Raw genomic sequence first — 144179 nt, 5'->3', positions numbered from 1 at the left:
TGTGTTGCCCTCACGAAGAATATGAGAGCAAAAGAAATGCATGGCACGGATACGTTCTAGGAAATTTAACCATAGGATTCGCAATGGCCATGGTAGAATAAAAGAAGAGGAAGAGAGACATGCCAGAATGCTAGTTGAGTCACTTTCAAGCCAAATATAATGCGACCTGAATTGGTAAGCAAAACTCCAATAATCACAGCCATTAACTCAGAGAAGAAAGCACTTTGTTGATCTAGTCCTTTACAAAAATCTCCAATGAATTGCCCAGAACAATCCTAAAAAACGCCACCATATGCAGCAGGCCTGGATTTCCTTTGGCAAGGCTATCGGTATTAAGTTTCAACCAAGGAAGAAGAGGGGGATGCCAAAAAACAAGTCGGGAAATTAGCCTAATTTTCGGCACTAGAGTTACACCTAGCCCCCACAAGTAACTACTGTCCAAGACCCCAATAGAGTGTCCAGGCATGTGTGGAGTGATAAAATGAATCCAAGCTTTAGTTGAAAGGAAAACTTTCATGAGTGAAGCTGTTTATTTTGAAAGTGCAGCTTGTTTCACCAAATAGCCATAAGTGTAGATAGACCGCTAGCAATCCAAAGATTCATCAATTGTGAAGAGAATACTTTACTAGTAAATGAACCCCAAAAATCAGTGAGCGTACTGATACGCTTTGAGCAAGCGCATAATTTAACCCTATAAATATCATTAGTAGTATAAGCAAGTAGGGATCGTTCTATTCCGGGGATTGAGGGTACACCTGTCATTGTCAAACAATTAAACAATTAAAATTAAAACAAAGTAATATAAACACAAAGATATTCACAAGTATAAACATATTTACGAAAAAGGGGGAATTTTGGATTTTGGATTCGAAAATAAACTAAGTTAAGAAAACAAATAAAAATGCAAAAACATAAAAATACGAATGGAATGAAGGAACAAAGATCAAAACCGAAACTTATGATTAAAATTGATTCAAACCCTAATATTGTTCATCTAAGTCATGAGAAAGGAGTTGATCATGTGAAACATTCGAAAGCAAATGAATTCCCATTTTTTACTTTTCAATGCTAATTAACCTAAGCGAAAGCACCTAGATTAATCCTATCAAACATGCAATCAAACCCTAGAAAGCTAGTCAATCATGTCATGTTTAACGCATTACACATAGAGAAAGGCTATCAACTCAAGTGTACAACTTAGTATGGAAAAGTCCACCTAATTGCAATTCTCTTTAATTAAATTCGATCTTTGTACAAAACCTTTACTACTTTGATTCAAGTTTACACAAAACGAAAAGTCGATTTCATGTTCTTAAACCTAGCACCAATTATATCGAAACCCTAAGTGTTTGCAACCACATAAGATTAAAATACAAAAGTTATCCATAATGCAAATTTAATTAAACAAACCCACATAAGCAACTCTTGAATCACAATATATGAATCTGAAAATTCTCAATTAATCATAAAATTCCAGAAATTAACAATTGTTCAAACATATATGTCAACTAAGGCAAAACCAACGAAATACAAAGCAAAGGTTACAAAGTAGAGGTCGAATTACACCGTGGATGGAAGATGAAGATGGGTGAATAACGTTGAATCCTTTGAGACTCGAAAGCAAGCTTCAAAGGTGGAGGATGGATGATGATGCTCACGGCTTGGTTCTTCTCTTCCTTGGCCTTGCTTGAACTTCGTGGCTTGCCCTAGAGGATGTTGGAAAGGAAAATGGAAAGGAAATGGAGAGACAAAGAAGATGGAATGGATGAAGGAATGTCTAAGAACTAGAGAATGGAGAGGAAAATGGAAAGGAAATGGTGAGACAAGAAGATGGAATGGATGAAGGAATCTTAGAGTGAGAGGAGAAGGTGTTTATATAGGGAAGAAAAAGAAGAGTGAAATGATAAATGGAAGAAAAATAATGAAAGTGGTTTGTAAAATATGGAAAAGATGGAGTAATGATGAAATGAAAGCAAGGCATGAATGTGCAGAAGTATGGAAGTGATGATGATCTATTGGAGCAGAAAAATATATCCAAGGAAAAAGAGAAAAGCATCTAGCTTTCTTCATGTGGGTAGGAAACATGAACATGTGATGTTGAGCTGTTTTTTAGATCAGTTTCTGCCCCTTTATTCCTTCAATTATTTCTCCAACAAGCATTCCCAATTTCACTATGACCTCTTCATAAAAAATGTTCCATTATGAGTGTAGATCACCCTGGTAAAATTTCAGATTTTTATTCCATGTGGTTGGGCCGAAAATGCTGCTGGACCTCTTACAGGTCCAGTTTTCCAGTTTTGCTTCTGTAGAAAATTGGGCTGATTGTTTGAAGGCCTTCCACTCAACAAAAGTTCTTGCACTCTTCATAAGAAATGATCCTTGGGCTGTCTAGAATGGATCTGGAAAGTTTCAGCTCATTTGAAGTTCATTTGGTCCGGCGGCCGCTCCTTCTTCCTTGCTTGGCTTGGTTTCTCCTAGCCGGAGTAGGAAAATGTGTAAAATTGACATTTTAGTACATTTCCATTTTTCTCCACCATTTATAGGTAAGTGTGGACCTAATGCTCATTTCACCATCATTTACTCCAATGTACCTAAGAAAATAGAAATTGAGTTAAAAATCGATTCGTTAAGGAATTAACTAAGCAAAATGTGAGGAATTAACTATTAAAATACCACATTAAAATGCTCCTATCACGTACCTGAAGATGGGAGGGAGGTACCAAAACAGCAAGCAAGCCATTGCCAGATGTGTTGAGCAAAAGCACAGGTGACAAAGAGATGGGTCAGCGTTTCCTCATGACCAAAACTGCATAGCTGACAAACTGGAACCACGGTTTCCTCGCCTACGAAATGTTGAATTGCTTAAGTGATGGTTCTTTTGACAGCCTCACCGAGCGGATCGTTATGTGTAAGTTCACTTATCAATGATATGAGTTGATATTTTCACTAAAAAAAATTAGTATTTATAAATTAATGTAAATAAGTTTGGGTTTTTTTTTTTAATTCATCATGATGCATAGGCTCTACCGACAAAAGTTCTATTGATTTTGTAGTGTTTGATGCTTGCAAGGAAATGCCACGTGTTATTGATGAATTGTCAATACTCCGCACTAGAACGATGGAAATTAGTAAGATTCTCATGCATAATCCTTCTTAATCATTTTTCTTTTATTATTTTATGTGCCGGTGGAGATGAGACGCACCCTGACTAAATGTTAACACCAATACACGATGAATAGAGATTCCAGGGTATACCGACATACCAAATTCCTTGGTGGAGCTTTTTAAAGTAACCATATAATATATATGGTAGATTATCTAGCAGTCTATGACTCATTATTAGCTTTGACAAATCCATACACTTGCTTCATTTTGATGCTAATCTAATGTTTCAATACCATATCTGAATATTATTATGAGATTGACTTCCCATAATGACTATTTCTTTTACATGCTGTTTAAAATCCTAGGCCTCAAGCTTAGAGCAATGAAGCAAATATGGTGTCAACTCCAAGGCCCCTTTTACATATCAAGAACATCAGATACACTTGTAAATGTACTATACTTACCCCCACCAAACTCTTTCGGTCTGGTGAGTGGCAACACCATCACCATTTTAATTTTCATTTTGTTTTCCTTTTTAACAAACAAGCTAAGGCATAAAAAAACATTTCAAGTAAAGTATCGTGAAAGATCAATTTTATGTTTTCACACAACCAATTTAAATCCCACATTCAAATAAGAACTTGTTCAACTAACTTTTCAAATTCAGACTCAATTATTGCACAACTTACAAAACATTTATGTGCCGTATAAGATGACTCTTCTCACTTTTTATTTTTGTTTGTTTTATGAGACAGCTGAAACAAGTCAAATTGAGAGAATAAATAAGACATTTATTCAATCTGTGAATCGATAAGTCTCTCCCTCTTTCTTTTTTGAGTCAGAGTTTTGATCATCTACTCTATACATTGGGTATCCAACCTAAGAAGAAAGGTGAAACGTACCAATTGACTAGATACACTGGTACATGTACACATGAGATATGAGAACCAAATTAGTCTCCAATTCTCCATGAAGTCATCGCACTAGAGAATTTCAATGTGGCATCTATTATATAAAGGACACCCCTAAAACCCTCGTAACAATTCATCAAGACACCTACCCAAAGGCCACCGCACTAACGGGCCGGGTATTCGCGAAGGGTCTGGATCTGCTCCTCAATTTCATATATATATATATGACACTCGGAAACAACGGGCGTGAGTTACTCGTCAAGATGCTCTCCTCCGACCACCAAAAGACCCCCTCTCGTGGTGGCTGGAACGCCGCCATTTTCATCATCTGTATATCTCAGCCCCTTTAATTGCTTCTGTTTTTGTTAATGGCTATTTTGGTTTCATGAATTAATCAAAATTTTGTTGGTGAATTAATGCAGTCGTCGAGGTTGCAGAGAGGTTTGCTTACTATGGCCTGATAGGTAACCTCATCATGTACCTCACCAATGAGCTCCACCAGCCCACCGCTGCCGCCGCCAAGAACGTCAACTTGTGGATCGGCCTCTCCTCCCTCTTCCCCGTCCTCGGGGCCATCGTCGCCGATTCTTACCTCGGCCGCTTCAAGACAATCATCTACTCCACCTGCATTTATTTCCTGGTAAGAAAAAAAAACAATATTTCCTTCCTGTCGTTTTCTTTTTTATACAACAGTTACGGAACTATTGCTTACTGTAACCAGTGGCTAACTGACCCTAATGTTAATGCTAATGACTGGCAGGGAATGGTTATGCTGTGCTTATCTGCTTCGGTGGTTCCTCGGCCTTATCGTGAAGGGGCATACTTCGTGGGGCTTTACATTCTGGCGGTGGGAGAAGGCGGCCACAAGCCTTGCGTGCAGACCTTCGCCGCCGACCAGTTTGAGGAGGAGACTGATGAGGACAAGGAGGCTAAGAGCTCATTCTTCAACTGGTGGTATTTGGCTATAGTTGTCACCGCTACTGCTGCCACACTTGGTATCATCTATATTCAGGTACTAATAGAGTACTATTACCAATTTTTTGTTTTTTACTTTCTTCTTTTTTACTCTTTGATACTCCGCTGGGTTTTGTGAATTTCAACGAAGCGGTAATTTCGGCCTTTTCAATTCGAGTATAGACTACCTGTGAATTTTGGGTGTCCTACGTCCTTTTTTGTCCAAATTGCATCAGTTTTTTTTTTTTTTTTCTCTCTCTCGCAAAAATACACTTCAGCTTCTTTTTCTTTTTTCTTCTTTTGGTGTCGGCTATGTCTCCTCCGTTGGAAACTACAACACGTGGATGTGAGTTGGAAAATTCACCCCTTGAGCCATTAAGCTCCACTAGTTCAAATTAGTCTTCATAAAAAAAAAGAACACAACTCCATGAATTTTTCCTTTGGATATGCCATGTGATTTAATTCGTGTATATTTAAACAAACTTTTAGTAGTTTTTTCGAAGAGGCCATATGGCCTAGGCTTAGGGCTGTCAATTCAAACACAACCTGATAACATGACTCGAAACTCGCACGAAATAAAGCGGGTTGAACCCGCACGATTAAGAAGCGGGTCGGCCGTGGGTCAACCCGCAATGACCCATTAATAAATGGGTCGGTCATGGGTCAACCCGCCAACACGAAGTGAACCCGTATAACCCGATTATGCTATACTTTTTCTTGAAATTTTGGACGTTGGGAGTATTTAAGATTAGACAATTTGAAATATTTTGCTTAATAATTATTGGATTTAATTATTTATGAATTATATATAATTATTTATATTCTTTGTATTGTGGAGTTTTTAGTGAATTTAATCAATTTATGTATTTTTTTAGTTAAATAGGTCGCATTGTTAACCCTTAAATGTGTCATTTTGTGTAACACGACACGACCTATTTATTAAATGAGTTAAGCAGATTGGATACGGGTAACCCGTTTAATAAATATGTTGGGTTTGAGTTTAAATTTTTAACACGATTATTAAATGGGTTGAGTTTGGGTTTATCTCTTGCGACACGACAAATACCTTGACCCGACACGAACCCAATCCGACACGACCCATTGACAGCCATACCTAAGCTATCATTGACTAATTTTTGCCAACTCGAATACCTTGAAGTCACCTATTTGAGCATATACAATGCCAAATGCATATGTCAAAAGAAAATGTAAATTCACTGACATTTATCTAAGCAATTAAAACTTTCTTTAACAGATAATTTCATCATAACTATTGCAGGATAATGTGAGCTGGGTGCTGAGCTATAGTGTCTTGGCAGTGGTAATAGCAGCAGGCCTCCTATTATTTCTACTCGGAATCCGAAGGTATCGGAACGAGGATAATCTGTTGGGGAGCCCCTTCACGACGGTGGCGCAAGTATTTGTGGCGGCATCTTGGAAGTGGCGCGTAAAGACGGGTCGTCGGAATGATGTTGTCTACTACGGTGATGATGAGGGTGAGAGCAGTGGCGTTCACTCCAAGCACAAGACATTGGCTCGTACTAAACAATTCAGGTACATGTCATTTCAGTTTGATTGGGACTTGTAAGTTGTAACATTTACTTTTCTGTCTCCGAATTCTTTGAGCAAGTTATTACGTATATATATTGAAGTCCAATTGTCCCTTCGGCTAGTGGTTTGGACATGAGAAGACGCACAAGGTCAAAACTAGGATTGTAATCAAGTGCATGTGTGGATTGTGGGTGATGAGCAATATTGGGGGCCATGCCTGTGTCACTTTGTGTGAAAGATAACGTTGCTAAGCTAGTTTACTTGTGAGGTCCTAACTACTTCTTCGCTGGTCATTTTCAATTAGGCAACTTAGCATCTTTAGATGAAGTTTGGTTTGCTACAATGAGGCTAGAGGGGCCAATGGCCAAAGAAATAAAAGGTGATGATTAATACACATAGCAACTAAGGAAGTTGACCTTGTCGAGAAGAAAATATATTGATGTTAGAAATGAATAAAATTATTAGCTGGGGCCTGGAAGTAGATTATATCCTTATTCGAAGTCACATAAATTAAGATTAAATTGACTTCTACAGATAAATATTCTAATATCTAAATGTAATTGATAATTTGATATCTAAAATTCCACATATCTACTAGTGGTTTTGTTTATAAATGCAATTTTAGCATTACTCTCACATTTACTAGTGATGTGGTTCATGAATATGAATTATGTAATCTACTAGTGGTTCATATCTACTAGTGGGGTTGTTTATAATGCAACTCTAAAAAATTGATGTTAGAGTTAAATAAAATTATTAGCCGGAAGTAGATTATATCCTTATTCGAAGTCACATAAATTAAGAGAAAATTGACCTTTACAGATAAATATTCTTATATCTAAATGTAATTGATAATTTGATATCTAAAATTATTTCCACATATCTACTAGTGGTGTTGTTTATACATGCAATTTTCATTTAGCATTACTCTCACATTTACTAGGGATGTGGTTCATGAATATGAATTATGTAACACTATTCCTGATAGTGGCTTTGTATTGCATGATGTTTTATAGCTACATACATCACTTTTAGAGATTGTACCTAGCTATAAGATAATGGAGGTGGTTCCACATGTATAAGATATTTGGTCGATACATGTTCAGTGAATGTAGCTAGGTAATGGATATTGGTATACCAAGCCTATTGTTACCTGGACGTGGGAATATAGTGTCCAAAAGAATTATGCTAGGCGAAGAGTTTGATTCTCTCTAATTTATACTAAAAGAAGATAAATAAATAAATTTAAGTTGAATGACCTTAAGAGAATTAACTTTTATTTGGTTAATTTATTAGCTTTGTTCTTTATTCCTTTTTTTTTCCTTTATATAATTTTTGATATTATTTGAAGGAATGTTTATGTAATTTTTGAGACACGTCAACAATGTTTCTTGTATCGTTTTCTGTGGAAGAATGTTTAAAGCTTAATCATTTCAAAAACTTCAGATTTCTGGACAAGGCAATGATTATTGACGAACATGATGCGTCAAGCAAAATGAGGAATCCTTGGAGGTTATGCTCTCTAAATCAAGTGGAAGAAGTGAAGCTTGTTGTCCGTCTAATTCCCATATGGTTGAGCTGCCTAATGTTTCACGCAGTTCAATCTCAACTCCACACCTACTTCATCAAACAAGGTTCCACGATGATCAGATCCATCGGACCCAACTTTCGGTTCCCCCCTGCATCACTTCAAGCCCTAGTTGGCATTGTGATCGTAACTACCGTTCCAATCTACGACCGGATTCTTGTCCCGACAGTAAGAAAGTTCACAGGACATCCCGCGGGCATAACTGTCCTCCAACGAATTGGTGTGGGCCTATTCTTGTCCATAATCAACATGGTTGTGGCAGCTCTAGTGGAAGCTAAAAGGGTTGGTGTTGCAAGAGAATATAACCTCATGGATAACCCAAAAGCAATGGTACCAATCAGTGTCTGGTGGTTACTCCCACAATACTTTATCACTGGTTTGTCTGATGCATTCACCGTTATAGGACTCCAAGAGTTGTTCTATGATCAAATGCCAGATGCAATGAGAAGCTTGGGAGCTGCAGCATACATTAGTATTCTTGGAGTTGGAAGCTTTCTTAGCACTTTCATCATATCCTTGGTGGAAACTATTACCAGAAACTCTGGTGAGCCGTGGTTAGGTAACAATCTCAACCGCGCACACCTTGATGACTTCTACTGGGTGCTTGCAGGACTAAGCGCTCTATTTTTCGGTGTTTATGTGTGGGTTGCAAAGCGATTTGTTTACAAGAAAGTTGTAGGGGAAGCATCAAGCGGGGAGGTGTGAAACTATAAGATCAGATCATGGCATGGTTAGTGAAACAGAACTTACGCGAACTTATGGTGGTGTGGTGATAAGTACTAGTACTAGCAGTGAGACTTCCTAAATAGTTTGAGTGCACACCGAACTATTAGATCTTGTCTGCTCTATAACAAACATTATCAGATTATAATTAAGTTTTACAGTGAGTCTAATCTAGTGCACTATTTATAATTCTATTGTATGTAAGTATGAAACAGGCACATAACTAGAGGGGGGCTGGGTTAAGCTGCAGCCCACCTCATTTTTGTGAAAAAAGTATTTTAATTACAGGTTTTATAGGGTGTAGTCTCTATAAAGTCAAAAATCCCCTCCCATATATCCTAAGGATGGCAAAAATCCCCAGCGGGGCGGAGCTCCATTGGATACCCGCCCCTAATGGGGGGAGAATTCAGGGACAAATGGGGAATGAGGATGAGGATCCCCAATCCCCGCTATATAAGATTGGAGATGGGGCGGGGATGATATTGTTATCCACATCCCCAAACCCGCCCCAATAATATATACATATATTTACCTTATATATATATTAATTTATTTTTTATAATATAAATTACAAATATATACATTTACTACTTTACTTTAATGGCTACACTTTTACTTTAATGGTGTTTTGACTTTTGCACTCACTGAATTATGATTTATGAATTTAATCATGTTTTAAATTTATTTGTTGTAGATTTTGATTTTAAAAAAGACAATAAGAGAAAAAATTATTTTATTTATTAAATTCTTATTGGGGATGTGGGGCGGGTTTGGAGGCTTAGTCCTAGTGGGGATGGGGACGGGGAATCCCCAATATATTTTTATTGGGGATTGGAGCAGGGATGAGGGTAGATAATGACCCCGGGGATGGGGATGGTATTGTGATCCCCATCCCCAATCCGCCCCATTGGGACATCCTCATATTTTAGCCTTTATCCCCATTTCTCAGTTTTAATTTTTATCTAACTTAGTCATCAATTAAGAAAATAGCTCTAAATTAAAGAACTTTGGTTTAAATTTTAGTAACAGTTTTCACATAAAATCAAAAATATTTCACTTTACCTTTAAATATAGATTTTGCATTGCACATTTCGGGGGGTGAACATGAAATTTTAGGCCGGATGCTAGTCTAAGCCTAGAGGGTAAAATGAATAGTAAAAAATTATCATTTAATTTTACATTGTTCTAATAAATTGTTCATTAGAAATGAAATTATTGAATACCTAGCTAACGGTCAGAAAAATCGTTTAGTTCTTCACCACCATCATTTCTTTCATGAAGAAAGAATCACGTTGATACTTGAATCATTGCAAACATTCTCATTCTTCTAAGAATTCATAGGAATCACAGGATCAGAGAACCTTAATAATTAATAAGCCTTGAAACTGTTCATCTTTTAAGAATTGTGTCTCGGTGCCGCAGCCTAGAAGCAAGGCTGCACCGCGCTATTTGGTCACTGAGGGTGTCAAGCATGCATGAGCCTATTGGTTGGCTTGCTGTTTTTGGGGTTGGGATGGGGTCTTTGGGCCTTATTTTGAGCCTCATAAGGAGCGGGTCAGCCTTCTAGGACTAGATTTTATTTAAGTTTGTTATTTGCTTTGTCTATTCACTATGCCTTAGTGTTATCATATTGTGTAGGCGTACATTTTTTTTTTTTGAAACGGGTGTAGGCGTACTTTTAAGTGAGCATGAAATTTGTTAAATGAGTAGTACGAGTCTATATGCCATTTTTTCTTATCTATCCATGAGTGGTAGAGGAAATGTATGTAATGTGCTATTATGGCTTGAGTTAATACAATTAGTCAATTTGATATGAATTTATTCAAAAGAAAAAGAAAATTTAAGAGAAAATTTGAATTAAAAATTTTAGGGAGCGTGTATATTTAGTAAATAGATATGTGTATATAAAATGGGAAAAAGATATAAACAGTACCTGAGGTAAGACCCATTCTAAATTTTTGTACCTAACTTTTGGAAACTATCATTTTAGTACCTGGAGTACCCAATCCAACCCAATTTTCGTACACGCCGTCCATGACGACGTTAACTCTTCTGACAGCTGGCATGATTTAAAGAGGCCACGAGAGGAGCAAGTTAACGCCGTTATGGACGGCGGGTACGTATGTTGGATCGGACTGGCTATTTGGGGTACCAATGTGATAGTTTCGGAAAGTTGGGTATGAAAATTTAGAATGGACCATAGTTGGAGTACTGTTTATATTTTTTCCCTATATAAAATTTATCTTCTTACTCAAAGAACTAAAAAAATCCCGAAAAAATTTATGGTGGTTTTCTGTAAAAGGTCCTAGCCCTAATGGATACCATTGACTAGGATAACTAGATGCCTACACAATTTTGGCGTGGGAAGGACACTATAAAAGCAACGCCAAGCTTTCTAGAGATCCAAACCCGCGCTCTAATTGGCTAGGATAATTAGATATATGTCTATGGTTACAAAATGAAGATTTTCATCGTAATTATTTTATAACATGAAGGCTGAGTAGTGATCTATAACAGTGGATTTTGTATTATTTGTATTAGGAATCCAATGGTATCATATCAGAAGGACAGTACTCTATTGGGAACCCTTCCGCCAGACCGCCACGGTGACACAAGTGTTAGTGGCAGCAGCTCCGAAGTGGAGCGTGAACAAGACGCGTCGCGGGGATGATGTTGTCTACTATAGAAATGATGATAATCATGTTTCATGAATCATGAGAGCAGTGGGGTTTCACTCCAAGCAAAAGACTTTGGCTCGAACTAAACATATATATGTCATTTCATTTTCATTGGAACTTAGCCCATAACTTTTTGGGCCCCCAACTTTTTCTGCATATCACGTCTCTAATAGTCTAATTCCTCTAATGCTCTACTTGATTTGAGAAAGTTATGAAACTTATACACAAGGAGGTGAATTGTGCATGTGATGACCATGAGCGAGGGCCATGCATATGTCACTATGTGGAAGAAAACGTTGATTGCTTTTGTTGGATCGTAACCAGAAATAGCTTGTCATTTTCTATTAGATGCCTTCAAACCTTCACATGAATTTGGTTTGGTACATTTTGGGGCCCCAATAATGGCCAAAGAAATTAATGGTGATGGATATAAAATTATAAATAGCAACCAAGGAAGTTGACCTTTTTCCAAGAAAAAGAAAAAGTGAATTGATGTTTCTCTATTGTAGTTGGTGTACAAAATTATTTTCACATAACTGTTTAGACATGTAAATTTTATGTACCATTACTCTCACATCACGTGGTTCATGAATGTGAATTATTCATGATTTTTTCTTTTTTGATACGATTTGTATTGCATGATGTTCCATATATATCGCTGTATAAATCACTTTTAGAGTGGAACCTATCTTTTTCTCTTCTGTTTTTTGGGCAAGGAGTTGGAACCTAGCTATGGATTATTGTTAAAGGACAATATTCCACAAGATCAGCAATCTAATTCATGTGTTAAAGGATAAGATTCCACAAGATCAACAATCTAATTCATGTCATTGACGATTAGTTAGTTGTACATATCCTAGGCATTCAATTGTGCTTGGTTGTAGACTAAGGAATAGGATCTAAATGTATAGACCTATGTGTAAGTGTGTAACTTGCTTTTGTGAATAATCAAGAAATATTCTTCACCATATTACGTTTCTCTTTATGGTACCAGAGCATTGATCTGGGAAATAATGTGAAACACAAAACACCACCACAATCAAAATAGCCATGCCTGACATCGAAGATACCAAGCTGAAGCTAGTCGAATCAGGCATGACTTCTAACCCTTCAAAACCATGGAAAAATTCCAACTGTCCACTTTACCTCCATCATCCGGATCAGCCGGGTGCGGTTCTTGTGTCACAACCTTTGATAGAAGACAACTACAACACATGGGCTCAATCCATGAGCATGGCCTTGATGATCAAGAACAAGAAAGGTTTTGTGGATGGATCTCTTAAGAGGCCAACCAAAGACAAGACTGAAGAGCTGCAGCAATGGGAACGCTGCAACACTCTTGTCAAAACATGGATATTGGGATCAATGTCTATAGAAATTTCTGGGAGTGTCATTCACTGCAAGGACACTCGACTTATGTGGCTTGAGCTACAAGAACGATTCTCTCAGACCAACATCGTTTAACTTTTCCACATCGAGAATGAGATTCACGATTGTGAGCAAGGTAACAAGACTGTGACCTCATACTATACCAAGCTCAAAAGTCTCTGGGATGAACGAGACGTGCTTTGTGAAATTCCGGCTTGTAGCTGTGAAGCGGCCAGAGAGATTAAATCATACATGGAGGCCCAAAAGACAATGAAGTTCCTCATGAGACTGAATGAGTCTTATGCCAACAATAGTCAGAGTAGGAGTTCCCATCCCCCCGTTTACCAAAGAGGCAGGGAGAGGTCTCAAGTGGCAAAACCTTGGTACAACCAGAAGCAGCTGCATTTGCTGTGAAGAAAACAAATCGTGAACTTGATCTTGAAGAAGGTGAGACAAAATGTGGGAAGTGTGTAACAAAATAAACCATAGCATCAAGAACTGCCGTGCACATCTCAAGTGCACCTCTTGCAACTGGAATAGTCACACATATGAGTACTGCCGCAAGAGAAAAGTTGCAGCAGAAGGAGCATAACACCGCTCAAAGGGGAATCATGTATCCTACATGAATGACAAAAGGGAGGTTGCATCCAACTTCCCCTTTTCCCAAGAAGAGTGTCAACAGATCCTGAGCATATTGAGCAAGAACAAAGCTTCTACAGCTAATCAAGTTGGTAATATTTCAAATAGTGAAGAGCTATCAGGTAAAGCTAGCTTTTTCATTCATTCAAAATGGGAAGGAGAACATTTGGATATTGGATAGTAGTGCTAGTGATCACATTGTTTGTAGTCATTCTCTCTTTACCCATTCAACCCCAGTAAACAATTGTTTTGTTAAATTGCCAGATGGTACTTCAGCTAAAGTCACCCATATTGAAAAAATTATTTTCTCTTGTGTGTGCCATTCTTTTACTTGAATCTGATTTCCATCAGTAAGTTGGCATTTGATTCCTTTTACATCACCATATTTCTTAGCCAATTTTGTCTCATATAGGACCTATGATCGAGGAAGATGATTGGGACGGGAACTTAACAGAAGGGACTCTACTATCTTGACCAAGCAAAGAAAGGAACATGTGAGAAAACTAGCATGAGAGAAACTGGGGTATTCCTCAATCTCTCGTTAGCCATCATTTGGTTTTCCTTCATTCCAGTTGACAATTCCATCTTGCTACCTTCTCATTTGATTGGTTCCAACAGTTTTTACTTCCTACCCAACTCTCCTTCAATCATTATCAGCATTTCATATTCATACCCATAATTTCTACCTACCCCAAACCAGTTTATATTCATACCCATAATTTCTACCTACCCCAAACCATCCCATTCCTTCATACCGACCCAAACCTCCACCAACCCTGCTTTTAACTTCCCGATTGTTTTTAATATCATCACCCTTTGCTTATGTACGCTGTTATGTGGTTATTTAAAGTGTGGGAACTGGTGTTAGTGTGGATTTTCTCAAGAATGGAAGACTTAGTTGGCCGTTTTGTAAACAACCTCGCCCTCACCGACGAGGAAAAGGTTGAGTTGGTTTTGGAATCTGATGTTGGTGCTGCAAGACAAACCAGGCACTTGTTGGTAGGTCTGGTCCTCAGCCCAAAACCCATTTGCAGAAGAGGACTGCTTAAGATTTTCAGGAATGTTTGGAAAGATAATGACCTTCGAGTGGGTGGTCTGGGTGAAGGCAAGTTGATTTTTGAAGCCTCCTCTGAAGATATCAAGTCTAGGATCTTAATGGGAGGTCCTTGGTCTTTCGATAAAGCTTTGTTGGTGTTGGCTGATGCGAATGGAAGGGGTCCTCCGACTTCGATCCCCTTAACAACGGGTTATTTCTGGGTACAAGTTCATGGTCCCGACCCTGAAGATATGACCATGGTTCTAAAAATCGGCCTAGGCGCCGCCTAGCCCTTCATGCCGTTCGGATTTTAGGCTAATTGATTGAGCTAGGAGCTGGGTTGAAAATCGGCCGCCTAATCGGGCTAGGCGATGGTTAGGTGGTGTAGGCGGGCTTGTCTGGGCGCTGGACGCTCGTCGATTAGGCGGTTCCTGTTTTTGTTTTTTTGTTTTAATACTCTTCACTCACTCACAGACTCACTTTCCGGCAATTCGAACTCCAACCCAGACAAGTTGTTATCGGGGTAGAGTTTGCTAGTGTGAGCGGCGCGACGGCGAGGGTGGTTTTCCAGCGAAGACTGAATTAAGTGGTTGGTGATCAGGTCGTATTGCTGTGATCCTCAGGTCCTCCCTCATTTCCTACAAAGCAGAACTCGATTTCATCACATTTATGGTCATTCTCAAGGATCATATTTCCATTAAACACGAAATTTCAACTGGAGAATTCAAATTACATATGAAACAAACTGAAAAGGAACAACTCTCCGAAGGGTTCTAGGAATACCTGTGTATGAGCTTCTCCCTTCCACATCCTCAGAAATGTGGATTGAAACATCAACAAAACCTTGAGGTTTGTTGGAATTCTTTTTTCGCAATTGATAGCTCCCAACTTCTTCAACTCCATGCCTTGAATTCTCAGAATTCTTGTTATGCTTAGCCAGAAACACTTTCAATAGAATAGTAGCTGTCCCCTGTAGCCTTTCTCTGAGGAATAGTAGCTGGCCCATTGCCAATGGGAATGGAGTGGTGGTGGTTGAAAATGGTGTATGCGGTCGCCGTGGGAGAGAGAGAATGAGGCTTTGTCTTCTGGTGTAGGGGGCGAAGGAAGAAAAAAGATAGAGAGACAACCCAGCAAAGGATGTTTCAAGTTGACACGTTTGCCAAACCAAACAAACGTGTCCTTCTAGTTTGCATTGGATCAAGTCATATAACAAACCCACTTAGGCTAATATTAAGTATTATTTATTGTTAAATTCTTAATTTCTTTTTTCTATTTTTATTAATTACACTATTTATAATTAATTTGTAAATTTTAAATATTTTTATTTATATAATTATATGTCATAGAAATAGTTAAAAAACTAAAATAATTAAAACCGCCTAGGCCCCTAGGCGCTAGTCCTCGGGTCACCGCCCGACTAGCGCCTAGCGTTTTTAGAACCTTGGATATGACTGAGGATATTGGTCAACTTGCAGAGAGATGCCTAGGCCATTACAGAGGGACTGCTCTTGGTGAAGCTGGAGTTTGTTTAACCGATTACTTGCGAGTCAGAGTGGGGATTGACGTCTTCAAGCCTATCAAGCGCTTTGTCAAGCTCAAAATCAATAATAGGTTGATATTATATGAATCAGGTATGAAAAATTCCCCAATTTCTGTTTCATTTGTGGGTACCTTGATCACGTTGAAGGGGATTGCAATAAACGAGATAGTTCTTTGTGTATCACCCAACAAAGACAATTTGGAGATTTCCTAAGAGCAGAGCATGAAGGACCTATGTTCAACAACCGCCATCAACAACGTTTCTTTGAGCCAATGAAACCAGCTTGGTCATTGAAGGCCCCGGAGTTTCTTGATTCTGTCTCTGGTTTTGCTAGATCAAGAGAAGATTTCAAAAAGGACCAGGTTCATGAGTACTGTTCAACCGGTGAACTCCCCAATAGTGCTACCACTCAACAGGAAACCGGAGACGTGTTGGCAAATTCAAGGCAAAAGAGACGTCGCATGGAAGCAATACAAGTGACAGTATCCGAGGTGCCCCTTGGGTCATGCATGGAGATCTGCAACCCGGAAGTAAGTCTTGAGACTAATTGTGGGGTCGAAGTTGACCCTAGAGAAGAAGCCAGGGTGGATGTTAGAAACAACAATGCCTCATCTCTGTTTTCGGCGGCGGTGATGGGTGCTACTGACTTGACAAGAAAGGCTACCCCATGTGACCCTGGTACGATTGACAAGCTTAAGGTATGTAATTCCTATGTTCAAGAAAAGTCATTGTGTGACCTCAATCTATGAGATATCGAAATCCAATGCTCCCCAGACCTGTCCAAAGCATTAATGGGGGATGGGTCTGCTAAAGGAAAGGGTGGGGGTGATTGGGAGCAATCTGTGGAGGGGAGCAAGTTGACTGACACTTCTTTGCTTGGACATCAATTTCACTTTCCACCTAATAAAGTTTTGAATAGGGAGGGTTGGAAGTCAAGTTTAAAAGAGGCAGCTACAGGTGGAAGTGATGGGGTTGGGCCTATGTCAAGTCAGCCCAACTCGAAATTGCTGGGTCCAACGTCTAAGAGGGAAAGCAAAACGAAGAAGGGGGCTACTCCAATAAAACAGGTGAATTTTATTGGGCCGACTAATGAGTTGTCTTCAAAGGGGAGTCTTTTATCTGGGAGGACTGGGTCTTTGGTAGATTCTAGTGACTTGGGGGGGCCAGAATGAGGCCGGGCTGGCTCCTGAAGCTTATAGGCCTGCCACAAAGAAAAAACCCATGGCTAAAAAAGTTTTGGTTGTGGGCGGGGGGAAGAAAAAAGTGGTGACAGTGGTGATGAAGTCTCCAAAGAAACTACAGTTGAGTGTTGAACGTACTCATGATCGTTCTTCCGTGATGGGTCCGGAATCGACCCATCACGAGCAATGAATGTACTATGTTGGAACTGCCAAGGGATTGGGAACCCTTGGCCAGTTACAGGGCTTAAAGGGATAGTATCCCTCAATCATTCCAAAATAATATTCCTAAGTGAAACTAAGTGCACGGCGGAAGAAGTCTCTGTTATTAGATCTCAGTTGGGTTGGAAGAATGCTTTTGCAGTCGGTTGTAATTTCAAAAAAAAAAAGAAGGCTAAGGGAGTCAGTAGGGCTGGGGGACTCTGTATTTTTTGGAGTGAGGATACGGCGGTAGCATTGCAATCCTTTTCTAATAATCATATTGATGTTGTAGTAGGCGAGGTTGGAGATCCTAAGAGGTGGAGATTCACGGGGCTGTATGGTAAACCCAAGGTCGAAGAGAGGTATCGTATGTGGAACTTGCTACGGCAGTTAAGCTTGCAAGGAAATTTTCCATGGGTAGTTGGAGGTGACTACAATGAGATTATCTCAAATTCGGATAAGTTCGGGGGTGCTGTGAGGAGTGCTTCGCAAATGAAGGGTATGCAGGATGCTCTTGATTTTTGTGATCTTGGGGACATTAAATTTTTAGGCCCGAAGTTTACATGGATGGGTATACGGGGTGGGGAGGAGGTGAAGATCAGATTGGATCGCTTTACTTGTAATGATAGTTGGAAGGATCTGTACCCGGCGTCATGTGTGAGCCATTTACTTCCAAGCACATCTGATCACCTGCCCATCCTATTACCAGTGAGAGAAAAAAAAAAAAGGAGGAAAAAAAGGAGAAAGAGATTTAAGTTTGAGGAGTTTTGGTTACAAGATGAGAAGTGTCGAGAGGTTGTTAAGAAGGGTTGGGAGAGTATTACTGGGGTGGAGCCTTTTAGCACGGTGTGTAAAAAAATTAATGCTACTAGACGGGCTTTAGAGGATTGGAGTGAGGAGCATTTTGGTAGCCTCAAGAAGGAGATTGAGAACACCAGAGCTAAATTAGCCGTCTTATATGATAACTCATGCTCTGCTCCACTTGATGTCTCTAGAGTTGAGCTTGAATCGAAACTACATGCTTTGTTACAGAAAGAGCAAGCCTTTTGGAAGCAGAGAGCTAAGATCTTTTGGCTCTCGAATGGTGACTTGAATACCAAATTTTTCCACCAGAGAGCCAAAAACAGATATAAGAAGAATTCAATTGAAGGGCTTTTCAATAGTGAAGGGAAGTGGTGTACGGATGACAGAGAGCTAGAGCAAGTGGTGGTGTCATACTTTATGGAATTATTTATGCCCTTACAACCCACATGCTTCCAGAATATTCTAGAAGCAATACCATGTGTTATAAATGAGGAAGAGAACCAGAGGCTGACGCGCGGCATTGAACAGGAGGAGGTGTTTGCAGCTTGGAAGACCATGCACCCATCTAAGGCACCTGGGCCTGATGGGTTTGCTCCCTGCTTTTACCAATCTTTCTAGGATTTGGTAGGCAACGACGTAGTGGAGGCTGTGAGGAGTATGGTTAGGTCTGATGACTGCTTGAGGTTAGTGAATAACACTTTTGTTACGTTGGTGCCGAAAGTGAAAACTCCGCAGAATATGTCTCAACTGAGACCTATAAGCCTTTGCAATGTGATTTACAAGATTGGGTCGAAGGTCTTGGCCAACCGTTTAAAGCCTCTTCTTAATTCATTGATCTCCCCATTTCAGAGTGCATTTGTGCCCGGGCGGTTGATTTCGGATAACTCATTAATGGCATTCGAAATAGCTCATTGTTTGAAAAGATGTAGAGGTGGAAAGAAGGGCTATTGTGCATTAAAGTTGGATATGAGTAAGGCATACGATCGGGTGGAGTGGACGTTCTTAGAGGCTGTTATGAAAAAAATGGTGTTTTGTGATGAATGGGTTCGGTGGATAATGGGATGTGTTCGTACTGTCACTTACTCTTTCATTATTAATGGGGTACCTAGAGGGAAAATTTTGCCATCGAGAGGGCTGAGGCAAGGAGATTCGATCTCACCTTACTTGTTTCTTATTTGTGCCGAGGTTTTATCCCGACTCATTTCACGGGCTGAAAAGTTGGATACACTACATGGGGTGGAGATTTGTCGGGGGCTCCAAGGATCAGTCATTTGTTCTTTGCCGACGACTCCTTTATATTCTGCAGGGCTGAGGTACCAGATTGTTTAGCTATAAAAAATATTTTAATGGAGTATGAGACTGTCTCGGGGCAGCAGGTTAATTTTCAGAAAAGCTGTATTTCTTTTAGCAAAAATGTGAGCTTAGTGTTTCAAGAGGAGTTGGCTGGTATTTTGGGTATGACTAGAGTGGAGAAACATGATAAGTACCTGGGTTTGTCCATTGAGATCAGTTACTCGAAGGAGGAAGCATTTGAGTTTGTAAACGAAAAGATTAGAGTGCAGACTCAAGGTTGGAGGGAGAAGACTCTAAGTGGTGCCGGAAAGGAAGTGTTAATTAAGGCTATGGCGCAGGCCATTCCGTCATATGTGATGGGGTGTTTTGAATTACCAAAGCACTTGTGCAATACAATGGAGCAATTAATGGCTCGTTATTGGTGGGGTGGGTCTGAGGAGGATAGAAAAATACATTGGCTTTCATGGGAGAAGTTGTGTCACCCTAAGAGTGAAGGAAGGTTGTGATTCAGAAAAATGCATTGCTTTAATCTAGCTCTTTTGGCTAAACAAGGCTGGAGATTGATACAACAGCCGGACTCTCTAATTGCACAACTTTTGAAGGCGAAATATTACCCGAATTGCGCCTTCATGGAGGCTGAGCTTAAGAATGGAGCTTCTTATACTTGGCGTAGTATCATTGCTGGAAGAGAGGTGTTGAAAAAAGGTGTACGTTTTCAGGTTGGGGATGGATGCGACATTTTGGTCTGGAGGGATCCATGGTTCAGTCTACCTTATTCCTTCAAACCATTTTCACCCATGATGGAGGGAACAGAGGACATGGTTGTGGCAGAACTAATAGATGATGAGAACAAAGAATGGCTTATTGATATTCTAATGGAGTTGTTTACTGATGAGGAGGTGAAGAGAATTGCATGTACCCCTCTGAGCATTAGAGGTGATGCAGATAGATTAATATGGCACCATAATCCCAAGGGTGTGTTTACGGTTCGAAGTGGCTATCATGTTTACCTCCACTCCTTGAAGTGTAATGAAAGGGCGTCGTCCTCTAGTGATGGAGATGGTAATGGTCTAAGGAATTATTGGAACATGGTTTGGTTTGCATGGGTGCCTCCTAAAGTACGTAGCTTTTCATGGCGACTATTGCATGGCATAATTCCCACTAGAGCTGCACTAGCACAGCGCCATGTGCCCCTCCGGGATTTGAGATGTATTTTCTCCAAGGAAATTGAGACAGGTACACATGTTTTTAAAAACTGTTATGCATTACAATGTTTTTGGGAACTGGGGCCTTTGAAATTGCAGGCTAAAAGCCATCCAGCAAGAGATGTGAAGGAATGGGTTTTTGAATTGATGGACACGTTAGACAAAGCCCAGGTTGATCTACTGTTGATGTGCCTGTGGACTATATGGACGGAGAGAAATAATATGGTGTGGAGGAGAGCCTATTTTCAACCAATGCATATGATCCAGTGGGCTTTTAGACATTTGGAGGAGTACCAAAAATTCAACCCGAAGGTGAGTAAGCAAAAGAAGAGGCCTATGACGAAATGGCAGAACCCTCCACGGGGGAGACTGAAAATTAATGTTGATGGGGCTTTCAGAACTGATAGTGGTTGTGGGGGTATTGGTGTTGTAGTCAGGGACGATTTGGGCACGGGTATAGCGGCTATTGCTAGGCCTTTTGTACATGCTCACTCGGCTATTAATATGGAGGCCGAGGTATGTAGAGTTGGCATTCTTCTTGGTATTCATCAAGGTTGGACGGAAGTAGATATTGAAAGCGACTCTGCCCTTCTAGTTGCTGCGCTCCAGAGTGGGGAGGAAAATTACTCGGAAGTAAGTCGAATTCTAGATGATTGTAAAGACTATTTGACTGCTTTTCAATCAGTTATAATTCGACATATTTTTAGTGAAGCAAATGGTGTTGTAAATAGACTTGCACACCTTGCTAGCTTGTTTTGTATTGATGATGTTTGGTTAGATGAGACTCCAGCTATTATTGCGGATGTTCTCTACGAGGATTATTGTAATATCTCCTGTGTAGCACGGGGTTCAGGTTTTATGTCCCCCCCCCCGGTTGCATTTTTCTAATTCAATAAATGGAACCGGGTGTGGGGATGAGCCTCCCAGCTAGGCTGGGTTCCAAACCCCTTATTATCAAAAAAGAAGAAGAAAGGAACATGTAATTCTGTGCGCACCCACAATCCCAACCTTTGGCACCAACGCCTTGGACACCCTTCCAGCAAAGTCTCTACATTATTTCCCATTTCTGCAAATAAATCTTGTGATACAGACAAGTGTTCAATTTGCCTTTTGGCCAAGCAAACCAGATTGTATTTTCCCTTAAATTTGTATTTCAAGTGAGTCATGTTTTGATTTGATACATGTTGATATTTGGGATGGTTATCATAAGCCTACACTTTTTGGTGCAAAATATTTTCTAACCATAGTTGATGATTAGACTAGGAGTACATGGGTATACTTGATGAAACACAAATCAGAAACACGAACCCTTCTAGTCAATTTCATTCACATGGTTGAAAACCAATTCAATACCAAGGTAAAAATTGTGCATAGTGATAATGACCCTGAGTTCAAACTAGGAGATTTTTATGCAACCAAGGAAATTATTCATCAATCTAGTTGCGTCAACACACCACAACAAAATGGTGTCGTTGAGCCAAACACAGGCACTTGCTCAATGTTGCACGAGCTTTGCTCTTTCAAGAAAATCTTTCTAAACATTTTTGGGGGGATGCAGTCCTTACATCAGTCTATCTTATCAACCGCACACCCACACCTTTCCTTCATGGAAAAACACCATTCGAAAAATTATTTCACAAGGCACCCAACTATTCCTATTTACGAGTCTTTGGTTGTTTGTGTTTCACATCCACACTTGCTACAAAACCTACCAAATTTGACCCTCATGCAACTCGATGTATTTTCCTTGGGTATCCTTATAGTCAGAAATGGTATCGAGTGTTTGATCTCAAAACTCAAAAGGTTCTTGTCTCTTGAGATGTTCTTTTCTTTGAAGACAACTTCCCTTTCCAATTTGTCACTCAATCTGCTGCACCTACACCTCAACCAACTGTGTTGCCCACATCTTTTGATCAGGACTCATTTTTCACGTCAAACTTAGAACCTTGTGCGCAGCTTCAAGACGTAATTCTCTGGGCTTGTCCATCAACTGACTTAGGATGTGAACTGCATAAACAAGGTCGGGCCTTGTGATGGTGAGTTAAATCAATCGACTCACAAGTTGTCGATATTGAGATAGATCACTCAATAGATTCCCACTTGTCTGTGTAAGTGACAAGTTCTGGTCAACAGGAAAGCGTGAGGATTTGGCACCCAGAAACCCTGCATCTTCCAAAATCTTCAATGCATATTTTCTTTGACATAATGCAATTCCTTGCTTTGATCTTGCAACTTCTATGCCCAAGAAGTATTTGAGTTGGCCCATGTCTTTTAATTTGAATTGACTTGAAAGGAATTGCTTAGTATCTGCAATATCCTTTAGATTGTTTCCTGTCAATATCACATCATCAACATAGACCAATAGTATTAAAGGACAAGATTCCACAAGATCAGCAATCTAATTCATGTCATTGACGATTAGTTAGCTGTACATATCTTAGGCATTCAATTGTGCTTGGTTATAGGCTAAGGAATAGGATCTATGATACGCCTCGTATCTTATTTACCCTTTTACTGTGTATAAGTGAATTATTATACGTTTTACTGTCCTCGGTTTCAGTTTTTATCATTTAGGGGGGGGGGGGGGGGCTAGAAGTTGACTTTTTATGGGATAACAATTTGAGAAAATTTTCTTCATGAAAATTATAGGGGACGTTAAACCGAGTCTGTGAACATATGGTAGGCTTAAATCGGAGTTTGTATACTAAAGTTATGGTTAAAATACTAAAGTTACTGTTTATGGTAAATTTGATATATATGAAAACTTACTGTGGTAAGTTTTCATTTCCGGAAACCTACCCCCCCCCCCCTCGACTTTCCCTCTCTTCCTCTCTCTCTCTCTCTTCCCCCCCCCCCCCCCCCCCCCCGGTTGGCCTCCTTCCTTCTCCCCTTCGTTTTGCCGCAGTCCGGCCACCTGACGGCGTGTCACCGGCCATTTTGGAACCCCCTCTTCATCCTCTACACGCCAATAACCGTGCGTTACGGCAATTTGGCTAGAATAGAGAGAAATCAAGCCAAGAGAAATATTGTAGCAAATTAGAGTTTTCCGACAAATTCTTCCAATTCCGGCCATCTCAGGCTACCAAACCGGGTCTAATAGAAGCGCCTCGAGCCATTGATCATTTTCCCTTAAGCTTCTAGCTTCAATTCACAGTGTGGACAGAGAATCAAAGAAATTCCCGATTCTAGGTTTGAAATTTCTGGAAAATTTCCACTGGCCAATCTCGAGCACTTCAAGGTAAAATTGAAATTTGTTGTAGTTGACAAAAGTGTTGGGCTTGTTAAGTAGGTGTTGCTACCAAAATTTGGTGGCCATTGGAGGTGGTGGTCGGTGGCGCGTGGGCCCTACACGCCGCCACTGTGGGTGGCGCGTGGAGCAGGGTTTTAGTTTATGTTTTTGGCTAATTAAATCCTATAATTGATATAGAATTTGTATATGTGATTTTGGTGAAGATTGGAGAAGTTTTGAGTCGATTATGAATTTCCGAAAATTTTGAATTTCGGTTATCGATTATGAGAATCCGACCGTCAGATTTCTCTCGAAGTTGCCTAGAATTTGTAAATCGGCGAATCGACATTATTAGTGTAGTTGGATAGAATCTGATTTGGATTGAAGGAGTTTGGTTTGAAGGAGACGTTTAGAATTTTGATTTCTAACTATCGTAAATTTAAATTTTCATCTTGTAATTATATTTTTACAAGTGCTATTCGTACAGGGCGAGAGGAGTCTCCGTACGAGGAGAATATCGATCGATGACAGGATTAGCTGAATACTATGAGTGGACTTTTATTTTAAGAAATGATGCATGCATTTACTTTATTAAATTAATGCTTTACTAATTAGCATGAAATATATTGAGCATATTATTTTAATTTCGGGTTATCACATTATTTATTTGGTTAATGCTTCTAGCATGATTTTGATTTTTAAAATTTTCTATGCTCGATTTGGATAACATGGTTATTGTTTGTTTTTTTTCGACAAATCATTTTCCAAGGTAATTTCCGGAAATTAAGTTAATTTCTTTTGTCGACTTGAATTTCTTATAATTACTTTTTTGAAATGGGATTTCGAGGGAAGAATAATTATGATTTATAATTTAATCTTACGAATTGTTACCCGTTTGAAATTAATTTGACGTGTGGGACATGTCGTTGCTTTATTCAGAATTATTACGAGATTTTCCGAGTACGGTTGGGAATCGTACTCGTATTTTTCTTTTGTGAGATTTTTGGGGAAGCTTTATGGATTTACTGGTTTTCAATTTTTATCTTCCACCATACTCGGGTTACTATATTTTCTTGTTATCCTCCTCACGTGAGTTGCAATCGAGGCTCCTCCTCACTTACTTTGTGTTTGTGGGTCGAAGTCGAGGATAGGACCTGGGAGGCCCGACCCGAGCTTGGGAGGCTCCTTTACAGTATGGCGATGTTCGCCTTCCCCATATTAATTGTTTATTTTAACCAGCGGGGCTAGATTAATTTTTCTTTCTTACGTTCTTTTCGAAGTTAAGAAATTAATTTTTTTTTCGAAATCTTGCATGCATCGGAAATTTATTTTCCAAAGTTAAATTGTGGGAAGTATATAACTCTTTCCTTTTTCCTTATGTTATAATTATTAACTTTTTGTCCACTCACGCTAACATTTTTAAATGCTTTCCCCCTGTGCCCTTCGGTTTCAAATGCCCAATTCACAGCGTTGCTGCTCGGTGCATTAGGAGTGAGCCATAGTGACCGCATCTGCTTCTGATATCTCATATCGTAGGTTACCTGTTTAACCTACTGAAGTTTATATCAATTTCTCAATTTCTGTTATTTTTAGATTTCTCTGATTACTATGGGAATTGTGACCCAGACTTGTAGTAAATTATATTTGGGGTTCATGACCTAACTCTGATGAATTGTTGTATTTAACTATGGAGTTTTGTTGGACTTTAAGTATTTGAAGTATCATTATTATTTTTGATTGTGAGGTGGTTTGGAACATGAGAGCAGGGTGGCTCCAGGAGTTTACGGTTGGGTTATTAGAAGTGTTTTTGGATTCTTACAGGTTTGGGTTGCCTACTTTTAGGAGAGGTTCTGCCGAATTTTTCGGTAAAATCTTCTTTAAAAGTGAGTCCCGCAGGGCCACTTCGGATTTCAGGATGAAATTTTGGGCCGGCCCTGTCAATCTAAATTTATAGACCTGTGTATAAGTGTGTAACTTGCTTTTGTGAATAATCAAGAAATATTCTTCAGCATATTACGTTTCTCTTTAATTATGGAAGCGGTTCCACATCTATAAGATATTTGGACCATACATGTTCAATGGATGTAGCTATGGACATTGAATGCAATCCAGCCTTTGGTTACTGGGAGGTAATGTGGTGTTAATTTTCTTTTCTTACTTTAGGCGGTGAATGTGTTTTTTTTTTTTTTTTAATTTTTTTTTTTAATATAAGAAAAAATAAAACGTGCACCTATTGTCCTCTTACTAACTATTTTGTTCATCCTACAAGTTTCTGATTTAAAGACTAAAATACTTTAATAAAAAAATTACAATAAAATACAATATCTTATTAAAAATTACAATTTATTTTTCTTACTGCACCCTACAAAACACATATTTAAACTTTATTCTTAATCTTTTTATTCATCGTTAAACCCTAATGTTTGTTTTCTTAGCATTCATACTTTTCTCGATGCTCAAACAGTACAAAAAATGACAAGAAATCAAGAGGTATTTCTCCAGAAATCGATCTAAAATCTGTTTTGTGTGTTATGATATTTGATTTTGTAAGAATAAGAATTTAATGTTTGTGAGATTTCTGTTTCTATTTTAGTTGATATTGGTGTTCTCAAAGTAGCAGCTTGGGTGTTCTTTTGGTTGGCAAAAAGTATAGTAGCTTGAGTTAAACTGCCACCAAATGAAATATGGAGTAGCAGCTAGGAAGAAGGGGACTTCTGGTAAAAAGGCTCTTCAACATTCTCTTTGGCAAGTGGATTGAACGTTTATTGATTTTGCTACATGATTAGATAATTGGGTTAGTAGTAGAAGTTAAAAGCATTGAAATAAAATGGAATGTTTTTGGTGTCCTGTGTTCTATGTTTTGTAGATATAAGAAGTCATTCCATTTGCTATGTGTTAGAGTAGTTGCAACATTGAAATAAAATGGAGCTATTTTTGTTGTCTAAGCTTCTATTTACTATAGCATGAACTAAACTAGCTGTTGTTAATGCAATGGCACATTATAAATATGGTGCGCCATCCATTATAACATGTTATTATGCCTAAATTTCCTAATAAATTAGGATTTATAAGGGAATTTAATTAGTATAAGAAACAGAATTGAAGAGATAATGGTATGTATGGTATGTAAGATGGTGGATAAAAGGTAGTATAGAAAGATCTGTGCTCTGGATGAATTATTGAATCTTTAGTGATTAAGTAATTACTTGTTACATGTTTAACGTATTCTTCAATAAATTGTCCCGTACCAACATAGTTTGTTCATAATATGCTGCTTATATGTCATTCATGGCTTTTGGATTTGTAAATGCCAATATATCTATCAAGCAGACATATCCTCTAGTTTGGTTTGACTTGTAACTATATGTAGTTGCTATATGGAATGCTGTATCCTTTTGTGGAATATTTTATTGGCAAATTTGGTTAGTTAAATGCTACTACAGTACATCTATATAAATTTGCCTTAATTTTCTTATAAAGTAGCTTCCTGTACATGTTAGGCTTAGTGATTTGCTATTACAATGTGGCCGTCTCTTGTATGTAGCATAAACTGATGAAGTAGCTATTGTAAATGTAAATGTTACAGTTTTTCTAGCTTATGTTGTGCATTTATGAATTTGGATTTGTTGCTATTTAACAAACTCTATGATGATTAATATACATTTGAATTGTAAGAGATTTGTTTATGACGTCTTGTCTTTGTTCAATTCAAATGGTAATGCTTTGTACCTCATAAAATTTGCTTGAGCTTATTGGTGCTACTGTAGTTTTACATGAAGTTTGTGCTACTGACTAGATATCCATTCTAAACTTCTGTGCTATTGTTTGCAAATAGTTTGATAAAATATTTTTTGCTACTGTGTGCAGGTGCAAAAGAATGACAGCACAGATGACAGACCGAAAATGACGAGAAGAAAAGCTCCGGTGGGTAAATTGAAGATGCTTGGCAAGGGAAGAATCACGAGACAACAGCAGAAGAGAAGAGAAGAAGAAAGGGCCACCTTTTCTAGATCGAGGTAGCAGAAGCTTCTTTTATGTAATTTTTGAAAGCCGTTAGGTGCCTCAATGCCTTGGTTAGTTGTTTAGATAGAAAGTTGTGTATGTACAAATGAACACCAACTTGAGGCTTTCTAGTGGAAATCAACATGGAAGAATATTTTGTTGGAACTGGATTCTTCTCTCATCCTTGATTTTCTTCATACTCCTATTTAGTTCCATAGGCGTTTCACATAGAATGGTACAATTGCTTATATCGTATTTCTCAAATGAATTTCCTTTCATTTCACATATTTTGGGAAGGTAATTAAGTTGTTGATGCATTGGTAAATTTAGATGCTACTTCTACAAACTTGGTATGGTGCGGCTCTGCTCCACCTTTCATCCTTGCACACTATCTCAGAGACCATTTAGGTCTTCTAAACTTTCCTTTTCATTAGTTTCATATTATTTTACTAGATCTTTTGTGTACTCTCTTTTTACTTTTCCTAATATATATAAAAAGATATGAAATGCACTTGTTTGTAGATACTCGATCTGAGAGAATGTGCCCCACGGGCGAAGGAAAAAGGAAAAACCCTGACAGTGTGTGTGATCTCTTCTGGCCGAACACTGCAGGCGCTCTAATCGCTAAGTTCCGGCTCGGGAGAAAATGTTGATTCTGAATAGTTGAGGGGCTTCAGGGTAGCTGCGTGGTCCAGGGAAGGAAGATGGGTCCTTGATTTCTGGTTGGGCGGATCGATCTCAATATGTCCCTCTCAGATCGGGGGCGAAGGCAGTTGAGGAGCAGCGACGGAATGTGGCTTTCTGGTGATGGAATCTAGCATCACCAAACCTGAGATCTGGGCTGTGGCTTATCAGATCGAAATACGGCAGTAGCGATCCCGGAAGGGATCTGTTTTAGTTTCGTTTTGGGATCTGGTCGAGGTCGTTAACCTGGTGTAGGGGCTACCTTGAAGTAGACCTTCGGTCAGTAATACAACCAGCCCAATCTGCATCAATAAAGACACTCAACTCCAGGTGATTATGTTTAGAAAACATCAAATGTAACGTCCTGTATCTCAATTTACCGGTTTACTAGTCATTTGGACGGTAAACGACAATTACTTTCACCTTTTACTTTGTTTTGATACTTTTAGTATTCTGGTATGTTTTCACGAGATTCTTGAATTTAAAGATAAATGTTTTATAAATGTTGCATGCATCGAGGTTTGTAATTAATTCAAATTGTGGGAAAATATAAAATCCCTTTTCTTTTCAATTACTTATTTTTGTCCACTCACGTTAACGTTTTTATCTACTTTCGATCCCCTGGGCCGTTTGGTTTCAAATGCCCAGTCTGCAGAGTAGTTGGTTCGACATAGTACAATTAAGGGCATAGCATCTGCCGCTGTTGTGTTTCATATTGTAGGTTACTTATTGCACCTACTTGTATCTTGAATTCTGATAACCTGTGGGACATGTGATGACCTGGATTTTCGTTATTTAATTTTGGTAATTAATAATGGACCAGTTGTACGAATAGTTTTTATTGTGCTTTATTCGTAAGTTGTATGTGAAGTGGAATGGTTTTCGTACATATAATTATTCGAATTTCACAGTTTAGGGGGTCGTGCGAAGTTTGACTTTTTATACGTTGAGATTCTCGGAAAACTTCCTTCACGAAAGTCGTAGAACGCGTCAATAGGAGTTTGTGGACATGTGGAACACATCAATCGGAGTTCGTATGAGGACGTTATGGCTTTCGGAAAAAGTTTCCGTTTTAGTATAAATAGGGAAAATCCGAAAATATTTTCATAAATCCTAATTTCCGTTTCCGGAAACTCTCTTCCTCTCTTTTCTCTCTCGATTGATACCTTCGGTATCAAAGAAATTCGACTGACCTGACCCGGAACCGGCCGACCAGACCCGACTTTTCCGGCGGTCTCTGGCGGTGAAACTCTCCAGATTGGCTCTTCTCCGCCGTCCGCTCCTCCCTGTGGTGTCCTCTAGCGGCGATTCCCGGCGGTGACGGCGTAGCAAAGCGGCGAACTTTGGGGTATTAGGACCCGGCCGGAAAACACAGCTTCGATGACGCCACAGCTCCATGCTTCCTGTTGTGAGTTCGTAGCAGCCTCCTAGATCGATCTGTGGTGGTTGTTTGGATCGATTCACGTGAAACTTGGTTCAACTCGGATTGAACAGTAATTCACGGCTTGCGAGGTAGTTTTCGACCCTTTATGCTTAGTTTTTAACTCTGTGCTAGTTATGAAAATGGTTAAGCATGCTGAGATGAACATCTTTGATGTTGGAAGTTTTGTGAAATATTGAGTTTTGGCCGGCGGCGTTCCAGCCATGTAAGGGATTGTTTCTAGTATTATATATCTTCTACTCGTTGATACGAGCGTTTCGATATATAATACGCAATTTTTGGAGTTCGTATGAATTTGTTATGATTTTTATGGTTTCATACCTATTGATTTATTCGATCCGTGAGGATTCGAACGTCTGATCGACTTGTGATTTGGACATATCGATCGTGGAAGTATTCCGGAGACTTTGGGAGGTCTCGGATGTGGTTTCACCTCGATTGGCGCCACTTTGGGGATTTTAGTTCAAAACAGGGGTTTCAGACTTAAATCGTTTGTGAATTGTTACCAAGTTGAAACCGTATGTGATTAGGTACTTGACGAAGTATTTTTGGACGGTTATTTTGTGGATTGGCTGCTTTGTTCTATATTGAAGACGCAGCGGGAGTTTCGAGGTGAGTAATCCCACAATGTTCATTTATGAACGGAGTTACCATTATTGTTTTGGCGTTATTTGTTTAACTGCAAACTATAGTTGGTATTAGTAGGCATTCCCGAGCGAATGACTACGTATATATATATATATATATATATCTATATATATATATATATATTCTTGTGAGTGATGTGTGAAGGAATAATATGCATGATTGTGTACATGTTATTGCTAAAGGCAACTTTTCGGGAAACAATATTGTGGAAAAAGATGTTTTCTGTTGTTTGAAAAGTATTGAGTTTGATGTTACAATTGCGAGTCAAGAGTGACTTATTGTAAGTGTATTGGTCCTTGTACCAAGAGTCACAGATGGTGACAGGTCGCAGATGGTGACCTTAACGTTTGATTCTAAGACCAGACGGGGTCTGAAAATCATATGTCACAAATGGTGAGAGGTCGCAGATGGTGACCAAGGCAGGAAATCGGAAATCACGTCCTTGGCCGGATGAGTGGTTACGATTTCAGTTAGAGCTCTAGTCTGTCTGCCATCATAGCTTATGCGGGTAACAGTCGAGGTTGCTGGAGACTCATAAGTATGTAGTTTAAAGGAGAGTTCCGAGAGTATTCTTCTTTTATTGTCTAGATGAGACTTGAATTGCTTCTTGATGGTTAAGTTAGCAAATAGAACATTGTCACAGCGGTGACTTAAGTTGTCCCTTCGGTGGAAACGATATGGAATGTTAGAAGGAATCATGGTTGCATCATTTCCTTAAGCTGATTTGTGTGAGTTGTTGATTGATGTTTCATGAGTTACTCATATGAGGTTTCATAAGCTTACCAGGTTTGTTGTGTGGTAACCCGGTGCACTATTCAATGGTGTAGGGGTTAATCCTGCAGGTCAAGGTAATCGTGGCTGAAGCTGAGGTAGCTTGTTGGCAGCAGAACGGGTAGGAAACAAATTTTGTTGGCTTTGTCATTGTATGACTTCCGCTATATAGTAAGCTCTGAGGAGCATTTACGTTTTATTTTGTGATGACAATTTAATTAGTAAGTTTGTGTAATATATAACTCTGTGGAGCGAGTGTATATTAACTTGGAGGGTTCAGGGCATCAGTATGTACTTGGTTTAAAGGGAAAAAAAGTTTCCAGGTATTTTGTATTGATGGATGAACGATCACGCTTGTATAATTATGAGATTATATATTGATTTTTATTTGTGTAAAAAAATCAGGGGCGTGACAGGACATTTGTTGTAAAGCTTGGGAGTTTTATTTGGGTATTTGAGAACATGTTGTATTTCGGATTTTAGTTGCTTCTTGTGGAGTTATTGTGATTTGGGGAGCAAAGTGGCTCCAGAAGAATAAGGATGGTTATTTAGAAGTGTGAAGGTGTTTCTATAGGTTTTGGGTAGTCCATTTTTAGGGGTGACTCTGCTGAATTTTCGGTAGAGTTATTCCTAAGGTGGGCCCCATAGGGTCACCTCAAATTCAGGGTGGAATTCGGGGCAGGTCCTGTCAACTTTTAGGGCCACTAAAAGTATCGAAACAAAGTAAAAGGTGAAAGTAATTGTCGTTTATCGTCTAAATGACTAGTAAACCGGTAAATTGAGATACGGGACGTTCCATCAAACCTTTTCCTGGTGCAGTCTTTAATTATCTTAAAATTCTCACAACGGCATCCATATGAGCCTTACTAGGGTTGTGCATGAACTGACTCACTATACTGACTGTATATGCTACATCTGGTCTGGTATGAGACAAGTAAATCAATCTTCCAACCAATCTTTGATATCTAGCCCTATCTGTAGAAACTTGACCAGGATACTCTGCAAACTTGTGATTCTGCTCAATAGGTGTGTCAGTGGGTTTGCAATCAAACATACCTGTTTTAGTTAGGAGGTCTAGGACATACTTCCATTGGCATAAGAAGATTCCACTTCTACCCCTTGCTATCTCAATGCCCATAAAATGCTTTAGGTCTCCAAGATCTTTCATCTCAAACTCAAAAGCCAACTGCTGTTGCAGTTTCCCAATCTCATGATTATCACATTTTGTAATCACCATATTATCCACATAGCTTATCAACACAGTTATCTTACCCTTCTAACACTTGAGAAAAAGAGTGTGATCTGAGTTGCTTTGTTTATAACCAAAGCGACGCATTGATTGAGTGAACCTCCCAAACCATGCATGAGGTGACTGCTTCAAAGCATACAAGGACCTTTTCAATCTGCAAACCACATCAATATCTATAGTAGTTTCATATCCAAGACGAAAGCTCATATAAACTTCTTCAGCTAAATCACCATGAAGGAATGCATTCTTCACATCAAACTATCGAAGTGGCCAATCTAGGTTTGCAGCCAAAGACAATAGTACTTTGATAGTTCTCCCACTTTCTGAACCCTAGGTGCACATAACCTATCTTGTCAAGCCCACACAGATGAGCAGTACAATCATCATCTTCTTCCAAGTACGGTAATTGGTGCCATTCAACTTAGCACCACTGAAACCCCAGAGGATTCTTGATTCAGAGATACCTCCACCTTCTGAACGTACAGTGGCATTAACATCCTTGCCTGTGGGTCCTCCCATTCAAGATGAAATTGAGTATGCCGAAAGAACGAATGGTAGAGGCTTGAAGAAAAAACCCTAAAACCCAAATTCTAGGTTTAAAGGTTTGAATACTCTAAATCATAAGAACACAGAAAGACAAATCCCAATTACTGGGTAGAAGAAATTTTAAGAGAAATTAAATTGAGAGAATTGAGAGCAATGTGAGAACAAAGAGACAAAGTCCAATACAGATCTTTGCTCTGATACCAAGTTGAGAATAAGAATGTATTTGAGAGAATAATGAGATAATTTTATTCTTCTCACAAAGAGGTATTTATACACCAAGGTTATATATACTAACTAGGTAAGCACTAATTACAATTAAAGAGATAATTACTTTCCTAATTGCATACAATAAATACATTCCAAATAGAATAAGAATATTCTAAACAGCATACTTGACTCACGCTAACAAAATAATAATCATCACGTTACTCTGTCTTTTCTTTATATTTGATTTCAGTGCACCCTGTTGCATTATCTAAGTAAAACTAGAAATTGCAAATATGTTGCAGTGTAATTTACGTGAGATGTGACAGATACTATGTAATATGCAATTTGAAATCTAAAGCCCCACTTTTACAGATAATATAATTTAACATTTGATAAAAGAATACCATATTACCCTTTATAATGGCTAGACAACTGGTGATGTAGAACTCGTAGAAAGAACTCTCAGACTAGGGAAAATTTATATCAGGAACTCGTGTTATCGAATTGGGAATTAGTGAATCACAGGGTTAGTGAACTGTCTAATTTCTTTTTAATATTCCGAAAGCAAATAAGGAATATTTCACACTAGTGTCAGACCAGTAGCTTTCATGGAATCACTCATTGTTGTAGAAAGCTTCATGCACACTTTTTAGTATTTGTAAAAAGTCTGTCCAATAGTTGTAAAATTGCGTATGACCTCACCCTACTAACAACACGTTTGAAAATAAACTTTTCTCTACCACACGGAGAAATTATTTAAGGGTTTTTCACTTCAACAGTGTTTGAACTCTTTGAGGACTTTTGAAATGATACCTGAACTTTCAAAGTTATCAATGTGATACCTGGACTCATTTTTTCGTATCAACGTCGTACCTGCGGTCGATTTCCGTCACAGAACCGTTAACTATGACCACGTGCCCAGCATGTGAGGCACAAAATAAAGGTAAAAATGACCTTTCCCACTTCCTTTAGTTCTTCATGGGGTTTTTTACTTTAACAGTGTCTGAACTCTTCGAGGACTTTTGAAATGATACCTGAACTTTCAAAGTTATCAATATGATACCTGGACTCATTTTTTCGTATCAACGTCGTACCTGCGGTCGATTTCCGTCACAGAACCGTTAACTATGACCACGTGCCCAGCATGTGAGGCACAAAATAAAGGTAAAAATGACCTTTCCCACTTCCTTTAGTTCTTCATGGGGTTTTTTACTTTAACAGTGTCTGAACTCTTCGAGGACTTTTGAAATGATACCTGAACTTTCAAAGTTATCAATGTGATACCTGGACTCATTTTTTCGTATCAACGTCGTACCTGCAGTCGATTTCATTCACAGAACCGTTAACTATGACCACGTGCCCAGCAAGTGAGGCACTTAATGAGGTTAAAAGACTAATTTACCCTCAAAAGTATTGTTTTTTTTTTGTTTTTTTTGCTTTCTTTCTTTCTTTTTTTCTTTCTTGTTTTTCTTTTTCGACGCCTTCTTCCCTCTGATTTGTCCCCTCCGATTGGAAGCCATGGCCGCAAATCAGATCTCACCTTCTCTCTCAACCACCCAACCCTTTCCAAGCACTACCTGACTACAACCACATTGAACTCAGCTAGATCGATATGGCTACCTAGCAAAAATTCAAGCTCCTCGCCACTCAATGCCCCGTCGTCGCCTGAAGCCCCACGCGCAGCCCATCCACTAGCCCCGTCATCCACCTCTACCGCCGTAAAACCCTCAGATTGTTCCTCACCCACCCCGACCGCCGCTGATTGCCTCGCCGGAGTACCTCGTCTGAGGCTCCCACTAAGTACTGATATTACAGCCACGAATAACGAAAGGCTGGTTCTTTTTTGGACAAATTGATTAGAAGCTGGAATCAGTGAAATGATCATTGCCCCATTGTTTGATAAATCATATACAGATAGATATAGTTATACACAGACACGCAGTCGCGGAAAAATCATTTTTCGGTTTTCTCCCATCATCACCATCCTTCGCCTTTTCGCCGCTGTTGAGAGAGAGAAAGAGAGAGACTCTCAGTCTCCTTCACTTTTGCAGATTTTGATTCAATTACAAAGACACGGACTATTTTTGAAATTCATGAACTTATGCTGTGATGTTAGTTGCGGTGAGGAAGCCGAGTGCCACGACGGCGTGGCCCGCCTCCGTCATATCTCCGGCAAGCTGCACAAGAAGGTCTGGATTGCCGCCGGCCATATTCTCTCTCTCTCTCTCTCTGATCCGTTTGTCTGAAATCTCAGGTAAATTCCAAGTCTCAGATCTGGAGGCCAAGAGTCGTGAAACCGTCTACACCGCTCCGGCCTGCAATAAATTCAGAGAAGCAATGCCATCGAGCAAGTTGTGCTTGGAGAACTCCGACGAGATGGAGTCCCCGGCAATGTCCGTCCATCAGAGAATTGGATTCAAGTTTTGCTTTGGGTTTTGCATTTTTCTAGGAAATGTCATCATCCCATCTGATTGCATTTTGCAGATGAAAAAGGAAATAGAAATGGAGAAGAAGAATTGAAGGTACGACGGGACGCGTGAAGAACTAAAGGAAGTGGGAAATGTCATTTTTACCCTTATTTTGTGCCTCACGTGCTGGGCACGTGGTCATAGTTAACGGTTCTGTGACGGAAATCGACCGCAGGTACGACGTTGATACGAAAAAATGAGTTCAGGTATCACATTGATAACTTTGAAAGTTCAGGTATCATTTCAAAAGTGCTCGAAGAGTTCAAACACTGTTGAAGTATATACTTTTGAGGGTAAATTAGTCTTTTAACCTCATTAAGTGCCTCACGTGCTGGGCACGTGGTCATAGTTAACGGTTCTGTGATGGAAATCGACCGCAGGTATGACATTGATACGAAAAAATGAGTTCAGGTATCACATTGATAACTTTGAAAGTTGAAGTATCATTTCAAAAGTCCTCGAAGAGTTCAGATACTGTTGAAGTAAAAATTAAAACCCATTATTTAATAGTTAACAAGATGTTAAGCTTTTCTGACTGGAACGAGGTAGCAAAGATTTGTTGCATCATGCGGACAATAGTTGGGCTACAGTAATGCCCTAATAGTATTATGCTTGATCAAATGTGAAAACTAACTATACTTCTATATCTAACCTGCATTCTAATCTCCCGACCAAATGAACACTACTTGGTGTCTACTGTGAGGAACTTCATGATGATAGGTTTTCAAGCTAGAAAATACTTCGGCATAGATCCTATCTAGAGCGGAGCTCTGCTTTGAAATTAACGTGTGAAGTTCGAGTTTTGGGTCATTTTTCGGTCGCATATCTACATCTCGACCGTTCAGTTTTTAGGTACTAGTGTATAGATCATCTATGAAAATTTTCAGCCAAAATGATGATCGTTAAGGCATTGATAATTGCCTTAAAGCTAGTATGGTTCAGGTTGACAGATTCAGTCCGTCCATTGGTTTAAGCGAGTTAGATACCTTAACGATCATCAATTTGGCTGAAAATTTGCATAGATGATCTATACACTAGTACCTAAAAACTGAATGGTCGAGATGTGGATATGCGACCGAAAAGTGACCCAAAACTCGAACTTCACACGTTAATTTCAAAGTGAATCTCCGCTCTGGATAAAATATATATATAGCTGTTAATCTGAAAGGGTCTCTTTTTGGTTGAAATCTGATAGGTTTTAAATTCCCCTTTTTTAGTAGATCATATGATTTCATAGCAGAAGTAATATGGGCTTGCACTCGATTATGTAGATTACTAGGAGGGATTAAACATTTGGTCATTCAAATTATAAGCTCCAACATACCTGAGGTACCTGACAAAGCTAGGTTTGGGGGTCTATTGCTTTTCCCAGTGGTACTTGATGTGTTATATCCTTGAAGATGCAATTTTTGGCTACTTTTTGATCAGTGTATAAACTGATTTTTTCAGGATACTCAAAATTTCAGGGAAATTGGTGGGAGCTTGCAAACGATCACATGAAATAAGTAACCTGTGATTATTATTGACACTTGAATGAGATTGGTGGGGATGACGATATAAGTATATAACCAATGCAAGAATAGGCAAAGCTATATGCAACATATACTGTGCAATTTAAAGTGTAGGATGTTAGTTATTGTTAATTGAAGTTTTCTATTCATTTAGGATATTAACCGACGCACCGAGACTAGAGCGAATAGGTATATGTTGTGTTATTGGTCTCTAATTGGAGGTTTAACTAGCTCTACAGTAGTCAGAGAATAAGGAAAATATAAAGTCTCTAACCGCCTTACTAAATTATGTCAGCTACTTCTAACATGATAGCTATCAAGTGTCTACCGCAGTGAAAATTTGGAATTATACTAAAATGAGAGGCATATACACGTGAGAGCTTAAATCATCACAGCTGGAATTTTTGTGTTACGAGATCATAGAAAATTATTGCATCAGTTGATGCAGGACAAGTAGGACAAGAACTGTAAAACTAGGGTTTGTTTGCAGTAGTCTCGATTGTTTGGAAGAAAAGAGATTTAGAATAAGAAAATTAAGAAGAAAGAGATAGAACTACTAGCATCACACTAGTAGGGTTTCTAGGCATCACACCTAGGTTTAGTTGCATCGCACAAACCTAGAGAGGAGCAAAAACTTTCAATTTTTATTAACTCAAATATGCCAATAAAAGACTACAAAGGCCTCTATATATAGAGAGGGTAAGATGATTCTAGAATAACTAGGATTAAGTAATCCTAATATCCCTATTCTAGGATTAATTCAAAGCAGTCTCGAAGTCCATATGTTTTCTGGTGTTATTGGCGGACATAAATGGTGCATTCCAAGGCTGGGCAAGGTGGTGGTTGAGGCATGCCGGCTGTAGAAGAGACCAGGCTGATGGTCTGGGCGCCCATAGCAATTACTCTTGGGTTTGGGCCTGTGTTTTTGGTTTTTTGTAAGCTGCTCTTAGGCCTACTCACTATTGGGCCCGTATTTGGATCCTGGTGGTTTTTGCATTAAAATATGGGATCCGAGTCGTTTTTGGGATCAGATTTGGTTTTTATTTTCTGGGAAAGCCCTTTCTATGTAGGGTGGTTCTTGAAGCTTATGAATAAATTAGGGTTTGAACTTGGCTGATTCCGTTCATTCCCTGGTAGTGTCAGGGTACTTGGTTACGTTAAAATACATCGCTGTCCAAGGCATCTTTACTTAAGCAGTTCTAGGTTTTCTAGGGTCTCTAGATAGTAGCTCATTTATAGGGTGGCTTATTATGTAGTGTTTGCCTCTTACTACTCTTTCTAATGGAGTGACACCCCAATTTAATTAAAAAAAAAAAAGAATCCTAATAATAAAAGCCTAGATTTATTGCAAAGTTCAAAATCCAGGTGACTTAAAGATTCCACTCGTACTCTTCATCATCAGTTTATGTGGCAATGGTTTACTCAATTCAAGATAAATATTTACCTGAATGCCATTAATTCTCCTTTATACCCTCTGTTTCCTTCTCTGTATGTCTCTGTCTATCTATCTCTGTGAATATATGTCTTGTCTAATGTTGGTAATTGCCACATTTTTCTTAGATTTTGCATTTACTTGTGATAAAGAAAAAAAAATGTCCGCCTTCATAGTTCATGGTATATAAATTGCCAGAAAAACAACTATTTATTATATTGTAAAAGAAGGCACTGCTGTAGATACTGCTATAACCCTGTAAGAATACAGTTAAGAAAATGCTGTATAGACTTTTCTTAAGTTGTTTTCTCAGAAGCAATGTCCATACTTGCTCTAAGTTGGAACTGCAAATTTTAATTTGTATGCCATTTTTCATTTTTCATTTGTAGTTTTTATTTTGATCTGATGATAAGAATCCTTTACTTGTAATTTTCTTTTATTATCATTACTGGATGATGCTAATGCTTTTCAATATTCATTTAAAGTTCTATTCTAGTTATAAATAAGATGCTTTCTCATGTTCAGTTTCCTCCACTAAATGATTTTCATGCTTAGATATCTGTTTTTGTTCAGGTTTCGATTGAAGCAGCAAAGATTATACACATGTGACATGTACAAGTGATTGTAATTGATGGGCGTGGCACTAAGGTTGAATCAATTGGACAATGTGGAGTTCAGCTAGTTGCCAGTTGCCACTACTCATGGTAACTATCAAGAATCTGATAATGAACCCTCTTGTGGAGATGCTTGCCGGAGGAATACATGTGAGATGGCTTGTGGCCAAAATGATGTTGCAATTCACTGCACATGTGATGGGATGTGGTTATCGGCAAAGATTTTAGGTTGAGGCCTCCCTTACAATTACATTCAACAATATTGGTATGGCAGCATTGCATCTTTAAGTATTTATATTAGGACTGTAATATTCTTGTAATTAGATAATTCATTATAGCTCTTATGCCAATTGAAACCGAGTGTGGATTTCTAATGCCCAGCTTATTTTGGGAGATGTTTTTTGAAGGATCCCGCCCCCCCCCCCCCGCCGAGCTCAAGCATTGCCAAATTATAGCTTCCATTGTCAGCATCAGGAGCCAAGTCATGCTGGCCACAGTGTAGGAAATGCTAACTAAGAAGCAGCTAGCTAGTAAGGAGTGAGTATGGTTATTTAATTAGATTGGTTTTTCCTCTTTTGGGTCTAGATGGTCCTTTTATGTCATGTCTCGATATTCAGTGTTTCAATTTTAAGCCAAATTGTTCACTCTGCCAAAAAACAAATCCCCAATTAACATTGAGAAGGAAAAAAGACAAAAGCAAATTGCCAAAATGATATATATTCGTTCTCAATGTCCTCCCTCCCAAGCTATTACCGGAATCCTGTACCACTAGCCCAAAAGTACACCACACATCCCTCCGGCATATAATCCGTCACAGAATTGGGAGTTACCAATGAGAGTTTAGTGGTTTGGACTAGTCAGACCTGTTCACAGTTATAGAACAGAAATTGTTCTATGATCAAATTAACCACAGCATATGAAAAGTAAGGGAGCAGTAGCATTTCCTATTTTAGTATTCTTGGGTGTTGGAAGCTTCATTAGCAGTTTGATCATTTATGGGGTGCAGTCTAGTAGCTAAAGTCTGGTGAGAAGTTGTTGTTGTGGTACAAAATAGTGAGAAAAGCTAGCACTGGTAGGTTAGTGGTTGGATAGATAGATATAGATCAGATAATGACGGTTAATTAGTGGGTTCATTCAATTAGCCACTATCATTTTGTCTAACCAAGACCAGCTAGGTGTATGGTGTTTGTTGCGTGCAAGAACATACAGTACTAATTTGAGTAATGAGAAAATAGTCAAATAGGGCTTTGTCATCTCCACTTTGAAAGAGAAAATTACAGATCTTCAAACATCATATATTCAATATATAATATTGCGTGTACGCATTAGATTGCCAAAAACAGCAAATGAAAAATTACATATCCTTCTTGAATATATTGCACGTATCTTATGAAAGTGATAGTCTGAAGTCTGAACAATTGTTTAAGCAATCAGTTATACAGATCTAATTTACTGTCAGTCATGGGGTAGAGAAGTTCTAAAAATTGAGATATTTTCATCCAACATTTGGGAGAAATGCCACTTTGCTTGAGGCTCAGATTGGTTGTTTCATATGCTTTTGTTATGTAGTGCTTTCACTTAAAGCCTTTTTGTTAGAAGGATATAGGTCATGTTTCTTCATAGAAATTCGAAGTTTTTTATTTTAATTTTCAGTTTTCAAAAATAAAAAAAATGCGCTTCTTCAAAAACCATCTAATAGTTTTAACCAAAAAAAAAAATTCCACTAAAAAGTACTTTTATAACTCAAAAAACATTTTTACTTTTTTTTTTTTTACTACATTTTTGATAATGTGAAAGTGCTTTTGCTAGAAGCATTCTCAAACCTAGGCTAATTTGGTGCCATGGATCTGGTAGTAGTTCTGCTAGTGTAGCTAGAGGAGTCGTCTAAACACATTAATTCTAGACTTCTACAAACTCTAGTCGATACGAGATTTTACTAAAGCCACAAGGTAGTCTTGGATAGGACACTGACCTCTGGTGGTCTCTTCATTCCACAAATTGCTAAAGTGACAACGTACGAAATTGTTGCAGATGAATTCAATGCATGTTTCTAAAATAGAAGCTACTGGATTGGAATTAGTCCTAATTAAACTTCAAGAAAAAAGAATTATTATGAATCGGTGAAAGTTTTGCAAGATGGAATGCGACCTCTGGCCAGTGAACAATGTCAGTGAACTTCTCTTGAAGATCAATGGAATGTGACATCGCTAACGTATAGCAAGTGTCAAAGTTCTACCTAAATCCATTGCACTTATAACTTCATCTATATATCCAGGACCCAGAAAACCCTCAAAACATTATACCTTGGACATCTCCAGCGAAAGTCATGATCGAAAATGAGCAGGAGTTATACACCAAGCTCTCCACCCTCCAAAAACCCTCTCGAGGTGGCTGGGATGCTGCTATTTTCATCATCTGTAAACTCTTGTACCATCTAAGAGCTTTCACCATCCTAGCTAGGAAAAGTATCCCATATACATATACTAGAGTCTAGAGATATTTCCACTATTAATATATCTTTTTCCCCGCATAAAAATTTCATATTTAACAGTAACTGGTGTATATTAACATTTGATTCTATCCATTAATGCAGTTGTAGAGGCAGCAGAGAGGTTTGCGTATTATGGCTTATCTGGTAACCTCATCATATACCTCACAAATTATCTTCACCAGCCCACAGCCATCGCAGCCAAGAACGTCAACATATGGATCGGTGTGTCATCCCTCTTTGCTCTTCTTGGCGCGATTGTAGCTGATTCTTTCCTGGGTCGGTTCAAGACCATCATTTTATCCACCTCCATTTATTTGATGGTAAATTTCTAGTCCAATTTTCGAGTGCTGCAGTTGTATTGAAGATGAGAATGGGGTTGTATAAATACGTTGTGACCAAGACTTTTGAGGCTAAATCTTAATAAGTAGTTAAAGTGTACAACTGGGCTGCTTAGTGGACACTCTAGCTAGCTAATACTGTGTTTATGATCACAGGGAATGGTTTTACTATGCCTATCTGTCTCCAGTGTTCCTATTCATTATCGTGAAGCAGTGTTCTTTGTTGCGCTTTACATTTTGTCAGTTGGCGAAGGTGGGCACAAGCCTTGCGTCCAAACATTTGCTGCAGATCAGTTTGATGAGGACACCCCCGATCAGAAAAGGACAAAGAGCTCATTCTTCAACTGGTGGTTCTTGGTGATAGTAATGGCAGGCACTAGTTCAACACTTGTGGTCATCTACATTCAGGTAGACATAAGCGCATTGCTGGTATCAGCAATCTGTCTATGCCCGGATCTATACATTCAACAACCAATGGCGCATTGTCAGATCCTTGGTGGGGGATCTACAAAGTTCATGGACACCAATTAATTTTTTGTTATAGATTTTAACTATATATATAGGTCCTTTTTTATTTTAAAGGAAAATCGACTGCAGATTTTTCATACATAAGTAGATAGCTCCTGAATTTTAATCTAGGCCAACAGCAATAACAGTCACCTACTAGCAATGAAGTTGTAGTCATTTATGCCAAGTAAAGCGACCTACAAACACCTTTCACAAAGTTTTAATTTCATACAAATATGAACATGTTAGTTTTGAAAGGAGATAACTATGGATTACATTCTAACGAATGTGACTACGCAGGATAATGTCAGCTGGATGATAGGCTTTGGTATGTTGACTGTGGTACAGGCAGTGGGCCTGTTGCTATTTTTACTAGGGATCAAGAGATATAGGAAGGAAGGACCGCTTGGAAGTGCCTTTACCACCGTGGCGCAAGTTTTCGTGGCGGCAGCAAGGAAGTGGCGTGTGGATGAGATGCTTCATTCTGATATTTTCTACGAGGATGAGAGGAGTGGATCTCATATGGGAGTTCAGCCTAAGCAGAAAACTTTAGCTCGAACTAACCAATTCAGGTACATATCCGTTAAATTTGGGAATTATTAACCTTTAATTTATTGATCGAGCTTCCTAAGAGGACATTCGCAAAAAATGATTTTTGTGGACCTCCCTCTTTAATTTGCAGTTACTTAAAAATAGTTGTATCATCTCAACATCCGAACAGTTCATTTTTTAGGCTTTTAGGCAAGGATATATCATCCTTGCGAAAAATCAGTCAACTCAGAAACTATTGGCTAGATGCAATTTAAATTTGGCTCTCTTTTGTAGCAATGATTTCTACAGAAGAGATTAAAGAAGGAACATACGGATTAATGAATTACGTATTGAAGCATAAAATCTCTTTTTCGAGCGTCCTATCTCTCTCTCTGCTCTTTTTTTCCTTTTTTTTTTCATCAAAGGAGCCGGGTGACATCAATTCATTAAAAATAAGTAGAGAGAGGCAAACAGAACATAGTAGCCCACCTGCAGTGACCGTCAAAATCAAGTTACTGTCTAGTGTCTAGAGACCCTAGTAAACTATAAACCCTAAGTAAAGCTACCTTGGATAGCGGTGTGTTTTTTTTTTTTTTTTAATCAAATAAAGGATTAGGCGATATTAGTTTCTCGGAAGCAGACGATGTAGAGAGCAAGTCCCACCCTCAATCCCGAAGGAGAAGGGTCTGCCACACTCTGGGAACCCACCGCCCGTCCCCCTATTCTTATTTTATTAATAAAAAAAAATACAAAGATGAGGGGGGGGGGGGGGACATAAACCTTACCCCGGAATACAAGAGAAACAAATAAAGTACAAATCCAATCAAGCATTACGCTGATAAGGAATGCCCATATCATCCCTAAGCAAGAAAGGAGATAGAGTAGATGGTGCGATTGCATACCAAACTAAAGCACTGGATGCCAAACCCATGTTTGTCAACCGATCAGCAACAGTATTCCCTTCGCGGAGCACATGAGAGCAATGAAAGGTCAACGAGCGGATACGCGCTAAACAAGTCAACCAAGCAATCCGTAGAGGCCAAGGAGGGACAAATGAAGAAGAGACAATGCAAGCAAGAACACTAGTGGAGTCACTTTCAAGCCATATGTTATTCCATCCAAAACGAAAAGCAAATTCAATTCCAATAATGACACCCATTAGTTCAGAGAAAAAAGCTGTCTGATGGTGTGCTTCAAGAAACCAAGCTTGACACTATTGAAGTTTAAAATGAGCTTCAATATTCTGATTTATTCATGACTTTTAAGACCACTCTACGCATAGAGGGCTTCCCAAGGGACATAAACCCATTGCTAAAGGAAAGAACACCTTATGCTTCCATGATTTTGAGTAGCATAAACTTGTGTGCGTCCTCTCTAATATCCGGCCAACATTTCATTGTAAATAATAATTTTATTTATCGTCAAAACATTAGGTGTTCTTTCCTTTAGCAATGAAAGCAATAGATGTCCATTCAATATATATGATGATTAGCAAGTGCCAACCAGAAAAGAAAATACAACTCATTTGAGATTACAAACTTCAAATATATATATATATCATTTTAATTATTATTCATATTGTGAAAATTCAGTCTGACGCAAGACAATAGTGTTTCCTTGTTTCATTTTCATACGCGGATATGAATATGTATATGCTGAACTATTTCAAAACATCAGATTTTTGGACAAGGCAATGATTATTGACAACCTTGATGCATCAAAGAACATCAGAAACCCTTGGGGGCTATGCTCTCTAAATCAAGTGGAAGAAGTGAAGCTGGTTTTCCGTCTTATTCCCATATGGTTCTGTTGCCTAATGTTCTTTGCAGTTCAATCGCAACTCCATACCTACTTCACGAAACAAGGCTCCATGATGATCAGATCCATCGGATCCCACTTTTGCCTTCCCCCCGCATCACTCCAAGCCCTAGTCGGCATCATGATCATTATCACCGTCCCAATCTATGACCGGATTATTGTCCCAAAAGTACGAGAGTTCACAGGACATCCAGCGGGCATACCGGTGCTTCAACGAATTGGGGTTGGCCTATTCTTGTCCGTAGTCAACATGGTTGTGGCAGCTCTAGTGGAAGCCAAAAGGGTTAGTGTTGCAAGAGAACATGACCTCATGGATGACCCTGAGGCAATAGTACCAATGAGAGTATGGTGGTTGCTCCCACAATACATACTAACTGGTACGTCAGACGCCTTCACGGTTGTAGGACTCCAGGAATTGTTCTATGATCAAATGCCAGATGCGATGAGGAGCTTGGGAGCTGCTGCGTACATTAGCATTCTTGGAGTTGGAAGCTTTGTTAGCAGTTTCATCATATCTTTGGTGGAAACTATTAGCAGAAACTCTGGTGAGCCGTGGTTAGGTAACAATATCAACCGAGCGCACCTTGATGACTTCTACTGGGTACTTGCAGGACTAAGCGCTCTATTTTTTGGTGTTTATGTGTGGGTCGCAACATGTTTTGTGTACAAGAAAGTTGTTAGGGAAGAAACAAGTGGGGTGGACTGAGACTTGAAATCAGATCATGATCACATGGTCAGCGAAACAATCGAAACTTATGCAAACTATCATTGATGGTGATGTTTACTAGTAGTGAGACTCTCTTGCTTAGTTTGAGTGCACACAGAACTGTAAGATCTTGTCCACTAAATAATCGTCGTTGAGATATTTTAAGTTTATTGGGACTCTAATTAGAAAACGTACTCCAAGTGCATTATTATAAGATATGTTGAAGAATGTTGACTTTTGGTGTGCTTGTCAAACTAAGATTAGTTCTATTATTGTAATAGGAGAGAAGATTCTAGATTTCCAATTCAAGTTAGAATATGAATTTTTGTACTCCAAGAAATTGTACTTTGTAATCCCTATATATAGGGTTCCTATTATCAATGAATGAATACACAATTCTCTCATCAATCTCTCTTTGCATCCCAACATCCTTAAACACGTTATCAGCACGAAGCCCTACCCCTGAAACCCTAAAATCGTAGCCTTCAAACCCTAGCAATCACCACCGCACACCTCGAAGCCCTTGATCCCAGAAGCCAGGAATCGGTGGCGAAACCACCAGAACCGGCCACCGGAAGTTCCTGAACCGACCCTGTTAGCCTCGCCTGCCTCCGCGTATGCCTCTGCGTCCCTCCACCGACTTTGTTAGCCTTCCCTGTTGCCACAGACCACTGTGGCACAGATTAGCCTCGCCTCCGACAGATCTCACACACCCCTGTGCCGACCCCCGCGCACCCCTGCGGCACCCTAGGCCCATCTGCACACACAGCAGCAGCACACCTTGCGCAGCCCCTGCCTACACGGTTAGCCTTGCTATCAGCCAAGACCTAGCAACCTCCGACCAGTGTTAGGCCAAGCTCCGGTCACCGACGACCTTTTCCGGCCACCTCCGGCGACCAAATTCCAGCCAACTTTTTTGGCGACCGATTTCAAGGTAATTTTTATTAAATGTTCCCGCTTTCCGTACTTTCAATTTCTTTCTTTTTCCTTGGGGACTCGCAACCTCACTTCTTATTTTTCATCCCACCTTTCTGTAACGTGGGTTCGATCCTCTAAAAACGGAATCGTGGGGATTCACGCTACATACGAACTAAGAGCGTTCATACTCTTCTGACTAAGAGCGCCCGTAAGCATCGATTTTTGACCATATAAATATCATTATTTCGGTCTAATCCAAATATTCTTGGAAAATCGATTTTTTGGTAGCATAGCTCGAAAATCTTATTATTAGTTGTCATGGAAGTTTTGACTCCGAAACTAAACTATTTTTTCTTTTTCCTTTTAGGATGTCGAATGAACCAAGGCTCAACTTCCCCATGCTTAACTCAACAAGCTCGGAGTACCACAGTTCGGTAATCGACGTTGAGAACCATCTCACTTCAAAAGGGATATTACCCATAATCTGGCCACCAAACCCGGAACTCTTGTTTGAGCGCACGTCTACAAAGCATGCTCAAGCACTCATCTTGATGCAACGTCACATGGATAAATCACTCCGACTGGATTATATGTCGATCAAGGATGCAAGAGAATTATGGGTAGTGCTAGAAGAGCATTTTGACAATGTCCAAGATTCCCTCCTCCCCGACTTGAAGGTCTAATGGAGCAACTTGCATGTCGCGGACTTTAATCCATTGCTTAATATAATTCAGAAGCTCTACGCCTCAAATCCATATTGGGGTTCTATGAAAAACCTATCATAGAGCAAGAGCTAATTGAGAAAACTCTCTCCAATTTCCCCTTCTCAGCGCTTTTGGTATCAAAGCAATATAGTGGTGAATACAATGCTGGACGGATCATGAGGTTTAATTAGCTAATCAATGTTATGTCTGTAGCTAAAAAACATGATAATATCCTCGTGAAAAATTATAATTCAAGGCCCGTTGGAAGTAAGAGCGTTCATGAGGCAAATTATAATGCACCCAAAGGAGGGCGCAAGGAGTGGAACCCTAAGAATAAGGGACAAAATGGACGTGTGGGTCCATATGACCGCCCTAAAAAGGAAGGTAACCGCAAAATTGGAGTGGGATCATGTGGCAACGTCGCTACACGTGGGAGAGGTGGCCGTGGCGCCGCCGGCCGTGGTGGAGCCGTCATAGGCCGTAGTGGTGGCACCAATCCCCCTAGGGGACGTCCACAACGTGCACAAGGTGCACCTGAATTAAATGGAGGCAACCACAATGATGTGTGTCATTGATGTGGATCAAGTGAGCATTGGTTTAAGCAATGCAAAGTAAGCAACAAGTTAGCTGCACAATACAAGGCATATAGAGACCTGAGGGAGCAAGAAGCCTAACTTGCCGTAGAAGAAGATGATGGAGATGACAATGACGTCAATCTCACCATAGGGGACTTCAAAAAGGCAATTAAAACTTCCAAAAAATGTCCAGAATCTACGTCAAAAAGAAGGTACAGAACCTGAAAAGTTAAAAAGAAATTTAATGTTAGCAAATTCAAAACTGAAAGTCACAGAAAATAGAGAAACAAGATAACAACAAAATGGTAATCAAGTTAGAATCAAAATCAATCGTCAATCCCCGGCAACGGCGCCAAAAACTTGTTGTGAAATTTTAATTAAAACTCGCAAGCGCACGAATCGTCGTTAGTATAGTGTGCAAGTACGAGGTCGTTCCAACTGAGGATTGATAATCAATTTAAATCCTAACCTAATTAATCCAAACACAAAAACACATAAGCAATCAAACTAAAGAAGATATGGTTTTGGATTTTTGAATAAAGAAATAATATGAAAATTAAAGAAAGAAAGAAAGAAACAAATAATGATAAAACCTAGGGTTTCAGAATCAATCGCTAACAATCCTATTTATGTTTCAATGCAATTAACAGATTCTTTTGTTTCTCTAGATGATAATTCCCGTATCTAAGTCCTTCTCAGGTACTCTAGACCATAGTTTTCCTTAAGTGTATGATGCTCTCCCTCTCGGGTAAAGATCTTATATCCTAACTATGCAGTTTATCCTTCTCAGGTATAAATTTAACATGCAAGACTCATTACGCTTTAGAAAACAAGGAAATCAAGCAAACCATTAGTCTTTCTCAAGTAATAATGTAATTTACCACACTTAATCACAAGAAGCTAATCAAATTATATTGCATCTCTGCTTCAAATTTGTCTTCCAATTACTATATGCAAAGCCCTAAGGTGATCAATCAAAGAACTTAAACATAAAGCATCAATTCAAATAGTGATTAAGCATTCATCATAAAGAAACTATAAATCCATCAATAAAATATCAAAGTACATAAACAATCATGATAGGGCATCATCCTAACCCTAGAAAAGGTTTAACAAAATATAAATACGTAAAACATAGGAAAAACATAAAAAGAATGGAAGGGGAAAAGAAGGGAAAGATGGATGAGTCGTCTCCGCTCCTTAGGCGTCTACATTGTGCTCCGAGACTCTCTTTTTCATGTAAATTCGTGCTCCCTTATATAGGGAAGATTTCTGCTCATCTTTGGCTTCATGTTTCCTTGTAAAACTTGGGTTTAAATTCCTTTCTTCATTTGGAATGGGAAAACCTTGAAATATCTCTTGTAGAAGTAGGAATAAGTTCATCATTGAATCCTCATCTGAATTAACTTCCTTGAAACATTAGGATTAACGATCTTGTGCAACGGAACTTGAGTTCTCCAAGAATGGTTGTAAATTCCCGAGCAGATTTCCTGTCCGACCTATCTTTACTCAAATAATCATAACTTTCTCTAGAAGAATCGAAATCGAGATCCGTAAAATTCTACAGAAAGTTGACATCCGTAGCTTTCCAATGATATAAGGCTCATTAATTGTCTGATCCGATCTGAGTAACTCTCAGTAATTCGAGGAAGTTGGATGTTCTGCACAGACAGATTCTGAGACCTGGGCGTCTTGCAATCCTAGTTAGCTCATTTTAGCTTCTTTTCTTCTCTTTATGAGACAAACCTACAAAAACACTATAACAACATAAATGACTCGAAATAAGGAGGACTAAGCATAAATAGTAAGATTAAGAGGCATAGAAATATAGGAAAATATGAGCACATCAAAGAAGTGCACAAGGATGCCGCAGATTTTGATTAGCATAGTCCTTTTATTTTTTGAGAATTATGTAATGGCTTTATGGCTTAGTCAATAAATGGCATTTTTTCTTTTTAACTCTCCCACTAGGCTCATCCAATTAATTGTGATATCTGGGAAAGATTTGAACTGAGAGAACAGTTTTACAAGTGAGCATAGCTCCACCAAAATCTCGACTTACCTTACCTGGTCACAACCAAATTGGAGTTATCGAACGGATTGAGTGACTACAATTTGTCTAACTTTGATTTTTATTTTGGATTAGATTTTGGTCAAAAATCTTTGATGTAATCATTGGCTATTTTTATTACTAAAGTATCGATTTATTTTTGAATGTCTTGAACATATTTTAATTTTGAGCTTTATTATTTTTCAGTATGTTTCCCAGAGAGCTAGAATGCCTTGCGGATAGAGCTACAACACACACTATACTTCGAAATAGGCCATTATTTTTATGGATGACGCTTACTCGATCTTTAGTGACTACAATGGCTGGATCATCAAAATTGATTCATGGTAGAGGTCTAGCCCAATTTTTTAAGCCCAATGGCACAACTATCAATGTCACTGAAGCTCTATATTCTCCTAGGGCTGAAAGAACCCTATTGAGTTTTAAATATATAAGAGCCAATGGTTTTCATGTGGAAACACATTGTAAGAATGGACAAGAGTTCCTTTGCATAACTTCTAATGACTATGGACATAAACGAGTCTTAGAAAAACTTAAGTGTCGTACTAGTGGGTTGTATGTAACCACCATTCAAATTATTGAATCTAACCATGTCATGAGAGATAACTTATGGGATTCCGACACATATAGGCTTTGGCATGACCATTTGGGACACCCAAGTCATGATATGATGATTTGTATATTAAAGACTTCACACGAACATCCATTTTTCAGAACAAAAAGAAGTACAAACCGAAATTTGATTCAAGGAACGGCATCTGCGCCACACGGTGCCGTGCCTATGCAAGTCCGACCATCTATGACTCGCGCGGCCTTCCCCCTACGGCCTAAAAGTGGCTTTGATGCCACATATGCCTCATTGACTCCTTTTTTTACTTCTAAAGTCAATTGTGACTCCATGGCTCAACCAAAATCCTCATTGGTTACTTCTAAAACCCATCTGTCATTCTGCAAAGCTTGCTCTTTAGAAAAATTAGGATCGAGACCATCCTATTCAAAGGACATTAAAGAAAATATTCCATTCTTGCAAAGAATCCAAGGTGATATTTGTGTACCTATTCAACCACCTTGCGGAACATTTAGATATTTTATGGTGTTGGTTGATGCATCGACACGCTGGTCACATGTCATGCTTTTGTCCACAAGGAACACTGCATTTGCTAAACTCCTAGTACAAATTATTAAGTTAAGGGCTCACCACCCTGATCATCCTATTAAGTCAATACGTCTTGAAAATGCTGGGGAGTTTACATCAATTTTTTTAATGATTATTGCATGTCCATTGGGATTAAAGTTGAACATTCAGTTCCTCATGTTCACACCCAAAATGATCTCGCAGAAGCTGCCATTAAAAGACTTCAAATGGTTGCTAGAGCATTAGTAATGCGCACCAATCTCTATGTTTCTGCTTGGGGCTATGCAATATTGCATGCAGCTGTGCTTATTTGTCTAAGACCCACTGCCACTCAACCCTTTTATGCTTCCTAGATGGTGACTGGGTATGAGCCTAATGTTTCACACTTTCGCATATTTGGGTGTGCAGTTTCTGTGCCAATTGCGCCACCAAAGCGTACCAAAATGGATCCTCAAGGACGATTGGGCATTTATGTTGGATATGACTCTCCAACCATTATCTGTTATTTAGAAAACTTGACAGACGATTTCTTTATCGCTAGATTTGCGGATTTTCACTTTGATGAGACAGTCTTCCCGTCGTTACGGGGAAGATAAGAACAAAAATATTCAACAGGAATGACAGAAATTATCGTGGTCTGTCCCCACTTTGTCTCATCTTGATCTCTGAACTGCACAGTCCGAAATTGAAGTGCAGAGAATTCTCGATCTTCAGAACGTAGTAGATTTGATGCCTGATGCGTTTACTGATATCGCTAAAGTGACGAGATCACACATACCTATTGCAAACGTGCCTGCAAGGATTGAAGTCCCTAAAAATATAGGGCATGACACCGTACCTAGGAATATTGGGCATGGTGCTGCCACTCCTAATGAAGTTGGTATTGTGGCTAAGGTCAGGCCCCCTGCAAGGAAGCGCGGGCTACCCAAAGGTTCGATGGATTCTCGCCCAAGAAAAAAAGTGAGTTTGGCACAAAATGATCCATTAATCATCGATATAAATAATCCGTCTCATGAGAATATTCCGGATTATGGTTATGTCTAAAAGACATCATTGGGGGAACACTCCAATGTCAGAACCAGCTCCAGAGAATAGAGAGATCTCAATGAATTACACTAGTGTACATGAGACGATGAATAGAGATTCTATTATCCTTGATGATGCCTTTGCATATTCTATTGCTCAAGGAATTATAAAACATGATGATATCGAACCTCGCTCCGTTGAAGAATGTCAATGAAGAGCAGATTGGCCTAAAAAGAAGCAATCCAGGCTGAATTAGACTCACTAACAAAGAGACAGGTATTTGAGCCTATAATGCAGACACCCCCAAGTGTAAAGCCTGTTGGCCATAAATGGGTCTTTGTTAGAAAGCGTAATAAGAAAAATGAGGTTGTAAAATACAAAGCTCGCCTCGTGGCACAAGGCTTTTCACAACGCCCTGGAATCGACTACGAGGAGATATATTCTCCTGTAATGGATGTAATAACGTTCCGCTACCTTATCAGTTTGGTAGTTTCGAAAAAACTTAACATGCGGCTTATGGATGTGGTTACAGCATATCTCTATGAGGATCTAGATTCAGAGATATATATATATATATATATATATATATGAAGGTTCCAGATGAACTTCAATTACCCAAATCAAGTGGCTCTAGACACGGAGAGCGTTTTCTATAAGATTAAAACGCTCACTATATGGATTGAAACAATCTGGACCGATGTGGTATAACCGTCTAAGTGACTACTTGATTGGGAAGGGATATGTCAACAATGAAATATGCCCATGCGTGTTTATTAAAAGGACAAGTTCCGGATTTGCAATTGTAGCAGTTTATGTTGATAACATGAATCTGATTGGAACTCTAGATGAGTTAAAGGAAACTGCTAAGTATTTGAAATATGAATTTGAGATGAAATATCTTAGGAAAACACAATTTTGTCTCGGATTAGAACTCGTGCACCGTAGTGATGGGATTTTGATCCATTAGTCTGCATATATTCAGAAAATTCTAAGGTGCTTTAATGAAGATAAAACAAAGTCTATGAGTATTCCCATGATTGTCCATAGTCTTGAGCCCGGAAAAGATCCGTTTCGTCTAAAGGATGAGGATGAAGACATTTTAAGGCTGAAGTGCCCTATCTAAGTGCAATAGGTGCATTATTGTGCTTAGCTCAATGCACAAGACCCGACATCTCATTCGCATTGAACTTGTTAGCTAGACATAGCTCTGTGCCAACACGCTTCCATTGGATTGGTGTAAAGACAATCTTTCGATACTTAAAAGGTATGATTGATATGGGCTTGTTTTATCCCTACAGAGAAAATAAGAATGACGGAAGTATGGGATCGGACCCCATAAGGCAAAATACTGCCGTCCAAAATGCCATGATCGGCCAAGTTGCCAGCGCTGGTGCCGCCGTCGTCCATGGTGGCCGGTGTCCTCCTCCTCCCCTCCATCAAAACGACGATGATGTTTTGATGGGTTTTGTTGATGCAGGGTATCTCTCTGACTCTCATAGAGGTCGCTCCCAAACGGGTTATGTCTTTACCATGGAAAGCACTGCGATATCTTGGAGGTCTACAAAACTGAATCTTGTTGCTACTTCCTCGAATCATACAGACATTATTGCTTTACATGAAGCTGTGCGTGAATGCAGATGGTTAAGGTCTGTAATTAAACATATTCGAGGAACTTGTGGTTTGAAGTCTACCACAGATGAACCTACGTGCATTTACGAGGATAATGCAGCCTGTACTGAACAAATGAAGTTAGGTTTCATCAAGGGCGACAACACCAAGCATATATCGCTTAAGTTCTTTTACAATCAGTAATAACAATCATTTCTAAAGATTAAAGTGAACCAAATTCGATCAGAGGATAATGTAGCAGACTTATTTACTAAGTCGTTACCTAAATCCACCTTTGAGAAACATGTGAAGAGCATCAGATTGAGAAAGTTATCAGAACTCCCATGATTGTAGCAATCAGGGAGAGATGTCAACATCAAGGGGAGGAATAATGTCTACATGTTTGATCTCGAAGAGTGAAGGACGTGTTGTACTCTTTTTTCTCCTCCTCAAGGTTGTTTTTGTCCCACATGGTTTTTATTACTCGAGTAAGATTTTTAATGAGGCAACGACCAAAGTGTCATCACTAAGTTTGAGCGGCACAAAGGGGAGTGTTGAAGAATGTTGACTTTTGGTGTGCCTGTCAAACTAAGATTAGTTCTATTGTTGTAATAGGAGAGAAGATTCTAGATTCCCAATTTAAGTTAGAATAGGAATCCTTGTATTCCAAGAAATTATATTTTGTAATCCCTATATATAGGACTTGTATTATCAATGAATGGATACACAATTCTCTCATCAATCTCTCTTTGCATCCCAACATCCTTAAACAAGATAGTATTTAATTGTGGAAGTTTTCATGCTATAGATGTTGATTGATCTTTCACGTTACCTATAAATATAGAATTTACATTGCGTTTAATACTTTGATTGCTGCCTATTAAACAGGCATGGAATTAAGACCAAAAAAATTGCTAGATGGGGAGTAATATTGTGTAGTCAAGAATGAGACATCAAACATTGTGTAAACAAACTGGGGTCATGAATGAGATTTTTTTAACTAAGATCAAACATGCAGACATCATTCCTCAAAACTGAATGTGGGAAATTGCAGTGGCGGGTTGTGAGGTGAGGAAGGGGGAGATCGAGGCGGTGGCCGGATTGTGGTTTGTCCCTCGCTGGCCTGGTTGGCAGATTGGCTTGGTGGTGCAAGGTTGTAGATTGCTGAGTGGTGTCGTGCTCGTGGCGGCGTGGTCTGGATCTGCTCAACTCAGTCCGATCTAGATCAGGTCTATCCGATCTGATCTGGGGAGGGAGTTGTTATGCAGGGGGGGCGCATTTCCATGGCGTGGCAGGGATGGCGAGATGATGTTGGGTGGTGCCGTGGTCATGGAGGCACGGATCAGTATGTTCAAATCTGTCTGATCTAGGTTGGCTTTGTTTGATCTGTCTTCATAAGCATGTTGGACAGGGACAGTGCGTTGCAGTGGTGCGATAGGGACAACGAAATTGTGAGGGTGGAGGTCCGGGGAATCTGGCGGCGCAGCGCATATGGTGGTTCGTCAGTGATGGCCAGGATGGGATTGGGCCAGGCTTGGCTGGTGGTTTGGGTCTCCCTTGTTTCCTGGATTGAGGCTTGGGCTTGGGCCCTCTTTTTGTGCCCAGCGGTTTTATTTATGTTTTTAGTTTTATTTATTTTAACTGGTTAGTGTTGTCACGCTTTTGGCGTGTAATAAGTCCCTACATGTATCTTGTAGGACTAGTTGGGCCAAATGTCTATGTATGCACTCTAAGTGCCTTGTCTGGTTTAGAGAGGCGTCGATCCATTTTTAAATCGTCGCAACCTCCTAGTGGCAGAATAAAACTAAGTGTCGTCGAAATTACTTTCTGGCAGTAACAGACTAGGAAAACTGTGCTTTTGGTAATTATGCTTCTTTGTAATCGAGTTATCTTTCCAATATGTCACCGTTTTGTCAAAGCAAATGGAGTAGCCAGTAGTGCACTCTTTGGTAATTGGTGCTTGTTAGAATACATGTATTTTGTAGAGACTCCTAATATTATTTTGGGACGATCTCTAGATGCTTATTGTAATCAGAGGTTTAGGCTCAATGTCCCCCCCCCCCCACCCCGCGGTATGCAACAGTTTCATCAATCAAGGCTTGAGGACAGCTGCACCAGCCCTTTATTCAAAAAAATAAAAATAAAAAAGGTTGTGTATATGTACATTTTTGTTTCAAAAACAGCAAACGAAAAATTACATATTGTTCTTGAATCAAATGCAGGTCGATATCGGTGAACTTATCTAGAAGATTGATGAATATGTCACCTCTGACATACCAGTGAACAATAGTGAAAGTTTAGCTAAATGCATCGCACTCCTAACTTCATTAGTTCATCTATATATGAAGGACCCAGAAAACACTCAAAACATCATATCGTGGACCTCTCTCTCTAGCAAAAGTCATGACAGAAAAGGGGCAGGAGACCATGTACCAAAAACACTCTTAAGGGTGGCTGGAATGCCGCCATTTTCATCATCTATAAATCATTATGCTATTCAAGAGCTTCTATATATCAAACTATGGAGCACGCCATTATATTGATTATTCTACTATTAGATAACTTTCACCCAAACCAACGTTGGAAATATTTGGAGCATGGCATATACACTGTGCAAGATATATACAAATACTGTATTTATTTTTATCTCGTGTACATATAAACATCGATCTAATATTATATCCTTTAATGCAATTAGAGAGGCAGCGAAGAGTAGGGCTGGGACAAAAAAACGGAGAAACTGAGGAACCGGGATAAACCGACCCGATTTGGCCAGTTCGGTTCGGTTTTGTCTCTTAATTTCAGTTTTCAGTTTTGGTTCGGTTCTAATATAGGACATGTCGGTTCAGTTACGGATCCCAAGTTTTGTTTCTTATTTTACCCGAACCGAGAGAGTGCAGCATATATTTACACTTTTCCCTACTTTATATAAATAGGTGGCAGTAATTTAATGAGCAAGCTCGTGCTGATGATAGACTTGCCTATATACTATCTTTTTCTCTAATAAAATACAAACCCTACTCCCATTTCTCTCTCTATGTCGGCCGCCCACCTACCTCCCTTTCTCTTTCTCTATTCTCTTTTTCTTTTTAATCATACTCCCCCAATCCCCCATCTCTTCCCTCTTAGCCGCAACCATATTCTTCTTCTTCTCTTCTCCTCCTCCTCCTTCACTTCTTCTTTGTACCAACTATTCCAGTCTTATTCTAGTCTCACTTCATTGAAGATTGAGATGCCCAATTCATTCGAAAAGCCAGAAACTGATAAACCCCCAGTCATCTTCTGATCTTCATCCCCAATCGGCAATTCCTAATTCGAACTTTAGAAGGAGATGGCTTCGAATCCTTCAAGTGATGAATTGTTGTGTTCTTTGATGGAGGAATTGAGAAAATTGCAGAACATAATGTGGCTGGGAAGCTAGGAAATTGGATATCTTTGCTGCTATTTTGCTGTGTGTATAGGAACCGGTTACAAGCCATAACCGAACCGAACTAAACGGTTCCGGATTCAAGTCGGTTCCGGCAAAAAAAAGTAACAACACCCAACCGGTAAAACATCATCGGTTCCGGTTCCGATTCCGGCAAAAAAATCCAAAAACAGAACCGATCCCAGCCCTAGTGGAGAGGTTTGCATATTATGGCTTGTCTAGTAACCTCATTATGTACCTCACAAATTATCTCCACCAGCCCACAGCCACAAACGTCAACACATGGGTTGGTGTGTCCTCACTCTTTGCTCTTCTTGGTGCCATAGTAGCCGACTGCTTCCTTGGTCGGTTCAAGACCATCATTTTCTCCACCTCCATTTATTTCATGGTAAATTTCTTGCCCAATTCCAGAGTCATTTAGGGAGTCCCAAACACCGCATTGTGCTGAATCTTAGTAAATACTACTGACCCTCTTAGTGTACCTTCTAGCTAACGCTGTGTTTTATCACAGGGAATGGTTTTACTATGCCTATCGGTCTCCATGATTCCTATCCATTATCGTGAAGTGGTGTTCTTCGTCGCACTTTACATTTTGTCCATAAACGAAGGTGACAAGCCATCCTTCCAAACATTTGCCGCAGATTAGTTTGTTGAGGACACTCCTGATCAGAAAAAGACAGAGCTCATTCTTCAACTGGTGGTATTTAGCGATAGTACTTACAGGCACTAGTTCAACACTTGTGGTGATCTACATTTAGGTTATATGGCTTCATTCTCGATACATGGATCTGCGTCTATGTCTTTTATTTATCATTGTCCAGTGATCTATTCATTCAAAAACCTAACTGTGAGATCCTTATAATTAGTTATTAGTAATAGGACCTAAAAAGTAAAAATACATGGACAACAACAAGAACTGATATTGTTTTTGGTTAGTAAATGCATTATAATTACAAGTCCTTTTTTATTTTAAAATAAAATATCGACTGCAGAATTGATTTCATACGTGAATATATAGTTACAAGTCCTTTTTTATTTTAAAATAAAATATCGACTGCAGAATTGATTTCAGACGTGAATATATATATAGTACGTGTTAAAGAATGAAAAACCCCTATATGCCAACAGTAAGAGAAAATTTTACATAGAGTACCCAAAATAAAAGTCATTCATCACTTTGGTACATCAATTTCAAAAACTATCATATTGGTACCCCAACATTAAAACTCAAACCACTTTTATAACCCGTCGTCTATAATGGCGTCAAACCTTTATTTACCAAAGGATAATTTCGTCTCTCCACATTTTAACTCAATTTTCTTTTTGTTCAACTCAAAAACTAATTTCTTTTCAATAAAAAAAAAAAAAAAAAAAACTAATTTCTTAACTCCCACAAACTATCAGACACAAAAAAACCCTCCCACAGACTAACTTTGCATCACTCTTCTTTCAAGAATTGCTTTGCTACTACAGTCCGTCAACGTCTTACCGTAAACCCCCCCCCTCCCTCTCTGTGCGACCCAGAACCCTTGGAACCTTTGCAACCATGGCGAGCACCGAAGTTCAGATGATCATGACCCAGCCCTTAACTTGATTTTCAGGTTCCTCTAGAGTAAAGCTTGAATTCATATTTGGCTCCTTGAACATAAAGACGTTAAGATTGAAGGCCGAATCATTGATTTTGATATGTACATGAATTTGGTTCTAAATGACGCTGAAGAGGTGAGCATCAAGAAGAATACCAGAAAGACACTAGGAAGGATTCTTCTTAAAGGAGATATAACATAACTCTCAGACCCAAAAAAAAAAATTCTCCCACCATCGAAACTAGGGGTGGGCGTTCGAACCCGAAAGACCGAAGACCCGACCCGGACAGAGCAAAAAAGCCCGATTCGGTTCAGTTTTTATATGGAAAATCTCGGTTCGGTGCAAAGCCTGACCCGAATGTATATTTTCGGTTCGGTCTCGGGCTTCAAATATTCGGAGACCGAAAGCCCGACCCGACCCGACCCGATTTCTCCTCCATCTCAGCGAAACCATCTCCTCCCAAACCAGCTCCTTCTCCTCCTAAACCTTTCCCCTCCATCTCAGCCTCTCAAAACCATCTCAACCTCTCGAAACTCTCCTCCCAAGCCAGCTCCTCCTCCTCCTCCATACTCAAATTTGCAGTGGCTCCTGAAGCAACCAAAGCAATACCGGAGTCCCCAGTGTCCACATATGAAGAAGCAGAATTTCAGTAAACACCCATAAACCATGTGAAACAAAGAAATCCAGATCCAACAGTTGGGAATTGAAAGAGTTTTTTTTTGCCATAAGGAATTTCAGATCCAACACAGATCTCATGCTTCCTAGACGCAAGATGTTGATTTGATGAATATATGGTAATTGGTAAATAGAGAACTGCATAATGGGGATTGGGAAGGAAGAAAAAAGGAAAAAAAAGAAGAAGAAGAAGATATGAAGTAGAATTGCAGAAGAAGAAGAAGAAGAAGAAGAAGTGTCGAAGAAAACGACTAGAAAAGAAAGAGAGTATAGAAAGTAAAATAGGGTTCTAGGTTCTATTTTGTTTTACTTCTACCGCCTAGGACGAAATAAATATAAGCTTTGCACGTAATATATTGAGAGCGTCTCGTGCTCTAGTGGTTGGGAGCAAGAATTTTGTGTAAGAGGTCAGGGGTTCAAACCTCGCCTCTTACCGAATTTTGTGTATATTTTGCATATTGGGCCCGAAAAGCCCAAAGCCAGAACCGGCCAGTTTGGGATCAGTTTCTGTCGGTTTCCATTTTCGAAAAAGCCCGAACTGACCTAGACCGATTGTTTCGGGCTCGGTCTCGGTTTTACCAAATTTTGGGCCCTGCCTGACCCGAGCCCAGGCCTAATCGAAACTTCAAGAACACCATACCAACCCTCCCCTCACCTATGTAATTGAAAGAAACTTCTCCATAATTCCATCAACTTTAACCCCAAAAAATTCTAATTATTCAATTCAATCCAAAATTGTAGCCCCTATCAATTTTGGTTTGAAATTGTTGTTCTACTTTCTGGGTTTTTGGTGGCATGGATGGGGGGAGGGAGAGTTTTGCGAGATCAGGAAATCAATTCAATTCAATCCAAAATTGTAGCCCCCATCAATTTTTGTTTCTTTAATTTGAAATTGCTGTTCTATTTTCTGGGTTTTTGGTGACATGGATGGGGGGAGAGAGAGAGAGAGAGAGAGAGAGGGTGTGTTTTGCGAGACCAGGAAGGGAAGAAGAGGAAAAAACAAAAAGAAAAAATATTGCCAAAGAAAAAAGGAAAAAGAAAAACTGAGAAGATGAAAAGACGAAATTGCCCATGAAATAGTTTACGTGGTAATGGAGTTGACGCCGTCATAGACAATAGGTACTAAAAGTGGTTTAAGTTTTAATGTTGGGGTACTAATATGATAGTTTTTGAAATTGATGTACTCAAGTGATGAATGACTTTTATTTGGGGTACCGTTTGTAAAATTTTCTCCAACAGTAATGACAGTCACTAACTAGTAATGAAGTTGTAATAAGCTAGGTAAGTAAAGCGACCTACGTGCATGCACGTATAGCTATTATATAATTTTTAGAGGAAACAAATGTAGACATATATGTAAGCTACTACCATGTGTATGAGAGATAACTACAATTATGTTATAATGCAGGACAATGTGAGCTGGGTAATAGGCTTCGGTATGCTGACAGTGGTAATGGCGGCGGGCCTCTTATTAGTTTTACTAGGGATCAAGAGGTATAGGAAGGGCGAACCACTTGGAAGCGCCTTGACCAAGGTGGCACAAGTGTTTGTGGCGGCAGCAAGGAAGTGGCGTGTGAATGAGACGCTTCATTCTGATGTTTTCTTTAAGGATGAAAGGAGTGGAACTCAGATGGGGGTTCAGCCTCAGCATAAAACTTTAGCTCGAACTAACCAACTGAGGTACATTATCTGTTACATTTGTGCACTATTTAAACTTCAAAGTATTCATCGAGCTTACATTAGGTTAATTCCTAAGAGAACATCAACAAAAAATGATTTTTGAAAGAATTATTCTTGCATAAGAAACTAATTAAGGAACATACCGATCATTCTAGCCATTGTCTAAGCATTGACTCTATTGAGCTATTTGTACGATTACAGTAGCTAGCGAGTAGCAACTAGAAAATATATGTTTTGCGAGAAAGCGAGACTTTGGAGATTGGAGTTTGGACTATACTCAATACTCAAACGATTGGAGGAATGCAAATGACACTATCATAGACCATAACTACATTGTATTCTAGATTTGTGGTAATTTTGAAGCAAGACGTGCAATAGTGACTTCTTGATGCATACTGAATTATATTAGGCGAATATTTATATACTGAATTGTTCACAACATCAAATTTTTGGACAAGGCAATGTTCATTGACTACCTTGATGCATCAAACAACATCAAAAACTCTTGGAGGCTATGCTCTCTACATCAAGTGGACGAAGTGAAGCTTGTTCTACACCTTATTCCCATATGGTTGTGTTGCCTAATGTTTGCAGTTAATTCGCAACTCCACACCTACTTCATTAAGCAAGGTTCTAAGATGATACGATCGGTGGGATAACACTTTCAGCTTCCACCAACATCACTTCAAGCCCTGGTTGGCATCATAATTTTAATCACTACTGTCCCTATCTATGACCGACTGCTCGTCCCAATAGTGCGAAAGTTCACTGGAAGTCCAACAAGGATAACAGTCTTCCAAAGAATTGGCATTGGCCTATTCCTCTCCACACTCAACATGGTTGTGTCAGCTCTAGTTGAGGCTAAAAGGGTTAGTGCTGCAAAAAACTATAACCTCATGGATGATCCTAAAGCAATAGTGCCAATGAGTGTTTGGTGGTTACTCCCACAATTTACAATTTGTTGTTTGTCATCTACATTTACAGCAGTAGGACTCCAAGAATTGTTTTATGATCAAATGACAGATGCAATGAGGAGTTTGGGAGCAGCAGCATATATTAGTATTGTAGGAGATGGGAGCTTCATTAGCACTTTTATCATATCTGCTGTGTGTTAGGGTTGCGGCTCAAAACTAATTCCATGTTGGTTGTGGATTCTTTACTTCATAAGGCTTTGGGAAACTTGTTCTAGTGTATTTAAGATTCTTGGATATTTTCCTTAGAAGTAAACATTTAGGATTAAATATCCTATTGAAAGTCGGACTAATTGTGAGCCTATAAATAGGCATTCAGGGATATTATTTTGGAGTGTGCTTTTGAAGATTGGAAGACACATTTAGAGAAGATGTGAGGGTTTCGAGATTCTCACGTTGTGGGTTGAAAGAGACTCATTCTGGATGGTCCCATTGAGACATTGTTTAGAGAGATCCGTGTGTGGATCAATTTAGAGATTTTAGAGAGTTGCAAGTTTTGACTTATCAACAAATTCTTGTGTTTGCTTGCATAGTTTGTGATTACTGTCTTCATTCAGTTTCAATCTTGGGCTAGGGAATTTGAAAGGTGACCCGAATTTCCTAACAAGTGGTATCAGAGCTCTTGGTTCAAGAGAGAGCATGAAGACATTGGAGAAATTTTGAGATCAAGATAGAGACAAGACGTGGAGTGCTATTGTTGTAGGAGTTTCTATGGAAAGTTGAAGGCTAAGGAAAATTGAGGAACTACTACAAGCATGGCGGGTGAAGATATCAAAGAAGATTATGGAGATACAGTCATGATCGCATCATGTTTAGAGAAGTCACAGGCTGAGCGGATCTGAGATATAGGTTGTTTCGAATACTTAAAGATTGATTAAGTGAAGTAGGAAGGTTAAGTGAAGAGGAATAGACCTACAAAGTTGAGTGAAGTAGGTTGATGCACAAAACCTACAAAGTTGATGGTGCTGGAACAATCAAGATTAAGGTGCATGTTCGTCGTGTTTCTAGTTTCAAGAGAAATCTGATATTTCTTGGAACATTTGGATTCTGAAGACCACAAGATTGTGGGTTAAGGTGGAACTTTTGAAGTTTTGAAGGGAGCACTCATTCTGATGAAACTAATTAAGTACATGAATGGTTTCTGTCGTTGAGAAAGGAACTTTGTTCGAGGTGGAACTATTGATTCCATTGAGAATTTGGTTCAAGGTGGAAGATTGGCAATCTTGGTTCTTGTTGGCATTGTAAAGTGGTGAGAAATTGGCAACGTGGAGAAACAGAATTTGCTTCTGAGATGGTGAAGTTTCAAGAGCAACAAAAATTGCAGCAGTCCTTAAAGGGAGGTAGACCCATAAGGATCCAAACACAAGTTTGTGGTGGGGATATGCTAGCTCATGCATAATCCACAATTGGAGTGTCACCTACTTTGGAGAGTAGAGTTAATGAGGAAATCGAGAAGCAAATTGGTGTTCTAAGAATGATGTGTCTAGAGAAGATATCCATGAGTTTATGGTGGGAGAATTGTTTTAAGGGGATGTTGCTCGAGGTGAGTTGTGTAAACCATTAAAGATTGCTCCTATTAGGTTTGGCAACTTTGGTGAAGCCTTGGATTGCATGCAAGTGGCTGCGCGGTGCATGTTTGGGGAAAAGAGTTATTATCCAAGGATCAAGTTTGAGTGGTTGTGAAACTTGGCAAACTAGTTTGGCTATTGAGTGCAAGAGGAGCATTGAGGTGTGGTGATTGTGGTTCGTTTAGAAGATTTAGCAAGCTTGCGTTTAGTGGAAGTTTGGAGATTTTGAGCTGAGGTGGAAATTGTTAGGGTTGCGGCTCAAAACTAATTCCTTGTTGGTTGTGGATTCTTTACTTCATAAGACTTTGGGAAACTTTTTCTAGTGTATTTAGGATTCTTGGATATTTTCCTTAGAAGTAAAGATTTGGGATTGAATATCCTATTGGGAGTCTGACTAATTGTGAGCCTATAAATAGCCATTCGGGGATATTGTTTTGGTGTGTGCTTTCGAAGATTGGAAGACACCTTTAGAGAAGATGTGAGCGTTTGGAGATTCTCACGTTGTGGGTTGAAAGAGACTCATTCTAGATGGTGCCATTGACACATTGTTTAGAGAGATCTGCGTGTGGATCAATTTAGAGATTTTAGAGAGTTGCAAGTTTTGAGAGTTTGGGTGTATTTGGGAATTCTCTGTTGAGATCTTGGGTTGTGAGGAGAGAGATTATTCTAGAGTGGGAAGAACCAAAATGTTCTTCAAGTTGTAATCTTCTTCTTATCCAATGGATCGACTATCATCACCACCCGGGGACATAGGTCAACTGATTGACTGAACCTCGTCAACAAGGATCTTGTGTTTTCTTGCATAGTTTGTGATTACTGTCTTCATTCGATTTCGGTCTTGGGCTAGGGAATTTGAAAGGTGACCAAATTTCCTAACACTGTGCAGGCTATTACTTCCAAGTCTAGTGAAAAATGGTTGGGGACAATTTGAATTGTGCGCACCTTGATTATTATTGGGTGCTTGCTGGATTAAGCGGTTTGTGTTTAGGTGTTTATGTGTGGATTGCAATGGGTTTTGTGTACAAGAAAGTTGAAGGTGTAGAAACAACCGGGGAACAGCTGATTACCAACAGGTCTATGGTTTGAGAGATATAAGACTATATATAGACAAGAAATAACTAGCTATGCTATGCATGAGTTATTGCATGGGAAGTAAGAAGGTGGAAGGAAGTCATGAAAGTTGCAATAGAAAGTAAGGATGGTGTGTAATTATAGTAATTTTAGGTTTGACCGTGGATCACTACTGAAAAAGTAGATTATTAAATTACAAATTAGATTACAACTTATTTATATCATTTTTTTAGACTTTTGTATATGCTAATTTTTTCTTTTTAGTAGAAACAACAATTGTTCGCCTAACTAACTCAACTCAATTACATATCTATTTTATTTTTAAAATGTGATCGAGATGATCAATTTGTAGGATTTTCCAATCTCATTGTAGTACTTTCCAACTCAGTTATTTAGGTCATCATACTGTGATTGCACAAACAAATGTAAAAGACGTGGCAAGAACCTATGCTTGTTTTTTGCCCATCCTTCTATGCTATGTCATGGGTATTTTATATATATATATATATATACAGCCCTTCTTGGCTGCGGACGTCCGTTCTTAAGCTAAGGAACGGATTTCAAGTTTTAACCCACTTTTCGATTACATTTTCACATCTTAACCGTTTAGTTTTTAGGTATATACGAGTAGATCACTTCTGCAAATTTTCAGCCAAATGATGATCGTTAAGGCATCCTAAACTACAATTTACCATTATAAACACGAACGGTTCCAGTTCGACAGATTCGGTTCGTTCGTGTAAATTGCAGTTTTGAATGCCTTAACGATCATCAATTTGGCTGAAAATTTGAAGTGATGATCTATACATTAGGACCTAAAAACTGAACGGTTAAGATGTAAAAATATGATCGAAAAGTGGGTCAAATGTGGAAATCCGTACTTTTTGCTTAGGTATGGATATCGGCACCTGAGCAAGGTTGTATATATATATATATATATATATATATATATATATATATATATATATATATATATATATATATGGTTATGGATCTGAGCCTAGGCCAAATGTAACCTACAAATGAGTTACTCATTGCAATCCATCGAGGATGGATGGAAGTGGAAGTTGAATGTGATTGTGCAGTTTTTGCAACTGCAGTGGCACGCACAAGTGATGATTGTTCTGAGGTAGGTCGTATTGTAGACGATTGTAAGACATATATGAGTGCTTTCAATTGGTTACAAGTGCGACACATTTACCATGAAGTAAATGACGTGGCTAATAGGTTAGCGCTTCTTGCTTGTTATTCTTATTCTGATGAGTTTTGGATTGAGGAGGCTCCTGCTATTATTCAGAATGTACTATTTGAGGATTTATGTAAAGCTTCTAATGTAGCCCGAAATTTAGGCTCTTTATACTCTCTGAGGCATAATGTTATATTTTCTCATCAATAAAGTTGGGTGAAGGGAACTATATTACTCACCTATTTCCAGTCAAAAAAAAAAAAAAAGAGTTGTGGTGTAGAAGGCCAAGAAAGTTGATAAATCTTCTAGTGACTCAAATATTAAGTGTATTAGAGACCCATAAGGCTACAGTCTAGAAAAACATCTGCAATGTAACCAAACCATAGAAAGATAAACCATTCGTCTCAAGCAAGTGACCACAATGACGCAACAGAAGATTAAAAAATTCCTCGGTCACTGCCTTGGCCTTTCGTTTTGATGCTTTAGAGAAAAGAAACACTAACGTAAGCAACAACAGCAAAAAACATATCATTCTCTAAGCAATGAGTGAGGATAAAAAACTCGAAGTTCTTAAAATGAGAAGGTTAGGTAATTGCCTAAAAAGCAGCCTATCAGTTACCTCGGTCTCTATACATAGTAAGGAACTGCCTGCATTCTTTTGCCATTTATCCTTAGTTGAATTCATATTTTGAACTTTGAATCTCTTGATCTTTCATAATATTTTCAATGACCAAACTGTTGTTAAGTGATAAATAGTAACTCTTAAGATCTATGGTGTTGAATCATCCCTTCTCATTCATAAAAGGTGGACAGCCAAATCATTCAGAAAATAAAAAATATGAATAATTCGTATCTGTACCATGTTTATATTCTTCTATTGGTATCAGACAAAGGAAATTAGTATTTTAGAAACCATTAGTTTTAATATTTTCAATTGAGCACAAGAAGATTTTAGCCTGCATTAAAAAAGAAAAGAAAATCTCTCTGAACTTTGTACTATAGATTGGCATGAGGTTAGAGAAGAACAAAAAAATCAAACAGCACACAAAGCCTAAACAACATCCACTTAAGTGCCAATTTTAACCATGACAATTTAGAAAGAATGCTTGTTTTCATAACAATGCATTATTGTGCTTATTTGCTTTTGCAGGTTCACTGGACTCACAGCATATAGTGATCTTTGTCAAAATATGCAAACTGAAGAAGGGAGACAAAGTATCTGTCCCTGCAACTTCTGATCAGTTGGGAATTTGGTAATATGCTAAGGTTTTCGGTTCCTAGGTTAGTAGATGTGCCAGAAGCAAAGCACTACCTCAACTGAATTTAAACTCGTTATAGGTAGCAATGCATTCAAGGACAAAGAAGAAGCTGATTTAGAGTCAGCTCTCCAAAAGGTAAATGCTAACTTTCATTCTCATCAAGGGTACTTTTCTGATGGGATTAACATCTAATTCAACAATGTGAGGGCTGAAATGCTAGAAGCTGCAGTTGTTAACCTGAACACCTTTGGCAGAGTTTAGGTACATAAAAAAACACTTGTGCTCAACCACATATTCAACTATTGTTCACATTTAATAGACTACTTAATATTCCTAAAAGCTAAGTTAAATGAAGTCAAAGAATATATAAGTTGCAGTCCCAGAAACTATATCTGCTCTCAACTCAGTCCAGTTAACAATAATATGATCCAACAAAACCAATACTCTACAAAGCCTCTGAGTGACTACCCCAACACAATGCAAAACCTCATTCAACTCCAATGCTTTTGAGAACCCAGTAGTTACACTACAGTCAGCTGGTGTAGCCCAAAAAACTCACCCAAAGCAAGCTGCATCATAAGCCAATCATAAAATAAGAACAGATATTTCAGAGTTTGAAGTTCAGTCTTTCATTCACAGAACAAATATATTTTAAGCTATATGAAATTAGCAGAATACCATGTAGTTTAGCTGTAAATAAACAAAGGCTTTCTTACAATGATAATCAAATAATTCAGAACATACACCGCCTCTAGCAAATTCTCATGTTTATTTCTTCCAAAGTGCTGTTCACTTTTTCTTCATTTGTAAGCTCATTCACATTCACAAAAACACAAAGAAAAAATAAAGTCAAACAGATTCAAATATAGACGCGCATGAAGCAAAAGAACTAATCAGCAGGCACTTAAACAGAAAAACATGAAAATAACAAAAATAGAGCAAAAACACACCTCAGATTAAGGATGGATCTAAAGGTCCAAATCCTTTTTTTTTTTGGGCATCAATTGAGCATAATAAAGCAGCTGTAAACCATTGTGACATCAAATCTCATTTAGCTACTAATCTCATCTCATATCTACTTACAACTTAAACCTCTTATATCCAAAACCACACAAAACTTGAAACCCTTGCTTTGTTTAAAGATGAAATATGCCAAAGTTTTTAACTTGTTTAAAACTTAATTGTATGATAATCTCAACAGAGGCATATATGAATCCATCTCCTTTCATCCCTAAACCCATCAAAACTTAAACTGACAACATATAGTATATTTAGAAAGGGGCAACAAAAATCTCCAATTCAGGAGCATAGTTACTTAATGAGGCCATACATAACTACATATAATTAATTAACCTCCCAAACCCAAATATCTACATTTGAAAGGAAATACCTCACTGGGTTTCTCACTAAATCTTTCTACTATGCATCCTCTTCCCTTAAACAACTTCAAAGTTACTGAAAGCAACATAATGGACAAAACAAGGCTTCGTGGTGAAACCACAGTGATACATAGGATAGACCAACAATATTCGAACTTTATCTCTCACTTAAAAGCGAGCCTATAAGCTATGGAAAAAACATAGTGAATAGACAAGCAAAACTACACTCGTTAGGGCTCATACTTGTAGCCCTCAACTAATCACTTCAATAGACAAGAGTCTCAACCATTTTAGGGGTCAAACTTGCCATAAATGTATCCACAATCGTCTTCCCAAGACTGAATACACTTTCAGAGGCAACTATTAATGCAGGTACAGCCAAAACATCCCTTGCGATCTGTGATAGAATTGGATATCTTTGCAAATTTTCTTTCCACGAATCCAACAGTTGGAAACTTGCATTTGTTGGCTCTAGCAAGTATTTACCAACTTCGTTATTGATCTCGACAACATCTTTTTCCTCCCTAAGCGTTATGAACTCATGCATACTTGCAGCATGGCTATCCTCTTCAACAACAGTTGCATCTGCAGTGTCAAACTTTGGCTGAGTCACTGAGAAAGAAGCTTGTGCAGCCACAAGATCATTGTCTGCATACTCAATGGAGAGCCACAAAACATGCTCTTGACTTGACTTCATTCACCATCATAGCCACCATCCTCTTGTCTTGCTGCAGTTTTGGAGGAAAAAAAAAACTAAGTACAACAACTTGTACTTTTAAAAACAAAGAATTAATGAGTACTAAACCAAGTTTGATGTTAAGTAATAAAAACTAAAAGCAAGAAAATGCATTAGCAGAATGCAAAATGTAGAAACTAGTACTAAATTGCATAATGCAGTTTAGTACTAAAAACAGAATGATGTCATTTCATTGTGTTTCAGGGTAAATACCAACAGTCGATGATGTTCCCGAATACGTTGTGTGCCCTTTGTTGCCGATAACTCTCTACCTGCTACAAATCAAAGTAAAGATCAGAGGGAGATCGAGGTTGCCAGTCTTGAACCCTCTGAAGCTTAAGTCAGAATCAATCAAGACCCCATCTTGTTGGTGGCGACATTATGATTATCGATGAGGGTCTCCCTCGGCTGCTTGCCTTCCAGTACGAGCCCACGCAGCAAGTCATGGCTCCCCATTCGGTCGTCATGTGAAGGATTGACCCTTCGTCCTCTAAGTGGCTTCTTGGTTGCAAAAACAAAAACGACTTTAGTGTCGGCGATACACATAATAACAAATAAAGAAAGGAACAATAGAACAATGAATAATAGTATGAGAACAAAAGAGATGCCCTACGTAACACTAGAGTTATCTTAAGCTTCACGAGAACCGCAAAGCGATAAAGTCGGTAGGAGCTCCTATCAAACAGAGCCGAGAACACGCTAAGCACCCTACGAATGCGTTTGTGCTCCAGTTCTGATTGTTTATATACCTAGATGCCGATAGCCTGAAAGACACCCGGCACAACGTTGGAACGGTCACACTGCTGCCAATCACTACCGGCAAAACACACATTCTTCCGCCAAGACAAAATCTGGGATGTTGGTAGGTCGTCCACTATCAACCCATATTTACATGGCTTCATAACGATACACCTTGCAACCTTCTCCTAATTGATACCAATCGAAGGTCCATCTCTCTTCTTTCCACCAACTCTCTCATTGACATAGGATTCAAACTGTAAATCCTCGCCCTCCAACCAAAGAAAAGTTTTCCACTACTTTATAGCTATGTCTAGCATTAAATATGTTGAGTTCCATCTAGTGCACATGTGAGCCCCTGAAAATTTTAGTTAACTTTTGAAAGTAATTTCTTGCCAATAAGATTTTTCCGCAAGGTGATTTAAGTGGAGGAAATGACTTTGGAGATTGTTTTAATGTCGAGACAACCTATTGGGCCTTATGATTTAAGTTTGGGCCGAGATTCTTTCATTTGGGCCTAGAAGGTTACCGAAGTTTAGTGAGGCGACCGTTTGTTGAAGTTTCGAATACGATAAATTGAGTTGTAACAAAGTTTTGGATTTTTAATTTTTATGAAATCGAGTTTTGGGCCTAGGACAAAGTCGAGGAGTAACTTAGGAAGTTTCCGACAAAAAAAAAATGAATCAAAGAAAATGTTACGAGCCCAAAACCGAAAGCAATCAGCTAAGAGAGTCTCGTAATTCGTCGCAAGGGTAAATACGGTAATTCTCACACACTAGTATAAATAGGAATAGAAAGCCCTAGAGACCCCAAAACTCTCCTCTCTCCCTCTCGGCCGCATCCTCTCTCTCTCTCTCTTTCTCCCCCGACCTCTCGCACTCTCTCTCTCTCTCTCTTTCTCTCTGCCATCGCCGGAAACCACCATTTCTGGTCACCACCTTGCAAAACCGCCACCACCAATCGAACCAGGACGGGATTCCGACCTAAACCCAGCAAGAATCACCGGCATGCACCGCCTCCAGCTACTGCATGCAACCACCACAGTTTCAGCCACCATGCCTAGCCGGAAAGACTACTTCCAGTCACTTTCTCCACTCACCGCCACCACCACTCGATCCAGCACCCAAAACAAACCAAACTTGAGCCTCACCTCTCGACATGTATCGCCCACAGCCACCGTACACGACCATCACAGTCGCGACACCACTACTCCTCCACTTTCTTCAATTTCCGGCTATTTCCTCGCCCTTCCGCCACCATAGTTCTACTCGACCAGCAAAGCGGAGCAAAACCCAGAAACCCCTCTGCCTGCCGACGCCTGACGACGCCGTTCGAGCATCATCGGAGCTCTCGGCTTCACATGTCTTCGTTTTCCGGCCTCCAGTCCAAATCGAGCGAAACCACCATCAAGAGTAGAATCAGCGCCTTGTCAAACACCAAATCCCTAGGGCCCCGACCTCTAACTCCGACCAGAGCCACCTCGTCCGCCGCACGCGCCTCTAGCTCCGCCGCTCACGGCTGTTGGAGCTTCCGACTGCCTTTATTAGGTAATCTTCATGTTTCGCTTTGATTGGAGCTTTAGGTTTGACGTGAAATGAAATCCCTAACTCTGTCATTTAATTGGGATTGTGTGAGGTTTGTGGAATCTGCGGTTTTGAAGAATTGGGAGAAGAAGGAATGGTTGGGTCAGTTTCAATTTGAATCGGAAATGGTAAGGTCTAAAAGCAGACTCTGATTTGATTACAAGATTGGTCAGTGGTTGGTTGTTAATCCTTTGGTGCCTTAGGTGTTAAAACAATCGTGGTGGTGAATTGCTGCAGCGATGAATTGGTCTCTGAACTGGAAAAGAAGAATGGTAAGGGGACTGTGCATCTGGGATCTATATGGTTGTGTGCTGTTTGTATTGATAGAAGTTATGGCATTACTGAGTAAACAGAATGAGATATGGTTATGCTGCTTGTGTATTAACTGTTATGTTGGAAACTTGGCATGAATAAGTATATGAATAAGTATGAATTGGCTTATTGAATAAAAGAGAATTGTCTTGAGAATTAAAAGGATGAATTTGTTATCGACGTCGAAATGTAAAATAAGAATGGAATCAGTGGTTTGGTCAAATGCATGAGAAAAGTGGTAAATAAGAATGGACCGGATTTTGATAAGTGAATTAATATGTGGGATGTTCAATTTAAGGTCCGTGAATAGAAATATTCCAAACCTATCATATCCCGGATTTACCGTAGAATGAAATTATTCGGGAATGGTGGTTGCTATTTAATTGCTTAAGGTTTAAAGGCTAAATAAAATGAGGTCAAACCGGTTGACCGAAACTTTAATATGGGAAGAAGTGTGATCACCATATCCCGAATGAGCTTACTACGTTAAGTGAATTGTTCGGGAATGGTTACTATTAATTATTGGTTAGAGATAAATTGGTAACTTGCAAAGGAATTGAACAATTTGAAATTGTAAATTAATTACTTATCGGAAATAATTTTTATTAAAGGACTCGAGCGTGTGCACATGGAATTGGATGAAGTATCGAAAGTCAGAAACAAAGCTAAGCGTGGACGAGCACTCCAATTCCAAGTAGGGTGAGTTGTCCCTTCCTTGTTAGAGGCTTTTCAATATATGTGGAATGCTATACTAAGACAGTATGTTGCCTGCAAGTGCGTTTTTGGTTGTTCATTAGTCGATGCCTCGTGATACTTGTGTTTTCATAACTGATAATTGCTGATTGCGAAAACCGAGGCTAGACTTGCATGTTGAGATACTGTACCCATTGTATGTTTGTACTTGTGACCTGAAAGTGAATGGGACCTAGACGCGTTGATTCCTAGGGATCCCACGGTATCGATAACCGTGAACCTCCAGAGGGGGCTGTGCTCCTATGTTTGTCGAGGAAGGGTGAGTACTGACAGTGAACCAGTCATAGGAGACTCAGGGCCAGGAAATGGACACTTTCGCTACTTGTAGTCACAAGGACTACAAAGTAGTTGGCTGGTTCTCGAAGGATGATGAACCGGGTCGGCCACCGATTTGTTTTAGTTTAGCCGACAGGTAAGTATCTCGGAGCTCCAAGTTGTGTGAAGCATGCTGCATATGTTTTATAAAAGAGAACAAATGTTTGTGGTTGACTCTTTTTAAAGTATTTTCGATAAACGTGCACAATATTATGTAGTAAATATTTTCAAGTATATTATTTTTCAAACCTAGCATGGTTGGGTCGGCCCCTACTGGGCATGCGAGGACGAAAGCTCACCCCTACAACAGTGTGCAGGTCTCGAACATGTGGTCGGGGAGCGTACAGAGGAGGCACATGGCCCGGCTTGGCGCATTCTTCTTTAATTTTATCAAAAGAAGGTTTTGGTCCTTTATCGGATTTTGAAGTCACTTATTTATTTACTTTTTAATTGTTTCCTACTCGCTTATTTACAAAATTTCGGGAGGCCCTCAATCCTGGGGCGCGTCTCTCACACTTGTATTTACTTAGTGATTTGTTATTTTTCAAATTGGGCTCCTATTGTAAGCCCAAATCCTTTAGCCCACTTTAAATTCCGCTTTGAAGATATGTTGTTCGGTTGCTAGAATGATTTGTCCAAGAAGATGTTTTGTAAACCAACAACCTAAACCCAAAAGGCCTTGCGATTTCGGGTTGATAAGTTATCGGGATGTCATTCGTGACATGTCGGTTTCTCATTGGCTCGGGGTTGCGGCGCTGTGGGACCCCCTCTCTCGGGTCACCACAACACACATCTAAAGGCACTATCCTACCCTTGTAGTCAATTATTTCTTGTGCTGCACACTACCTCAACTTCTCCAACCTAGCAGGACTTGATCTAATGTACTTTACACAGTTTCTAATCCTCTCAATTGAGGAATCCATGCTCCTCCATTCCATCCTTGACAATTAAGTTAAGGATGTGGCTGCAACACCTCATATGCAGAAATTGCCCACTCAAAACCAGCTCTCTTCAATTCTCTATCTTATCTCTCATGTAATCTAAAACTACTTGATTGGGAGATGCATTATCCACGAAAAAAAGTAAAAACTTTCTCTATTCCCCACCCAATTAAACAAGTCTCGACTAGTTATTTTATTGTATTTCCCCTATGGTTTGGTATCACTAGGGCTAGATTCGCCACTAAACCCAGCCTTTTTATCCTATATCATCTATCGTACTGACTATTGTTGGTACTCCAATTCTGAAACCATTACCGATCTAAGTTCACCGGTATACCGACTAATCGGTAACTGAGATATCAGTTTGGTATCGGTTGGTTTTCAGTTTCAACCGCAAGCAAAACCACCATGGAAGCCGGCGAGTTCGAACTTTGTCTCCATATATAGTTGCAGATCTGGAGGAGAAGAAAGAAGATGAAAAAAACAAGGATATATAAGAAAGAAGAAAGAGAAGAAATCTGAGGAGGAACAACTGAGGAGTTTGGGCAACTGAGATTAGCACTTAAAAAGAAAAATAAAGAGGAATCAAAGAAACTTTGAGAGGTTTTGTGACTGGAAATTTGGAATTGAGAATAAAGATAAAGAAATATGTCTTTCATAGAGTCTAAAACACGAGAAGCAGAAAGATAAAGAAATCTGGGCTAAATGTATACAATTGTTAGAGAAGAAGAAAGAGAATGAAGATTTGGGAGGGGGGAGGGGGTGGGTTCGCGGTTGTTCGATAAGGAAGAGATGGATGAATATGAATGGTTTGTGGCACAGTGTGTTGATGGGAGAGAAAGGAAAGGAAGGTTAATTAGGCTTATATATTATTTTTGCTTGTAATACACCAACCCAATGCAATTGACCTAGGGATTGGGGCTTTGCATTTGCATGAGGGGGTGGGTTCGCGGTTGTTCGATAAGGAAGAGATGGATGAATATGAATGGTTTGTGGCACAGTGTGTTGATGGGAGAGAAAGGAAAGGAAGGTTAATTAGGCTTATATATTATTTTTGCTTGTAATACACCAACCCAATGCAATTGACCTAGGGATTGGGGCTTTGCATTTGCATGTATGATGGTGGGGGTTCGAATCTCCCCATCCTCAAAGTGTGGGGATTATTTTGAATTTTTCTATATCCAATTCACTTCGGCAAACACTTTCTCAGTTTGGGCCGGTCCGGTTTTGGCTGGTTTGTGGTTGGTTCGGGCCATTCAGCTGAAATTACCAGCCCTAGGTATCACACATAAATTAAGGACCTTGTTTTAGAGAAACGGGAATTGGGAGAGAATTGCTGTGTATTCTCATTGATAATAGGGGCCTTTTTATATAGAGGATTACAATGCATAGAATCTGAATTGTACAAGGAAAGGTAATCATACATTAAATGAATATCTCTAAGATTCTCCGAGATTATCTCTAGTTAATAACCCTATTACCACTAGGTTAAGTAACCTAGAGTTTGGGCCAAACACAATTTGAATTTACTTCAACACTCCACCTTGTGTCGCCCAAACGTGGTGCTTCTCTCATTGCCTCGTTAAAAACCTTGCCGAGTAACAAAAACCATGTCGGACAAAAAAAACCTTGGTCGAAGGGGAAAAAGTGCACAACACACCCTTCACGTTTGGAGACCATACATGTAGACATCTCCCCCTGATGACTACGGTCCTGGGAGTTCGGATAACTTCCGCAAACGATGCTACCAACATGATCCTCGGAAGTGGAATTTAGGCAACGACTTAGTGAGCAAGCCTGCCACACTGTCCTCATATTGAAACTAGTTCACTTTGATCTTGAGGAGAGTTTGTTGTTTCTGATTATCTTTGGTGTTGTCACTTTTGATGTAGCCTTGCTTCATTTGTTCAAAACAAGCAGCATTATCCTAAATGGTCGTAGGCTCATCTGTGGTAGACTTCAAACCACAATTTTTCGAACATGCGTAATTATGGATCCAATCCATATACATTCACGAACCACTTCGTGAAGAGCAATGATCTCTGCATTGTTCGAAGATATAGCGACTATGGTCTGTTCTGTAGACCTCCAAGATATCACGGTCTTTTCCCATGGTGAACATTTAACCAGTTTGGGAATGACATTTGTATGGGTCAGAGAGATACCCAATATCAGCAAAACCTTCCAAAACACATGTCGTTTTGGGATGTGGATAGTGGTCGCAGGCCAGTGTTGGCGGTGTTCCTGGTGTGTGATTGGTCTGAATCCATCATCTCTCTGTAGGAATAAAACAAGTCCATATAAATCGTACAACTCAAGTATCGAAAGATATCTTTTACACCAATGCAATGGCGTCGCGTTGGTGCAAAGCTATATCTAGCTAACAAGTTCATGGTAAATGAGATGTCCGATCTTGTGCATTGAGCTAAGTACAATAATGCGCCTATTGTACTTATGTAGAGCACTTCCGCCTCTAGCACATCAAGAGGATCCTTTTTAGGATGAAGAATACGGACGATCATGGGGGTGCTTAGAGGTTAGACCTTGTCAAAATGCCTAAGCATCTATCAACACGGTGCTCAAGTTCCAAACTGAGGCATAATCGTGTTCTCCCAAGATCCTTCATCTCAAACTCGGATTTCAAGTGTTCAGCGGTTTCCCTTAACTCTTTAAGGGCTTCCAATGAAGATCATGTCTAACATGAACCGCGATGGAATTCGAAACTTGTTATGGAAACGCGTGGGCATATCCTTTCCGAATCAAGTAGTCATCTTAGTGAGCGTTTCGACCTTATTGTAAATGCTCTCCGTGGTCTAGAGCCACTTGACTTGGGTAAGTGAAGTTCACCATGAACCTTCATGTATATTTTGTATCTTGATCCCTATAGAGATACGTAGTGACCACATTTGTAAGCTGTATGTTCAGTTATGTGGAAACTACCAAACTGACATGGTAGTGGAGTGCAATGATATCCATTACGAGAGAATATGTCTCATCGTAGTTGATTCCAGGGCGTTTTGTGAGAAGCCTTGCGCCATAAGGCGAGTTAACTATCTCTTTTTCTCAACACACTTTCTAACGAAGACCCATTAGTCAATAGGTTTTATGTTAGGAGGTGTTGGCATCACTGGCTCAAAAACCTTCCTCTTCGTTAGAGAATCCATCTTAACCAGGATCGTATCTTTCCATTTAGGCCAATTTTCTCTACGTTGGCATTCATTCATCAACGGAGCATGGTTCGATATCATCGGACTCAACAAACTCAAGCGCAACGAAATGCTTGACTACGTCATCAATTATGATGGAGTTTCTATCCCACGTCTCATGTACACTAGTGTAATTTTCGTAGAGCTCTATATTCTCATGAATAGGTTCTGACGTTGAGGCGTCCCCCAATGATAACCATAAAACGGAAGATTCTCATGAGACGGATTTGAAGTCTTGATCATCAAAAGATTGGAATGTGCCAAAGTATCCTTTGAATCAACGGGCCTCCCACGCATCCTAGCTGAGGCCATGGCCTATAACGCCAGAGTACCACTCTCTTTGGCGTTGGCGACATGCCTACCTCCGTGTGGGGTGGCGCTACATCCTCTCATAGGGACGTCCTTCCTTGCAGTTTGCAGCATATTTGTGTGATCTTGTCACTTTAACGGGGATCGAGATGAGACATAGTGGGGACAGGCCACGATAATTCTTGTCGTTCCTGTTGAACATCTGTGTTCTTATGTCCCCCTAACGACAGGAAGACTGTCTCATCAAAGTGACAACCCGCAAATCTAGCGGTAAGGAGATCGCCTTGCAAGGGCATTAAGTGGCGGACGATTGTTGGAGTCTCAAATCCAACGTAGTTGCCCATTAGTCTGTAAGGACACATCATATAGCGTTGTTGCAGCGCAATTGGCACATAAATGGCACACCCAAATATGCGTAAGTACGATACTTGTACCCAGTCACTAGCTGTAACGCAGAGGTAGATTGAGTAGCAGTGGGCCGTAGACGAATTAGCATAGCTGCATGCGATATTGCATCACCCTAAGCGGATATAAGGAGATTGGTGCGCATTACCATTGTTCGGACTACCATCGTAGTCGTTTCCGCGAGACTATTTGGGTGTGTTCATGGGAATATGATGTCCAACATCAATCCCATTGCAATAACCGTCGAAAGTCTTCGATGTAAACTCTCTAGCATCGTCAAGTCCAATTGACGAAATAGGATGATCCGAGAAGTGAGCCCGTTGTCATATGATGTTTGTTAAGAGTGTAGCATAAACAACATTACAAGTGGACAATGGCACAACACGTGACCAGCGTGTTTGCGTGTCGACCAATCATCATGAGATATTTAAACGTCCGCAGGTTGGTTGAATCAGTCTACAGAATCCCTATGGATTCTATGTAAGAACAGAATGAGTATTTTCATATCCTTTGCATAGGACGGTCTCAGTCCTAATTTCCCTAAGGAACAAGCTTTGTAAACTAGTGTAGATACCTCTACTAGCATGACTAAGTTGCTATGTCACCAAGCATAAGTAACACCCTCTTTGGGGGGCCCACAAGCCATGGTGGGACCCAACCGTGACATGCATCCCGTAGCCCGATGTCCAAGCTACGCCACGGTAGTCGGAAGCAGCTAATACCTCGCCGGGAAGCCACCTTCCTGGCCTTGCCAACATGCCTCCACAATATGGCTTTCTAGACTAGAATAGTGGTTTTGAATCCCACATCTAAGAAAATGTAAGTGAGAGGGGTTCCCTTACCTATAAAAGGGACCCCTCCTCACACTTAGAAGCCATCCCATTACACACTTTGTAATCCCTTTTGGGCCGCAAGGCCCAAACACACATAGTACAATATTCAAGTGGACGTAGTCTCCCGCTAAGGCGGGAGACGAACCACTATACATCGTGTGTCCCTCTCTCTCTCTCTCTCTTTTACGTTAATTAGAGTCACCGATTCCAAACATTAACAACTAGCGAGAGGCTTTAGAAGCAACCAATCAGGATTGTGGTTGGGCATGAGCGTCTGAAACGCTATTTGAAGCAAAGTTGGTGATTGTAGCATCACCTAGGGCGCCATCACCATGATGGACGCCATCCATGGCGTCATGGATAGGGATTGTGCCAACCCTAGGCTGGTGGTGGACGGCAGCGGTGCTAGAGACAGCAGCGGTGGTCACACATAGTCCAGGAGTCAACTTTTGATTCATACTTCGTTTCCCTCGAAAGAATAGATGTTCGTGTGAAGTCTTTAGTAGATGGATCATCATGACTAGGATGACCTATCATGTCGTGACAAAGCCATTACGTGTATAAATCCAAGAGATTTTCTCTCATAACTTTATTGGATTTAATAGCTTGAATAGTGACATAGAGTCCACTAAAGAGACATAAACTTCTCTAAGATGCGCCTTTGTTCGCAATCATTGGAGGTATTGCAAAGGAACTCATTTCCGTTCTCCACATACGTTTTCTCATGGAATCCATTGGCTATTCATAGGTGCAATTTTCCCTAGAGAGTTTCTGTGACAGTAATCAAGGTGCCATTTGGCAAGGGGAACTTGGGCTATTCCATGTCCTTGAATTAATATTGATGACCCCGTCATCGTAGTCACAAAAGTAATATGCTCAGAATCAAAATGGAGTCATAATGAAAAGAACTCAAAATTTTATTCATAAGCCAACGAAGTACATCATTGTCTCTTAACCATTAGGAGAATCTAATCCAAATGCTAGCTAATACAAAACAAAGGTAGTTGTTTGACTTCTTTCAGTAACTCCAAAATAAATATGACCAGGTGAGTAGAGAGATGTCGGTGGAGCAATTATCTCAATACCTTCCAAGACATCATACTCATTTTGGATAAGCCTATGTGAAGAAAAACTAAACCAATGGCATTTACTACAAAGTATATGGCAATTGCCTGTTACATCTCTTGGAAAAATAAAGACTTAAACAGAATTGGCTATCTATTGATCTCAGCCAGATTTGTAGTCTTCAACCCTTCACTCTAAATCATATTCTTAATCTTCTTGTTCCACATAGTGAGCTTCTATTGCTTCACAATATGCTTTGTAGGCGGTGACAATTTCTGCACGAGCTCTACAAATGTGTGCCCAATGACCGGATACTCCACATCGAGAACATACATCTCTTTGCTCAGACTCCATTGATTGAGGCACTTTGAGAGCGTCATTTAGATGGCTCTTAGTGTTGGTGGCGCCACAAACATGTCCAGTGGCGTTGCCTCCCTCTCTCTTTCCACGTTGACCCTGTTCGGTTCCGTGTTCGCCTATTTTAGCGGTTACCTTCCCAAGTAAAGCAATTATATGGACCAGAACGTCCAAAAGTATCCCTACGATTAAGGTTTCGCTCTTGGCGCCCTCTCTTAGGGGCACGACTATAATTGGATTCCAGAATATGCTATGTTTCCACGGATCTCGAATTACAGTTATTTACAAGGATGTTGTCATGCTATTCAGCGACATTCATAGCTCCAATAAGCTCAAGAAACCTTGTGATCCATCCTGCAGTAACATCAATTCAATAGTTCTTAGCAACCATCAATGCAGAGACGGGGAAGGTAGAGAGAGTCTTCTCAATCAACATCGCATCTGTGATCTCTTTACCACAGAATTTCATTAAGGATTTAATGTGAAGTGCTTCCGAGTTGTAGTCAAGAACTAACTTAAAATCGCAGAAGCGGAGGCTATGCCATCTCACTTCTAGGTCAGGAAGCAGGGAGTCACAGACATTGCCAAATCTTTCTTCGAGTGAGACCCACAGCCTTCTGGGGTCTTCTTCATTCATACACTCGTACTGGAGCGAATCATCCATATGACGAGTCATTAGGATGATGCCTTTCGCCTTATTTGCCTCTAAGGCTTCTCTATTTGCTTCCAAAGCTTGAGCTTGCTCAACAGTTAGCACGTCCTGGCTAGGCACGAGAATCATATCCAAGATTCCATCGGCCTTGAGATGTTGGCGAACATCACGAACCCACCTGTGATATCCAGAGCCAGTTGTTCCCAATGGAGCAAAGTCCAATTTGTTCAAGTTACTCATCCTGAAAGAGAACAAGAAAAAGGGTTAGTTTCGGAGCGAAAAAGCTACCATGAAGACATTTAAAATTTCTGAGCGTAATCGCTTCTAAGAAATTCAATTCCAAGAGGTATTGGATTAGATCGAAACAATGGCGTAAGTGGTCAATCATAAATTCTCTACAAACTCTACGTTTGAAGATCTCAAAAAGCTCCAAGCTTGGAGTGAGCACGAACCCCCATAGTTCGGCTTAATTAGGTCTCCCCTATGATGAAGAAAGGGGGGTAGAACAAGGGAGTTTGCAAGTCCCCGAGAAAAAGAAGAGAAACGAAATAAAAACTTCAAAAACGGGAACTTTTGGTAAAAAAAATACCTCGAAATAGGTCGCCGGAAAATTTGCCCGGAAAAATCGCCGAAAGTGACCAGAAAGTCGACCGGAAACGGGCAACTGGCTTTGACCGGAGTTTACCGGTGCTGACGTGGCAGTGGGGTCCGGTGATGAAGTGGTAGTGAGGCCGGGTGATGACGTGGCCGTGGGTCCCATGTTGATGACGTGGCGGGCTGACGTGGCAGTGGCTTGGGCCTGTTGCAGTGACCTTCTCCTTCCTCCTTTTGTTTTTTTTTTTTTTTCCTTCCGCTGGTTTTTCTGCCAGACGTTCTGTCGGCCGGTTCAGCCAGTTTTTGGAATCTTTCTTCCCGTTCCAGGATCTTGGGATCTAAGGGCTGCTGCTGGAAAAATTTGGTAGCAATTGGAGGTCCGGAAGTTGGTGAACCGGTTGAATATTTGCTGCGGATGGTTTGGAGATTCCGGTGGCCGGTTCGGTAAGTTTACTGCCAGTTTTAGTGGTTCTACCGCCCGTTCTGGAATCCTTGGGTGGAGGTCTTCAAGGTGTGCGGCGGGGGCCGAAAGGTTTTCAAGGTTTTGTTTTTGGATTTAGGGTTTTGGCTATTAGGTTTTAGGGTTAGGACGTCATGCTGATAACTTGTTTTAGAGAAACGGGAATTGAGAGAGAATTGCTGTGTATTCTCATTGATAATAGGATTACAATGCATAGAATCTGAATCATACAAGAAAAGGTAATCATACACTGAATGAATATCTTTAAGATTCTCCGAGATTATCTCTAGTTAATAACCCTCACTACTACAGAAAATGAATCACACGACACCTCTCATACGACGTAACACTATTTTCCGTGGTGTGAATAATTTCTCATTATTGAGACGACGGTTGTAAAATTTCCGTCTTCTAATATGAATTCAACCAACGGGTGTTTTTCATACTGGAATTATGTATTGCTTCAGAAGACGTTTATAAATGGAAGCGTGGTGTGAGGTTAAATTGTTATAGAGGCGGCAAGTTTCGCACCAATTGGCACCATTTAAATTTCCTCAACATGTAGTGTTTATATGACGGTTTCTTTAAAACTGTGGTGTGAATCTATAGATTTGCAAGTCAAAACATGTTCACTGACATTCCCTCCAACATTTCCCACCATTCTCCCCCCAAATTTATTTCCCTCTCACCAGGCAGCATAAGGAGGCAAAATTGAAAATTTTCAAGTGGCATTCAGACAACAGATATGAAAAACCATTGTCTGAGGCTCTGAGCCTCGCTCTGAGGGCTTGTCCATGAATTAAACGAGGGCTTCTTAATGTTATTCAAAACCACGCCACCTAGCCTATACTTCATTTTGGGAACGAAAGAATTGACAAACCCCAACCTTATCTCCTTGAGAAACCCCTTCTTCGACAGACCTCGAGTCCTCGACCCTCTCCCTCTCCCTTCTTCGACACAAGTCTCCCCCGTCTTCTTGACAAGCCCTAACCTTATCTCCTCCAGAGACCCCGACCCTATCTCTTCTTCGACAAACCCCAACCAAAGCTCTCTCTCTCTTTGACGAATCCCGACCAAAACCATCTCTGCCTCTAGATTGAAAACCTAATGGGTAGCCTGGAGAGAGCCCTAGATTGGAAGCCATCTCTTCTCCAATTCTTCGAATCTCTTTCTCTCACAGTTCATTTTGGTCTCTCTACGTAGGAGCAGAAGAACCTGAAGGGTGAGCTCCTTCGACCCCATGAACGGGTGAAGAGGATCCAGTCGGTGCCTAGCACAGATGACGAACAACCTCATCGCAGCGCTCTAGCTCCAAAGCTGATCCCTCCCGAAAGGTAAACATCCCCAATTTAATTTTAGTTTGGGGGATTTTATGTGGTGGTTGTCTTATTCTCTCCAATCACTAAGATAAATTTTCAAAATTGTTGAAATTTCTGTGGGATTGTTAGGCGAAATGAATCTGCTTATGGTTTTCTGAAAGGTAAAAGTCCCAATTTAATTTTAATAGAAATTTCTATGGCTTTCCGTTGAGAGGATTGGCTGCAATTTCAGTTTTCTCTGCAGAAGAGCGAAGAATGTTGCAAAATGTAGAGTGGAACAGCTTTGCCCCTTCCCCTATGACCTCATCCAGCAAGAGCTGTAGCGATATCCTAGTAAGTACTTTTAGACCTGCATTTTGACAGCAACTACTGCTATTAATCATGATCTCTCTGCTCATTTATCTAGATACAAACCATTTTCTCCATTGATTTCATTTTATATGACCTTACTATAGTTTCTGATGCTTCCTGTGGTTTGTTTTTCAGCCACACCTTTTGGCCTTGTTTTCCATTGACTTGTTTCTTTAACTGATGGAATACCAAAATGCCAGCAGTACCCAAAGCAACGTCTAACAAAGTGGTATGTATTTTTATCTATATATTGCTATATTGTCAAAACATATAACTACAGTCTTGAACCAAAAAACGATCTCAATTACACGGATCTCATCCAGTAAATAATTTTGTTTTTGAATTCGATAAAGTTTGAGTTAGCTTCGATTTGTGCGATGTTTTCAATTGATCTGTGCTATTATACAGAGTCGGTCTGATAGAAAGGGACTTGTGGTAGAAAAGGACTTGGGGAAAATGAACTCTTTCTTGTTTATTATTCATTCCTCCTCCTCACCCTTATCTCTGGTTTCATCATCTTAGATCTTAGCTAACTGAAAATAGGTAGCTGGAGGTTATGAGATTAGGATAAAAGAAAAGAAAAGAAATGTCTAGCTGTCTAATCAATTAGTCATAAGTCATAAATGGATAGGTGATTATGGGATTCAAAGCTCAAATTTTATTGGCCGGTAAAGATTTGGATTAGGATTGAGGACTGAGGAATAACTTATAAGTTTTTTGTGCTTTAGTTTCTGAAATTTGTCTGATACAAGTCTGATTAAGTTTTGGTGTTTGGTATGTGATTGGTTGGTTAGTATTCAAATCTGTATTGAATTGTAGATATAACATGTTAGTTACAAGATTGTGATTCGTCAATAACTTGATACAAGGTAAGATTTCTTATTAATGAAGTATTAAAGTTTGTACTCAACGTTTCAGTGGCTTAATTGGTTTTGTACTTGAACTCTAGCTCTACAAGTTATGGGACTCTTAAGGTTTTTGTTTTTCAGGCCTTACTTTTTCATCTATGATATTTCATGACGGTTACTCTCTTTCTTGTTTACTTTGATTTTTTTAGACTTATGTACTCTTTCTAATTTCTAATGTAGGGTGTTGATATTCAACTTGGAATGGCAATTGATAGTATAAAAGAACTCTCATGACTTACACTCCCACTTGACTTGTTATAATCTTGCTTCTTTTTTATTTATTTTTTTTGATTTTGGGAACTTAGCATGCTTCAGAGTCTCTTGCTGTTTTTTTTTTTTTTTAATTCTTGTGGGAGAGAGGTGAAGTGTATGTTATAGTGTGCACAAGAAGATGGGTTTGGCTCCAGTTTGATGCAAGTTCCCTGAGATTCTTGATCTGGGCATGATTAAATTTAGATACTTGAATTCAATTTTGATTTTATTAGTTTGTTTTTACCGTCATTTGCCTATGTTTCATTTGCTCAAGAAAGGAAGTTTTAAGTTTTTTACTTCTGTTTGATTTTTTTGGTTTGGGTTTTGGTATGAAACGGTAGTACGTAGTAGTGTAACTAATTCAAATGGTTTCAATACAATCTTGGACTATATGTTGATTGGGGGATATAGGCATAATTGGGACCTGGTAAATACTTGGACTATATGCAAGATAAATAGCTCATGTATGTTTCTCTCTGTTGTTTTTTTTTTTTCATTTGTACAGCTTTGATATTAAGATTGTTTAACTGTTAATATGTTTCCAGGTGTGGGATGCAACTGCAGCTGATCCTAAATTGCTGGTCTTTTTGAAATCGTACAGGAATTTCTTACACACTGAATCTGGTAATTAGATCTACCTAGCTTTTCTAATTCTACTCTAGTTTATATTAATCAGTGGTTCATGAATTATGAGATTCTGAGTGCATAACATGTTCACGAAGTCATCGAAATGTAGTGTATAGAATTAAAAATGCAGAATAATATGGGAATATAGGAATGCTAAATTAACACTTTCTCTAAGCCGTGGTCGTCCTCTACTACTAACTTTCTTCCATTTTTATTTAACAAAAGAACATAAACCTGCTCACCTGCAGTTCTAGGTATTCTGTGAACAAATTGAAAAGCCAGGAATTTCTTATACTAGTAATAGGTGTTTGGCAAAAGTCACCCTTGATTGATTTATCTTTATATGTATCTGCTAGTGTTGATTGGGGGATATAGGTATAACTAAGGCCATATTTGGGGATATACTTAGCATATTGTACACATTTTATTCATTTTAAAGGTACCAATGTATCTGCTTTGAACTTTCAGAGGCAATCCCATAATGCTTAGTGCTCTGGACTTCATCTATAATTTTAATATAGTATACTGCTGATTTGAGTAAAGAACTATACCATTACTGGTATCTCATCGAGACTTGATTGATTTTGCAGGGTAAACATGGTATCGAGAAACAACTGTTTCAGCTTCCTGATTTCATTGCTGCAACTGGTAGTGAGAAAATTAGACAGGTAAATTGGTCATGAGTTTTTTTATTTGGATTATTCTTTGAGCACCGCACATAAGTGCTCCTCTTACTATCAATGAGAACTCTGACTCTTATGTTCACACTGATACAGAGACGTTCCTCAATAGGATAGTTCTTGAGGTTAGTATGTTTACTGTAATATCTCATACAGCCTTAGCAGCATATGACGTTTCCATCTTTTTATTTTTAGGGGGAATCTGCATTATGGAGACTTGCCTGGCACGCATTAAATCATCAATGAGGATCACTATGGGGCACTCATCCACCACCTCTCTTTAGTTCGCAACAAACGCTGAAGTTGATGAACTGCGTAATGAACTCACAAATTATGAGGTGAAGAACCTGCCAAAGTTGGGAAGTGTGTTGGGATGAATCATTGTTGGTCTTTTTTGGGTATATGCAAGGTCTGAAGTGCATTAGGCAAGATGTTGGTCCTTTTTGGGTTGGCCTGAATTGCATTTCTTCTATAGATGTGATCATGTACGGATGAGACTATTTTAGCCACATTTGTAGATGTTTTTTTTTTTTGTATGAGAGATCCGTAGATGTGATCTTTTCTATTTTTTGGATACAATTAGCATTATCGGATCCATTTATGGGATTATAACAGCTATTTATTATAAGAAAATTATTGTTCATTTGGTCAATTTTTGGTTCCAGCTAAATCTGAATCTTGCCATTACCAAATCAAACAATAGTAGGAAAAAAAGAAAATACGTCGTCTGATGAGGATTATAGGGTTGAATCAAACAAATTTTCAACAATTCACATGACGGTTCTTACTGATATCATTGTTGGATGCACACAAAGACAACAAGTATTAGCAAAAACCATTGTCTCAAATGTCACAATACAACGGTTCGAGTTATATCTGTCGTGTGAAGGCACACATACTCTGAACTTTTAGGTCATCACACCACATTTTATGCTGGAAGAACTGTCGTGTGTATACAATTCACACAACGTATTAAAAATAAAAACTGACTTCTGAACAACAAAGACACAACGCTGGAATCCTAAAAACCGTGGTATGAGTAGAAGTCACACCACGGCATATTTCTGTCGACAGCTTGTCGACAGCATGTCGGCAGATCTGCCGGTCCATCAGACGACGGAGTTAGCTGAAAACCGTCGACCCAATGATCGGTATACGACGGTTGAAAACCGTCGTCTGATAGCGTTTCATCAGACGACGCCTCGATAGACCACGGAAATGCAAAACGTGAGACGACAGTTTTAAACCGTCGTGTGAAGCCTTTTGTGTAGTAGTGCCTATTACCACTAGGTTAAGTAACCTAGAGTTTGGGCCAGACACAATTTGGATTTACTTAAACAGACCTTTACTTATTTATTTATTTAATTTTTTTTTGCAAAACTCATTTTTCATCAATGAATTGGGCTATGAGGACCATGCAGTCAATATTTTGGATTGAGTCCAAGTGTCAGTGGTTAGGGACACTTTCTGACCATAAATGGCTAAAATAATTTTGATTTTAGTTCTCTCCAATTGATAAAGATTATAGATATCCTAGCAACGTACTAACAGGGAGATGGAGCTGGCATAGATGGAGGAGGTTCTAGATTCGGATCTATATAGAAGTTTTAGAAAGCAAATTGTTTGTTTCATTTTAAAATGTGCTCAAGATGATTAATTTTAGCACTTTCCAATTTCCTTGTTTCCAATCTCACTGTAGTGCTTTCCAATCTCAGTAATTTAGGTCATCATCATATTGTAATTTTGCAAAAAAAAATAAATAAATAAATAAAATAAACGATAAAGACGTGACAAGAGCCTATTGCCATATATTAATTATTCGCTGCCCATCCTTCTATGCTATGTCACTGGGATTTTATATGTGGTTATGGAATTAAGCTTATGCCTAATGTGACATTTGAGTTACAAATCAGTTGTGGTGTAGAAGGCCAAGAAACTTCGCGCGCATGCAAGACTTTTTGGTGACTCCAATATTCGTAGGGTGCGGCTATTGCCACCCTACGAACCACTTTGTTCACCCTACATGCTCTTCTCACCCTATATGTATTTTTTTAGTTCAAATTTACTTTGTTCACCCATTTATAGTACCCAAAATATCATTTTCCCTACATGCTCTTCTCACCCTACATATATTTTTTTAGTTTTAAGTTTTCTTTGTTCACCCTACATGCTCTTCCCTTTTTTTAGAATGCAAGAAATCCTCATAATCAAGCTTAAAGGATCGACCTCCTCAGGGAGCTCGGCAAAACCCATTATACAAAAATCAAAGACGAGGGCCTTCCAACTCGATCTTAGGATATATGTTCTTCAAGAAATCAATACTCAATTCTATGATAATGACCTGGAGAAGAATTCTAATAGGTATGTTGTCTGCATATGTTTGTTTTCATATAGCAAGAGAATCCAACTTGAAGAAGATAATGACCTGGAGAAGAATTCTAATAGGTATGTTGTATGCATATGTTTGTTTTCATATAGCAAGAGAATCCAACTTGAAGAAAAGAAAACAAAAACGTGATTACATCATTTTCAGGCTCCAAGTAGGTGTTTTTAGACTCCATTAGCGTTAACATAACATGAGAATGATTGAAGATGATGAGTGTTTTTGTGTTAGGGTTTAATGATGATTGAAATGATTAAGCTTAAAGTTTAAATACGTGTCCTATAGGGAATAAGAAAATAAATTGTAATTTTTAATAATGTTTTAGAGAAATGGGAATTGAGAGAAATTTATTGTGTGTTCTCATTGATAATAGGGGCCTCTTTATATAAAGGATTACAATGCATAGAATTTGAATTGTACAAGGAAAAATAATCATACAATGAATGGATATCTCTAAGATATTCTCCGAAATTATCTCTAATTAAAACCCTATTACCACTAGGTCAAGTAACCTAGAGTTTGAGCCAGACACATATTCTGGATTTACTTGAACACTCCCCCTTGTGTCGTCCAAACGTGATGCTCCTATCGTTGCCTCATTAAAAACCTTGCCGAGTAACAAAAACCCAATGGGACAAAAATAACCTCGGTCGAAGGGGAAAAAGACCACAACACACCCTTCACGTTTCGAGACCATACATGTAGACATCTCTCCCTGCTGTCTGCATCTCCCCTTGATGACTAAGGTCATGGGAGTTCAGATAACTTCCGCAAACGATGCTACCAACATGTTCCTCGAAAGTGGAATTTAGGCAATGACTTAGTGAGTAAGTCTGCCACACTGTCCTCAGATTGAACCTAGTTCACTTTGATCTTTAGGAGAGTCTGTTGTTGCTGGTTATGCTTGGTGTTGTCGCAGTCCCATTGCAATAACCATCGAAAGTCTTCGATGTAAACTCTCTAGCAATGTCAAATCCAATTGACTGAATAGGATGATTCGGGGAGTGAGCCTGTTGTCATATGATATGTGCTAGGAGTGTAGCATGAGCAGCATTTACAAGTGGACAATGGCACAACACGTGACCAGCGTGTTTGCGTGTCAACCAACATCATGAGATATTTAAACGTCGCAAGTTGGTTGAATCAGTCCATAGAATCCCCATGGATTCTATGTAAGAACAGAATGAGTATTTTCATATCCTTTAAATAGGACGGTCTCAGTCCTAATTTCCCTAAGGAACAGGCTTTGTAAACGAGCGAGAGGCTTTAGAAGCAACCAATGAGGATTTTGGTTGGGCCTGAGCGTCTGAAACGCTATTTGAAGCAAAGTTGGTGATTGCAGCATCACCTGGGGCGTCATCACCATGATGTACGCTATCCATTGCGTCACGGATAAGGACTATGCCAGCCCTAGGCTGGTGGTTGACGGCGGCGGCAGTCACACTTAGTCCAGGAATAAACTTTTGATTTATGCTTTGTGTCGCTCAAAGGAAAGGATGTCCATGTGAAGTCTTTAGTAGACGGATCATCATATCATGACCAGGATCACCTATCCTATCGTGACAAACCCAATATGTGTCTAAATCCAAGAGATCTTCTCTCATAACTTTATTGGGTTTAATAGCTCAAATAGTGACATAGAATCCACTAGAGAGACACATAAACTTCTCTAAGATGCGCCTTTGTTCGCAATCGTTAGAGGTATTGTAATGGAACTCATTTTCGTTCTCTACATATGTTTTCGCATGAAATCTGTTGGCTATTCATAGGTGCAATTAGCCCTAGGAGCGTAGAGAGTTTTTGTGATTGTAATTAAGGTGCCATTTGGCAAGTGGATGATGGCCCAGCTATTAAGGTGCCATTAAGGTGATATTCCATGTCCTTGAATTAATACTGATAGCCCAGCTATCGTAGTCACAAAGTAATATGCTCAGAATCAAAATGGAGTCATAATGAAAAGAACTCGAAATTTTATTCATAAGCCAACAGAGTACATCATTGTCTCTTAACCATTAGGAGAATCAAATCCAAATGCTAGCTAATGCAAAAGAAAGGTAGTCGTTTGACTTCCTTCGATAACTCCAAAATAAATATGACCAGGTGAGTAGAGAGATGTCGGTGGAGCAAAGCTCGCTTAAGTACCACTTATCTCAAAACCTTCCTAGACATCATACTCATTTTGCATGAGCCTATGTGAAGAAAAACTAAACCAATGGCATTTACTATGAAGTATATGGCAATTGCCTATTATATCTCTTGGAAAAATAAAGACTTAAACAGAATTGGCGATCTATTGATCCCAGCCAGATTTGTAGTCTTCAACCCTTCACTCTAGATCATCTTCTTGATCTTCTTGTTCTACATAGTGAGCATCTCTTGCTTCACAATATACTTTGTAGGTGGTGACAATTTCTTCATGAGCTCTACAAATGTATGCCCAATGACCGGATACTCCACATCGAGAACATACATCTCTTTGCTCAGACTCCATTGATTGAGGTGCTTTGAAAGCGTCATTTAGATGGCTCTTAGTGTTGGTGGCGTCACCAACATGGCCAGAGGCGTTGCCTCCCTCTCTCTTTCCACATTGACCTGTTCGGTTTCGTGTTCGCCTATTTTGGCGGTTACCTTCCCAAGTAGAGCAATTATATGGACCAGAACGTCCAGAAGTATTCCTAAGATTAGGGTTTCGCTCTTGGCACCCTCTCTTAGGGGCGCGACTATAATTGGATTCCGGAATATGCTCTGTTTCCATGGATCTCGAATTATAGTTATTCACAATGATGTTGTCATGCTTTTCAGCAACATTCATAGCTCCAATGAGCTCATGAAACCTTGTGATCCGTCCTGCAGTAACGTCGATTCGATAGTTCTTAGCAACCATCAATGCAGAGACGGGGAAGGTAGAGAGAGTCTTCTCAATCAACATCGCATCTGTGATCACTTTACCCCAGAATTCCATTAAGGATTTAATGCGAAGTGCTTCCGAGTTGTAGTCAAGAACTGACTTGAAATCACAGAAGCGGAAGCTATGCCATCTCACTTCTAGGTCAGGAAGCAGGGAGTCACGGACATTGCCAAATCTTTCTTCGAGTGAGACCCACAGCCTTCTGGGGTCTTCTTCATTCATACACTTGTACTAGAGCGAATCATCCATATGACGAGTCATTAGGATGATGCCTTTCGCCTTATTTGCCTCTAAGGCTGCTCTATTTGCTCCCAAAGCTTGAGCTTGCGCTACGGTTAGCACGTCCTGGCTAGGCTCGAGAATCGTATCCCGGATTCCATCAGCCTTGAGATGTTGGCGGACATCACGAACCCACCTGTGATATCACGAAAACATATAAAATTTCTGAGCGTAATCGCTTCCAAGAAATTAGGAATTTATTAGCGTAATCGCTTCCATAAATTCAATTCCAAGAGGTATTGGATTAGATCGAAACAATGACGTAAGTGGTCGATCATAAATTCTCTACAAAATCTATGTTTGGAGATCTCAACAAGATCCAAGCTTGGAGTGAGCACGAACCCTCACAGTGCGGCTTAATTAGGTCTCCCCTATGATGAAGAAAGGGGGATAGAAGAAGGGAGTTTAATTTGCAAGTCCCCGAGAAAAAGAAGATAAGAGAAATAAAAACTTCAAAAATGGGAACTTTTAGTAAAAAAATACCTCGAAATAGGTTGCCGGAAAATTTGACCGGAAAAAATTGCCTGAAAAAGTGCCCGGAAAAGTCACCGGAAAATGGTCGGAAAAGTTTACCAGCGTTGACCGGTGTTGACGTGGCAGTGGGGTCCAGAGATGACGTGGTTTTAGGGTCCGGTGATGACGTGGCAGTGGGTCCCGGATGCTGACGTGGCAGTGGGCCGTGTCAGTTGGCTTCTGGGCTGCCTTCTTTTCCTTTTTTTCTTTCTTTCTTCTACCGGTTTTTCTGTAGGCCGGTTCAGCAACTTTTAGACCGGTTTTTAGAGTTCTGTTTCAGGTTCCTTGATCCTAGGATCGAGGCGCTGCTTGTGGCAAAATTTAGTAGCAATCGAAGGTCCGGAAGGTGGTGAACCGATGCAGGGATCCCTTTTTTTCTTCTTGGAGGGCTGGTTCAATACTTCCGGTGGCCGGTTCGGTGGTTTTCTGGTCTGTTCTGGCGGTTCCATTGCCGGTTCTGGAATCTTGGGATTGAGGGCTTCAATATATGAGGCGGTGGTGGCTAGGGTTTGAAGGCTACGAAATTAGGGTTTCAGGGTAAGGGCTTCGTGCTGATAACGTGTTTAAAGAAAACTGAAATTGGGAGAGAATTGTTGTGTGTTCTCATTGATAATAGGGGCCTCTTTATATAGAGGATTACAATGCATAGAATCTGAATTGTACAAGGAAAGATAATCATACAATGAATTGATATCTCTAAGATATTCTCCAAAATTATCTCTAATTAAAACCCTATTACCACTAGGTCAAGTAACCTGGAGTTTGGGCCAGACACATATTCTGGATTTACTTGAACAAATAAGATATTATCCTTTATTGTAATTCTATTTTAGGGTATTTTGGTCTTTCAATAAATCAGAAAGTTGTAGGGTGAACAAAGTGGTTCGTAGGGTGGCAATAGCCGCACCCTATTCGTATTAGAGACCCCTCAGGCTACAATCTAGAGAAACATCGCCACTATAACTAAACCATAGAAATATAAACCGTTTGTCTCAAGCAAGTAACCACAATGATGCAACAGAACATTAAATGGTTCCTTAGTCACTGCCTTTGCCTTCCATTTTTATACTTCAGAGAAAAAAAAAATCACTAACGTAACATAAATAAGCATGCCCTTTAGCTAAGAATGTGAGGTCACCGAATGCCAAATTACGTTAGAAACATGACTTTTTTCCGATCCAGCATTTTCATAACCTGGTCATGATGAGTCCTCACTACTACAAAAACATGATTTAAGGACACTGGAAAAGAGTCCTCTAATACATTTAAGGACACTCTAAAAAAGAGTCCTCTATCCAGCAGTCATTGTAAGTCATATACAAGGACACTGGAAAAGAGTCCTCTTTTCCCTACAAGGACACTAAAACTGTGTCCTTAAAGAAAAAAAAAAGTGTCCTCATATCCAATAGAGGACACATAAACTGTGTTCTCATATCAAGAAAAATGTGTCCTCTTTACCTTACTAGGACACCTAAACTGTGTCCTTAAAATCCAAAGTGTCCTTGTATGTAATAGAGGACACGTAAAATGTGTTCCCATATCAAGAATACTGTGTCCTGTATACCTTACTAGGACACACAAACCGGGTCCTTAAATGTTGAAAACCATCCAAAAAAAAATATATCAAAAGCATTCTTAAAAGTGCCAAAATGAATTTAGTCACCAAAATACACTAATACAATATGTATACAAATTAAGATCCGATCTAAGGAGAATCAACTGCAAAATGAAATTAAAAAAGTAACGTTACTACAATGCTAATTTTCTCATTAGGTATGATCTATCAACCTTGAATAGATTGAGCTCCAATGATTTGTCCTTGCCAAAATAAGAACCTACACAAACAAGCCAATAAACAGAAATTTAGATAACTTCTACAATGTATTTGCTATAAGGTTTGTGTTATATACCTAGCAGCCAAAACTAAAACCATATGCAATTCAGTTACTAAGTTTGTTCACTATTTTTGTAATCAATGAATAAGCGAGATATTCAGTTGCATAGATGTAGCAACCAGTTGATGTGCTCATATTTTCCTATATTTCTTTGCCTCTTAATCTTAGTATTTATGCTTAGTCCTCCTTATTTCGAGTCATTTATGTTGTTATAGTGTTTTTGTAGGTTTGTCTCATAAAGAGAAGAAAAGAAGTTAAAATGAGCTAACTAGGATTGAAAGACGCCCAGGTCCCAGAATCTGCCTGTGCAGAACATCCAACTTTGCCGAATTACTGGGAGTTATTCAGATCGAATCAGACAATGAGCCTTATATCATTGGAAAGCTACGGATGTCAACTTTCTGTAGAATTTTACAGATCTCGATTTCAATATTTCTGAAGAAAGTTATGATTATTTGAGTGAAGATAGGTCGGACAGGAAATCTGCTCGGGAATTTACAACCATTCGTGGAGAATTCAAGTTCCGTGGCACAAGATGGTCAATCCTAATGTTTCAAGGAAGTTAATTCAGATGAGGATTCAATGAGGAACTTATTCCTACTTTTACAAGAGATATTTCAAGCTTTTCCCATTCCAAATGAAGAAAGGAATCTAAATCCAAGTTTTACAAGGAAACATGAAGCCAAAGATGAGCAGAAATCTTCCCTATATAAGGGAGCACGAATTTACATGAGAAGAGAGTCTCGGGAGCACAATGTAGATGCCTAAGGAGCAGAGACGACTCATCCATCTTTCCCTTTCTTTTCCCCTTCCATTATTTTTATGTTTTTCCTATGTTTTACTTAGTTATCTTTTGTTAAACCTTTTTCTAGAGTTAGGATAATGCCCTAGCATGATTTTTTATGTACTTTGATGTTTTATTGATGGATTTATAGTTTCTTTATGATGAATGCTTAATCACTATTTGAATTGATGCTTTATGTTTAAGTTCTTTGATTGATCACCTTAGGGCTTTGCATATAGTAATTGGAAGACAAATTTGAAGCAGAGATGCAATATAATTTGATTAGCTTTTTGTGATTAAGTGTGGTAAATTACATTATTACTTGAGAAAGACTAATGGTTTGCTTGATTCCCTTGTTTTCTAAAGCGTAATGAGTCTTGCATGTTAAATTTATACCTGAGAAGGATAAACTGCATAGTTAGGATATAAGATCTTTACCCGAGAGGGAGAGCATCATACACTTAAGGAAAACTATGGTCAAGAGTACCTGAGAAGGACTTAGATACGGGAATTATCATCAAACGAAATAAAAGAATCTGTTAATTGCATCGAAACATAAATATGATTGTTAGTGGTTGATTTTGAAACCCTAGGTTTTATCATTAATATTTGTTTGTTTCTTTCTTTCTTTCTTTAATTTTCACATTATTTGTTTAGTCGAAAACCTTAAAACCATATCTTCTTTTGCTTGATTGTTTATGTGATTTTGTGTTTGGATTAATTAATTGAGTTAGGGTTTAAATTGATTATCAATCCTCAGTTGGAACGACCTCGTACTTGCACACTATACTAACGACGATTCGTGCGCTTGCGAGTTTTAATTAAAATTTCACAACACCAGTCAAAACTATTCCACAATGAATAAGCCAGAAATGCACTGAACTGCTCATATGATAGGTGGCTCCTATATTACATTATATTTCAATCGGTTTCAAACCTCACTACCATGAAATCAATTAGATTTGAAGTAATTAGACCTACCTGGCTTGACGAAAGAACTCCTTTCCATCAATTCGAGGAGTACAAATAGATGCACTCACCACTCACCATGAATAAAAGCAAATAGATGCATATTGAATATGTTGTAGAAATGTCTGTAAATACCTTCATCAGTTGTGTTCCCCATATCAGTAAAACCAGTTGACGAAAATTGTGCCAAGTAGCCATTTGTCTCCTCATCTGGCAGGACAAAGAAATATAGCACATTGCCCATCAACCAAAGGCAACAAAAAAAAATTAAGTTAGGAACCGTAGAAAATGTGGGCGCCATCATTAATCTACAGTTTAATTAATTACAGAGGGAATCAAGTCAAATAACAGTACCCTTATCTGGATATGCCTCTGGAACTAATTGATCACAGGTGCCAAAATCAACAGTTCTGGCTGGCTGTCAGAGGTAAAAAAATAGTTAGTGGTTTCCATAAAAAGGAATTATACAAAGAACATAAAGTTCCACCAGCAAAACTTCCATGAGAGGAAGAACAATAACAAACTGAAATCACTAAATCTAATGCAAAACTTCCATGCATTAATAAGTTTGTCATGCTTCATGAGTTTACAATGGGGACGGGTAATACTTTCATAGTCTATAAGATTCAAACAAGGATATTCATAGTGATATCATACAGCACTGTAGTGATATAAGCAAGCTGGAATTCCCAACCAACAACAAAGCTGCATTATCCAACAAAATAGCAGGATCCCACCTGATTCTTCAGTAGATCAATTGTTTTACTGAAAGCACATTTTAAGATATAATACCTACATTACTGTTTCACTTAATAATCAACTTCTGCTCCTCCTGTGTATACATTTGCAAACATGTAAACAAAACATTCAACTTATAACAGAGAGGTAAGCATACAAACCTTGAATCTGTAACTCCCATCCACGTTGACGTAACAATGATAGACGTGTGTGCTTCCAGAATCCCAATCAAAACTCTATAATACATCAAAAATATAAAAGGGAAATCAGGCAGATATAATAATGGATACGAAGGTAGGCTTGTGCCTGTATTAAGAAGCTAACAATTATGGGGTAAATTATGAAGTTAACAATCAATATTTTAACCTCTGAAGTAACTGAGTAAAGTTTAAAACTAATCGATAAGATTTGCATCTTCAAACTAAATGATTAGTTAAAAATTAGCTACATAATGGCTCAGATGATTACTTTGATGCAAGGACATAGTGATTGGCTTTCCAACATACTTATATCCAATGCACTTATATATGATGTTGATAATTTTTACATCTTCTTGAAAGAATTCATAGTGGCTGCGTATACCTTAAATTACAATAGTCTTGCATGAGAGTTGTATACAGATTAGGGTAATCAATAACGTACAGTTGAGCAAGAATCAGAGAATGTAAATTACCAATCGACGGTCTTCATGGCTGATGCATTTTCGACCTAGATATTCCCAAATTTTGCTCTCAAACGTTATCATTGGCAAATATTTCCAATGCTAAATGTCCCCTGCCGCTATCAGATTATTCAACTTCATTTTGACAAATAAAAACAAAATGACCACCCAGAACAGGTAAACAATTTAACCAAGACTACTAGCCAAATAAGCAAGGAAAACACAAAGGGAAAAAATGTTCCTTACCCTCCAGCATAACTTAATATTAGAAATGGTTTACGAAATTCTAGTTTCACCCAGAGCTACTAAGTGTGCTTCTCCATGGTCTCCAGGTTTCTCTATAACTGAGGACCTAGTGATACTCTCACCTGCAGTAGCACACACTCACACTGAGCCAACAATGAATTTAATATAACATTATAATCATAATAACTACCAGCTACAATGAAATGGATGAAACTGAGAAAGTTAAGAGTATGACGGACCTTGAAACCTCTCATGAAGTTGAACAGGAACATTAGCAGAGAGTCTCTGATAAGGAGAAATGCATACGGCTTTTGATGGAGAACCAGAGGGATATGCTGATTGTCCATGAACAGGTGTTCGATCAGTAAATACCCCACCTTATTATTCCTCTGGGTCTCCATTGAAAGTGGCATGCACTTGTTCTTGTCAATTGTGAAGCTGGAAGGACATGGTTCAGGAATTAGGACTGTATTTCCTTGTTTTGCTGGATCAGATATCATGCAATCAAGGACAAAGCACTTTAGCAAAATAATAAACAAAATAGCAAAACATCAAGCCATATTACTCATCAGAGAATCACTGAGATGCAAACTATCTGGAATATAGATGTATTTTTTATTTTCCTCTCAACTATAAACTAAACAAAAAGAGAAAATGGAGCTAGTATAAAGCTCCCACCACCATTCTGTGGCACAACACAATTAGCACTGAAGAACAACTCAACTAAAATACACAACCTGATATCTCATATATTACTGTTGGGTCATGGATATATCTTTTCTTTTTGGAGCACTGAACATCCTTTTCCTTCCAAAAAGTAAAGAGGCAACGTTATCATCCATAAAAGTTTAAAAATAATGCATCAGAATGATATAACATCAAAAAATAAATAGACAAAGAGGCGAAGGGATCTGAGCAAACAAAACCTTAAGAATGAGGGACTGCCATAAGAGAGGGATCAACCCAAATCCCAGAAATCGCCGAGTCCTTGCCAGGACCTACAGAAACGACACACTGGTCTTGGAATCGACGACGGAGGAGTTGAGTGCGTTCTGGAGAAATGGGTGTGTTGGGTTCGTGGGGTTAAGTGTGCGAGACGACAGCGACTCCGCCGCCTTCGTCACCTCCTTCTCCAACAACTCCTCCTCAAATCCCTAAATCGAATTTACACCCACACATACAACTAAATTTTGAATCACTGGAATTGAAGGACTGGAAAACCTAACAGAGATAGATCGGTAGCTGTTTTAATCAACGAGAGAGAGAGCCTGTTAGCTCCGATAAATTTCCCAAATTTTCTATTTGGGAAAAAGCATAATGAAAAAGCCATAGTCAGATCGAAGGGAGAGAAAATTACCCATTCGTGGTGAGTGAATTTTTTTGGCTCAGAGCTAAAGAATCTGAGATCCACAATTTGGTTCTTCGACGAGAGGAGATGGAAAATGAGAGAAACGAGAGAGAGGGAGAGGGAGAGGGAGAGGGATCGAGTTTAACTTTTGGCCCAAAAAAAAGAGCGCCTTTGTGTGGGAAAGTTTAATTTTGGCCAAAAAAGGGCTTCTGTTGCCCTGTTTTTTTTCCGGCTCGTCCTTAAAAGGATTTTAGGACACTTCAACTAAAAGACGTCCTTGTAGGGTGTCCTTATAGGTAGTATTTGTAGTAGTGCCTGCTCTTGTTGGCAACAGGGGCGTATCCACGTTGGCAAAAATCTTCTAATATATTACACAGTTTTTGCGCCAAAATTTCATAAAGCCATGAATGGTTGAGTTGGCAAAGTGATATGAATTTTCCTTTTTCTCTGGGAGGCATGAATTCTTTTGCGTTCTACCCCATTTTGTTCTTTTGTTCATGTTTTTTTTTTTCTTGTTCTTTCTCCATTTTTTTCTTCCTTTTTTTTTTCCCTTTTGTTACCATATTTTATATTACTATTTCTTAAAAATTTCTTACTTGTTTTTTCCTCTTTCCACATTTCTTCTCCCTGTTTTTCGTTAGTTACAGCAATTCTATTCGTATTTATTTAAAATTTAGTCTCAAAATTTTTGAAAGTAATATTGATAGGGAAAAAAAATTTCTTATAAACAAGCCTTACATTAACCCACCCTAAATTTACATCATGGATCCGCCACTGGTTGGCAACATCACCCATTGGTGTTAATTAGCAAGAATTCTAGCTAATTATAGTGTGTTATATATATATACTTCATTTTCATAGTGACAAGAGTCTTATCTTGTGCTGATGGACGTTATGGATATTGTTGAGATATGAGTTATGATCATAGGCTACATAGTAACTTCATGTGTTTGGTATCCATGATATTGGTGGTCGACACTGAGTTGAGCTTGATCAGTAGGAAACTAGGAATTAACCCCGTCCCACCAAATTTCTATCCTATATATAGCAGAACATCAAAATTTTACGTCTCTTATCCTACCTAATAATCTTTCCAAATAAAACTCTTGAAAGTTACTATACTTTCAACTCAGATAATTGAATGCCCAAAAGTGAAGAGGGCAAGCACTAGCTAAAACCATTGCATTAAAACGAACACCCAATTCCTTCACCAGTATATTAAAGTTTTATGGACAGCTTTCACTCTCCAAAGGGCCATCTTCAAGATGAAGATGTTGAGAAGAACATCAGCAGCCAAAAAAAATCTTCCAGAGGTGGCTGGAGTGCTGCCATCTTCATCATCTGTAAGCCAATTTATAGCCTCTAGCTACTTCTCCATGTTTGCGTAGAAGTAGTCTCTTAATTTTTTTTAATCTTCGTTCTATGGCTGGGTTTCAGTTGTTGAAATGGCAGAGAGATTTTCTTACTTCGGCTTGGCTGGTAACCTCATCACCTACCTCACAAATGAACTCCATGAACCAATCCCAACAGCTGCCAAAAACGTCAACACTTGGATTGGTGTCTCATCTCTCCTCCCTATTCTCGGAGCCTTTATCGCTGATTCCTATCTCGGCAGATTCAACACCATCCTTGTCTCCTCCATCATATACTGCATGGTAACAGATACTTAATTAATTTTCTAATCAGACCTTTAGTTATGTGCCTCTGATTATTAATATTTTTTATGTCCTTTAGGCAATGAGTTTGTTAACCGTAACGGTTTCAGCTATTCCACTGCATCTGCGGAAATTAATGTTCTTTGTGGCGCTTTACCTACTGTCACTAGGGCTATCAGGGCATAAACCATGTGTGCAGACGTTCGCGGCCGACCAGTTTTCTGAGGATTCGGCGGAGGAGAGAAAGGCGAAGAGCTCCTTCTTTAACTGGTGGTACTTGGGAATTGTAGTTGGTGGCTCTTCTGCCGTTATGGTAGTTATATATATCCAGGTACTTTTCCTCTTTCCATATTTTAGTGGTTACGTAAGATGACACTTGGAAGTCCTATACATAAAATACACTCTTGTAATGAAACATACTCAAAAGATGAATCAGTTCGATTGTCATATGTGAAAGGTTTGAGTTCAACACAAGAAAGTAAGAAACTATATATGAATTTTTGTATAAATAGAAAAAATAAAATATGAATCAGTTATGAAACAGAATTTTTTTAACATAAATAATTAAATACTACTAAAGAGGGGTAAACAATTAATTAAATCACAAATAACAGGGGAAAAAAAAACTTGCATAATTGTTAATACAGAGCAGTCACTTAAGGAATCGTTTTTTAGGGATTGTAATAGACAAGTGCATTTGACTGCTGATGATAAGTGCACAGTTTTAAATTATTATAGTTTCAGCATTTAAAAATTTAATACAAGTTGCTGAGATCTACTTGTCCCTCGCAGTTCATTGTAGAAATATATCAAGTATTACCCCCCTTTATTTTTAAATATTGTATAGATAAATTTTTTTTTGAGTAAAACATCAAGAACTTTATTGATTAATCAAGATGATTAAAATCAAAAGTCAAAGCATCCAGAATACAAACTGGAGCTTGGTCTATCCATACCTTATCAGTATTGAATTCATAAGCCATAGCAGCTAGCCTATGTGCTACTGCATTGGCAGTTCTAGATGTAAAAATAAAATCCAGGTTCCTTACAAAGTGTCGACTGTGGTGGATGTCTAGCAGAAGATTGGCATGTTCATTGAGCTCAAAGTCATCATCTCCAATCTCTTGTATGGCGACTTGACACTTGACAGTCACTTTCAAGGCAAGCATCGTGCGCCTCGGGTTGAAAGTTTTCATTCAACACATCTTGCTTCCATGTTCTGGTTGCACTACCAATCAAGTCTGCTACCTTGCTGATAGTAGTGTGCACCGGTCTGCGTACAAGATACTTTGGGCAAGCATGAATTATTGTATAGATAAATGTGTTGAGAATATATACATCTCACATGGGAAAAATGAGATCTTGCCTATGGGTTTATAAGGGTTTGGGCCACTCCATCCATTGCCAATTGGTTTTGGATGTGAACTCCAGATTACTTTATCATGGTATCAGAGCGAGGTTATCCACGTGTGCATGCCAAACCGCCACACGGGCTCCACGTCACCCAAAAGTTGTCCACGTGTATGGCTTGAAAATTCGCCACACGTGCGGGGGCGTGTTGAGAATATATACATCCCACATGGGAAAAATGAGACATTGCCTATGGGTTTATAATGGTTTGAGTCACTCCATCCATTGCCAATTGGTTTTGGATGTGAACCCCAGATTACTTTATCAAAATGAACGTCTACCAAATAGAGAAAATGAGGACGAAAAATTGTTAGAGAAGGGTATATGTATTGGCTGACATATAGGAAGGTTCCATTGAATATTTATTTATTATTTTGGGTCTGGGAGGTTACATTGAATATTATTAAAAAAAAAAAATTTAAAATGCCAAATTTCCAGACATTTACCCAAAAATTCTAATGTCATAATAGTTATTGCAAAATATTGGCTGCAGGACAATGTAAGCTGGGCGGCAGGGTTTGGAATACTCACGGGTTCCATGGTGGTGGCATTGATTCTCTTTCTGCTGGGAATCAAGAAATACCGAAGGCAAGGACCCTTGGGCAGTCCCTTCACCAAGGTGGCCCAGGTATTTGTCGCCGCCCTCAGGAAGCAGCACATGGAGGTCACAACAGGTCAAGATTTAGATGAGTATTGTCAGCAACAGCCACATACTACGTTGGTGCATACCAACCAATTCAGGTTTATACACAAAACTGCATGTATTAGTCTTACTTTAATTTGCTCTTATATACATTTCGAGTTCTGATTTGTTGGCCTTTCGTTTTCTTTCTTTATCCCCTATGTCTTCTCTAACTAGTTGAAATAGTTGACCACACTAAGATAAAAAAATTGACATCTAGATTGATCCCACTAGCTTAATAAGTGACCACCTTCATCTCGTGACATGTCATCATATCTTATCTTATCTTTTTTCCATTTCTGTATACACAAAAACTGCAAACCATCATTATCACATGCTCTTCCGTTTTACAAATTTTGTTAATCATATAAGTTTGACTAATTAAGAACACTGGGGACTCTATGCACCCTCATACTGAAATAATATAAATCCATGATACCATTAGAAACTCTTTTAGTTACCATTCGTCAATTTTACTAGTCACCATTACGAATGGTGCTTTCTTACTAGTTACCATTCATTAGAGTTTCCCTAAATCATCTCTGTAAAAATTCAATCGAATCAGAAATCGTTTAATTATCTAATTGAATCAAACAAATGGATGGTTCTAACAACAGTATTTACTACTATTATGATGAACCGTCCATGTATTTTATAAAAATGAATAACTAAAAGGTCTTCAATTTGATTGATTTTTTTACAGATATAATATTTGTATGATGTTATGCAACATGAATGGTTGGATTAGAAAATGGACAATTATTAGGTACACCCCTTGGGTGAATGAGCATATTCATCATCTCTTGCGATTAAGGCATAATAACTTTATAATTCTAATCCGACCATTCATGTTGTATAATGTAATACAAAGATTAGCTCTGTAAAAAACCAATCAAATTGAAGACCTTTTAGTTATTCATTTCTATGAAATACATGGACGGTTCATCATATATAATAGTAGTAAATGTTCTTAGAACCATCCATTTGTTTGATTCAATTAGATAATTAAACGATTTCTGATTCGATTGATTTTTCACAGAAATTGTCTTTAAAGGTTTATTTAAGATATGAACTTTTGGATTATGAATTTATTAAGTTAAAGTATATTAATCGACAATGTGGGTGAATATGCTTGTTCACCCTAGGGGTAACCTAAGAATTGTTCTTAGAAAATTATAAAGTTGAAATGCATTAATCACAATAAAGGGTGAATAAGCACAATAAAGGGTGAATATGTTTATTCACCCCAAGGGTGAACCTAAGAATTTTCCTTACGAACTCTTTTAGTTCATGATAATGTCTTCTTTTTCTTCTTCTTCTTTTTTTATTTTTTTTTCCTATGTCTCCTTGAGTTGTAATTAAGCTTACTAGTTGAAAACTCTAGATTTTTGGACAAGGCAATGATGATTGACCACCAGGATGCATCAAGCGAGACCACAAATCCTTGGAGATTATGTTCACTAAATCAAGTGGAACAAGTGAAGCTCCTCCTGTGCCTCATTCCCATATGGATGTGCTGCTTAATGTTTGCAGTAGTCCAATCCTTTGTGCAGACCTTCTTCACCAAGCAAGGAAGCACAATGATCCGAACAATCGGATCAATTCAACTTCCCCAGGCTTCACTCCAAATCTTTGTTGGCCTCACCATTGTTGTTGCCATTCCAATCTATGACCGTGTTTTTGTCCCCATTGCTCGAAAATTCACAGGACATTCATCAGGAATTACCATCCTACAAAGAATCGGCACTGGCCTATTAATCTCCATCATGAGCATGGTTGTTGCAGCTGTGGTAGAGACCAAAAGGGTAAAGATTGTAAGAGATCACAACCTCCTGGACAATCCGAAAGCAATAGTACCAATGAGAGTATGGTGGTTAATTCCTCAGTACATGATATGTGGTTTGTCTGATGCATTTGCATTTGTTGGAATGCAAGAGTTGTTCTATGATCAAATGCCAGAGGCAATGAGAAGCTTGGGAGCAGCATTTTACCTCAGTGTTGTTGGGGTTGGATTCTTCTTAAGCAATGGGATAATAACTTTGGTGCAAGCAATCAGCTCAAAGGGTGGTGAAAAATGGATTACTAACAATATCAATCGATCTCACCTGGATTACTTTTATTCGGTAATCGCAGGACTGAGCGCGTTGAATTTCTGCTTGTACGTTTGGATTGCTAAAGGATTTCTATACAAGAGAATCGAAGCCAAAGAATGCAATAAGGAGATAGAACTGAACTGATATGTATGATCAAGAGCTGATCGAGGCTACCAGTACGTACATTAATTAGTCTAATAAAGACTTCTTTGTACACTATTGTAAGCTAAACTCGGTACCAGACAAAAGCTAGAAATGAAGGTCTTACTAATTTTATGCATTAATATTAGTAAGACCTGCTTAACCCTCCCACTCACTCAAAATAAATAAGTAAAAAATAAAAAATTAACTGAAAGTTTCAAATTTTTAAATACAGAATCAATGCTACGTACATATTTTCTATGTAACCAAATCTTCAAGAACAATTCTTAGATTCACCTCTAGGGTGAACGAGCATATTCACCTCCATTGTCGATTAACATACTTTTACTTAATAAATTCATAATCCAACGGTCCATATTTTAAATAGCCTTTAAAGATCATCTCTATAAAAAATCAATCGAATCAGAAATCGTTTAATTATCTAATTGATTCAAACAAATGGATGGTTCTAACAACACTTACTACTATTATGATGAACCGTCCATGTATTTCACAAAAATGAATAACTAAAAGATCTTCAATTTGATTGGTTTTTTACAGAGCTAATTTTTGTATTACGTTATACAACATGAATGGTCGGATTAGAAAATTATAAAATTATTATACCTTAATCGCAAGAGATGGTGAATATGCTCATTCACCCAAGGGGTGAACCTAATAATTGTCCAATCTTCAATAATATCACAACCTAATTAATTTTCCATGTAAAACTTGCAACTTGTCATCTTCTTACCGGCTTTACATATATAAAAGAAAGTGATGCGGAAAGCGTGAACACGATAGCAGTAGGCTCCGTCAAGAGTTGAAACCCATATGAGATGAACTAGAATCTACTAGCAATTACGAGGCACAGTCGTCAGAAACATAGAGAAACTTCTCTAATATTTGATTTTTTTTATTTTTATTGAGAACTTGAATGAAAATTACAATCTAAGAGGTGCCTTATATAGGTCACATAGCATAAACCTAATACAACTAGAAAACAAAAAGAACAATTTATTATAGTCTAAAACTAGGAAACCTAATTAAACATCATTAAATAAAAGTCGGAAATAGAATCCTAGATACTAAAGAATATTACACAAATATGTATTTGGAATCCCAACTAAGATTTTGCTCAAGAATCCTGATATATCCAAAAGAGTAATTTATGATTAATTTCATCACTAAGAAACCCATTTGAATACCAATTTTCAATATTCAAATCATTCTTCTTAATGCGAAGACGCTTCTTTCTTTTGAGATTTTTTGTTGAAATTGGCTAAAATCTTGTCATACATCAGTTTATTATAGACTAAATCAGAAAGTAAAGAAACTTGATATCAGAGAATTGAAGGCCAAGGTAATACCTATTCAAAAGTTTTTTAAAAAAATGAAAAACTCTCGAGAGAGGTGGAGAGTCTCGCTAGGGTTTCTTAGCGTTGCTCTAGCAATTTTGGTCCGAGGGACTGGATTTCCTGTCTTCTTTAATCAATATGATGAGGTGGGTTGTGATGACCTGAATTTTCGTTATTTAATTATTGCAATTACTAATGGACCAGTTGTACGAATTATGGGTGCGATGCTTTATTCGTATATCATTTGTAAAGTGCATTTATTTTCGGACGATTTTTTATTTCAAACGCATAGTTTTAGGGGAAGGGGGGGGGGGCTTGAAGTTTGACTTTTTATACGTTGAGTTTCGCTGAAAACTTCCTTCATGAAAGGTTTTCAGAAATCTACTATTTTCATTTTTGGAAAGTTGCCTTTTTTGGAAAACCCAAAACCTCTGTTCTCTGTCCTCAACGATGACCGACCTGACCTGTATTCGGATTTCCAAGCCGGCCGGCGTTCCTTTTTCCGGCGATCTGCGGCGGTGAAACCAACCTAGATTGCTTCGCCTCCTCCGTGTGGTCCTCTCTACGGTCGTCTCTAGCGGTGATTCTCACCCACGACGGCATATAGCAAGGTGGCGAAGATTGGAGTTGTCGGACCCGACTGGTTCTCTCAATTCCGGCGACGGGAGAGCTTGAAACCAATCTTGTTAAGTTCGCAGAAGCCTCCTCTATCGATCCTTGGTGGTGGTTTTGATCGATTCTTGTTGTGGAGCTGCAACCATAGGTGAACAGTTGGTTCTAGCTTACGAGCTTGATTTCGGCCGATCTAGGCCGAATTGGCCAAAACCTCAGGTATTAAAGTTGATCCTCGTGGTATAAAGTACATTTTGGACTGTTGGATTGTTGTGATTTTGAGTTTAGCCGGCGACGGTATACCACCACCTATGGTGGCGCTTGGCGGCGTTTTCAGCCATGTCAACGGCAGTTTCTGGTTTTATATATCATCTACTCGTCGATACGAACATTTTGATATGTAATACATAATTTTTGGAGATTGTATGATTTTGTTAGGATTTTTACCATTTTTGATTGTCTCGGTTTTCGATCCATGAGGATCCGACCATTCGATCGACTTGTAGTTTTGACATATCGATCGTAGGAGTATTCTGAAGACTTTTGGTGGTCTCGGATAAAGTTTTTCCTTGATTGGCGTTACTTTCGGGTTGTAGTTCGATTGGGGGATTCGAACTTTAAATCACTTTGTGATTCGTGTACTGAACTGAGACTATATTTTCCTTAGGTGCTTGACAGAGTGCGTTCTGTAAGTTATCTAGTTATGTGAAGACGCAGCAGGAATTTCGAGGTAAGTAATCTCACAATGTTCATTTATGAATGAAGTTACCTTTATCGTTTTGGGAGTTATTTATTTAACTATAAACTATAGCTGGTATTAGTAGGCATTCCTAAGTGGATGACTACGTGTGTATATATATATGTGTGTGTGTGTGTGTGTGTGTGTTGGTGATTTTGTTGGTTGATGAAAACAATATGCATGATTGTGCACATTTATTGTTTTGAGGTGTACGTGGCTTTTCGAAAAACAAATGGTTGTAGAAATGTTGATTTATATTGTTTTGAAAACCGTTGAGATTTGTGTAACATTTTGAGTCCTGTGCGACTTCTTTAAATGTTTTATTCTGAGGGACAGAAATGCCTAAGGAATTAAGGTCACAGGGTGACCTTAGGCAGTAAATCAAGTACCCACGCCTTTGGCCGGGCGAGTGGTTACGATTCAGTTAGAGCTCTAGTCTGTCTACCAGTGTATCTCATAAGGTAACGGAGTAAGGTTATTTCTAACTCATGAGTATGTATTTTAAGGAATCAAGGAGTGAATTGCTTTCCATATTTACGATTTGAAAGGAATCAAGGTGTGAGTTGCTTTCTTTATTTCATGTTGATAGAAACCAAGGTGTGAGTTGCTTTCTTTTATTACGTTTTGAAAGGAATCAAAGAGTGAGTTGCTTTCCTTTATTACGTGTTTTGTAAGGAATCAAAGTGTGACTTGTTTCCTTCAATTTGTTTTTGAAAGGAATCAAAGAGTGAGTTGCTTTCCTTTATTACGTGTTTGTAATGAATCAAAGTGTGATTTGTTTCCTTCGATTCATTTTTGACAGGAATCAAAGTGTGAGTTGTTTTCCTTATTATCAGTGTGAGTTGTTTGGTTGTTGGATTGAGTTTTACTCATAGAAGCTTTCATAAACTTACCGGGTTTGTTGTGTGGCAACCCGATGCACTATTCGATGGTGTAGGGGTGAATCATGCAGGTCAGGAAATTCATGGCTGAACCTGAGACATTAGATCACTACTAGAAATCTGTTCATTTACATCACATCATTTAAATCGGTCAGACTTGCACATGATGTAAAAAAGTAAGTTAACATCGTTTTAGAAAAATACCGATTTAAATGTATACCATTAACATCGGTTCTTAAAATGACCGGTGTTAAAAGTTTTGTTCGAAAATTTGCGGGAACCTATTTTTGCAAAAAGCGCTAAGTCTTTTAAGTGAAATGAAGAAGCGGGTACTAAAACTCAAAACTTTCACACTTAGAAATAAAATTGCGCCCAACCCCAAAACTGAAACAGAAAACCCTAATGTTAGTCTCGCTCGACTCCTTCATTCTGAACTCACCCCAAACTGGAGCTCCTCCCAAACTCGACCTCCATTCTGGACCTTAAGCTCACTCAAACTCGCCGCCATTATTACCCTCATTGCTTCCTTCATCTACGTCCTCTCTCCCTCTCTAGTTTCACAGCTAGCTAGGTCACACAAATCGAGCCATGGCTCCTCCCAGTCTTCTCGGTCCTCCCGAGATCCACAAACCCTCACCCACCACCACCGCACAGCCGCCACCCGAACCCGAATCCAAACCCCAAGGCCTGGAACTGGAAAGTCCGACAGGGAAGGCTTCCATATGGGGGCATTTTGGCTCCACAAGCACCACCCCAAAACTCGCCTGCAACCTCGCGTCCTTCTCCGAGTTCAGTTACTTCAAGGACCTGCCGGAGATCATGTACCGGCTTCTGGAGGGCGAGGACGTGAGGAAGAAATAGAAGGCGGTGTGGCGGGAGAGGAAATGCGCCGGAGGTAGGAAACGACGGGAATCCGAATCCGACAACGAAACGAGGTCGAGGTCCGGGAAGAAGAGAATCAGAAGAAAGAGAGGAAAATGGAGAGAGAAGAAGACGACTCAGTGAGCGAGGTTCTCATAGATCGATTCAGACTCTCCACCATCTCTTTGTTTCTGGGTTTGTAGATTCCGGGTTCTTCATGCTCTCTCTCAGTCTCTTTTGATTTTTATTTCTTTTTAGATCTCTGAAAGATTTTGTTCAAGATCTAAGAATTCACTTGTTTGTGATTATTAGTGACACTGATATTGTTCTTTGTTTGATTTGAATTGACTGGGTTTACTTAGGTCTCTTTGGTTTGGAGACATGGAGGCCACGATGCCCATTTGCAAGACTGATACTCCAACTCTGGTGAGTGCCTATATTTTCCGAAGCTTATTTTGATTTGGGTCTGGGTTTTGAATGTATGGTTATGTTCGGATTAGTTGGAATTTGATGTATATATAGAAGTTCACTACAGTTCTATTAGCATAACACTGGGAAAGCTTTCGTTTTGGTCGATTAGAGCTTGTTTTTGATTCGTGTATTTGAAATTTTTGAGCAGAAAGTTGGTTTCCACTTTCCAGGGTTCTTCAGTGAAGTAGATTAGAAGTACCTATTTTAATCTGGTCTCTTTTATTATTTATGTATGTATGTTGTGTTTTAGTTTAAGATATGGATGAGGTTTCGGTGATTGAATCGTATATACTCTTATCAACATTCATTTTTAGTTTTTGTTTCAATATTTTGAACCAGACTTTTGATGTGTGTGAAACACTGTTCTCAGAGATATTGTTTTGAGTGGTGAGTTTACATTGAATTAGGCTTGTCTTGAAAGTATGTTCATTTATCTTTCGATCCACATTTGTAGAGATGGGTGAAGCAGTCAAGGTAGTGGTTCTGGAGTCTGTTCTAAAGAAGAGGAAGAGAGACGAGGAACGGGCCTTGGCAAAGACGCAGGGGCTTGAAGCCACCAAGAAAAAGAATGCTGAGAATAGGAAGCTTATTTACAACAAATCCAAACAGTACACCAAGGCGTACGCGGAGAAGGTACATCTTGTTTGGTTTATTATATTAATTTTCACTCTGCTTTGAATTGATTTGCCCTTTATGTTTATTCTAGATGTTAACATACTGCTTGTGTGCATTATATAGGACAATGAGTTGGTCCGGTTGTGCACCGTCCTTCATCATAACCTGACAAAGTTCCTCCCTTACACTGGATGGGATGAAACCCTTCATCATCCTAATCCACTTTGTGCACCGTCCATCATCATTTGAGCTTATCTTAAGGGCTTTACATTATCCATATTAATACCTTGTTAAGTATTAAAGAATCTACCCATGCTAATGTTTTTCTTTTGGACAACTTCTTGTTACTGGCTTTGATGGTGAACTAATTAATTGAAACTTTCACTTCTAGAGATTTAGTTCAATTTTACCTTTTCATTAAAAGTTCAAGAACTGATTTTTTTTTTATTTTTTGTTGGCTTATAGGTAGACACGGGAACAAACTAAAATTGTATGACACATGCAACACGGCTCTTTTTATACCAACTCATTGGTACTTGGGGTCAACTTCTCTTTCTGAAGCCTTGGAAAGAGTTCAGGTTGTGGTACGACAAACATAAGATTCTGGTATGTACTTCTGTTTACTTTTCTATATGTAATTGTTGTCATTTTGGCTTTAGTAACTTCTCCTTTGCCTTCACCAATTATGTCTCTTTACGTTAATTTATATATTGAATTTGATGGGTTTGCACTTATGGGTGGATTGGTCTTGCCTTCATTATCCTTTTTGCACAACTAGCAGTACGTGGATGCTGTGATATGGCTATATGTAGATTATTATGATGTTGACATGGGGTGGCATTTAATACCTTAAAGAGGTTCAATCTTAATGTTGCAAATGTTTGCTCTAGTTGGGTGGTGAAGTCCCCTCCCTGCTGACATTGGGTTGATATGCTATTGCTAGAGTATTATTACTGTGCGCGTCCTCCCTTTTAGCAGAAATCTGTATTGATGAGTCTTTTTTTTTTTGTATTTTCATGTTGTTTAATAAGGCTATTGCAAATGGCAGGGAAGCACCAACTTAGAGTCTATCCAAATTATAAAGAAACTTGGGGGATAACTCAAGGATTCCTTTTTGAATGAAGGGTAAGAAAAAAAGTGGGTTTGAGCTTACAATCTCTTTGCTAGATCTGATTATTCTGGTTCTGCAATGTAGTTAATTGTGAAGATCTTTCTTTCCATTGTGTTCAATTATTGGCACTGCCCACAAGCTGTGAGGGTTCTTATTTGTAGGGCACTTGACTTCTAGTTTGCTGTTTTTCTAGATGTATTCTTGACAAGAAAATAGGTCTCGGTCAGCCTAAATAAACATTACATTCTTTCCTTTCAGGTGCTGAATGCTGCATGGGATGTTTGCGTACCAGTTTTTAGTGGGAATGCTCTTTTATATCATAATCGTGTCGGGTACAACAAGATATTGGATAATTCAGGTGCTGATTGTAGCTTCTTGTTCATATGTTTCTGGGCCAGCCTTTGTAGGTTTGGGGTTTTATTTTGTGAATTATGTTGGATTATAATTTTGGATAGAAAATTAATGGAGTGCCCAAATTTTTGGATGATAAGAAATGTATTTCTTTTCTCAGCAGTAGCTAGATGCAAACTTTGCACATCATGCTTGTCAAAATGAAGTGATGTATATAAAAGAATAACAAAACAGCAATGCCAAGGAAAACGAAGTCAATTGAGAGATTAGAAATCAGTACCAAATTAAAAATCGATGTCTCATGATTACCAACATATCGAAATGTGCCCACAAAATCGATGTACCCTAAACCAATGCACATCGATTTGAAAAATAGAAGTGATGTCTACAAACAAGCAACACATCAGTTTATTTGAAAAGAAATGATGTACGACAAACCAGTAAACATCGTTTCACATAAGAACCACCCACTATCATATGGATAATGATTAAAGAAAAATATCGAAAGCTAATCATGAATATAAGATGAAATGAAGCAAAGTAGAATTATATGTTCTCATAAATGCACAGTTCCAAAACATGTAACAGACATTCCAAGCTTTCACATAGACACTTCTACATCTACATCAAACCTAAGATTTGTAACACTTACCAGTCCACCGGCACCTGCTTTGCCCTCTTAACGTTGTCAACCACCGGAGCAGGATCCTTGGAACCCATGATCCCCCACACCCTATAAATAACAAAACACTATAAAACTCAAATTCTTGTCTTACAATCCTACAAAGCACATGCTAATCAAAAGCCTAAAAAATTGACTCTCAACTCAAACACTAGCTAGTTTTCTTTCCCACAAATCAATCTTCTACATAAATCCCAATAAACCCCTTAAGCAATTGAAACCCCTCGAAAGAAAATAGACATCTGGGCTTTTGTTCAATGAAAACTACAACCCCAACATATACTTAAACTACTACAAACCCAGAACTGACCACCAAATCAAACCCAAACCCAGAAAAAATTTTACTTTCTTGAATGAAATTTAAAAAAAAATCAAATATATCAAAGTACCTGCATATCAAAATGCTGGGCAGAGAAAATTGGGTGTTAGATTGAGAAAAATATGGGAAATTTGGAAGGGAATTAGAAAAGTGTATGATGGGGGTTTGACGTTTATAGACAAAAGTGGTAAGAGATTAAAGAGATGAGCATGGAGAAATTGCAGATGGCGAATGACGGTGGAGGAAGACAAAAAGTGTGGCGGAAGAGTGGTTTGCATTCAGATTTTGGGTTGGCTTTTTTGAGGTGTTAGCTTAGGGTTTCGATCAGCAGTGAGAAATCAAGGTAAGAGAGGTAGCGACCGAGAAGAAGGCCGCCAATGGAGAAGAGAGAGACAGGGATCGAAAACAGAGGGTGGACGAGGGAGAGGGGGTTGCACAGATCTGGTTTTGATTTAGGTCTGACCCCTAAAGTCTCAATTTGAGAGAGAGAGTGAGAGAGAGGCGGGTCACTTGCAAATTTGTGTGGGAAGTTTAACTTTTGGCGAAAAAAATCGGCGGGGCTCCTGTTTTTTTTTTTTAGTCGTCCTCATAAGGCTATTAGGACACATGCATAAAAATGTGTCCTTTGTAGGGTGTCCTTAAAGCCAATATTTCTAGTAGTGTCATTTGTGCCTATTTTGATGTCTCATGGGTGATGTTGAATGCTGTTTTGATGTGGTTCATTGTTTTCTAAATGGTTGAATTGTTTAGGTAATGATTTTTTTGTCAGCCCCACGTTGGTAAATCGTTATGTATGATTCCGCTGATCAATAAAAGAGTTGTCATTTCTCATCCCAAAAAAATAAAAAAAGAGGCCAAGGTGGTAGACTCAAATTAAACGTCCCGTAAAATTCTAGATTAAACTCACCTCCATATATTGCAACAGATTCATTAAACCAACACCAAATAGTCACCAATTAAATTCTATGGACAGCTCTGGCTCTCCACACGGGCATCATCATGACGAAGATATTGAGGAAAACATCATCAGCCAACAAAATCCTTCGAAAGGAGGCTGGACTGCTGCCATCTTCATCATCTGTAAGTGCATGTATATATAGACCTAATTTTCCAACTTTTAAGAGAATTCTAATTCAGTTAGTTACTTCTCGATCTTTTTTTTCTTTTTTTTTCATTTTCGTTTTATTTGTTTCAGTTGTCGAAATGGCAGAGAGATTTGCTTACTATGGTATGTCTGGTAACCTCATCACCTACCTCACAAACGAACTCGAGGAACCAATTCCTATGGCTGCCAAAAACGTCAACACTTGGACTGGTGTCTCGGCTCTCTTACCTCTTCTCGGAGCCTTCATAGCCGATTCCTTTCTCGGTCGATTCACCACCATCCTTGTCTCCTCCATTATTTACTGCATGGTACTTTAGGTAACACATAATTAACTAACTAACCTTTTAATTTCAAACCGTGATTACCAATTTACCTTTTCATGTGTTTTAGGGAATGAGTTTGTTGACCGTAACAGTTTCGGTTGTTCCACTGCATTTGCGCAAAGCAATGTTCTTTGTGGCACTTTACATATTGTCAGTTGGGCTAGCCGGGCACAAACCATGTGTGCAGACGTTTGCGGCGGACCAGTTTTCTGAGGACTCGCCAGAGGAAAGAAAGGCAAAAAGCTCCTTCTTCAACTGGTGGTACCTGGGGATTATTGTTGCTGGCTCTGCTGCCATATTGGTAGTCATATATATCCAGGTTACTCCCACTCTTCCTCTTGGGTCTTTCTATTTTAGTGACTCCTTATTCTTGTCCTACTCTTGCGGGGTGAGTCATACTTCATTTAACGTCTTCTGCTAAAAACAAGATCTTCATACTTCTCTAGCGTTACATAAAATGACACCTAATCAAGAAAAATAGCCAAAACATTGCAAATCGATCAGTTACCGAAATGCAGTTTTGGTATTTTGATTATTTGGGTTTCCGCCCCCATATAATTGATCAGTCAAACCAACGCAATGGATATGTAGAAGGAATAAGCCAATAAGGATGAGTAATTCTTAGAGGACTCCACATTTCGTATACCGTTGACACGTAAGAATTTGTTAATTTCAGGGCTGATCATTTCATTAAGAATTTGTTAATGTGATACTTGTTATTGGGTGCCAGGACAATGTAAGCTGGGCGGCAGGATTTGGAATAATGACAGGTTCCATGGTGGTGGCACTAATTTTATTTCTGTTGGGAATCAAGAAATACCGAAAGCAAGGACCCCTAGGCAGTCCCTTCCCCAAGGTGGCTCAGGTCTTTGTCGCAGCCGTCAGGAAGCGGCACACCGAGGTCACTACCGGTGACAGTTCGGGTGTGTACTTCAGAGATGACACAAGTCCGCAACAGCCACTTTCTTCCGTACATACCAACCAATTCAGGTATATTCACAAAACTGCAAAAGCACGAACATTTTGGTTTTTAAGTCTAATTATGATATTGCGCGCCTTTGTGTTCTTTTCCATGTTTGCTTGAGTTGTGAGTTTATTAGTTGAAAACTATAGATTTTTGGACAAGGCAATGGTCATTGACCACTTGGATGCTTCAAGCGAGACCAGAAATCCTTGGAGACTATGTTCACTAAATCAAGTGGAACAAGTAAAGCTCCTCCTACGCCTCATTCCCATATGGATGTGCTGCTTAATGTTTGCTGTAGTCCAGTCATTTGTGCAGACCTTCTTCACCAAACAAGGAAGCACAATGATCCGGTCAATAGGTTCATTTCAGATTCCCCAAGCTTCCCTCCTAATCTTCGTTGGTCTCACCATCATAGTTGTCATTCCAATCTACGACCGTGTTTTTGTCCCAACTGCCCGAAAATTCACCGGACATCCCTCAGGTATTACCATGCTACAAAGAATTGGCACTGGCCTATTAATATCAATAATCACTATGGTTGTTGCAGCTGTGGTAGAAGCCAAAAGGGTAAAGATTTTAGGAGATCACAACCTCCTGGACAATCCGAAAGCAATTGTTCCAATGAGAGTGTGGTGGTTAGTTCCTCAGTATGTGATATCTGGTTTGTCTGATGTATTTGCGTTTGTTGGAATCCAAGAGTTGTTCTATGATCAAATGCCGGAGGCAATGAGAAGCTTGGGAGCAGCATTTTACCTCAGCGTCACCGGAGTTGGAAACTTCATAAGCAGTGGGATAATAACGTTGGTTCAAGTAATTAGCTCTAAGTATGGTGAAAAATGGATTAGTGACAATATCGATCGCGCACACCTCGATTACTTTTACTGGGTAATTGCAGCTCTGAGCACATTGAATTTGTGCATTTACGTGTGGATTGCTAAAGGATTTCTATACAAAAAAAGTTGAAGCAGAAGAAAGTAATTAATAAGAAGAAACAGCTAATTAGCTTAATTGATACATGTTGTCGATCAAGAGGTGATCCTAATGGCCTATATATGTAGTTTTTTCTTTTCTTTTTTGGTCATGTGTATATATGTCATGTGTATGCTTTTGTACCATATTGTGCGAGCTTACAGTCATTAGTCGTACTAATTAGTAATTACCTCATTTTGCATCTCCACGTGCATCTTGTATGAGGTCTTTCCCACTAATTAATATGCATTAGCATATTTAGTACATGGATATGGTATGAAAGACCAGTGTACGTGTGTGTGTGTTAGAGAAGTTTTTTTTTTTTTTTGAACGAAGAAGTCAGCCCTTTATTGCAATAGAAAATCAATCAAACCATACAAAGTTCCGCTGCAACTGCAGCTGAAAGAAATGGAGGAGTAGAAAAATAAAAACAATCTTGCTGCAAAGAGCAAGCATAAGCTGCTAACTGATGGGCTACACCATTGCCCAGGCGGCCTACATGAGTCACCTTCACAAAAGAATGAGTCTGCAACATAGTCACCATAGCATCATATAATCGTCCCAGAACAGACGTATTACCAGTAGTAGAAACACTCAACTGACCTTGAACTACCAACGCATCTGTCTCCAAAATGGCAGGAAAGAAAGCATGGTCCAGCACAAATTCCATTGCCTTCTTACAAGCTAGCACCTCCCCGTGCTCCGGAGACAATAACCCAGTGAGAGGACAAGCTCCTCCTGCCAACATAACCCCGAGTTCATTACGAATCACAAAGCCCGCTCCCCCCTTTCGGGTCACATGATCGAATGCCCCATCGACATTAATCTTCAAAAAACCCACCAGAGGAGCAACCCACCGCACCACCCTGCTTCGTCTAATCTTTCCTTCCCCATTATTCAAGGTATGAAACCGATATTCCTGTAATCTAGACATCGTCCGAATCACCACATCACTTGCGTCCCCCTTCATTTGGTCCCAAACCTGATCATTTCTCTCCTTCCAAATCTCATACAGAAGAAATAGAAAGTCTCCAAAGCTTGTTAGAGACAACTCCGCCGCACATGCAGCTAACCATTGAAGCAAATCTCGGCCTTCATGTTGAGGTCCATAGCAAACCTGTCTCAAAACCATATTGGACTGCAACACCCTCTGAGTGAAAGCACAATCCTTACAAAGATGTAAAGTGGACTCCTGATATGTCTCACATAACACACACATCAATGACTCTAACTTCACCCTTCTCGACTCCAACTTAACAAGAGAAGGCAAAATATCCAAACATACCCTCCACATATGAATCTTTGCCTTATTTGGAATAGATGATTTCCAAATCTTCTTCCAAAAAGGTGCTCCCACAGACGATAGGATGGGATTAAAATGAGAAGAATTAGAAAACGAAAAATGGTAGGTCGATTTCACAGAGAACTTACCATCCTTGGTCAACCTCCAAATCAACCTATCATTTACCACCCTTCGACTCAAAGGAATATTAATAATAGCCACTGCTTCCTCCATCGAAAACAGCCGCAAGATTTTGGCCTCATCCCACACCCCTGTCTCCACAATTAAATCCTCCACCAATGTTACTTCCCGTTGAGCCAAGCCTGTGGCTGACGGTTTCCCATTAGGTAAAGCCGGAATCCAATTAGAAGAGAAAATTCCAATATCCTTCCCATCCCCCACTTGCCAACAACAACATTCCTGAAGCAAATCCCGTGTAGAAAATATACTTCTCCAGGAATAGGAAGGTGAAGCATGAGGAGTAGCCTCCCAAAACGAGACATCTGGAAAATACTTTGCCTTATACATACGAGCAACTAGAGAAGAAAGATTAAGAAGCACGCGCCAAGCCTGTTTGGCTAACATAGCAGAATTAAAGTCCGTCAGACTCCGAAAGCCAAGACCACCAGTCTCCTTTGGATTACACAATACATTCCAAGATTTCCAATGGATCTTCCACTTGTCTAGAGTGCTCCCCCACCAAAACCGGGCACACATTTGTTCCATATCATCACAAAAGTTTTTCGTCAGTTTAAAAACACTCATAGCATAAGTAGGTAACGCCGAAGCCACCACTCTGATTAGAATATCTTTTCCTGCCCCACTAAGCAATTTTCCTTGCCAGCCAGCCAGTTTCTTCTCCAACTTTTCTTTTATGTATTGAAACGTAGCAGTCTTCTTATTACCTACATATGTAGGCAATCCCAAGTACTTTTCATGTGCCTCCACCACCGGTACTCCCAAATAACTCGAAACCTCCTCCTGCATTTCCACCGGAGTATTCTTACTAAAAGCCACTGAACTCTTCTCAAAGTTGACAAGTTGTCCTGAGGCCCTCCCATATGTCTCAATAACATCCTTCAACTCATAGCAAGCCTCTAGAGAAGTTAAAACGATTCAGATATTATAATTCCATGAAAATAAAGTAAAATTTTCCCAGAATCAGTCCAGAGAGGCTTAGTTTTTCCTCTACTTATCACTATCATTTTCAGTACAAAGTGCGTGTGCTAACATATGTAACTCATGACAATGCAGGATAACCGGAAATAAGAAAATATCGAAAATCATTCAAAATATAGTAGGGTTGCATGTTTAATTGAATCGAATTTATAGACATATGAATTCATTAAACAAACTCGTAATAAAGAAACTCTAGCCTCAGAATATAAATTTAAACATTCTGGTTCCCACAAGCTTTGACCGTTCTTCCTTGGCTAGGATGGTTCACGTGTTTGGTATAGGATTCCATGCCAGTGTCTTCTGTAGGTTTTCTGATTTTGATCCTTTTATATTTGGATTTAAAATCTGGGGTGGTTTTTGTTTCCGATATGGACTGTGGATCCGACTCTGTAGTTATTGTTTTTGAACCGGCCGGATATGGACTATCCGACTCCTAGTTATTGTTTTTGAACGACTACAAGTCCTAGAGTAAAACTAGGATTTATAGCTTAAGGGGTCGAGACATAAAAAGAATCTATGGTACGGTAACTTATCATCAAGGTTGAGTTATTGTATATAACAAAATCAATATAAGAATACAAGTAAAAAAAGACCTAGCTCTGCTAGGGTTTGTGAGTCGTCGTCCCTAGTGGACGTAGCTCTATACCTTCTCCTCTCCATGGATAAATCTGCAGGTCTTGGCCTGCTTTTTTTCTCTCTATTTCCTCTTGTTGGTGCTGGTGTTTTGCTGTGCTCGTGGATGGTGTAGACAGGTGTACCTACATGTACGTTTGCAAAGCATAATTAGCTATAATCAGCCACGCTCATCGTACCGCCAGAGGTACCAACTGCCGTCAAAGGAGTGACCCACGGATAGGCAGCCAGGCGGGCCACGGCCTGAGCACAAGAGTTCCCCGGGATCACCGCTGACGCGCCGCCACGCACTCTGCCAAGACGGCATCAGAAGCTACTGAAACTGGGAACTGAAGCATATCAGTCCCACATCGAAAACAAAGAGAATATCAGACCTCTCCTCACCTATAAAAGGTCCTCTCTTCTCTCTTCATTATTACGCATTAACTACTCATTTATTATTGTGCTGCCTATATGTATCAACTGACTTAGGCATCGGAGAAGTGAAGACCGCCCAACGCGGTCTCCCTCTGACGCCCTGTCTTTCATTTGGCAGCCAGCAAGGATCACCAAGTATACAGAGTAGCGGTCCGCCCACCGGACCCGCGTTAAACGAAGGTTTGGCTACCGCCAGACTTTGAGCATTAACATTGGCGCCGTCTGTGGGAACCCTTGAACAAGAGGTCATCCCATCACAACTACCATGACTAGCGGTAGCGGGGGAAACGCCGATGAGCAGGCAGACCAATCCGCCATCCCCCAACCATCCAATCCAGCGGTAGGTGTTAACCGCGCACTATTCAACACCCCAACCAACCCCGGCGGTGAGACGGATCCAGGCAGCAGCCGCCCACCAGGCCAGGACCTCGCCGCCATGTACGAGCTGACACTGGCAGACCTTCACAAGGCAAACAGAGAGCGTGAAGAGGAGCGCAGAGAGAAGACCGAGGCCCAAAAGCAGGTGGCTACGCTGATGTCACGTTTTGATGACCTGAAAAGGACGTTGGAAAGAACCGCCAACCCGGCACAGAGCGAGCATTCGCATAGCACAAGGCGTAGTCATCCCAACGCTGGTACATTGGGACCAGAACCAGTCGTACAGATGCAGGTCCCGCTGGACCCCCCTGAACTACTGGGGATGGGACCACCGCCCATTCCCCAACTCATGTTGGAGCAGGAGGCAGAGTCGGTACCACGCACCAACCGCTCGGAAATTAGGGCAAGAACTGAGGGTGATCCGCCTGCGCCAAGGCGTAGGCAGACCCAGCGGAGTACATACGCCAGACCCGCCGGCGACGCAACAGCCCAAATTCTGGAGAGGATGCAACAGTTGGAACAAAGGTTGGTCCGGGCGGAGTCGGGCGTCACGCCGCCAACTCAAAGTCCGCTTTTTACGTCCAGACCAGGGCCCTTCACCGCTGCAATTCTACAAGCTATCAGGCCTGCGTACGTAAAAACTCCAAAGATGTCGCATTACAGCGGTACAACCGACCCCTTCGTCCACATGGACACCTTCAAGAAGGTCACCAACAACAAGGGATTTGACGACCCCACTCTGTGCCACTTGTTCAGCGAAACACTGGACAGAGAGGCAATGAATTGGTTCTTCGAATGTCCGCCAGGATCCATTGACTCATTCAACGCACTATCACATACCTTCCTCTCCCGGTTCATCTTATTGTCCGCCGGACATCATAACACGAGTCAGCTGTTCAGCGTCAAGCAGGGAGAGAACGAATCACTAAAGGCATTCGTCACAAGGTGGCGAGCGGCAGCATCTCAGTGCCGCGATCTAGACAAATCAATGGCATCGGCGGCCTTCAAGCAAGGACTCCTCAAGGGGCCGTTCCTCTATCACCTCAACTACAATCATCCAAACGCGGCATATGACCATATCATGAGTGAGGCGGTCATTCACGCCCAGGCGGAATTCATTACATATGGAGAAGCCCCACCGCCACCGGCAACGCCAGCAAAGGCAACACAGCCCACCTCTAGTCATGAGACCGTTAATAAAGCACCCGCCGCATCGCCAACTGACAAGAAAAGGGAATGGCCACAGGGCCACTACCAGAGCAAGCGGCAGAAGGATCAACACCACAAGGGCAACCGCCCAACCCAGGAAGATAACCGCAACAGACAAACGGAGTCTTCTCAACGGTATGCAGTGTTCACGGTCCTCACAACCTCGTACGAGGAAATATACAATCAATGCAAGGATCAAATCCCGCCACCTCCCCCAGCAAAATACCCAAAGACGGGCAAACCTAAAAACACCGGCAGATGGTGCAAGTACCATGAAGACAGCGGCCACAATACCAACAGCTGCAACGCACTGAAGACGGCAATTGAGACCTTGTACCGTGAAGGCAAGATGGAACAGTTCAAGGTGCGCCAACCGCCACCCGTGATCGCCAATGTAGAGACGTTGGGCCGCATTAACACAATCAACGGCGGTGCTCCAATCACGGGCATGTCTCACAGAGCCAGGAAGCGTTATGCACGCATTAATCACCCAAATGAGGTCTGCCATATCCGTTACGAGAGAGCCGCCAAAGTCCCAAAGGTGGGTTGGGAACCTATTACATTCTCAGAGGAGGAAGAGCGCGGGGTGCACCTACCCCATGATGACCCCTTCTTGGTCGACGCCATTCTTGGCAGGTTCTCAGTGGGGAGAATATTGGTAGATAGCGGGTCCGTTGTCAACGTCATCTTTAACGGTTGCTACAGCCACCTCAAGCAGAATAACAAGTTGCTCCAGGACCATGAGCCACTGCTCAGCTTCTCTGGTGACGTCACACAACCTCTCGGTTCTGACTACATGCGGTTGACTATTGGCGCTAGTCCATGTATGGCGGAGGTACATACAGAATTCATAATCGTTGATTGTCTCAGCTCATATAATGCCATCCTCGGACGACCGGCGCTCAACAAGCTTAAGTGCATTATCGCCGGATACATGCTTCTCATGAAGTTCCCCACACCTAACGGCACGGGCAGTGTGAGGGGAAGCCAGCAGTTGGCACGCGAGTGTTATTCAACGACTATAGCACGGTCAACACACCGCCATGATGTCCTGACAGTGGGAAACCAGGCACCGCCACCAAATATCTTCGAGGACCCTAGGGATGAGGAGGAGAAGTATGTAAGGAAGGAGCCGGTCAACCCGGACACATCCTTGAAAGTTGTCTGCATCTCAGACGAGCACCTTGAGCGGACGGTCCGCATAGGCGCCCAACTAGACCCAGAAGTAGAGGCAGAACTCATTCAATTCCTACGTCATAACGCCTCCGTCTTTGCATGGTCCTACGCGGACATGCCAGGTATCTCCCCTGAGATTATCACTCATAAACTGACCATCAAACCCTCCTTTTATCCCATCAAGCAGAAGCGGAGGGCCTTCGATGAGGAAAAATACCGGGCAATCGGAGAAGAGGTCGCCAAACTCCAGGACATTGGATTCATCCGCCAAGTCATCTATCCACAGTGGATCTCAAATTTGGTAATGGTCAAAAAGCCCAGCGGCAAGTGGCGGATGTGTGTTGAATTCAAAAATCTTAACAAGGCATGCCCAAAGGATAGTTTCCCGCTACCCCGTATCGATCAGTTGGTCGATTCAACCGCCGGACATGAGCTCCTCAGCATGATGGACGCTTTCTCCGGATACAATCAGATCAAAATGCACCCCAGCGACCAGGAATGCACCACCTTCACCACCGACAAAGGCCTCTACTGCTACAATGTCATGCCTTTCGGTCTGAAGAACGCCAGTGCCACTTACCAGCGGTTGATGAACGCCATGTTCGCTGAGCATCTGGGAAAAATCATCGAGGTCTACGTGGACGACATGCTAGTTAAGAGCATAAAGGCCGGCGGACATGTGGCAAACCTCAGGATCATAGTAACCATTCTCTTGGCCTATGGTATGCGCCTCAACCCGAAAAAATGTTTCTTTGCAGTCACCGCTAGCAAATTCCTGGGATACATTGTCAGCGAGCGAGGCATCGAGGTTAACCCAGACAAGGTCCAGGCCATCCTTGACCTGGCGGACCCTGAGTATAAGGTACACGTCCAGTGCCTCCAGGGCAAGTTAACCGCCCTTTCTCGATTCATCTCTCAACTCACTGATAAGTGTGCCCCATTCTTCAAACTCCTCAAAACAACGCACAAGAAGGTCATCGACTGGAATCCAGAATGTCAGGCGGCGTTCCAGGGCCTGAAGGAATACCTGGCGGCAGTCCCTCTCCTTTCTGTCCCTGTCCAAGGAGAAACCCTATTCATGTACCTAGCGGTATCCGCATCGGCGGTAAGTTGCGCAATTGTCCGAAGGGAAGGCCAAGATGAGCTCCCAGTTTTCTACGCCGGCAGAGGCATGAACGGAGCAGAAACAAGGTATCCTCCCTTGGAGCAACTGGCCCTTGCACTTATCGTTGCCGCCAGGCGCCTCCGCCAATACTTCTAGGCTCACACGATCCATGTGTTAACCAATCAACCGCTGAGGCAAGTAATGCAGAACCCTGAACACTCGGGGCGCCTCAGCAAGTGGGCCATCGAGCTCAGCGAGTTCGACATAGAATACAAACCAAGAACCGCCATGAAGGGCCAGGCAGTGGCGGACTTCATCGCTGAACTCACCGAACGTCAACCTGAACCCGGTATAGAGATAGTGCCCGGAGCGGAAGTGGTAACCGTTGGAGAGGCAAGTCCCCTCCAGTCGGATTGGAACCTACATGTGGACGGATCCGCCAGCGCCAAGGCCAGCGGCGCCGGAGTCATCCTAACAGGACCCGGGGGACTGAACGCGGAGTACGCGTTGAAATTCAACTTCAAAGCTTCAAACAATGTGGCGGAGTACGAGGCACTTATCGCCGGTCTGCTCCTCGCCATTGACTCAGGGGCTGACAGCGTCAACATATTCAGCGACTCTCAATTAGTCGTTAACCAGGTCAACGACAGCTTCCAGGCCAAGGACCAGCAGTTAGCGGCATACTTGGGATACGTCAAAACATTGCTAAAAAAGTTCAACTTTCACACCATCACACAAATCCCCAGGGAAAAGAACGCCAAGGCTGATTCACTGGCGAGACTGGCAACCGCCCAGCCGCATCAAAGTCCAGCGGACACAAAGGTGGAATGCCTTGACAAGCCAAGCATCACAAAGACCCTAGCAGAGATCTTCAACATTGAAATCAACCCCAGTTGGATGGACGAGATCACTGCATACAAGCGCAGCGGCACATTACCCGAGGATAAGGTCAAGGCACGCCAAATTCAGCGGAGAGCAACCCGCTACAATATCCAGAATGGCAAGCTTTACCGCCAGGGGTTCACTCACCCCAACCTCCGCTGTTTAACCCCGGAGGAAGGAAAGGTCGTGTTGGCAGGAATCCACGGCGGGGAGTGCGGAAACCACTCGGGCGCCAGATCCCTGGCCAATCGCACAATGCGACAGGGCTACTTTTGGCCTACGCTTGGTGAGGACGCCCGGCAGGTGTCAAGATCTTGCCACAAATGCCAGCAGTTCGCCGATCTCCCACATGCGCCGGCGGAACCACTTTCAATCATCATCGGTTCATGGGTTCACTCTACATGGGGCCTCGATTTGATGGGAAAATTCCCAACCGCCAAAGGACAGTTCAAGTACATCATTGTTGCTATCGACTACAATAGCAAGTGGATAGAGGCAGAGCCACTGACGGCCATCACTACCGCCAAAGTCATTCACTTCCTCTGGAAAAACATTTACTGCCGCTATGGTGTCCCACATACAATCATCACAGACAACGGCACACAGTTCAACAACGAGGAGCTCATTTCATTCACCGCCAATCTGGGCACCAAGATGAGCTTCGCATCTGTCGCCCACCCCCAAACCAACGGCCAGGTCGAAGCGGCAAACAAGATAATCAAGAAGCTGCTAAAAAAGAAACTCGACACTGCCAAGGGCTTGTGGGCGGAAAAGCTGCCAGAGGTGCTATGGGCCATCAGGACGACTCCATCCTCCGCCACTGGTGAAACCCCTTTTTGTATGACGTTCGGAACTGAGGTCGTTCTGCCTGTCGAGGTAACTCAACCCACCGCTCGGGTCGAGTGCTACCACCCAGAGACCAACGGCGATGGCATCAACCTGGACTTGGACCTCCTAGAGGAAAAACGACACAAGGCCCATTTGCAAAACCTGCAAAACAAGCAGCGAGTATCGCGTTTCTACAACGCCAGAGTCAAGGCCCGGAACCTCCAACTGGGGGACTGGGTAATGAAGGAAGTCATTCCACTGCCAACAAAACTCCGCCCAACTTGGGAAGGTCCATACAAAATAGTAGAAGTCGTTAGCCCAGGCACCTTCTACTTAATGGACAAGGATGGCGTCACTACGACCCACCCTTGGAATACCGAACACCTTCGGTATTACTACAAATAGTCATGTCACTACCCAGGAGCATCTTGACTTAGCTAAATTTTTGTTCAACATTTAGCTAAGGGAAGCTACCCAACGGGTACATCCCCACTTTTGTTAACACTGACCAGTCAGTTATCAATGAAACGAGGAATTATTCAAACCATTGTTACCAAGTCTAGCACTGAGGGCAACTGGCAACGCCAGTAATCGTCAGCGGACCACGTCCGCTACGTTGTGCACTTGGACCAATCTTAATTCCTTTAATATTTCATTGATTGCAAAAGAAAATCCTAAGTCAAAACTCTAGCGGTATGGACATGTCATCACAAAAACGTCAAAAATTCCATACTTCATATATTCAGGGCTGGGACTCCCCACCCAAAAATGTTCCTTACATTCGAAAAAAAAAAAAAAAAAAAAAAAAAAGAGTACATATATCTTCAGCCTCAGCGGCTACACAATCATAACAGGGCAAGTCCGGCATCTCAGGGGTTGGCCCCGGCGTCGCCTACTTCGGACTGCGGCGGCTGTACGCAGCTTACTTGGTCAGCCCCTCGAGCGGTGGGACTTGGCGTCTCTATGGTCCCATCCGCCGGAGTATGGTACCCACTGCCTGAGCTGCCACCTCCTGCTGGGGGACTGGGTACTGGCGGGGGTTTCTTCGTCGGCGCTACATTTTTTGCATGCGGCGCCTTGGGCAGGGACGCCTTGGCCCAGTCAATGGCACCCTTCGCTTGCAGCATCTCGTCGTTCGCTAGGGCGCCGGCCTTCGCCGATTCATTCATCGCGTTTTTATATTCCGCCGACTGCTTGAATTTCTCCACAGCGGCGGCGGCGGCTCGGCTTCCCTCGTCCCTCAGCCGGGTTACCTCACCCTCCAGTCTCTTTACCTCCCCTTGCCTGGCGGCAGACTCCCGCTGCAGGATATCAATTTTCTTATCCTTGGCGGCCACCCGCTCTTGCAGCAAGGCCATGTCCTGCTCCAGCTTCGAGACATGATCATTTCGTTCTATGTCCCGCTGGATAGCCACGTCTAGCTTGCCTCGAGCGTCCGCAGCGTCACAGTCCGCCTTCATCAGGCGTCGCTCCACATCTACCAGCCTGTCCTTGGCATCCGCCAGCTCCCTCTCAAGCCTCTTAACCTCCTCCCGGAGCTGTCCCTCAATTCGGGGTTGCTTGGAGGCCGCCAAGAACATTTCGTTCAGCCCAACCGCCAGGTGCCCAAAGGCTGAGCTAAAGGGCGACTGCTCGATCGCCGTTGGCCGCGTCATCCCTGCCAGACCGCCGAACCCCAACCGCTCGCACAGATGATAGAGAAACTCCCGCTCACTGTCGGTCATGAACTCGGTGAAGGCAGCAAAAGAGTCCAGATCGCTCACGGGCATCTCTCTCTCGGCCGTCACAGGGGCCTTCGACGGGTCTTATCGGCCCTTCTTCTGCCTGTGGACCTCGAGGGTCTCGTCATCATCCTCCTCCCCGGCCGAGTCACACTGGCGCCGCTTCCGCAGGATCCCCCGTGTATCTCCAATGGGCGCAGCCCTGGACCCCTTCGGCGGTTGTCTCCCCACCGCGGTAGCGGCAGCCCCCACTGGCGCCACAACTTTTTCTCTCTATGGCCCACGTCGAGTGGCAACCACTCTTTCCTTCTGCGGCACGGTAGAGGACCCCTTTTTTCCCCCGCCCGCATTCCCATCCGCCTGCACGCTGGGCAGACCGTCGGCCCCTAGGTGGGAGTGGTGCGGCATGGGCAGCACCACCGGAACCTCGGACGCACTCACCTGACGCGTACATCGCCTCCAAGAAATTGTCGATCTCCGCACGATCCATGGCTTTGTCAAAGGCGTCGCGGCTCGCTTTGTTGCCTGGCGGAGTATCTAAGAACATGCAAACACCCGTCAGCTTTAACCAAGTTATCAAGAGATACAATGTGGTGGAGATCTCTTACTGATAGCGCGCGTTAGCTGTTGGTCGACCAACAACTCCCAGCCGGTGAGGAGACGGAAGTCCAGCAAATTGCGATTCTTCCAACAGCCTTTGATACGCGCAACACGGCACTCTTCCTCACGCGTCAGGTTATAACGCAGTCCCGCTACAAAACAAGAAGCAAGGCGTCAATACAACAGTTGAAATACATATATAGTAAACCGCCAACTATGTTCAGCGGAGATCGACGGACAACCTCGGATTGGCTGAAACTCCGACTTAATCCTAAACGTCGGTTCCCCCTCGTTCGACCCCGACTGGTACTCCCACCCTGTCATGGCCACGCAAAACGTCCCCCGCCAGTAGGACATCGAATCCCTCAAATTCTCTATCAGCTTGGGCTCTCCCTGCCGGCGGCTCAAATTTACTTGCTCTCTGCAACCTTGGCGATTCACGTACACCAGTTCGTAGAAGTGCAGTACCTCCGCCACAGTCGGCCCCTCGCACCCAGATAGCCGCCAAAAGGAGTTCATCGCCAGCATCAACCGCCACATGTTGGGACAGATCTGCCCAAAGGCGACGCCGAACTCGCACACCAGGATCTGAAGGTTGGGTACAAGCGGCAACGTCACTCCTTGGCGGAATATTGCCTCGTGAACGGCGGCGAACCCCGCTAGAAGAATTGAGGCCTTCTCATCCGCCGTCGGTTGACGAAGTCTCACCACTCCCGGCAGCCGATATATCCGCTTCATCCGGTTGACCGCGGCGGCAGTCATCCGCCCTCCCGCCTCTTCGACGGGGGTCCCATCCTGGAGAACCCACGCCGACTCTGTTTCCTCCCCCGTCACGTTTCCCCCGTCAGCGGAACCACTGGCGGCACTGTTACTTGCTAGCCGCTCCTCACTCCTATCCCGCGCAGCAGCATCCTCACCCGCCCTAGAACTCTCCGGATGTGACGTACGACCCATGACAACTTCCCAGGGTATGGTTTGTAGCGGCTCGATGTCTAGCGGCTCTGGTAGTGAAGTTCCTACACGGGCAGACGGACGCAACGAGTCAATAAAAACCCTATCCGCCGCACTGATTGACACGTCAGACTCGGAGTCCTCACTGCTCGAGATCTCTACGACGTTGGCCATCCCAAACCCTAAAACCCAAATCAGTTAGCCCACAGAAGGATCTAACCTATCCCTATATCAGGTATAGCAAAGAGCACCACGAACAGCTACCCAGAAAATACCAAATTATGAACAAACCCCCCTCAACCCAGATTCAACCATCTAGCAAAACCCTAACTGACAACTCTCTGTCAAACACCATAACCTACCCCCAAATCTCATCTTACACCCCCGACGAACATCAAGAAACCCAGTTCACACAACAATCCCAGAAACAACCACCAAACCCATAAATCGACAAAAACACGAAACCGACAAGAAGGATAACCAGAACACTAACCTCAGTCGTGAACTCTCTGGCGTACTGATGCTCGCTATGCCCCGACGACGGACGTTTTCGTCTCTCCGACCACGAGAACTCCACCAACGCGCGGCACTCTCTCTCTGCAATCTGGGATGGGCAGAGCTTGAAGACGACTAAGGTTCGAATGGATTTTGTGATGTCCCTTCTCGATGCGTTCCCCCCCTTTTATGTCCACATCAGAGGCTTTTTGGTCGTCCGCTAGAAAACGACATCACACCCCAGCCGTACACGTGTCCCCTGTTCGCACTAACCCTCCCGGTTAACCGAGGCGTCGCCTCGGTTACGAAATCCATCATTACTCGCATTAATGACGAGAAGACGGCCGGACTGAGGAGACGCGTCTCCGCACGCTAACCCTCTAGTTGTTTGCCACGTGTCAACCGCCGTCAGACGAGGCGTATCACGGAAGCAATCACAAGTACGCCCTTCTCCAAGTGACGGTCTCCGCTGAGCGAAACCCCGCCAGCGGAACTTCTCACTTGTCTTCTCCAAGTGACGGTCTCCGCTGAGCGAAACCCCGCCAGCGGAACTTCTCACTTGTCCCCTCCAAGTGACGGTCTCCGCTGAGCGAAACCCCGCCAGCGGAACTTCTCACTTGTCCTCTCCAAGTGAAGGTCTCCGCTGAGCGAAACCCCGCCAGCGGAACTTCTCACTTGTCCTCTGCAAGTGAAGGTCTCCGCTGAGCGAAACCCCGCCAGCGGAACTTCTCACTTGTCCTCTCCAAGTGACGGTCTCCGCTGAGCGAAACCCCGCCAGCGGAACTTCTCACTTGTCCTCTCCAAGTGACGGTCTCCGCTGAGCGAAACCCCGCCAGCGGAACTTCTCACTTGTCCTCTCCAAGTGACGGTCTCCGCTGAGCGAAACCCCGCCAGCGGAACTTCTCACTTGTCCTCCAAGTGACTATCTCCGCTGGGCGGAACCCCGCCAGCGGAACTTTTCACTAGCTGTTATTCACGAAGTCTCCCTACAGCGGAACTTCTCCCTTGTCATCATACAAACGGGGCGCCTTCCGCTACATACCTCTAGCGGAAACCTCTTTTATCTAGCAAGTCGCGTACTTTATTCAGCGCGGTACCGCTCAATAAAGTAACACCAAGCACGTCCACTGGACGCTGTTTACTGCTATAAACCAGCGGGGGGACACCCGCCAGCGGCGGATCCCGAGGCGACGCCTCATTCTGACAAATGACCGCCACGCGGCGTTACAGTCAGACTGTCCCTACGGGACACGGGGACTAGTCAACAGTCTACGACGGCCCTGATCAGGTATGTTGACCCCCGTCACTCGGGTACTAAAGATTGGGTTCGCTACCCAACACCCTCTGCTCCGTGCAGCTCCCCCTCACCAAACAAATTTTGCGACCATCCGAAGGTCCATCTTAGCCGGGGAGTGGGGGACTCCCTGGGGGGCCTAGCAGGGGCCCACCCGAAAGGGTATAAAGCGTTTGCTCAGTAATATCTGTGGCTGACAACGCACTGACGCTAATTATGCTCTTGCAAAGTCTAGCGGAAGAAAACGCTTCAAACCGCCGAGCAACTCCCCAACCAAGATTGCCCTCCTTGACTGGGGACTTGGGGGACTTGTACCTACATGTACGTTTGCAAAGCATAATTAGCTATAATCAGCCACGCTCATCGTACCGCCAGAGGTACCAACTGCCGTCAAAGGAGTGACCCACAGATAGGCAGCCAGGCGGGCCACGGCCTGAGCACAAGAGTTCCCCAGGATCACCGCTGACGCGCCGCCACGCACTCTGCCAAGACGGCATCAGAAGCTACTGAAACTGGGAACTGAAGCATATCAGTCCCACATCGAAAACAAAGAGAAGATCAGACCTCTCCTCACCTATAAAAGGTCCTCTCTTCTCTCTTCATTATTACGCATTAACTACTCATTTATTATTGTGCTGCCTATATGTATCAACTGACTTAGGCATCGGAGAAGTGAAGACCGCCCAACGCGGTCTCCCTCTGACGCCCTGTCTTTCATTTGGCAGCCAGCAAGGATCACCAAGTATACAGAGTAGCGGTCCACCCACTGGACCCGCGTTAAACGAAGGTTTGGCTACCGCCAGACTTTGAGCATTAACAACAGGTTTGTTTGCCGGTTCTGATCTGGTGGATGAACTGGTGTCTGTCGGCTGCTGGTGTCGATGTGAGGCTGATCGTGGTGGGGTTGTGATTGGCGGTAGCGGCGTTCGTCGGGGGGCGCCAGATCTGCGGTTCTGGAAGGCTGGGAACGAGGTCCTTCATTTGGATCTCAACTGACTGGGTGTGCCTTGGTTGAGGCATAGTGGTCGTGGTGCAGAAGGGACTGAGGCTGTTGTGGTGCCGGGTTTGTCTTGCCGGCAATGGATTTGGGTGGTGCACCTCACGTATCGGGTCTGGGACCGAGGCAAGAGTGTCCGGATTTGGGATCCGAGCGGGTCGGGGGCTTGGGCTCTGACCCACTCTTTTCGTTTGGATTTTGTTCAACAGTTGGAATGGCTTGGGGCCCCTACTCGCTACTGGTACTGGATTTGGGACCCAATGCTATGGTATTTGTTCGTGAAAGATCGTCTGCCAACATGGCCATGTTCTGACACCCTTGGCCAGCTTCGATCTTTAGGTGGGAGAGTGCCTTCATTCTGACGCCGAGTTGATTTTTGTCAATTTGTGCGTTGGGGTTAGATGGGTAGTCAAACCACCGACTACTCAATTCACTACACGGCTGCAATCCGTAGTGTAAAATTAGCTGGCGTTTCGACGTTGCTACCATTGCGATTTTCATATTTCTTTGTATTTCAGATGCAATTATTGCATCTTTTCCTTTCGTGTTGTTTATTTTCATTGTTGATGCATCTTTGCATCGTATCGTTGTAATCTTTCAATTTCAATAAAGGGATGACCTCATTTTACTCAAAAAAAAGGTTGAGTTATTGTCTTTTAATGGCTGAGTCCAACCAAATATATTTTTGACACCTTTAGGGATCGAATTAGGCGAAATATTATACATAGGGCTGGCTTTTTTGACTAGTTGCTCATATTCATGGTTATACTGTTGCCAAAATACATTTCTTTTGAATGATCAGAATTAGATTCTATAGCAACATTTTTATTTTCAATATAAATAGTTTCACAATGAGTCTGCTACTCTTTAGAAATTGCCACTCTTCAATAAACGGAGTATCATCAGCAATGAAACTATGATTAACTTATAAGAATTGGACTTCTGACATTATGAGTTCCATCAGACCAAATGAGCGATGAAGACACATATGATCCAACCTGCAAAGCTTTCCCGACAATGATCACATCGAAAGTCTTCTCCTCATTTAGTGAATTAAAGGAAAGAACTTCAGGCACCACTTTGATGTCAACCTCAGAATTTGGCAAGATTTTGGCCTTGTATGTAGAGTTTGAAAGGCCAACATTTTTAACTGTTCTATGAAAGCTAATGTTAAACGGTATCGTTGGTGTAACAACAGATGCCAATGAAGGATAGTTGTGATCCTTTGGCGATCCTTTGTCAAAGCTTGTGGGGCAATTCCTGTTCAGTCCAGAAATAAGTCTAACATCAGCCTCATCGAACACCATGCAGAGAAAGTTTATGTAATCTTCTTTAGAAGGTTCATAGACAAGCCCCGGATCTATAGCTTTCAGAGGGTTGATATGTCCAGATCCATAAGCATATTCACCGAGGAAGTTGCTAGTATCACTCATAGGCCAAGTTGTAGTCATAAGAGATGATTTAATGGCAGTTGGAGACCAATCAGGGTGCATCTCTTTAACATATGCAGCTGCACCTGCAGCATGGGGACAAGCCATGGATGTTCCAGATAGTAGAGTGTATCTCACACGCCGCTTGTCTTCAGCGCTCTTTGTGATAGGGGCAACAGGTGAATATGCTGCCAAAATATCAACCCCCGGGGCACTTACATCTGGCTTTATAATTTCAGGTAAAAATTTATTTGGGCCACGTGATGAGAAGGAAGCAACCATAGGTGCAAAATCATCTTTTATAATTTCACTTCTTAATATGTTGGCTCGAGGATGTTTAGTGGAGTTCATGTAGGACTTGACAACAATATACTCTTCATCCCTTAAAGCTACTGCTGGTAGTAGGAGAACTTCAGAAACTCCTTCAAAAGCTGGTATATTATTCTTTAAAACTGTGCCAATTGCACCAGCTCTACGGGCCTCAACATTTCCAGTTAATTCATCGCATAACACAATCTTTCCTTTTACCGCATCATTATCTATGCACAAATCTTCACAATGCCCAGCTTGGACTTCAGTGCAACGTTTATTACAAACATCTTTTCCCTCTACTATTGGAAAACCTGTTTCATTTGATGTGAAAGAGTTGACAGAATTCCCAACAAGTGTCCTTCCATTTCCAAGAACAACTTTGTCAATGATCCCACGATCCATGCTACTGGCCGCAACTGTGAGCATCCATGGTGCAACACTTGAGACAGTACCACCAATAGGACCATTGTTGCCTGCAGCATTTGTGGTTAGTATCCCTTTTTGTATTGCATGATAAAAACCGATCGCTATAGGATCGTGAGCGATTGGAATTGCCGAAGATGCTCCAAGTGAAACTGTAATGATGTCAACTCCATCAGCAATAGCATCATCAAAAGCAGCCAGGATATCATATGATTTGCACCCGTCTGCACTGCATACACTATATGCAGCAACTCTAGCAGAGGGAACTCCTCCTCTTGCGGTACCTTGTGCTAGTCCATAAAAGCTAACATCTTTTACTAAGTTCCCTGCTGCTGTTGAGGCAGTGTGGGTCCCATGACCTATTACATCCTTTGCCGAGTCTGATGACGAGTAAAACCGAGCTCCAATGAGCTTGTTGTTGCAAGTGAAATTTTGACCACCTTTACAAGTACCTTTCCACTTCTTGGGAGCAGGACCGAAACCTTCATCTTTAAAGCTCTCCGATTCATGCCAAATTCCAGTGTCAAGAACACCAATGATGACATCACTCTCAACAATGGCATTCCCTCTGATTTTCTCATTGAAGCCCATGAACTCCCATGATCGTGTTGTTTGAAGTTGGAAAGTTGTGCTTGGAAAGACAGAGACTACTTCCTTCATGTTAGCAAGCTCTTCTCTTTCATGTTCAGTGAGATTGGCAGAAAATCCATTGAAACTTCTTTTGTAATTTTTTATTAACAAATTTGCAGCAGATTCTCTCCCAACTACTCTTTGTAGAATGCTAAGGTGGTGAGACAACGGTGAGTACAGTTTGTCATCTGGAAGTGACCCTAAGTACACAACATGAGCATGTCTATCTTCATCAACAGCATTGCACAATAAGTTCAAAGTGAGTATGAGAATGGTGACAGCATAAGAAAATAGGAGAGCTCCATGCTTAGCCATTGTTCTATGATAAAAAAAAAATTAACTAGTGAAGGGTACTTTATACTAGGACAAAATAACTAAAAATCCCATCTCCATTAATGTAAAATCTCATCACCATTAAGAAAAAAAATTCTCTTATTCAAAAAAAAAAAAAAAAAAAAATCTCGTCTAGAAAAAAAAAAGAAAATCTCGTCTAGATTTTCTTTCCTTCCTTTCAGCTTCTTTTTAGACTTCATCAGAAAAGCATCTAAGATTTTCCTTCCCCATTGGATTCAGTATTAAATGCTCTTTGTTGATGATGTCTCAAAAGTCTAATTCTACCACATTTGATCCTTCTAAGTCTCCAATAATGGGGTTCAAAGGGCCAATTCCTATAATTTAACCGTTTTTTGATCTCTAACAACAAATTAGAAGAGAGCCAAAGGGCCATAAAAGGGTCATAGTGCTCTTAGCCCTTTGGCTAGCCCAGTCCAAACTTGTGGTCCTAACATGGCAGATGAACAATCAAAACGTGGAGCATTAGAGCTGATAGAAGAAGACCAAATAATGAGCAAGTGGCAGCTTGTCATTGGCTGAATTGAGAATCAATTTCTTCCCAATGGTCAAATGCATATAAGTGGTTATCAATTATATATTGCTCAACATAATTACAATCAATGGTTAGAATTATATGGCCATTAGCAACGTACACCTTAAAAAAATTATTGATTGTCTCAAAAATTAATTTTGGTCTAAATTAAAATATTATTATAATAAAATAAAATGATAAATTTGAAAAACATAATTTAAAACCATAAAATACTTGAAAGAGCTAAAATTTAGCTCTGCCTTACTGGAGACGGTTCACTATTGCATGAATAAAGAATAATATTTCTAGAGAATTATAGCCCTGGCCCCAATATAGCCCTCTCCTACTGGAGATGGCCTAAGTTATAGTTAAATAAGATTTTCTCAATAAGTCTCTATTTTTTTTCTTTTTAATCCCCAAAAGTTTTTTTTCTTTTCGTTTTCAATGTTTTTACTTTATTTTTTTGTTTGCCTTTTGTCGAGAGAGAGAAAGAGAGATCTCCGAGCAACGAGACGAAGTCACAATCGTTGACCATGCCTCCAGAGTTGGAGTTGCCACCTCTGCCGAGACAACGTTGATAGTGCATTCCAAATGTGGCCACAGCTAAACCGCGAGGAGCCATGACGCCTAGTCGTGATGCCGCGGAAGACGGCGTCGCTTGGGATTCAGATGAGCCTCGAACCATTATCAGACCAATAAGAAAAGAGAGAGAACTTGACCTTGATACTTCTTTGCAATGGAGTTCCAAGTTCTGGGCAACAAAAGTTTTACTGACCCTTCATAAAACTTTTATTAACCCTCATCTAAGCCAGAATAACTCTTTACCAATAAAAAACATTAGAACGAACCCGAGCATGAAGAAACATACAAAGGAGATTGTTGACGTCTTTTCAGACTATCAAGAAAAAAATTTACTAACTTGGAAAGAGAGGCTGGGAGAGAGATGAGACCATACGAGAGAAAGGTCTAACAGTGAAGCTAAGAGGGAGGGAGGGAGGGAGGGGAGGGAGAGAGAGAGAGAGAGATATGGAGAGAAAAATGAAATCTGATAGTGTCATTGTATAATTTTTTTAGTGTATAGGATATAATGGTAATTTTGCTCAACTTTTGGGACTAATGGGATGAGAGGGCACCTGTTTTTCTTGTTGGACTGATGGGGAATGTTTTTGCTATATTAGTTCTTATGGATCAATGACCCAATTACTAAATGCGTTTATACCAAAATATTATCCAAACTCAAGCTTCGATAACAAACTTAAAAATTAAGAACTTACAAAATTTGGTGTCAGAATTAGGACAATTCTCTATGTATTAACGTATATGAAAGCTAGTAATATCATAATTATAGGTTTAAATAGCCTATTGTTAAGTAATATTCTTTGAAATGCTTTTCTTATAACTACTTGATGTTTTTGGATTGCAATTTTCATATTCTTAAATCTCAAGTCTATGACATTCCTTAATCAAATTCCCTTGATCTTTTGTTGACTTAAAAATTGTTGATATATTTTCTGCGAGTGGTTGTTACTTAAGGGTGTATAATTGTCGTTTTGGGACACATGCAACTTGTGCCTCGTCTCACTTCTATTAAATCAACTTGTTGCTAGCTTCTATACTACAAAAGGTGGATTAACTAACAAGTTATTATATTGGGCATTTTTAATGTCATGAAAGAATTTCACCTAAGTTTTTGTTTGGAAAAAAAAAATTTGAAACACCAGACGATGATACATTATAAAGATTTAGGAAGAGTGTAACAAATTATTCAAAAGACCATTTTGAGGTCACCTATGATCAACTTTCATATCTTTTTATTATTGTACTTTTAGTACATTTTTAGTTGATTATACATTTTTTATCCAAAACTTCGGTATAGTTTCCATCGATACCTTATTGTTTCTTGATATTTCCATCAAAATTTCTTCTTCTTTTTTGAACTGTCAATATTTCCATGATATTCGATTTTTTAGTCAGAGATTTTTCTTTTCTATACTATCAAACACGCAATACTATTACTGAACAAGGAAAAACTACTTCTAAATATAAAAATGTTACTGCAAAGCTACATTCAATTTCTAATACAATTTGTTGCAAATGAAGTAGAGATTATAGTGTGAAAGAGACTTCTTAAGCCAAATCAATTAAATTTGAGAGTGGCATTGATTCTGACTGTCAAACAATTGAACATATTGATTGAAATCTCTTCAATTGGATTCTTTAATTCATTATCCAATCGATTCTTCAAGTCATCATCCATTGGATATTTTCGTTGATGCACGGTGGTTTAGAGAGAGAGAGAGAGAGAGAGAGTTAGTTAAAGTTCAAAGAATTTTATAGTATTTTTAGAATATCGAGGACTATCAATATCGGAACTGTTGAGTTCTATGTTCTAGATTTCAATTAGTTGTTCAGTTTCTAAACATGAGTGCATATGTAAGAGTATGAGTTATTGGCAATGCATGTCATTCAACATCTTGAAGTCTCGGTCAGTTCAAAAGTTAGAAGCTTGAAGGCGTGAAGTAAATTCCAAAAACTCCTAGCTAGTTGATCAGGTACATATGTGGAACATGAGTTTTAAGAATTCGCTTTACACCTTAGACAATCAGGAATTTTAAGAATTTATTTCACACCTCAAACATGAACGATGAACAACGACATAATATCTTGGTGTTGTTGTTTGCATAATGCCCATAGGCCTAATACCACATCTCTTTGTGGCATGATGTCACACCTCTATGTTGTTTGCATAATGTCTGGGACGTATAAAATTCTTTAAAAGATGGAGAAAAATATCATGCATATATAATTGCCGATTTTTAAGATTTCTTCTCGTCAACATTATGTATGAGAATAGACTTTTGTTTGTTCACTGTTTTATTTTGTTCAACATAGTGCTCAACATCAGCTAATGCTTGTTATTAAATTCTTCAGGGAGTCTATATTAGAAAAGTAAGAGGAACATGAATAGAAAGGAAAAAGAGAAGTCAAAAAAAGCATTCGAGTACTATAAGTCTATAAAAGACTCATTATCTTGTGACATATGCAAATGGCTGATTAGAGAATGTATTTTGTTGGATGAACTATATCTTGATGATCCAATACAAAAAAATGACAGTCATTATCAAAGTTATTGAGTTCTATGCCCCATATTTCTATTAATTGTTCGGTTTCTGAACATGAGTGCATATGCAAGAGTCTGAATTGTTGGCAATGCATGCCTTTAGACATTTTGAAGCCTTGGTCAGTTCAAGAGTTAATATACTTCAAGCCATGAAGTAAAATCTAAACTCCTAGATACGGTACATGTGGAAAATGAGTTTTAAGAATTTACTTCACGCCTCATACATGAACGATGAAGAACAAGATAATGCCTGGTGCAATTCTTTCCATAATGCCTTTAGGATAATGCCACACCTGTATGTGGCATGATATCACACTTTTAAGTTGTTTGCATAATGCTTGAGACATAAAAAATTGTTTAAAGGAGGGAGAAAAATATCATGCTTATATGGCTTGCTGATTTTTTAAGAATTCTTCTCTTCAACTTTAGGTAAGAGAATAGACTTTTGTTTGCGTTCTATTTTATTATGTTCAACATAGTGCTCAACATCTGCTAATGCTTGTTATGAATGTAATTTTTTAGGGAGTTTATATCAGAAGAGTAAGAAGAAGATGAATAAAGTTGGAACGTCATACAAGCATGCAAGACTCTTCATTGATTTACCTAAACAAGTATAGGTTTTCCACTTATCAATTAAGACCTAGAACGCTAGCATATCTTAATTTGGATTCAATTACATGCTCAATATTCTAAGTCGGCCATCAAAGAACACAAAACACATAAAAGTGGGTTATTCGCACAAAATCAATGAACTTAAATCATCACATATCAAAATCACAGTTTATGTATTCTAGAAACCTAAAACGTTTTTATGCTTCATGATTATTGGAAACTAAACATCAAAAAATAAACTCAATCATATCAAAGCATCAAAATTTTCATTTAAACAAACAAAGAACTCGAATTGTTTTACACAAAATAGAAACCGAAAACAAAGAGTTTATGGTCATGGTTGCACTTTTAAATGAGCTTCAAGAACGCAAGAAGATCTTCAAAAGTGGTGGATGATGATAAGGCTCATGGCAAGGATGGATGGAGGATGATGGAACTTGCTTCACGGTTTCAAGTCTTGCACAAAGGAAAATGCCGAAACTTTGAGAGAGAGAGAGAGAGGGGAGGGATTTACGATTTAATTATGGGTTTTGAATGATGATTGAAACCAATGTCTTTAAATGATATAAATTAACCATATAGAATGGGTATCTTGTATGAAATTCTAAATTCTGTGCCTGCAATAAGCGAAGTTACCTTTTAAGATTTTCTTCACGGGTAGAAACAACACAATAGGGTTTTCCCCATACATTAAGCATGATATAAGAATCCAAGCAGCAGGACATGAACCGAACAATGGTTTAAATAGTGGAACATAAGATTGTCCGAGCACAGTTATACAGATAATTCTTAAGCTGGGAGGAATTTTTCTGAAAATAAGATTAGTCTGGGAATCCATCAATAGAGTCAGGTGCAAGGTTGTAAGGTAGGAAGATTAGAGGGAAAACCCTGTTACAATGATTCACCGGATGAAACACATTATTCTGTTAATTGATAAGAACAACCTAGGAGTCTGTGTCTTTGATCCCCCCTTGCTAATTACATTGATGCGCGAACCCTGAAAAAACAACATTGATTGCACAAACTCATTAGGTTTTACTCCTAAAGCAAGTTAAGGGGAAGTATCAATTGGCTTGCTTAATAAATAAGAGAATCTGGATAGGAAATCAAAACGATAGTAAAAAGGGCAAAAATATACAACACTAGGAAACAAGTGTGTGTGTGTGTGTGTGTGTGTGTGTGTGTGTGTGTATAGCATACCTGTGAAACTTGCTGCATATATGAAGCCAATTCTAAAACATTCACACAAACAACAAACGGGACGGGTCCTTCGACGCCAAAAATGAAAGTACCGCAGCTAGCAATCGTGAAACCTGTTATGCACCAAGAGTCAAACACCACACACAATGCCAGAGCATAGCAAACGAAAAAGAAAAAATGGAAGATAGACACCACAAAATGATTTAAAAGCAAGGACTAAAAAACCGAAAGTTTCGGCGATATTTCGTTGAAATTTTCGTTTTTTTTTTGTGTCGATATTTCCGTGACCATCCAAGTATATTTCGACATATATTTTGAAAATTTCCCGAAATTTCCGGAAATATCGATAAATTGATGATATTTTGCGAAATTTTGGGTAATTTCCGTGACCATCCAAGTATATTTCGACGGATATTTTAGAAATTTCCTGAAATTTCCGGAAATATCGAGAAATTGTCAATATTTTTCGAAATTTTGGGTAATTTCCGGAACCTTCCGACTCTTCCCACCCTTTCTCACATCAGTCACATGCAAAGTCACCACCACTACCACCCTTTCTCACATCAGTCACATGCAACATCAACATCATGTGGCTGACATATAGTTGGCCAAAAATTCCAATAAAAAAAATCAACAAAGTCACCAAGGCTCAAACATTGGTCACTTCATTGCTCTTTGAGCAAGAGCCTTAGCCAACTCTGCTGCACCTACACTTGTGTTATCATTGCAACATTCTAATATATATTCATTTTGCCTACGAATCTGAAAACTTAGGTAAATGTTCAATCAATAACTAACATAGAACAATCAATTACATTTTGAATTTTATATCTCATAAGTATTCTACGTGATTCTAAGTTACTCATGCAATTCAAGGTGTAATATATGATATGTACAAAGAATGTATATAATATGTAATGGCCTAGCCTCCCATTGGGTTTCCGGCCATCAAAAAAATAAAATAGATGTTTATTTCTAAAATTTTTCAGAGTTGTAGGCGATTCAGCATTTACCGTTTCATCTTAAATTATTACAAATTAATTACTATATAACAATGTTTATTAAGGTTTTCTTTTCATATATAGTAGACAATTGATTAAATAAACATATCTAAAAGTTTTACTTAAAATTTCCATGTTTTTCTTCAAATTTCCATCATTTTTCTTGATTATTTACCGAAATCGATATATCCTCGCCGTCGAAATTTCCGTTTCCGGGACCATTGAAATTTCCTCGAAACTCGATATTTTGGTCCTTGTTAAAAAGACTTTCAACTTTTTTTATACAAGCACCTCAAATTCACATAAAGCCAAGTTTGATGCAGATCTTTTTATTATTTTCTTTTTCTCAAATCCACACATAGCCACTTGTTAAAAACGCCTAATAAAATACAGAGTTCCACTTACGACACAAGAAACCATCCTATACCATCCTATATTCCCTTTTCATAACGTCTACTGAATTCAAAATTTGTTTCACCCAGAAAATATTATGGAAAGTTACTTAGGAGCATTACATTGTACCTGCATAAAACAACTAAAGAACGGAAGTCATGTACAGATGTACCGATGAAAGCCATTATATTCCGTTCTCATAATGCATACAAGTTCTTTAGACACAATAACACATACCTTTATCTCAAATAAAATAAAATAATGAAGAACACAAGTTATGCAGCAATGAAGACCAATATATTCTCTTTCATAATGCTTGAAGAACTAGAAGTTGCTTTTACCCATACAATATAACGAAAAATCATATAATGCAATATGATTGAACACAGAAATAGTACAAGTTTCACCTTCTGAAATAGCGGAGGCACTTCACGGGAAAGCACCAAGGCTAGCATCAGCATATATAGTCAAGTTTCCTCCTCTATCAATACTGGAAATCAGACATGGTGAAAATTTTGAACATGAAAAATTGGAAGGACAGTCATGGATACATGGGGTCAGTTACAATGTAAATATAATTGTGCTCCAATTCATATTCCTATCATTATGGAACTTTTTCAAATTATTCAAGGAAAGGGCCGGAATTAACATGTGAACACACACCTGGTATCACTAGCACAAATTCTCAAAAAGGTTGCGTAGTATAGAAGCTCTGCTTGCTCAATTGCCAAGGCAGTCCCTTGGACCTGCCGTGTCAATAATGAATTATAAATAGTTCAGTCACCGTTGGAGGTATAAGCTCTGTTGAATAAGAAATGAAGGCTTCTCCCAAAAATATCAGCCGTTTCAGAAACTTTAGCATGATTTCCTGAAAACGTGAAGAAAAGGTTCAATATATTTACAAAGGAAAGGAAAAGGCAAGCTAGCAATACAGAAAATAAAGTTCCACCTATATCCCCTGGTTTGGCCCTCACTTGCAAGCACAAAAGGAAAGAAAATTAAAAAGCTCTATCTTATGATGTTGTGTTAACATTAACACAAGTCACTTTTTAAAACACATTCAAGCGCACACCACATCTCCTTCTACGTGAATACTGAATAATTTCCTTATATTTAGAAGAAAGATATTATGAAGGTTCTTTAGGGACACAAACACCATACCTGATCGTCTAAGTAGACTGAGACCAAGACGCTTGCAAAAGAATTGATACTTCAAATCCACTAACTGTTGAACAGAACGGGACTTTAGGACGTCCAATGGCATGCATTGCCAACAGCCCGCCCTGTGGCATATGCACCCGTGATTAGAAACCACACAATCAACAGAAATCTTAGGCATAGACTTCAACTGCTCCGATAATGATGCTTTGTCCTTTTTCTCTATTGGATCATCAAGATCTAATCTGTCCAATAAATTAAGGGTCTTTCTAAATGTACCCAACAAATTTCTAAGTAGACCCAGCAAGTTTTTTACACCCAATAAAAAAATAAAATTTATAATTGTACTCATCAACTTTTCCAACAATACCCTTAGCAAAACTCACACCCAGCAAAGCATCGGCTAATAAACACTGCTTTTGCTCTGGGTCTAATTTATTATACATCAGTTTGGTTAGTGGGAATAATTGTAAGTTTGCTTTCTGTAAATTTATTTAGATTATAACCCAATTGTAGCAATGCGGAGATAATCCAAATTTTGCTGGGTGTGAGTTTTGCTAAGGGTATTGTTGGAAAAGTTGCTAAGTACAATTATAAATTCTATTTTTTTATTGGGTGTAAAAAACTTGCTGGGTCTACATAGAAATTTGCTGGGTACATTTAGAAAGACCCTAAATTAATAAGCCAATTGCAGATGCCACAAGTAAATGAGTCTTTTAAGAGACTTAAATAATCCGATGCCTTCTTTGGCTTCTCTCTTTCCTTTTTAGAAGAACTCCCTCCTCCATGTTATATGAAGGAGTTAATAAAACAATAGCAACTCTTGAATTTTGAAATTACAAGGGTTAAGAAAAGGAACCCAAAAGAAAAAGACCTGAAGCAAGCTTTCAAGATAACATCTAAGGATGATCCATGGACTTAAACAAAATGACCCGAAGTCTGCAGTATCCGATGACCACACTTTTGTCCACATATCAGTCTTCTGACTATCTTTAGCAGCAAAATACTTATCGTATAATTCTTTTCGAGTTTCTATGGCCTTCAAAGCATAGCTTAGAGCCTGAAAATTATAATTTTCAAAGTCATTACAACAAAAAGTGATCAACAAATGTTTTCAAAAAGAATAACAAGGATAAACCAAACCGAAGGAGCCCTGCTTTGGTGATCTATTTATGCATGTGGCAGCGACTAGTAGTGTAGGAGAATTGGAGTGGTTTGCGGTGGTGAGCTGGTGGATTTAGAGAGAAAGAAACAATGTTGTTCATGGCAAGAGAGTATTTTTAGCTTTAGCAAATTGAACCCTATGTTCAGAGTTCAGACACAGCAAGAATATCAGCATTATGTATCTTAACAAGAGCTACAATATCAGATCTAACTTCTCACTATCTGCACCTCTAGACTCCAAAATAGAATTTTAATCATTGGAACAAAGTAGGAGAGTGGGATATAATCCCAAAGGTTAAATTTCAGCCATACCCTCCACACTAGAGGGCATGCCGGAACTACCAGTAACAGTAGTTTGATCATTATCAGACGTACTAGTATTCATGACAGGGTCAGAACAAAACTGGCATGGCCACTGCAAGTATTACCATCTTGAGGAATATAGAACCGC

General features: G+C 40.1%; 7 protein-coding genes, 3 long non-coding RNA genes and 1 pseudogene across 13 annotated transcripts; 8 read left to right on the top strand and 3 right to left on the bottom strand.

Moving 5' to 3' along the window:
- The first annotated feature begins 4145 nt into the window (after positions 1 to 4145).
- On the top strand, positions 4146 to 9021 carry LOC133717543 (protein NRT1/ PTR FAMILY 5.4-like). Its single transcript, XM_062144262.1, has 5 exons — positions 4146 to 4346; positions 4439 to 4656; positions 4777 to 5028; positions 6250 to 6524; positions 7968 to 9021. Exons 1-5 carry the CDS (start codon positions 4241 to 4243, stop codon positions 8812 to 8814), a joined length of 1698 nt encoding a protein of 565 aa, XP_062000246.1. The 5' UTR covers positions 4146 to 4240; the 3' UTR covers positions 8815 to 9021.
- A 7863-nt stretch (positions 9022 to 16884) lies between these two features.
- Positions 16885 to 20075, top strand: LOC133716149 (uncharacterized). Its single transcript, XM_062142879.1, has 4 exons — positions 16885 to 17080; positions 17768 to 18810; positions 18895 to 18959; positions 19583 to 20075. Exons 1-4 carry the CDS (start codon positions 16885 to 16887, stop codon positions 20073 to 20075), a joined length of 1797 nt encoding a protein of 598 aa, XP_061998863.1.
- A 21805-nt stretch (positions 20076 to 41880) lies between these two features.
- Positions 41881 to 46298, top strand: LOC133718173 (protein NRT1/ PTR FAMILY 5.4-like). The gene is made up of 5 exons (XM_062144989.1): positions 41881 to 41993; positions 42170 to 42387; positions 42562 to 42813; positions 43213 to 43484; positions 45121 to 46298. Exons 1-5 carry the CDS (start codon positions 41903 to 41905, stop codon positions 45965 to 45967), a joined length of 1680 nt encoding a protein of 559 aa, XP_062000973.1. The 5' UTR covers positions 41881 to 41902; the 3' UTR covers positions 45968 to 46298.
- Positions 46299 to 55287: 8989 nt separating this feature from the next.
- On the top strand, positions 55288 to 67620 carry LOC133716148 (protein NRT1/ PTR FAMILY 5.4-like; annotated as a pseudogene).
- Positions 67621 to 71108: 3488 nt separating this feature from the next.
- On the top strand, positions 71109 to 72297 carry LOC133717800 (uncharacterized). The gene is made up of 2 exons (XR_009849953.1): positions 71109 to 71992; positions 72068 to 72297. It is a non-coding gene; the product is annotated as an uncharacterized LOC133717800 (long non-coding RNA).
- Positions 72298 to 82777: 10480 nt separating this feature from the next.
- Positions 82778 to 86855, top strand: LOC133718168 (uncharacterized). Of its 3 annotated transcripts, XR_009850120.1 has the most exons (6): positions 82778 to 83400; positions 83618 to 83718; positions 83872 to 83965; positions 85442 to 85520; positions 86114 to 86191; positions 86300 to 86855. It is a non-coding gene; the product is annotated as an uncharacterized LOC133718168 (long non-coding RNA). The 3 variants fall into 3 exon arrangements; XR_009850119.1 differs by having other exon boundaries at positions 82779 to 83400; positions 83630 to 83718; positions 86114 to 86855; XR_009850118.1 differs by having other exon boundaries at positions 82780 to 83400; positions 86114 to 86855.
- Positions 86856 to 93924: 7069 nt separating this feature from the next.
- On the bottom strand, positions 93925 to 99040 carry LOC133718863 (uncharacterized). The gene is made up of 10 exons (XM_062145736.1): positions 98937 to 99040; positions 98506 to 98733; positions 98317 to 98386; positions 97819 to 98063; positions 97580 to 97701; positions 97346 to 97468; positions 96834 to 96908; positions 96289 to 96352; positions 96070 to 96144; positions 93925 to 94121 (listed from the first exon to the last, which is right to left on the bottom strand). Exons 6-10 carry the CDS (start codon positions 97415 to 97417, stop codon positions 94036 to 94038), a joined length of 372 nt encoding a protein of 123 aa, XP_062001720.1. The 5' UTR covers positions 97418 to 97468; positions 97580 to 97701; positions 97819 to 98063; positions 98317 to 98386; positions 98506 to 98733; positions 98937 to 99040; the 3' UTR covers positions 93925 to 94035.
- Positions 99041 to 99816: 776 nt separating this feature from the next.
- On the top strand, positions 99817 to 105053 carry LOC133718862 (protein NRT1/ PTR FAMILY 5.4-like). The gene is made up of 5 exons (XM_062145734.1): positions 99817 to 100270; positions 100365 to 100582; positions 100662 to 100913; positions 102486 to 102733; positions 104059 to 105053. The coding sequence occupies exons 1-5, from the start codon at positions 100156 to 100158 to the stop codon at positions 104909 to 104911; spliced, it is 1686 nt and encodes a 561-aa protein (XP_062001718.1). The 5' UTR covers positions 99817 to 100155; the 3' UTR covers positions 104912 to 105053.
- An 8763-nt stretch (positions 105054 to 113816) lies between these two features.
- Positions 113817 to 116311, top strand: LOC133717614 (protein NRT1/ PTR FAMILY 5.4-like). Of its 2 annotated transcripts, XM_062144326.1 has the most exons (6): positions 113817 to 113988; positions 114104 to 114321; positions 114404 to 114655; positions 115067 to 115326; positions 115450 to 115784; positions 115851 to 116311. In XM_062144326.1, exons 1-6 carry the CDS (start codon positions 113874 to 113876, stop codon positions 116264 to 116266), a joined length of 1596 nt encoding a protein of 531 aa, XP_062000310.1. In that variant the 5' UTR covers positions 113817 to 113873; the 3' UTR covers positions 116267 to 116311. The 2 variants fall into 2 exon arrangements, with proteins under 2 accessions (XP_062000310.1, XP_062000309.1); XM_062144325.1 differs by having other exon boundaries at positions 113819 to 113988; positions 115450 to 116311.
- A 16028-nt stretch (positions 116312 to 132339) lies between these two features.
- On the bottom strand, positions 132340 to 134529 carry LOC133716147 (subtilisin-like protease SBT4.3). Its single transcript, XM_062142878.1, has one exon. The coding sequence runs from the start codon at positions 134527 to 134529 to the stop codon at positions 132340 to 132342; it is 2190 nt and encodes a 729-aa protein (XP_061998862.1).
- Positions 134530 to 139422: 4893 nt separating this feature from the next.
- On the bottom strand, positions 139423 to 142826 carry LOC133713341 (uncharacterized). Its single transcript, XR_009847937.1, has 5 exons — positions 142568 to 142826; positions 142070 to 142274; positions 141814 to 141896; positions 140013 to 140125; positions 139423 to 139809 (listed from the first exon to the last, which is right to left on the bottom strand). It is a non-coding gene; the product is annotated as an uncharacterized LOC133713341 (long non-coding RNA).
- Positions 142827 to 144179: the final 1353 nt, after the last annotated feature.

This window comes from Rosa rugosa, chromosome 6 (genome assembly GCF_958449725.1).
Source record: "Rosa rugosa chromosome 6, drRosRugo1.1, whole genome shotgun sequence".
NCBI lineage: Eukaryota > Viridiplantae > Streptophyta > Magnoliopsida > Rosales > Rosaceae > Rosa > Rosa rugosa.
This window is presented reverse-complemented; position numbering and strand designations above follow the sequence as displayed.

Excerpts from the sequence above, each read along its gene's own strand:
- LOC133717543 (XM_062144262.1), top strand. The coding sequence starts at position 4,241 with ATGACACTCGGAAACAACGGGCGTGAGTTACTCGTCAAGATGCTCTCC. Across the intron at positions 4,347-4,438 it reads CGCCGCCATTTTCATCATCT|TCGTCGAGGTTGCAGAGAGG; the intron begins GTATATCTCAGC and ends GAATTAATGCAG. Across the intron at positions 5,029-6,249 it reads TTGGTATCATCTATATTCAG|GATAATGTGAGCTGGGTGCT; the intron begins GTACTAATAGAG and ends TAACTATTGCAG.
- LOC133716149 (XM_062142879.1), top strand. The coding sequence starts at position 16,885 with ATGGGGGATGGGTCTGCTAAAGGAAAGGGTGGGGGTGATTGGGAGCAA. Across the intron at positions 17,081-17,767 it reads TGGGGTTGGGCCTATGTCAA|GCGAGGTTGGAGATCCTAAG; the intron begins GTCAGCCCAACT and ends ATGTTGTAGTAG. Across the intron at positions 18,960-19,582 it reads AGGTCTGATGACTGCTTGAG|GGCTGAGGTACCAGATTGTT; the intron begins GTTAGTGAATAA and ends TATATTCTGCAG.
- LOC133718173 (XM_062144989.1), top strand. The coding sequence starts at position 41,903 with ATGATCGAAAATGAGCAGGAGTTATACACCAAGCTCTCCACCCTCCAA. Across the intron at positions 42,388-42,561 it reads CCACCTCCATTTATTTGATG|GGAATGGTTTTACTATGCCT; the intron begins GTAAATTTCTAG and ends TTATGATCACAG. Across the intron at positions 43,485-45,120 it reads GCTCGAACTAACCAATTCAG|ATTTTTGGACAAGGCAATGA; the intron begins GTACATATCCGT and ends TCAAAACATCAG.
- LOC133718863 (XM_062145736.1), bottom strand. The coding sequence starts at position 97,417 with ATGATAACGTTTGAGAGCAAAATTTGGGAATATCTAGGTCGAAAATGC. Across the intron at positions 96,353-96,833 it reads ATGGGAGTTACAGATTCAAG|CCAGCCAGAACTGTTGATTT; the intron begins GTTTGTATGCTT and ends TACCTCTGACAG. Across the intron at positions 96,145-96,288 it reads AGAGGCATATCCAGATAAGG|ATGAGGAGACAAATGGCTAC; the intron begins GTACTGTTATTT and ends TTGTCCTGCCAG.
- LOC133718862 (XM_062145734.1), top strand. The coding sequence starts at position 100,156 with ATGGACAGCTTTCACTCTCCAAAGGGCCATCTTCAAGATGAAGATGTT. Across the intron at positions 100,914-102,485 it reads TGGTAGTTATATATATCCAG|GACAATGTAAGCTGGGCGGC; the intron begins GTACTTTTCCTC and ends TATTGGCTGCAG. Across the intron at positions 102,734-104,058 it reads GTGCATACCAACCAATTCAG|ATTTTTGGACAAGGCAATGA; the intron begins GTTTATACACAA and ends TGAAAACTCTAG.
- LOC133717614 (XM_062144325.1), top strand. The coding sequence starts at position 113,874 with ATGGACAGCTCTGGCTCTCCACACGGGCATCATCATGACGAAGATATT. Across the intron at positions 113,989-114,103 it reads TGCTGCCATCTTCATCATCT|TTGTCGAAATGGCAGAGAGA; the intron begins GTAAGTGCATGT and ends TATTTGTTTCAG. Across the intron at positions 114,656-115,066 it reads TGGTAGTCATATATATCCAG|GACAATGTAAGCTGGGCGGC; the intron begins GTTACTCCCACT and ends ATTGGGTGCCAG.
- LOC133716147 (XM_062142878.1), bottom strand. The coding sequence starts at position 134,529 with ATGGCTAAGCATGGAGCTCTCCTATTTTCTTATGCTGTCACCATTCTC.